The following is a 135614-nucleotide window of genomic DNA, read 5'->3' on the forward strand; positions in this document are numbered from 1 at the left end:
CGGGAGGGCTGGGGGGTTTGACTGGGATGGGAGTAAAAGGCAGAAAACTGTACTTGAAGAACAATTAAAATAAAAAAGAAAAAGAAAAATGCATTTATTGAATAAACTATGTTTAGCCAATTGTGTGCATGCTTTCTTCTTCTGTTGAATATTAATCAGTAACAAAGGTGTGGGTTTATTTTGGGGCTTTGTATAGTGTTCCATTGATCTATGTGTTTGTTTTTATGCCAGTACAATGTTGTTTTTATTACTATGGCCTTGTAGTATAATTTGATATTAGGTAATGTAATGTCTGCTTTCATCTCTCTTATTCAACATAGTACTGGAAGTCCTTCTCTGCCACAGCAATCAGACAGAAAGAAGGAATAAAATGTATCCAAATTGGAAAGGAAGGTGTAAAATTGTCTTTATGTTCAGATGACATGATACTATACACAGAGAACCCCAAAGATTCTACCTAGAAACTACTAGAAGTGATAAGAATTGTTATTTAAAAAAATATTTATTTTGAGAGAGACCAAAAGGGAGAGAGAAAGAGAGGGAGAGAAGCATCAATGTGTTTCTCTCATGTCCCTTACTAGGGACCTGGCCTGCAACCCAGGCGTGTGCTCTTACTGGGAATCAAACCGGTGACCCTTTGGTTCACAGGCTGGCCCTCAATCCACTGAGACACACCAGCCAGGGCATGATAAGAGTTATTCTAAAGGCAGCTTTAGGGACCTCCTGAATCTAGTATTGCATAAACATAATGCTGTTATTTTCCTTTGTCTACTTTTTTATAACTTCCCATTGGTTTCCTCGCCTCTTTTTCTGCCTTACTGTTTTAGCTTACTTTTAATTTTGACTTGCTTATGGCCCCTTTTTTCTACTTCATGTTCTTCTATCACTCTTTTCAACTGCCTCTGCTCTAGGTCTGATTCTTTCCACACTTTTGGAAATATGTCCAAATTTCTGCTAGAATCTGATTCTTTCCATACTGTATTTCTAGAGATATTTCCATATTGCTACTTAAATTGAAATTCTTTCTATAGTTCTGAATTTTTGAACATAAGATTCTGACCTATGTTATCCCTGTTTGGCTACAGCTATTTACGCCATACCTTCTCATAGGCTGCCAGTAGCATATAGGATGGCTCCTGTACTCCAGATGGCCATCCTTGTCTGAGTCACATATGAACTGGGATTAAAAGACAGAGTTGGTGGAATAAAGTATGGGTGTCTGAATCTGATCTCTCAGCAGGAATGGAATAGGTCAATTCCTTTAGAATAGTCAATGTATGTTGGCAGGCACCGTGATGTATGTATTTATCTAGTACAGCCACTAACTTGAACATATTGCTAAATGGGAAATCTAGGCTAATGTAAAACGAACAGTGGTGTACACGTTATAATATATTTTAACATTTTTGTTATAGAGGAAGCATTTATTAATTATAAGAACATTTGAAAAATACAGGGAACCAAAAAGAAAAAAAAATGTTGCCAGGTTGTTTCCCCAGCCACAATGTTCTGAGCTTCTTCTTTATGTACTTAGTGTTTAGGAAAAAGCAAAAGTTCTATAGAAGTTCAGAAAACCAAGATATAATGATGATTAGAAGAGAAGTAGCCAATAAACAAGCAAAGGAGAAATTTGAGGTAGGCCATGAAGTATACTGATGATTTTGCCTTTAAATGGGTGTGCCAGCTAAGATGAAGGCTTGGGCAGAAATGCTTTGCTTCCTTGCACCACCAAAAAAAAAAAAAAAGGATAACAACCAATTTAAAAGTAAAGAACAATCAAAACTGCCAGAAAAAACATGTGCATGAAAGTCCAACAACCAAGGAATTAAACAAACATTCATCCAGAGGGTAGTAGGTGTGGAGACAGGCAGCTGGGTAGAGAGGACTTATGGCAAAACTGTGGCTGGAGAATCAGTGGGGCAAAGCAGCAGCTAGTGGACCATGCGGGCAATCCCACATTTGCACATGGACAAGCCAGGGGAAGCAACAGGGTAACAAGACAGACTGGGAAACCTATGGTGTCAGCGTGGGAAACTAAAGACTGAAAATCCCAGGCTGTAAAAAAAACCTGTGGGGGTTGTGGTGGTGCAAGAAATCCGCAGCCTCACTGGAGAATTCCTTGGAGAAACCCACAGGGTCCTAAAATGTACACAAACCCACCCACTTGTGAATCAGCACCTGAAAGGGCACAATATGCTTGGGAGAAGGGAGGGAAGTGACAGAAAGTGGGACAAGAGTGGAGCAAGTATTGTTCCCTCTCTGACCCCTCCCCCACAGACAGCACACAAGGGAACAAAGATGGTTGCCACAACCTGGGGAATACCTAAGGCTTCGCCCCTTACAATGTAACAGATGCACCAAGACAAAGAAATACCACTCAAATGAAAGAACAGATTAAAAATCCAGAAAAAGAACTAAGTGAGGAGGATATAGACAACCTTTCTGATGCAGATTTCAAAACACTGGTAATCAGAATGCTCACAGAATTGATTGAGCTGGGTCACAAAATGAAGGAAGAAATGAAGGCAACATAAAGTGAAAAAAGCAAAATATACAGGGAACCAAGAGTGAATGGAAGGAAACTAGGACTCAAATCAATAACTGGAACAAAAGGAAGAAATAAGCAACCAACTTGAACAGAATGAAGAAATAAGAATGCAAAAAAGTGAGGCGAGGCTTAGGAACATTTGAGACAACTTTAAGCATTATAACATCTGAATCATGGGAGTGCTGGAAAGAGAAGAGGAAGAGCAAGGTATTGAAAAATTATTTGAACAAATAATGAAGGAAAACTCCCCCAATCTGGCAAAGGAAATAGACTTCCAGGAAGTCCAGGAAGCTCAGAGAACTCCAAAGAAGTTGGACCCAAGGAAGAGCACACCAAAACACATAATAATTAAGTTACCTAAGATTAATGATGAGAGAATTTTAAAAGCAACAAGAGAAAAGGAGACCATTACTCCTCCAAAGGGAGTAACTTATGGGACTCCTACAAAGGAGTTCCCATAAGGCTATCAGCTGATTTCTCAAAAGAAACCTTACAAGCAAGAAGGGGCTGGAAAGAAGTATTTCAAGTCATGAAAGGCAAGGACCTACATCCAAAGATTACTCTATCCAGCAAAGCTATCATTAAAATGGAAGCACAGATAAAGTGCTTCCCAAATAAGGTCAAGTTAAAAGAGTTCATCACCAAGCCCCTATTATATGAAATGTTATAGGAACTTATCTAAGAAATAGAAGATCAAAGACTGTGAAAAGTAAAATAACAACAAACTCACAACTATCAACAACTGAACCTAAAAAAAATAAAAATAAAAAAATAAAAACTAAGCAAACAAGAACAGGCACAGAATCACAGAAATGGAGGTCACATGGAGGGAGATCAGCAGGAAGGGGGTGGGGGATAATAGAGGGAAAAGGTACAGGGAATAAAAAGCATAATTGGTAGGCACAAAATAGACAGGGAGAGGTTAAGAATAGTATAGGAAATGGAGAAGCCAAAGAACTTACATGTATGACCCATGGACATAACTGTGGGGAGAGGAACGCTGTAGGGTGAGTGGGGTGGTGTAGGGAGGAACAGGTAAAAGAGAAGGCAAAAAATTGGGACAACTGTAATACCATAATCAATAAAATATACTTAAAAAGAAATATACTAGTGATTTCATCTACAAAGGGCAGGGCATTCTGGTAGAGATGCAATAGATAAAAGACACATAGGAGAGAATTCTGTGCTATAGATAAAACTGAGAAACTTTTATCTACTAGAGTGGTAGAGATGTATGCCTTGTATGGGCTGCAATGTAGAGAAACAGGTACTCTTTCTATTGATAGGAATGTAAATTGGCAAATCTTTTTCATAGGGCAATTTAGTAAGATACATTTAAATTTAGAGCATGCTGACAATTTGACCCAGCAATTTCATTTCTAGGAGTTAATTACACAATGTACTCATGTATGTAAGTACAAAGATGGATGTACAGAGAGTTGTGTATAATTGCAATTACTCTTTCTTTTAAAGCTTAGTAGAACTTGCCTGGCTGGCATAGCTCAGTAGATTGAGCGCGGACTGGGAACCAAAGCATCTCAGGTTCAATTCCCAGTCAGGGAACATGCCTGGGTTGCAGGCCACGGCCCCCAGCAACTGCACATTGATGTTTCTCTCTCTCTCTCCCTTCCCTCTCTAAAAATAAATAAATATAATATTTAAAAAGCTTAGTAGAACTTGCCAGTAAGGTCATCTGGGTCTGGAGTTTTCTTTATGGGAAAAGTTTTGAGGATTTATTCAATTTTGTTATTGGTCATAGGTCTAGTTAGGTTGTAAATTTTATTTGTCTATGTTTTTATCCAGGAGTTTTAGTTTTCAGCAGGAAGGTTAATCCAGATGCCTGCCTGGCTATGCATAACTTCATATTACAACAATGTTAAGTTCAAATTCATACAGCTTTGAGTTTAATTCACAGTTAAAATAATGATTCTATAGTTTTTGCCCTGAATCAAGGACTAAATAAAAGTCTCTTTTCTTGCTAACATTATACATTTTATTTTCCAGCTTTACCATCAATGACTACCACCACCACTGTCAATACCACCACCACTATTACCACCACCACCACAACTATCAGTGGCTTTACCTTCAGTCAAAAACCACTATTATCAGCTGAGATTAATGACAGTGTTCCAGTTGTTTCTGCTTCTACAGCTTTTTCTTTGACTGTTAAATCAGTCCATTTGAAAATTTTTATGAGTTTGATTTTAGTTATCAAGTATAGGCATAATTTGCTTGTATAGCTTCAGAATAGTGTTTGAAAATTAGGTAAATGACTGAAGAGTTGAACGAGCAGTTAGAGAAAGGATTTCTGTAGTTTAGGAAATTGAACACTAACAGGATACCTTTGTCTTCTGAATACCATTATAATAAAATTATTACTGTTACTAATAATAGCTAACATTTATTATATAATTACTATATGTTTAATAATTTGACAGTGCTTTACAAATTTCATATCACTTAATCCTCACAGTAACCCTATAAAACAGGCACTATTTTTGTTCCCATTTTACAGATGAGAAAATTCGAGCACATAGAGATTTTATAGTCTGCCCCTGGTCACACATTTGGTAATGGTTGAGTCTGTATTCTTATAGTCTGTGTTATGTTCCTTTTCATTTCCTTGTTTTTTATTAACTTTTTGTTTTGAGATAATTGTAGAGTCACATGTACTTCTAAGAAATAATACAAAAAATTCTGTCTTTGTACCCAGTTTCTCCCAGTAATAACTCTAGTACATTATACGTGCAGAATATTGACATTGATACAGTCAAGATACAGAACAGTTCCATCACCACAAGGATCCCTCCTGTTACCTGTTTCCTTTTTTTGTTGTTGTTCAATTACACTTGTCCCCATTTTCCCCCATTACTCTCCCCAGCCCTACCCACCCCCACCTTCCACATTCAGTCCTGTCCCCCATTGTCTTTGTCCATGGGTCCTTTATACAAGTTCCTTGACTTGCCCCTTCTTTTCTCCATTTCCCCCCTTCCCCCTCCTCTCTGGTCACTGTCAGTTTGTTATAACCACACTCACTACCTTCCTTTCCCTGACCTTGCAACAATTAATCTGTTCTCCATTTGTATAATCTTGACATTTTTAGAAATGTTATTCAAATGGAATCATAGAGTATGCAATTTTAGGATATTAGTTTTTCTTCACTAGGCATAATTAATTGAGGTAAAGTTGTCACATGTATCGTTAGATTGTTCTTTTTTATTTCTCAGAAGTATTCCATGGTATTGTGGATGTACCATAGTTTATATAACTGTTCACCTATTGATGGATATCTAGGTTGTTTCTAGTTTGGGGCTAATATAAATAAAACTTCTGTGAACATTGTTTACATTTTGTTTTGTAAACCTAGTCTCATTTCTCTGGGATAAATGCCCAGGGATTGCTATGGAGGATGGGAAGTACATGCTTATTTTTTAAGAAACTGCCAAGTTCCTTTTCAGAATGGCTGTGCCATATTATATACTCAACAACAGTGTGTGAGGGATTCAGTCTCATTCTTGTCAAGATTTGGTGTTGTCACTGCTTTTCCTAAAAAATTCTGTCCCTTTTAATAGATAAAAGACATCTCATTGTGATTTTAATTTACATTTTTCTTCTGGTAATGCTGTTGAACATTTTCATGTGTGCATCAGCATATCTTCTCTGGTGAAGCATCTATTCATATCTTTTGCCCTTTCTTTAAAAAAAATTATTTATTTATTTTTAGAGAGAGGAAGGGAAGGAGAAAGAGAGGGAGAGAAACATCAGTGTGTGGTTGCCTCTCGTGTGCTCATTACTGGGGACCTGGCCCACAACCCAGGCATGTGTCCTGACTGGGAATCGAACAGGTGACCCTTTGGTTTGCAGACCCATGCTCAATTTATCCAGCAACACCAGCCAGGCCCTCTTTTGTCCTTTTATTGTAAAGAAAATATTTATTTATTTTTAGAGAGAGGGAAGAAGGGAGACAGAGGAGAGAAATATCAATGTGTGATTGCCTCTAGTGCACTCTCTACTGGGGACCTGGCCTGCAGCCCAGGCATGTGCCCTGACTGGGAATTGAACTGGTGACCCTTTGGTTCACAGGCTGGCACTCAATCTACTGAGCCACACTAGCCAGGGCTCTATTGTCTTTTTTTACTTGAAGTTTTTTTACTAAGTTTTAAGTGTTTTATATATTCTTGATACTAGATCTTTATGCATTATAATATTTTCTCTAACTCTGTAACTTGTCTCTTTATACTTTCAACATGGTATTTTGCCAAACAAAAGTCTTAGCTGATGAGGTGTAACTTACCAATTTTTCCTGTAATGATTTATTCATTTAGTTTCAAATGTAAGAGCTCTTTGTCTAACTCTAGAACCGAAAGATGTTTTATTCTAAAAGCATTATAGTTTTACGTGTCATATTTAAGCTCATGATTCATTTTGAGTTAATTTTTGTGTAAGGTGTGAGTTTCAGATTGACATTCACTTTTTTTTTTCATTAGGGGATATTCAAATTTTTTATCATCATTTATTGAAAGGCTATCTTCCTCCATTGAATCACTTTTATACCTTTCTCAAAAATCAACTGGACATGTTTGTGTTAAATATTTTTTCTGCCTTAATTGATACAATCATTTAAGATTTTTCTTTGTTAGGTTGATAGTATGGTGAATTGCATTGATTGACTTTCAGATGTTAAACCAGCCCTACATATGTGGAATAAATACTACTTGCTGTATATATTTTTTATTGTTGTTCAAGTACAGTTGTCTCCATTTTTACCCCACCATACCCTCCACCCCCCATCCCCACCTCCCACCCTCGAACCTACCCACTTTGGCTTTGTCCATGTGTCCTTTATACATGTTCCTTGATGACCTTTTCCCTATTATCCCCTATTATCACACTCCCCCCTCCTCTCTGGTTACTGTCTGTTTGTTCTTTATTTCAATGTCTCTGGTTGTATTTTGCTTGCTTATGTGTATAATTGTTTAATATGTTTTTGGATTCAGTTCCCAGTATTTTGTTTAAGGACTAGTTGTATCTAAGTTAATGAGAGATATTGGTCTGTAGTTTTGTTTTCTTTTTTTATTCTATCTCCAGTTTTGATATCTAGATAATACTGGTCTCAGAAAATGATCAGGAACTATCCCCTTCTCTTCTGTTTTATAGAAGAAAATGTGTAAAATTTGTGTTTATTCATTAAAGTTTGGCAGATTTCTCCATTGAAACTTCTGGGACTGGGTATTATTTGGGGAAGCTTTTAAATTATCAATCAGGTTTTGTTTAGTGGTTCCAGGACTATTAGAATTATCTGTTTTTCATCTCCAATGCATTTTAGTAGTGTGTGGTTTTAAAGGTATAGGTCTGTCTCTTCTAAGTTTTCAAATTTATGAGTATCAAGTTTGTAGTATTCTATTTTTGTTCCTTTAATAACTGTAGGGATGAAAGGTCTGACCAGAAGGTGTCCAGCCATGTAATATAAAAAATAGAGACATTTATTGAACAAGATACAAGATACAAGAAACATTGTACATAGGACAATGACACATCAGATAGACACCTTGGGGCCTCACACAGTTCTCTCACTCTCCATCAGCTTCTCCATCATATTTTCCTGAATCTCATCGACTGTCTACAATCTCATCCCTTTCAAAGGTTATTTTAGTCTTGGGAAAAGCCGTAAGTTACAGGACACACCAAATCTAGGCTATAGGGGGGCTAAGTCACCTGCATGATTTCATATTTCACCAAAAAACTGCACAAAATGTGATGCATGAGCAGGTGCATTGTTGTGATGAAACTGCCAGTCACCATTTGCCCATAGCTGTGGCCCTCTGAATCATCCAAATAGTTTCTGTAGAGGAATGTTCAAGTTTAAAGCAAAATTTGATGCAGATTCATTGCTCTACTCACTCAGTCATTTTGAATGTGATGGCCACACAATACATATGCTTTCACTGAATGGTGTCTACTCCTCCCACTGACTAGTACAGTGAAATGATCCTTATTCCCCCATGCATATGCCATTCTACTCCCCTTGGCTGCTGGGCTACACAGATGTTGTACAAACTGTTCTAGTGATATCAACAATGGTTCAATTTTTTCCAAACAGACCTTGTATTTCTGTTTTATTTCTTTTTTCATTTTTTTATTTTAATCATTGTTCAAGTACAGTTTTCTCCCTTTTACTCCCAATCCAGCCCACCCTCCCAACCCTCCCCACTTCCCTCCCATTACCACCCTCCCTCCAGTTTTTGTCCATGTGTCCTTTAAATTTGTTCCCGTGAACCCTTCCCATTGTCCCCTGAAATTCCCTCTTCTCTCCCCTGTGGACACTGTCAGCCTGTCCTCTATTTTGGTGTCTTTGGTTATATTTTGCTTGTTTGTTTGTTTTGTTGTTTAGGTTCCTGTTAAAGGTGAGATCATATGGTATTTGTCTTTCACTGCCTGGCTTGTTTTGCTTAGCATAATGCTTCCCAGCTCCATCCAAGCTGTTGCAAAGGGTAGGAGCTCCTTCTTTCTTTCTGCTGCATAGAATTCCATTGTGTAAATGTACCATAGATTTTTGATTCATTGATTTACTGATGGGCATCTTGGTTGCTTCCAGCATCTAACTATTGTAAATTGTGCTGCTATGAACATTGGGATGCATAGGTTCTTTTGTATTGGTGTTTTAGTATTCTTAGGATAGAGTCCCAGCAGTGGAATTGCAGGGTCAAAAGGCAGATCTATTTTTAGTTTCCTGAGGAAGTTCCATACTGCTTTCCATAGTGGCTGTACCAGTCTGCAGTCCCTCCAACAGTGCACTAGGGACCCCTTTTCTCCACAACTTATCCAACATTTGTTGTTTGTTGCTTTGTTTATGATGGCCATTGTGACTGGTGTGAAGTGTTATCTCATTGTGGTTTTAATTTGCATCTCTCTGTTAGCTAGCAATATTGAACATCGTTTCATGTGTCTTTGGATCTTCTGTATGTCCTCCTTGGAGAAGTGTCTGTTCAAGTCCTTTGTCCATTCTTTAATTGGATTCCTTGTCTTCTTAGAGTGTAGTCCTGTAAGTTCTTTATACATTTTGGAGATTAAACCCTTGTCTGAGGTATCATTGGCAACTATGTTTTCCCATACAGTTGATTCTCTTTTTATTTTGATACTGTTTTCTTTAGCTGTGCAGAGGCTTTTAATTTTGATGAGGTCCCATTTGTTTATTCTTTCCTCTATGTCCCTTGCTGTGGGGGACAAGTCAGTAAAAATGTTTCTGCGTGAAATGTCTGAGATTTTCCTACTTACGTTCTCCTCTAGGACTTTAATGGTGTCACGGTTTATATTTAAGTCTTTTATCCACCTGGAACTTATTTTTGTATAAGGTGTAAGTTGGTGCTGGAGTTTCATTTTTTTGCACGTGGCTGTCCAGTTTTCCCAACACCATTTGTTGAAGAGGCTATTTTCACTCCATTTTATGTTGCTGCCTCCTTTGTCAAATATTAATTGACCATAGAGACTTGGGCTTATTTCTGGGCTCTCTGTTCTGTTGCATTGGTCTATGTGCCTGTTTTTATGCCAGTGCCAGACTGTTTTGATTACCGTGGCCTTGTAGTATAGTTTAGTGAAGGGTATTGTGATCCCTCCTACTTTACTCTTCTTTTTCAAAATTGCAGCAGCTATTCGGGGTCATTTATGATTCCATATAAATTTTTGAAGTGTTTGTTCTATGTCTGTGAAATATGCCATTGGTACTTTAATAAGAATTGCATTGAATGTGTAAATTACTTTGGGTAGTATGGACATTTTGATGATATTAATTCTTCCAATCCATGAACACGGTATATGTTTCCATTTGCTTGTGTCTTCCTTGATTTCTTTCTTCAGTGTTATGTAGTTTTCTGAATACAGGTCTTTTACCTCTTTGGTTAGGTTTATTCCTAGATATTTTATTTTTCTTTTTGGTATTTCAAATGGGATTTTTTTTCTTCATTTCTGCTTCTTCTGTTTCATTGTTGGTGTATAGAAATGCCTTTGAATTCTGGATATTGACTTTGTATCCCGCTGTTTTGCCAAATTCATTCATTAGGTCCAGCAGTTTTTTGGTGGACTCTATAGAATTTTCTATGTACACTATCAGGTCATCTGCCAACAGTTAGAGTTTTGTTTCCTCCTTTCCGATTTGGACGCCTTTTATTTCTTTTTCCTGTCTGATCACTGTGGCTAAAACTTCCAGTACTATATTGAATAGAAGTGGTGAAAGTGGGCAGCCTTGTCTTGTTCCTGATCTTAGTGGAAAAGATTTTAATTTTTGCCCATTGAGAATGATGTTGGCTATAGGTCTCTGATATATGGTCTTTATTATGTTGAGTAATGCTCCCTCTATTCCCACTGTGCTGAGTGTTTTTATCATAAATGGGTGCTGTACCTTATCAAATGTTTTTTCTGCCTCTGCTGATATGATCATGTGGTTTTTGTCTTTGCTTTTGTTTATGTGATGTATTACATTTACTGATTTGCAAATATTGTACCATCCTTGCATCCCTGGAATGAATCCCATTTGGTCATGGTGTATGATCTTTTTAATATATTGTTGGATGTGGTTTGCCACTATTTTGTTGAGGGTTTTAGCGTCAATGTTCATCAGTGATATTGGCCTGAAGTTTTCTTTCTTTGTTGTGTCTTTATCTGGTTTTGGAATTAGGATGATATTGGCCTCATAAAGAGTTTGGGAGTTTCCCATCTTTTTGGATTTTTTGGAATAGTCTGTGAAGAATAAGGGTTAGCTCTACCTTAAATGCTTTGGAGAGTTCTCCTGTGAAACCATCTGGCCCAGGGCTTTTGTGTGTTGGGAGTTTTTTGATTACTGTTTCAATTTATTTTGTTGTTATTGGTCTGTTCAGGCTTTCTGCTTCTTTTTCACTGAGTTTTGGAAGATTATATTTTTCTAGAAATTTGTCCATTTCACCTAGGTTTTCAAATTTCTTGGCATACAGCTCTTTGTAGTAATTTCTTACAATCCTTTGTATTTCTGTGGTATCTGTTCTAATCTCTCCTCTTTCATTTCTGGTTTTGTTTATTTGGGTCTTCTCTCTTTTTTTCTTGATGAGTCTGCTTAAAGGCCTGTCGATTTTGTTTATCTTTTCAAAGAACCAGCTCTTGGATTCATTGATACTTAGAATTGTGCTTTTAGTTTCTGTGTCATTTAATCTGCTCTGATCTTGGTTATTTCCTTCCTTCTTCTTGCTCTGGACTGTCTAAGTTGTTGTTCCTCGAGTTCTTGTAGATGTAGGGCTAGGTTGTTTGTTTGAAATGTTTCTAACCTTTTTAGGTGGGCCTGTATTGCTATGAACTCTCTTCTCAGGACTGCCTTGACTGTGTCCCATAAGTTTTGGGTTGTTGTGATTTCGTTTTCATTTGTTTCCAGAAACCTTTTGATTTCTTCCCTAATATCATTCTTGACCCATTCATTGTTTAATAGCATGCTATTTAATCTCCATGATTTTTAGTGTTTTTGGTTTTTTTCCTTGGGGTTGGTTTCTAGCTTCAATCCCTTGTGGTCTGAGGAAATGCTTGGTATGATTTCAATTTTCTTGAAATTCTTGAGGCTTGTTTTGTGTCCTATCATGTGGTCAATCTTTGAAAATATTCCATGTACATTTGAAAAGAATGTATATTTAGCTTCTTTTGGGTGGAGGGCTCTGTATATATCAGTAAAGTCCATTTCATCAAGGGTATTGTTCAATGCCACAATATCTTTGTTGATATTTTGTTTGGAAGATCTGTCCATTTTTGATAGTTGGGGTGTTAAAATCCCCCACAGTAATTGTGTTGCTGTCCATATCTTTCTTGAAGTTCTAAGATTTGCTTTATGTATTTTGATGCTCCTATGCTGGTTGCATATATATTTACAATATTTATGTCTTCTTGATGTATTCTTCCCTTGAGTATTATGAAGTGACCTTCTGGGTCTCTCTTTATGGCCCTTTTTTGGAAGTCTATTTTGTCTGATGTGAGTATTGCTACCCCAGCATTTTTTTACTGTTCATTTGCTTGGAAGATTTGTTTCCAGCCCTTCACTTTCAGCCTGTGCAGGTCTTTAATCCTGAGGTGGGTCTCTTATAGGCAGCATATATGTGGGTCATGTTTTCTTATCCAGTCGGCTATTCTATGTCTTTTGATTGGAGCATTTAATCCATTTACGTTTAAGGTTATAATTGATAGGTACTTATTCATTGTGTTTTATGTACGTGTGTTCCTCTCTCTCTCTCTCTCTCTCTTCCTTCCCTTCCTTAAAGCAGTCCGTTTAGAATCTCTTGCAGAGCTGGTTTGTTGGAGGTGTATTCCTTTAGACTTCTTTTGTCTGGGAAGCTTCTTATTTGGCCTTCTATCTTGATTGAGAGCCTTTCTGGATAAAGTAGCCTTTGTTGTAGACCTCCGGTTCTCATTACTTGGAGTATTTCTTGCCATTCTCTTCTGGCTTGAAGTGTTTCCATTGAGAAGTCAGCTGTTAGCCTTATTAGGGCTCCCTTGTATGTTATTTGCTGTTTCTCCCTTACTGCCTTTAAGATTCCCTCTTTGTCTTGAAATTTTGCCATTTTAATTATGATGTGTCTTGAGGTGGTCCTCTTTGGGTTCCTTTTGATTTGGACTCTCTGTGTTTCCTAGATTCATGTGACTTTTTCTCTCATCAAATTAGGGAAGTTTTCCTTCATTACTTTTTCAATTAGGTTTTCGATCCCTTGCTCTTCTTCTTCTCCTTCTGGTATCCCTATTATACAGATATTATTACATTTCATATTGCCTTGCATTTCTCTTAATCCCTCTTCATTTTTTCTGAGCCTCTTTTCCTTTTCTTGCTCCTTCTGGGTGTTGCTTTCTACTTTGTCCTCTAACTTGCTAATCCTATCTTCTGCTTATCAGTCCTGCTTTTCATTCCTTCTACTGTGTTCCTCAGTTCAGAAATGACATTCTTCATTTCCTCTTGGCCCTTGCTGAGAGTTTCTGTTTCCTTTTTCATGTTGATATAGTTTGCAGTGAAATTTTTGTAGCTTCCCTCTGGTTTCTGATAGCTCATTGTGAGTTCATTGAACTTCCTGACAACCATTGTTTTGAATTCACTATCTGATAGTTGAGTTGCCTCTATTTCATTTAGCATTTTTCCTGAGGCTTTTTCCTTTCCCTTCAATTGGGGATTGTTTCTTTGTTTTCTCATTGTTCGTGGGTTTCTTCTTATTAGTCTCTGTTTCTTAAATTGATGTGTTTTTGTTCCCTGTCTTTATGATATGAACTTCTGTGGTAGAATACTTGTGAGATTCAGTGGTGCAGTCTCCTTCGTGTATCCTGGTGTTCACAACTTCCCCCTACTCTTTTTTATGATCAGTTGGAGGAGTAAGGCAAAATGGTTTAAGACAGCAAGACAGTATTCTATGATATTTAGATTATCAACCAGTAGAGAAGAGATGGGTTATCCTTTGGCTACTTATAGTGTTAACCGTTATCTCCTCCCCCCCACACTATCCACGTTTTAGAAAGGATGGAAAGAAGGTAAGACTCTTATTGGGGACAAAAGGATTGTTAGTTGGATCTAGAAAGCTGTGAGGCTGTGGGAGGTCAGATTCTGAGGTAGCGTGGCAATAAAGATTAGTAAATAGGAGTAGTGTGTAAAATAATAGAGACAACCCCACAATAGTGTAGTTCAAGAAATTGCGAAGTGGGCTGAGATCAGGTAGTGGTGTTGAGTATTATTTACAATTGTATGAACTAGGTCTTATTAACCGTAATAGTAAAACAACTGTCTTGTGGCAGAATCGATGAGATCTAGATAACTAGAATAAGGAGTATAGAACCTTGAGAGGTGTATTAATGGAACACAGATGAAGGGTAGTAAATTATCAACACACTGTGACTGAGATAACAGGGCAACCTATCAAATGACAGTATAACCAGCCAAGCAAGGAAGATTATACAGAACGAAAAGAATACCAAAATACTATTAAAATAAAAAATGTCGGAAAAGTGACAAAAAGATAATACAAATTTATAGTAACTTGCAAGATAAAAAAAAGCAGAAGATGGAGTGCAGGAGAGATAAATTTGAAGTGGAAGGAATAATACTAGGATGAATGGAAGAGAAACATAAGGGATTGAGAGATATAAAAATGATAAGAATTGAAAAATAAAATGTCACATAAAACACAAGATAAAATCAATCAACCAACAACAGCCACAAAAACAAAACAAAACAAAACAAAACAAAAAAAACCTCTTGTTGGTTTCTAACTGGCCAGATCAGTTTTTCTGATCTTGCTGGCTTCAGCTGGCTGAGGCACGTTTGAAATGCTTATCACTCTTCCCAGCCAAATCTCTCAGGTACTGTCCCCAGCGCCAATCTGAGTTTCCCCTACAGGACTCTGGGCGCTCCTGAGCCTGCTCACTCTCCAGAGCTCCCTGCCGCGTTCTCCTGGCTCGGTGGTCCCCACAGGGTTCCTGCGACTTTTCGGTTTCAGGATGCAAGCTCCCGGAATTGCATAGAGACTTGCCCTTCTGCCAAATTACGCCCTGGCGAGGTCTATCATCTCTGGAAACACCCGTGACGTTTTGCGATTCACTGTGCCATCTCTGGGGATCATAAAAGGGCACGCCCGTCCACCAAATTTTTGAGTTTCAGGCTCTAAGGAATGCACTAAGCGCGCGTCCCTTCTGAGTTCACAGCTCAAGAGTCAGGATTCCTGAGGGGGCACTCGCTTCCACAGTTCAACACCGCAGGCTCCAGAAACCTGAGAACGCCCACGCCCTTTCCTGGATCTGGGCTGCAATGTCTGGGTTTTCCACTGATCCACACTCCCACCGATCCGCACTCCCACCGGGCTAGGGGTGCGGGCACACTTCCAGGGTGCCCCTGGTCTGCGCTGGAGGCACTTACTTCTCCCAGGGCCATGGGTGGGTGTTCACAGCCCCTGGGTGATTTTTTCCCAGTCCAACTGGCCTCTCTGTGCCTTCAAGCAACAAGGTCTCCCCTGCTGTTGCTCAACCACCCTAGTCCGGGGAGGAAGCAGCGACTCTCCTCTCGCTCCGGGCCTAGGGACTGCAACTCCCCCGGTCCCGCACTGATCCCTGGGTCCCTTTTGTTCTGAAGCAGTCTCCTTACCATCTGGTTTTTCAATGATCACCACAATTTTTGATGTCCTGTTTTCAAAAATGTTTCGGTAACCTAAGCCACTTGCTCTGTCCCTCCACTGATCCATGAGTTTCCCTCCTCTTCACAGAAGCCGAGAATCACGCTGCCTAGAGTAAAGACGCCATCTTTCCCCCCTCTGTTTTATTTCTGATAGTGGTGTTTTGTACCTTTCTTTTATCAATTGTATTGATCTTTTCCCAAAGAAGCAAGTTTTGTTTTATTGACAAATCACTATTGTCATTTTCAATTTTATTAATATCTACTCATTATTGTTTCTTTCCTTCTGACTATGTTGGGTTCATTTTGCTCCTTTTTCTAGTTATTTAAGTATGAACTTTGTTTTTTGGTGGGCGGGGCTTATAGTGTATTAGGATGTAATTTAATTAACAATAATAACACAAAAAGGAGGTAAGTAGCAGTCCTTAATTTAAACTGACTCCATCCCCAAGTAGAGTGTAGCAGCTATATTGCAGTAAAATTGTGTGGTATACAATTGAAATTAGTTGATATTTATACTAATCATACAGTCTTTAAATTAAGATGTTAATTCTAATCCCCATGACAGCCAATAAAAAAATAACTTTATGAAAGCAAATGAAACAATAAGAAAATTAAAATGGTATTCTGTAAAATATTTATGTAATACAAAGAAAACAGTAATGGAGGAATGGAGGAACAAAAGGAATAAGACATGGAGAAAACAAATAGGAAATAGTAAATGTAACTTCTACCTTATCTGTAAGTACATTAATAACAAATGTATTTAACATCCCTTTAGGAGGCAGAGATTAGAGAATGGATTTAAGAAAATGATCTGACCATATACTGCCTACAGAAGACACTTTGGATTCAAAGACACAAATGTCTGAGTGATATTGATTGCAAAAAGTTGGATGCGAAAAGATATACCAAGCAAAATACAATCTTAAGACAGCCAAAACTGTTATACCAATATCATACAAAATAGACTTAAAAACAAAAAAAGTTACTAGAGATAAAGAGTGACATTTTATAATGATAAAAGAGCCCATACATCAGGAGATATAATAATTATAAACATAGATGCACCCAACAATAAAGCTCCAAAATACATTTTTTGTAAAAAACTGGCAGAACTAGAAGTTCAGATAGATAATTCAGCGTTAAAAGTCAGTGACCTTCGCAGGCATGTTCAATAATGTCTTTTTTAAAGGTATTTTTTGTTCAATTGCAGTTATCTGCATTTACTCCCCTCTACTCCCTCCCTCCACAGTTAAACCCACCTCCCTCCCTCACTTCCATAAGGTATGAACTTTGATTATTGATTTCAGACATTTCATCCTTTCTAATGTAAGCATTTAGTACTATAAATATCCTTCTTATTACTGCATTAGCTGTGTACATATTTAGTTATGTTGTATTTTCATTTTCATTCATTTCTATGTACAGTTGACCCTTGAACAACTTGTGTTTGAACTTCATGTGTTGACTATATGTGGATTTTTTCCTCCATAAAAACTGTAAATGTATTTTTTCTTCCTTATGATTTTCTCTATAACATTTTCTTTTCTCTTGCTCACTTTATTGTAAGAATACAGAATATAATTCATATATAAGATATGTTTTAATCATCTATTTATATTACCAGTTAGGCTTCTGGTCAACAGTAAGCTGTTAGTAGTTAAGTTTTCAGGGAGTCAAAAGTTACACTTGGATTTTCCACCTGAAATGAATATAAAATAATATTGACTGTCAAGTATAACTAAAAAACAAACAAACAAACCAAAGTTGCATATGGATTTTCATCTGCATGGGGTGGTAGTGCCCCTACCCCCATGCTGTTCAAGGGTCAACTGTACTTATAAAATTTCTTTTATGAATTCCTCTTTGACCCATAGATTATTTAGGATTGTGTTGTTTAATTTCAAAGTGTTTGGAGATTTTTCTTGTTTTCTTTCTATACTGATGTCTAGTTTGATTCCATTATTGTGTGGTCTTTCTTGGTGAATATTCTTTTTTATTTTTATTAAGATTTTATTTACTTTTTAGATAGAGGGGAGGGAGGGAGAAAAAGAGGGAGAGAAACACCAATGTGGGAGAGAAACATCCATGAGTTGCCTTTCTCACTCCCCCAACTGGAGAACTGGCCTGCAACCCAGGTATGTGCCCTGACTGAGAATTGAACTGGTGACCTTTTGGTTCACAGGCCTGCACTCAATCCACTGAGCTACACCAGCAAGGGCTCTTGGTGAATATTTTATGGACACCTGGAAGTTATGTTTTCTGCTGTTAGGAGCAGTGTACTATAAATGATAATTAGATCCTGGTTTTTTTTTTCATGGTATTTTCAGATATGCTTTTAAGGTTTTTCTTTCTTTATCTTTAGTTTTCAGAAATTAAATATTGTATGTATTGATTCTGGTTGGTGTTGGCTCAGTTTTTTTAATGGTTTATATCTTTTGCCAAATTTGGATTTTTCAACCTCTATTTTTCAGAATACCTTTTCAATCCCATTCTCTGTTTTCCTCTCTAATGTATCATCCTTTGATGTTATGAATTTTACCTCTTTTTTATTACTGTCCTCCAGAGCCCTTGAGATTATTTTCTTTTTTGTGTGTGCCGATTTTCTCTCTGCTGCTCTGTAAATTCTACTGATGTAGCCTCGAGTTCACTGATTCTCTACTCTGTCATGTCCTATCTAGTAGTGACCCTACATGTGAGCTTCTTCAGTTATTTTATTTTTCAGTTCTATAATTTCCACTTGGTTGTTTTTCATAACTTTTATTTCTTTGGTGAGGTTTCCTATTTTTCATTTGTTTCTAGAGGATTTATAATTGCTGTTAGACAATTTTTGATAGCTTTTTTCAAATGCTTTTTGGATAATTCCATCATCTGATACCTCTCAATGTTGGCATCTATAGATTGCCTTTTCTCTTATGGGTTGTGATTTTCCTGGTTCTTGATATGATGGGTAATTTTCAGTTGTATCCTAGATATTTTCTGTATTGTGTTGGGAGAGTTGGAGACCTATTTAAATCCTTTTTTTTTTCATCAGGCAGTTCTTTTGTTGAGGTGTAGTGCGAGTGTTGGGTGCATTTGCATGTTCAGCCTCCCACTGGACTCTGATCATACCACTCCAGCAAAAGTGGAGCACTGATTCACACTACCTCAGTGTAGATGAGTGGTATGGAAATTTAGCCCCACCTTTTACCCTACTGACTGCTTTCCCATGTAAGAGGGTCCTTGTGTTATACCACTTCATTGCCTCTCAATGGGAATGTAAGCTCAGCTTTCTGCTGGTCCCCTAGATGCCCAAAACCAGGGACAGTGGATGACTAACTCATACTACTTAGTTGCTACAGGATAGAGGCAGACTTTCAGCTTCCTACTGGGCCCCACTGACACAAGAGGAGAGAAGAAACAGGATGTCAGCTACTCTGCCTCATATCACTTTTTCCAGCCTCATTGATGCTGGGTTTGTATGGAAGTTTATGTCTCTAGTGGACCTCACTGACAGAGGCTCTGGGAAGAAGAGGGACAGAGTGCTGATTATCCCTGTCTTGTTCAGTCTTGGTTTTACCAGTGGGTATGGAGGTAAAGCATTCCAGTGAGCCTTGCTGACACCAGTGAGCCGTGCTGGGAAGTAGAGGCCTCACTAGCCCATAATTACATTACCTATTTTCAGTCTCAGTGATCACAGATGGGTATAGAGATTAGCTCTTCATTGGGTCCCACTGACATTAAAGACAAAAGCTAAAGACTACCGTATCCTGTCTTTACCTTATTAAGCCTTGTTGCTGCTTGGTAGAGATTTAGGTTAATTTTGTCACTGGACTGAGATGATAGTACCCTGGTAGGAATATTGAACTTTGCCTGCCTCTGCTGGACATGGAATTGATGATTACTTCTCCAACCCATCCTGCTGATATTTGCCCCAGCAGAAGAATCAGAATATTGCCTGGTTCCACCAATCAGAGGACCAAAAATCAACTACCTGCTCAGCCTTTTTAATACCATCTTGCAGGGGAATAGGAATTTTGTTTGGTTCTGCCTAGTGAGGGATGTAAGATTATTGTCAACCTGCCTACACAGTTTTGAGAATACTGCTTAGATCTGGTATGGATCACCTTGACTAAAAGCTGAGGAGAGAGGGAGTCCTATCTCTTTGACCACACCCCATGCAGAATGGAGTTACTGTCATGCTGTGCTGAAAGAGAAGAAAGGGAGCAGGTTATGGCACAACTTTAACTGTTCCTAATGAGATTCAGTAGATTTTTTAATAAATCTGTATTTACTATATTTCCAGAGGTTAATTTCCAAACACTTTGAATAATTGTTTTTAAAATAATCTTTACCAGTTACAATGGTTTTCAGGGGAGCAGGTCTGAGAAACTCTTTATGTACTACTTTCTTCATTAAATCCTCCAATGTGTTATACATTTAAAAATCTGATCATCTTGCATTCTTTTTTTTTAGTTCAATCATAACTCCTGTGATGACATATCATTAGCTGCATGATCTGATAGATATATGGCACCTTGAGTTAGAGGATCAAAAAAGTACTTTCTTCAACAGGCCACCCAGGTCAGTGCTTGGAACTGTACATTGACTGAGAGTGTTGAGAAGGCTAGAAAATATTCTCATTAATCTGCCTGCATTGTACAGGTATTTTCAGATGAACAAAAGAGAATAGATTTGTGTTTAATGGTTCATTTTCTATCACAATATTGATAATCAACTTAAAAATATTTTTCTTTGGTGATAAATGCCCTAAATTGGGAACACTTTTATATTTATAGTGTATACGAGAAAATTAATATTACTTTAAAATTACAATGTAAGTTCAGATACTTATATTATTATATTCTTATTTTCCTTCACAGATAACTATTTTACATGGAGAAGTGAAGTTGGATCAGAAAAGGTGAAACCTTAGATTCCCTAGCCTGAAAGATTAAAGATCTATCTCTTTGTTTTTGTTTTCTAATTGTAGTTGATTTACCCTTAGTTTGTCATTCTAAATTACTTTCACTAGCTCTTCTGTTGACCTGAGGTTTTTCTCAGGCTGAGAAAACAATTGGATTTTGTCCTGTCATAGCAGAAGGAACTAGAAGATATGCTGATCCCTTTAGAGGAATCTTTGATGGAGCACTGTAGGTCTGTTTATCTGAAATATGCAGATGAGGAGCCTGAGAGGAAGTAAATAACTAGGTAAAGATCAAGGAATGGAGCAGGACTTAGCTACTAAAAAAGGGGTGGGGGATGAAATCGAAAGGCCAGGAATAAAAATTGGTAGAAAAGGACAAGTTCTTGTAGTTGCCATTTATCAGCTTATTTGAGTATTTTCTGTTTATCTTTTCAGGATGCTTGAAAATAAAGTAACATTCTGGCAGTTTTGTTTTAGAGCATTTTATAGACTGCTAATAATTTCAAGTTTGGCATGAATTCTCCCTCCCAGAAGTATGCCCTTGCCTCTCCCTTTCCCTCTTCTTCCCCCACAGGTATGCATCTCCTGAACTCTAAAAGGTCACAGGAGGCTTGCAACCAGGGGAGCAATGGGCAGTGGCAGCTCATCTCAGGCTAATCTCCTGAACCTGTCTCTAAGACCCTTTTTTCTCTGAGCCTCCAGTGAGTTGACTGCAGCCTCACCTCAACTCATTTCTTCCTCACAATGTTTCTAGAGAGCCAGAGCAGCCCCACTTAGTCTCCTATTGTTTCTTCTATTCTAAGCCCTTCCTTGTTTCAGTGTCCCCAGCTTTAATAAACATATAGTCAAAATCATCTGGACTCATGTTGTTAAATCTTTCTTGCACAAAGTCCAGAACCCATACACTACAGGCAGTTTGAGGCAGACTCACTATGGGACTGGTCCCTGTCTGGTAACGTTCTCTGGCAACTCATATGGGACCTTGTTTCCTGAAGCTACACAGCCCAGCTGGTTCACTTCTTAGACTATCTCTGTACCTTTCAACTTTGGTGGTAACAACTGGTGCCATTTCAGCATCAACATCACTGGTAACATGGTGCTGTGACTTGGATCACGTTATTGCACTTCTTGATCTCACTTTGGAAGCCCATCTGCATCCTCCTAAAATGAGACTCAACAATTTACTGAACTGACTTATATTCAGGACTAAATAATTGAGTCAAAGAAATATGGAGCAATCTACCAACTTCACTTCTGGAATGTAAACCTTTATTATTTAAAAGGCAGGAGTGAAGGCACCAAACTTCTGCCGCTTTGAAATTGCTTTCCCTTTAAAATTGGCCAAAAGGTTCAGACAAGAAAAACCTGCTTCTGGAAGATCTTAGGATATTCCTCTTAGCCTAATTTGAATGAACTATAGTACAACAAAGGGCTTCAGGCAGATGACACACCTTTGTCCAGAAAAGCCCCTTCATCTAATCTGGGACACTGTAAAGTTGGTCCCTACTGCTGTCACCTGGTTCTTACCTATCCTCAGACCTTTAGTTACTATAATTGTCCTTTTCACTATTATGTAATGCCTTTCTAACCTGCTTGTCAAATTTGTCATCTCTAAAATACAAAAATTCCATATCAAGATCATGATGTTTCAGGCACTATGGCCCATTTCTAACTTTAGAAGACTCAGCTAACAGCCTGTCTGTTCCAGTCTTGTATCCCATTCTTTTGTCTCCCTTAGATCAGGCAGGAAGAAACTTCCTTAACCTACATAAGCAGAGACCATTGGCCTTGTCAGCAGGAAGCAGTTACAGAAGACAGACCCACTTCCCTCATTACCCCTGATAGATTTTAGGATGGAAGTCTCTGATGGGAGAATGAAGCAGGACAGTAAGAAACTAGGAAAATTCCTTGGCAAGTAAAATGGGGAAACTGAGACAGATAGTTGAAGAAACTTGCCAAACACTTTACAGCCAGGTAAAGAAGGTCACCAGGGTGAAAAGCCCTGGGTGCCTGGCAATAGTAAAAAATAGTGCCAGACTTCGCCCCCAGGGTGGCCTTTCCTCTTCTGGCATATTGCTGGCCATGTAGTTTAGACCCCCTCACCTTTCCTCCCTGGAGATAACATCTAGATCTCAGTTATATTTCAGTTCCAGGCCCAGAAAAGCATCAACACCAGGTGGGTGATACTAGGACCAGCTGCAGTGACTATGACCAATCAGTGGAGACCACAACCCCGAAAAGATACACCTGGAAAAGTTGATGAATATTCTATTGAGATCCTTTCCTGAGACCTCCTCTAAACTCCCAGCCTTTAAAACCCTCAAGACAGAGGACCCATCATGCACTATCCCTCCTGGAGAATGCCTGTGTCGTTCCATTCCCCCTCTTCTTCACCCATAGGTGTGCATCTCCTAAAGTCTAAGGTACCTCAGGAGACTTGCAGCCAGAGGAGAAATGGACAGTGGCAGCTTGTCCTGGGTTAATCCCCTGAACCTGTGCCAAAGGCTCCCTTTTCTCTGATTCTCCAGTGAGCTGACAGCAGCCCTGCCTTGGCTTGCTTCTTTCCCATAATATTTCTAGAGCCAAAGCAGCCATGCATAGGCTCTCTCCTGTTGCTTTTTCTATCCTAAGTCCTTTTTCATTTCACTGTTTCCAGCCTTAATATGTACTCTCAAAATAAAAAAAATCATCTGTATATATAATCAGTGTAAAGTTTTTATATTCATCAGGTTCTTAAATTAGAAATACAAATTTTATGTATGTATTTTATGTATGAGTTGTCATAGTATTGTAAGATATTTATGGTCTATTTATATTGACTTTTTAAAACTTTTCATTGAATTTGTTGGGGTGAAATTGATTAATAAAGTTATATAGGTTTCAAGTATACTGTTCTATAATACATCATCTGTATATTGTATTGTGTGTTCACCACCCCCCACAAGTCAAGTCCTCTTCCATCACTATTTATCCCCCCTTTGCCAGCTTCTACTTCCCCCTCTTTCCTTCTGGTTATTTGTATTGACTCTTAAACCTAATGTTCATGCAATCGTTTCAGTGATAAATTGTTTTCTATTTTAAAAGCAATTTGTTAACCTGGGGGAAAACTGCATAGCTTTCAAAAATTGAATGGTTTTATTAGTGTCTTGGGCTGAATATAATTTACATGTGTCCAATTCAGTCTTTACATTCAATCGATATATTGCCAATGTTCCCACAGTAACTTCATCTCTCTGGAACTGAGGTTTGGTAATCAGGCCAAATTGTCAAGTGTTCTTGGGAGAACTTGTATGAATGTGCTATGTAAGCTAGGTTGAGATTAAATCAGACTCATTTTCTCAGTGACTTATTAGTGAGTTAAGACTGGGCTTATTTTTAAGAGGTTTGCAAGTTAACATATTGTAGGTAAATTACATATAGTGAATGCACCTAATTTGTATGGACCCTTATTCTGTTTCTGATTTTTGATTTCATCTTTTGTGAGTCTTATGTTTACATGTCATTCTATGCATACTGCCACTTTTTTTCTTTGAAATTTACAAAGTTGTGGTTTTGGCCATGAGATCCTAATTATTGTTTGAAGAAATAATTGAAACATTAGGGGTTTTTTTTTCTATTGATTTTATGGAGTCAGATATATGATATGATGGAATCTGTACTAGATTCTTCAACAATGTAGGCAACCAGTACTTTGGGACAGAAAGACAGTTTATAGTTATCAATAAATATAACTGAATTATTTTATCTTTATAGGCATTAAGGTTGAAAAACCCTCTGGTCACTTTAATCCTTACAAATGTATCTATTGATTAAGTTAAGTGTGTGTAGGTATAAATACTTTGAGTGGAAATCTTGAGAATTTAGGCAGCTAATCAAATTTGCTCTGAACTTAGCAGACTTGTCTTCTTTTGATTATTGTGAATATCATTCCTCAAAACATCTTTTGTTAGTTGATAAAATGTATTTATATAAGATTTTACTCTGAAAATTTATGTATTCAAACTCATTGAAGAATATCTCTGCACTTACTGAATACTGCTAATATCACTTAATATGTCCTGTGGGTTTATTTTGACAACAAAAAGTTTCTCTTTTTTATTTCAGAGATCCTTTTTTAAAAACGTTTTTTAAAGATTTTATTTATTTATTTTTAGAGAGGGAAGGGAGAGAGAGAGAAACATCAATGTGCGGTTGCTGGGGGCCATGGCCTGCAACCCAGGCATGCGCCCTGACTGGGAATCGAACCTGTGATGCTTTGGTTCGCAGCCCATGCTCAATCCACTGAGCTACGCCAGCCAGGCTATTTCAGAGATCCTTTGCTTTAGAACATTACCAAGAAGGTAAATAGGTGACTGGAAAAATGGCAAGATGGTAAAAGCCTTTACCTATGGAGTCTTTTTAGAATATGGTAATAATGTCATGTATGCTGCATCCATAAAGAAATGTGCCATTAGTCATAACTGGGATCCACTGTGAAGGTAGGGGAATTAAGGCAAATCCATTTGGCAATATCATTTTGGCTGGTCAGTAATGACACATCAGTGGAGAAAATGTTTCTTGTTAATCCCCTGATTTTACTTGCCTTTTCAGTTACAAATTAACAGAAAACACAGATGCTTAGTTGAAACAAATGTCCCAGGATCTCAAGGACATTATTGAGCACCTGTATATATTTGGAAGACTTGCTGACCCTTCAGACATGGTGTGTTAACTGCATTATTATAGTTCCTTTAGTTAGTCACCATTTCCTGTCCTCTGTAGTTCTCATTATCTCCCTTGTAGGGGTGTCCAACCCACAACCCATGGGCTACATGCAGCCCAGGAGGGCTATGAATTCGACCCAACACAAGATCATAAATTTACTTAAAATCTTTTTTTTTTTTGCTCATCAGTTTGTGTTAGTGTTTATGTATTTAATGTATGGCCCAAGACAACTATTCTTCCATTGTGGCCCAGAAACGCCAAAAGGTTGGACATTCCTGCTAGAGATATGAACCTCCAGGGTGCAGTTAGTGGGGGGCAGGAAATATTCAATGGCAAATTAGGTTGTGAGTTTTTTGTGATTATCCCCAGGAGGTTAAAAAAATGACTTTCTTCCCTAAATGTTTTGGGTCTTCTCCCTGTTCTTAATATAGCTAAATCTGTCACTGTATTTATTTTTTTGTTCACTAACTCATTACCCAGTTCATTCTTCTTTTTATATATTTATCTTCATATTCATATAAATGTGAGCATAGATGTTTGAATCTGTTAAGTATATCCAGGTAATTCTTCATTTATGATTAGGTGATAAGTCAACTATTTCAGACTTAAAATATATTTTCCATATAAACTTTGTTAAATATGATCAATTAGGTTTCCACCAGTGTCTACTGAAATCGTACTATAGCATGAGAAAACCCAGCCAAGGCTCCAGTTAGAGACTTGAGAAGTTTCATATTAATTCAGTAGTAAAAGTGGATTTTTTCCTTTGTGTGTATTCTAATTAGAGAGCTTAATTCCTCTACCTTTCCATATTGTCTTAGCAGCTAAAGAAGTCTTCTTTTTCCCTTGCTCCTACTATGACACAAATAGTAAGAGGAATCACCCATTGCAGGAGCTTCCAGTGTACTTTCAATCAGTTGATTATAATTAAGAGTGAAGCCAGGATTTGGGTAGGTGAATGACATATATGAGGTCTTTCCAGAAGGTATCCAGCCATGTAATATGAAAAATAAAGGCATGTATTTAAAAAGATACAAGAAACATTGTACATGGGACAATGATGCCTCAGTCTCCTTCAAGTTGGCACCTTGGGGCTTCAGACAGTTCTCCCAATTGCCATCAGCTGCCACCTTGCATTTTCCTGAATCTCATCGATGGTGTGGAAATCTCTTCCCTTTCAAAGGTGATTTTAGTCTTGAGATAACCCAGAAGTCACTGGGCACCAAATCTGGGCTGTAATGGGACTGAGTCACCTGGGTGATTTGACATTTTGCCAAAAGCTCTGCATGAGACATGATGCATGAGCAGGTGTGTTGTCGTGATGAAGCTGCCAATTACCAGGTGCCCATAGTTGTGACTTTCGGAATCATCCTAATAGTTTCCATGGAGGAATGTTCAAGCTTAATGCAAATTTTGATACAGACTTTGCTCTACTTGCTCAGTCATTTTGAATGTGACCACCACACAGTACACATGCTCACTCAATGGCATCTACTGTCACCACTGACTAGTACATTGAAGTCATCATTGATCATGTATGTGCATTGCAGTCCATTCTCCTTGGCTGCCAAGTTACATATATGCCAACCAAACTGTTCTTTTTATTAACAATGACTGGACTTTTTCGAGACAGACCTCATATATGTATATAATTGGTAATTATTCTTTAGTAAGCTCTTTGTCCAATTATAAAAAGATAGGTCTTTGCTGTAGCATAATTTTAATGCACAGATAAGTACATGCACATTTAGACATGAAGCAGAGCTGATATTTAGTCTTTGTGTTGAATTAATATGTGATCGGGCAGAATAAGTAAAAAGAGACTGTAATCCTAACCCTACCCATTTTCTCTACTTAGCTTTGGATTATTTTATTTTATTTTATTTTATTTTAGTAGTGGGGAGTAAATATAGTTTCAGGCTTTTGCTTTTGTTTTTCCTTGCCAGGGAGATTGGCAAGGAAATGAGAGAATGAAAGGATAATTGCTGCTTGATAGCAGGATAAAATAAGAAAGAGATCAGCAACAATTCATCTATTTTCTCAGATAGTATAAATCATTACACAGTAAGCAGAGAATACATTTGCTGAAAAATAATATTTTATAGATAATTTATTCTAACCAGATCAACAAAGCTTCATTGCTATGGGCCATATAACAGGGTAGAAAAGTAGCAACTCTGTTTAACAATATTCAAAGTGATGAGTTACCTCTTTATTTTGACCCTTTTTAGGGGAGGTGGGAAAGCCCACCTAATAGCAAAAATTTTTATTAAGCAAGTCCATAATATGGTGTATGATACTCAGTCACATTTCCTTACAAAAATTCATTTTTTCTGCTACAAATTATATTTCTATCTGTTATTGTAGAATACACTAAATTTGCTGTTATCACCACATGCACTGTTTTTCTAAGTATGGAAACATTTTCATTTCCTATTTTCACTAACACCCTTGACTTTGCTAGAAAATTCATTAAGTGTTCTAATTTTTTTCAATGTTTAGTATTATTTATCACAAAGTTAATACATATACTTGTTCAATGTGTTTTTTATTTTTATTTTTTCAAAGACTTTATTTATTTATTTTTCAAGAGAGGGGATGGGAAGGAGAAAGAAAGGGAGAGAAACATCAGTGTGTGATTGACTCTTGCGTGCCCCCCTACTGGGGACCGGGCTCACAACCCAGACATGTGCCCTGACTGGGAATCAAACCAGCAACCCTTTGGTTCCCAGGCCCTCACACAATCCACTGAGCTATACCAGCCAGGGCAATTCAATATGCTAAGCTTAGAAAATATGGAAATCTGTGAAGAAAATTAAATCATCTATGTTACTAGTACTCTGCTAAGATATTGCTTTATTTCCTTCAAGTCTTTCAAAGATGCTGGAAAACATGGATTTAATGACTCTATAATATTTTATAAGAGATAACCTTACCAAAATATATTTAATCATTTTTTATTGATGGAGGTATTGTTTCCAATTTTTTGCCATGTAATGACTAGTTATCCTTAGATTTGATTATTTCTGGATGGGTTCCAAGAAGTGGAATATACTGGGTTAAAAAGTATGAATATTTTGACTTTTAATATATATTGCAAAATTTTACATTTTGAAGGGTTGGGTAAATTTATATTATTAGCTGTATATGAATGTATTCTTGCCACATACTTGAAAACTGAGTATTACCATTTATCATTTATCTCATTATATATTATTTATTATTTTATTTATTATTTATTGTTGTTCAAGTAGAGTTGTCTCCATTTTCCCCCCATTTTGCCCCCCCACCGCATCCATCCCTACCTCCCACCTTCAAACCTACCCCCTTTAGCTTTGTCCATGTGTCCTTTATACAGGTTCCTTGATGGCCCTTCCCCTATTTTCCCCCATTATCCCTCTCCCTCCTCCCCTCTGGTTACTGTCATTTTGTTCATTTCAATGTCTCTGGTTGTAATTTGCTTGCTTGTTTGTTTTAATGATTAGGTTCCACTTATAGGTGAGATGATATGGTATTAGTTTTTCACTGCCTGGCTTATTTCACATAGCATAATGCTCTCCAGTTCCATCCATGCTATCACAAAGGGTAGGAGCTCCTTCCTTTCTGCTTTATAGTATTCCATTGTGTAAATATACATTTTTTTGATCCACTCATTTACAGCTTGCTTCCAGCATTTGGCTATTGTAAATTGTGCTACAATGAAGATTGGGGTGCACAGGATTTTCGGAATAGGTGTTTCAGGATTCCAGCAGAGGAATTGCCAGGTCAAAAGGCAGTTCCATTTTTTAGTTTTTTTGAGGAAATTCCATAGTGTTTTACACAGTGGCTACACCAGTCTGCATTCCCACCAACAGTGTGCTAGGGTTCCTTTGTCTCTACAACCTCGCCAGCACTGGTTTGTTGATTTATGATGGCTATTCTGACCAGTGTGAAGTGGTATCTCATTGTGGTTTTAATTTGCATCTCTCTGATGGCTCGTGATGCTGAGCATCTTTTCATATGTCTCTGGGCCCTCTGTATGTTGTCCTTGGAGAAGTGTCTGTTCAGGTCCTTTGCCCATTTTTTAATTGAATTGTCTATCTTCCTGGAGTGGAGTCATGTGAGTTCTTTATATATTTTGGAGATCAAACCCATGTCTGGGGTATTATTTGCAATCATGTTTTCCCATACAATTGGTTCCCTTTTCATTTTACTGATGTTTTCTTTAGCCATGGGAAAGCCTTTTATTTTGATAAAGTCCCATTTGTTTATTTTTTCCTTTATGTCCTTTGCTCTAGGAGTCATATATATATAGAATGTTTCATCCCAAAAGGAGCAAAATACACATTCTTTTCAAGTGCACATGGAACATTTTCAAAGATAGACCACATGATAGGACACAAAACAAGTCTCAACAAATTCAAGAAAACTGAAATTATATGAAGCATTTTTCTAGATCACAAGAGCTTGAAACTAGAAACCAACCTCAAAGAAAAAACTCAGAAACATTCAAACAGGTGGAGACTGAATACCATGCTAGTAAACAATGGATGGGTTAAGAATGAGATCAAGGAAGAAATCAAAAAGTGTCTGGAAACAAATGAAAATGAACCTATGGGGCACAGTGAAGGCAGTCCTGAGAGGGAAGTTCATGGCAATACAGGACTACCTAAAAAAGATAGAAACATTTCAAATTAACTACCTAACCCTACAAGAACTGCACGAACAACAGCAAATCCCAGAGCAAATAGAAGGAAGGAAATAACCAAGATCAGGGCAGAATTAAATGACACAGAGACTAAAAGAACAATTCAATGGATCACTAAATCCAGGAACTGGTTCTTTCAAAAGATAAAAAAAAAATCAATAAGCCTTTAAGCAGACTCATCAAGAAAAAAGGGAGAGAACCCAAATAAATAAAATCAGGAATGGAAGAGGAGAAATTACAACTGATACCACAAAAATCCAAAGGATTGTAAAAAATTACTATGAACAACAATATGGCAAGCAATTGGAAAATCTAGGTGAAATGGACAAATTTCTAGAAAAATATAATCTTCCAAAACTGAATCAAGAGGAAGGAGAAAGCCTGAACAGACTAACAGCTGAGGAAACTGAAGCAGTAATAAATATAACACCCAGCACACAAAAGCCCTGGACTGGGTGGTTTCACAGGAGAATTTTACAAAGCATTTAAGGAAGAGCTAACCCCTGTCCTTCACAGACTATTCAAAAAAATCCAAGAAGAAGGAAGATTCCCAAATTCTTTTTCCAGAGCCAGCATCATCCTAATTCCAAAACCAGATAAAGACACAACAAAGAAAGAAAACTACAAGCCAATATCGCTGATGTCATAGATGCTAAAATCCTCAACAAAATATTGGCAAACCACATCCAACAATACATTAAAAAGATCATACACCATGACCAAGTGGGATTCATCCCAGGGTTGCAAGGATGGTACAATATCCACAAATCAATAAACGTAATACATCACATAAACAAAATGAAATGCAAAAATCACACAATTATATCAGCAGATGCAGAAAAAGCATTTGATAAGGTACAGCACCAATTTATAATAAAAACCCTCAGCAAAGTGGGAATAGAGGGAGCATTCCTCAACATAATAAATACCACATACAAGAAACTTACAACCAACACTGTACCATTTATTTACAATTGTTGATTTAGAAATCATGCCATTTATGATATAACATGGATGGACCTTGAGGGCATTATGCTAAGTGAAATAAGCCAAAGTGAGAAATACAAACACTGTATTATCTCATTTATATGTAGAATTTAAAAACAGAAAGAAACTAAGCTAATACATACAGAGAACAGATTGGTGGTTGTCAGAGGTGGGGATGGGCAAATTGGGTGAAGGGACACAAAAATTACAAATTTTCAGTTACAAAATAACTAAGTCATGGGGATATAATATAGAGCTTTGTGACTATAGTTAATAATACTGTATTGCACATTTGAAAATTACTAAGATTTTAGAACTTAAAGTCCTTATCACAAAAAAATTGTGACTATGGTGATGGATGTTAATTAGCCTTCTTGTGATCATTTCACAATATATACTGATATTGAATTATGTTGTACACTTGAAAACAATGTTATAAATCAGTTATACCTCAATAAAAAGTGCTGATGTGTTGAATAAAGGTAATATATTAAATTTTCATGAGTTTCTTGTCTTGTGAAGTGTTTCTTAATGTTCTTTACTTATGCTTGTAATGTAGTAGTCACTTTCTTATTAAATTGTCGAAATTGGAGTCTTGACTGTTGCAAAGTAATTAGATTGAAGTAATATAGAGATGCAGTGAACATCAAAGTATGATATAGTAAAAGAAGCTGTTAATATTTAATGTATTCTCAGTCTATTTCTTAGCAGAAGAAATTAAGGCACTTTCTAATTTCAAAAAATTTTTAAAGATTTTATTTATTTTCAGAGAGAGGGGAAGGAACCGAATAAGAGAGGGTGAGAAACATGAATGTGAAAGAGAAATATCTCACATGCCTCCAACTGGGGACCTGGCTTATAGCCCAGGCATGTGTCCCACCTTGGAATCTCACTTGCAACCTTTTGGTGTGCAGGCCAGCGGTAAATCCACTGAGCCACACCAGCCAGGGCCTAATTTCAAATTTTTGTTTATTTTTGTTTACTCTACTAGAAATTATAAACTAAAAATCTTGTGTTTGTTTTTTTTAGTGGAGAAATTTTTATTTTTCTAACTTTTTAATTTTTCTCTTTTTTTAATTGTTATTCAAGTACAGTTTTCTTAGTTCCCCGCCCCCCACCGCTCTCCCCTACCCCAGCCATCCCTACTTCCTACCCTTAATCCTCCGCCTGCATTGGCTTAGTCCATGGGTCCTTTATTCAAGTTCCTTGATTTGACCCTTCCCCTTCTTTCCCTGTTATCCTCCTCCCTTTCCCCTCTGGTCACTGCCAGTTCTCTATTTCCATGCCCATGGTTCTAATTTGCTCGCTTGTTTTGTTGTTGTTGTTGTTGTTGTTGTTGTTGTTGTTGGTTAGTTCCCACCACCTGGCTTATTTCACTTAGCATAACGCTCTCCTGTTCCATCCATACTGTCATAAAGGGTAGGAGTTTCTTCCTTCTTTCTGCTGCATAGTATTCCATTGTGTATGTGTACCAGAGATTGTTGATCCACTCATTTACTAATGGGCGGCACTTAGGCTATTTTCAGCACTTGGCTATTGTAAATTGTGCTGCTATGAATATTGGGTGCATAGGTTCTTTTGAATTGGTGCTTCAGAATTCTTAGGGTATATCCCCAGCAAGGAATTGCTAGGTCAAAAGGAAGCTCCATTTTTAGTTTTTTGAAGAAATTCCATTCTGTTTTCTATAGCTGCATCATTCTGCATTCCCACCAACAGTGTACTAGGGTTCCCTTTTCTCCACAAGTTCACCAGCCCTTGTTGTTTGTTGATTTATTAATGATAGCCACTCTGACTAGTGTGAAGTGGTATCTCATTGTGGTTTTAATTTGCCTCTCTCTGATGGCTAGTGATGTTTAGCATCCTTTCATGTATCTATGGGCCCTCTGTATGTCCTCTTTGGAGAAGTGTCTGTTCAGGTCCTTTGTCCATTTTTTAATTGGGTTGTCTGTCTTCCTCATGTGGAGTCATGTGAGTGTTTTATACATTTTGGAGATCAAACCCTTGTCTAAGGTGTCATCCTATACAACAAAAGGTTGTGGTTTCGATCCCCAGTCAAGGGTGAGCATGGGAAGCAAGTGATCCATGTCTCTCTCTCTCTCTCCCCCTCTCTCCCCTCCCCACTTCCTCTCATTCTGAAGTCAATAATAAAATATCCTTGGGTGAAGATTAAAAAATTAAAAAAGGAGAAGTGGTCCCTTTACAACAGAGCTATCTGACAAGTGTAACACTTTAATCAAGTGATAAGATTTAATATCAGCAATAGTGGAATAATTTGACATTATGTTCCTGTCAATAAGAAGTACACAATACCACACATGTACTATTATTATCAAAAATGTTTAACTGAATCAAATAACAAGAAAATCAGTTTATGTTTGAGACACTGTGAAAGATAATTGGCTTGGACTCTGTAAAAGACAGTAATGGGGACAGTAATGGGGAAAAATTCAAAACCAAAAAATTTAAGGGATTGTTTTAGATTAAAAGATACATAATAATCAAGCCTACCATGTTAACTTTGATTAGATACTGGATCAAAATAAAGAAAACGTTATTTAGAACAATTGGGTATACTGAATATGGACTACATATTAAATGGTATTAAGGACTTAAAAAGTTTTCCTATGTGTGTTATTGTGGTTATATAGGAAAATGTCTTTATTCCCAGAAGTTGTATTCTGTCAATATATTATTTAGAACAGTGTCATGTCTGTAGTTTTCTTTCAAGTGGTTGAACTAAAACACTGTGAGTAGAAAGAGATTGAGCAATTTGTGACAAAATGATAATAGTGGATTAATCTAGATAAAGGGTATACAAGTTTGTGATTTTTATTTTTATCTGAGGTTTTTATAGATTTAAAATAAAAGTTGGAGGAAAATCATGTTTATAAACTTTGGCCTAAATATACAATTTAATGAGACCTCAGTAATTGAGACAAGTGGGTTAGTTCACCATTAAGGTTACTATTTTTAAAGGTGTAGCATTAAAATACAAATTTTCTTATTTAGCATTCTAGATTCTTCATTCTCTTCATTAATAAAGATCAGCAACCGCAGACGTCTTTATCTTCTTTCCCTTCATACCGACATCATCATCCATCTTGACTTCCTTCTCTCTTGTGTTAGAATAAGAAATAGCCTATCCTTTTCTAAACTGTGTTTTGAATCATCAGAAGGATGTTAAATTCTATGTTGCTGTAGTGTTGATTACCTAATTGGGAGAGGTTTCTAAGTCAGATAAAATGGGTTCAAGTCAAGACATTACCTCTTACTAGTTTTGTGAACTTAACTGTTACTTAATCTCTCTGAGTCTGTATACTTGTTTTTAAAATGTGGGATAATATTTTCCTTGTACGGTTTTTGTAAAGATTAAAACAAACAATGTTGAACTTTCATTGAGAAGTACCTGGCCCATGGTTGATAGTGAGTAAATGATAGTGGCAATGTTGAACTTTCATTGAGAAGTGCCTGGCCCATGGTTGATGGCCAGTAAATGATAGTGGGCAACTGGTTATCAGTGTGTACTGTGTGTGTGTGTGTGTGTGTGTGTGTGTCAGAGAGGACAGAGCAAGAGAGAGAGATCATTTGGTTCAAAGGTAGCTATTAAATTAGGTCTAGAGAAGGTAGATTATCATTGAAAGCCACTTATTTGGAGCTGAGATATGGGAGAATGTCAGTGGCTAGAAACACTGAGGAATGACTCAGTTGTCTTACTGTCACATTTTCCTATAATGAGGTGGATTTGGGGGATATCAAAATGTAATTAGGGCTGTAAAGAAAGATTATAGTGATTTTCCCCCACCTGGATTCTCTTTGTCATAAATGAAATCTCAAGGCTTTCTAGGAGTGCTTTCTTATTAATAAAATTAAGATTGTTAGCTCTACGAAGGACTTGACTTTATATAAATTAAAAGAACTGTGCCCCAGAGAGGTTAAATGACTTCCCTAAGAATACACGACCAATTAGTGGCAGAGCTAGGACCAGAATGCAATTTTCCTAATTACCAGAGCAGTATTCTTTCTACCATGTTCTTAAAAGAATTCTAATGTAGGCATTACTGCATATGAAAACAAATTTTAATCATGTACCTAACAGGAAAAAATGAGAGTATGATGATGGTTGTACAAGTATATTAGGTGGCTTATAAATACCAGGTGTCTGGGTAAATTTCTCAGGCAACACAGAGTAAAAAGTGGAAGACAATGGAGAATAATTATTACTGGGAATTACTTTTCTACTAAAAATTCAGTTGAGCTGCAGAAACAGTGAGATCTTCTATAGGTTCTCAACTGAGGCAAGGAGGCCATCATGGAGAATGGGAAATGGCTTGGTAATTCTTGATACTGTGGGCTCCTTTTTGCTGTTCCCACACAAGGAACCTTTCCTTTTCATATCAGGAAATGACATGAGCAAGTAGTGGAGAGTGGCAGGGTTTAATCATGCTGTCTAAGAATATTTTCTTTTTGGTTGTTGGTGGCTTATTTTGCTTTGTAATAGTTAATGGGATCATATCGCTAACTGGTCGATAGACTGAGAAATTTTAAGGTTAAAAAATTCTCAGTGAGCATTTATTCACATACAAATAAGAGTTACAAAAAACTAACACATGTGTTACTTTAACAATAGAAATAGTATATTGTTTTTACTAAAGAAAAATCTCTAATGTATTTTTTTAAAATGATTTTACAGTTGAAATCCATATTTTAAAATATTTCTGGGGTGTGTTTTTATGATTTAATATCTTTGACATTGGTACATTTTTTCTACGGTAAAACAGAGCAACTGTTATGCTAATAGGACCATGCATTTAACTTTAAAAAATTAACTTATCTCTAAAAGTCACTTGGAAATCATGCATTATACTTTAAATCTTAAAATATTACACTGTCCAATCAACTTGTCAATATCCATGAGTAAGGTAAAGAAAACCAGGCCTCTTTCTTCCTCTAACCTACATAAAACTGTCTGTGATGGGAGTGAATTAGAAAAGGGTTGGAGATTACTATTAAATTAGGGAGTATCTGAACATGTACCCTTATTGACCAGTTTTCAAATTTGATATTTATCCATTGTTTAGCATTATTTATGCTTCTTTTCCTCCTGATTAGTGTGGATAGTTGAGATTTAATAGTAACTGGTCCAATACCAGTTCCCTCTTTTGTCTTTCTCTTTCTAAAAGTTTACGGCATTATTTTGATGTTGGTTGATGGCAATGCTGCAGTCACACATATGTCTTCTAAGCAGTCAGTCACTGAAACTGCAGTAACTCCAGCTATTCTGGTACCACTTATGACAGAGTTAGTAATTGATCTCAGCCAATTTGTTATTCATTTTAAATAGATGGAGCTATGCCCTGACCAGTGTGGCTCGGTGGGTTGGGCATCATCCCACAAAGTGAAAGGTTGAGGGCTTGATTCCTGATCAGGGCACATGCCTAAGTTGTGGGTTCAGTCCCTGGTTAGGGCACGTACAAGAGGCAACTGATTGATATTTCTCTCTCATCAATTTTTCTCTCCCTCTCTTTCTTTTTCCCTTCCATTCTCTCTAAAAATAAAACAAAAGAATAGTAAATATATGGAGCTACTTCTTTTAGAGAGAGAGGTAGGGATGAAGGATAAGCATTTTTTTGTTTGTTCACATACCAAAGCATTGTGTCCATTAATATTTACTAAACATCACAATAAAGGGATGGGCAGTGGAAAATCTTACACTTACCATTATTGAAAGTTCCTTGCATTTTGCTTCTTTCATGAAGTGTCCCAAAGCTTCACAACTTTGGGACACTTTGCATAATCATTGTAGTCTCAAATGAGTTAGGACTTCATAAATATTTAATAGCTGCTGACAACATTTTGACTGCTATTCAGAGCACAAAAGAATTCTTAGAGTAACTCCCATGGATTTTGCACTGGAAGCATCAGTATTTTTTCCAGGACATAGAAGAGGTCAGTGGATGAAGTGGCTTCTAAATCATTACAGTAACACTGTAGAACTTACTGGTAAATCTCAGTGTACTGTCTGGAATCTGGAGCCTTGGACTAAATCATCTCTAAGGTTCTTTCTGACTCTGTTCAACATGATATTGTTAAATAAATATTAATTGAATGATGAGAAATAATCCATTGTTGCCAGTAATTTTAAGGTAACATTTATGTAAGATTCTGGAATCTTGAGCCCCTCCTAACCATTGTTAAAGGCCAGCTAAGATTAGCTGAAGGAGAATTTTTTTAATTTATTGTGTTTACACTTTCCTAGTGCTTGACCACTTCTCTTGTTCTTTGAAAAACATGTTATGGTTGTTATATATAACAGCATTTATGCCATCTCATTTTGGGAATATGAAAGGCATGTACAGTTGTTTACACATAATATTAGATGAGTTATGCTATCCCTCTTCAAGAAAAGATTTTTGGTTTTAGAATCTTCTTCCATATCTGGAAGTTACAGTTGCTTCATACTATATTCATCAGAAGTGTGCTGTAAACAAAGCACCCAAAAAGAATAAATCCTGAAAATATGTCTATGTTAAGGAGGAGTTTCTGGCTTAATTAAACTTTGTTAAATTGTCTGAAAGACAAATGATGCATATTTCTCAATTTGTCAAATTCTTCTAGGGGTGAAATTACCTCCTGCTAATATTTCTGTGCCCATGAATAATATCTAGAAATCTCAAAGCTTTTTTTTTTAATATACTGTCTGATGATGTCCTTTTAAAATGGGGAGAGGGATGTCATGGGAAAGAGAATAGCTATTATTTCACAGTTAATAAGTTTGGAAGAGCTAGAAATAGCCTGGTTTTCTTGGAGTGCAATTTTCTGAATGTTTGTCCCCTGGTACCTACCACTTGGTCTGGCTACAGTCATGCCCATGTGTACAGAGTACTTCCTTATGACCTTGCTTTCCAGTCCCGATTTCAGCCTATGTCAGTATATATTTTTAGCCATTTATTCTCCACTCATCTCACCTAGTAGTTTTGAAGTGTAGTGTGAACCACATCAGTACCAAGGGGCTGTATGTTTTATTAGAAGTTGTGTACAAGTCTGGTATGATGGCCAGTATAGTTTGTTTTTTTTTTAAATTTTTTTTAAAGATTTTATTTATTTATTTTTAGAGAGGGAGGGGAGGGAGAGAGAGAGAGAGAAACATCAATGTGCGGTTGCTGGGGGTTCTGGCCTGCAACCCAGGAATGTACCCTGGCTGGGAATCGAACCTGGGACACTTTAGTTCCCAGCCCGCGCTCAATCCACTGAGCTATGCCAGCCAGGGCTTTTTTTTAAATTTTTTAATTACTTCATTGTTGTTCAATTACAGTTGTCTGCATTTTATCCCCACCACTCCCCCCACCCCAGCCAATCCCACCTCCCTCCCTTGCTTCCACCTTCCCCCTTGGTTTTGTCCATGTGTCCTTTATAGTAGTTCCTGAAAGCCCTTCCCCACACTGTCCCTTCCCCCTCCCCTCTGGCTATTGTTAGATTGTTCTTGATTTCATTGTCTCTGGTTATATTTTGTTTGCTTTTTATTTTGTTGATTATGTTCCAGTTAAAGGTGAGATCAGGAACAGAACCACAGAAATGGAGATCACATGGAGGGTTGGCAACAGGGGAGTGGGAGGAGGAGAGAGGGGGAACAGGTATGGAGAATAAGTAGCATAGATGGTAGGTAGAAAATAGGGAGAGGGCAAGAATAGTATGGGAAATGTAGAAGCTAAAAAACTTATGACACATGGACATGAACTAAAGTGGGAGAATGTGGGTGGGAGAGGGTGTGCAGGGTGGAGGGGAATGAAGGGAGGCTAATGGGGCAACTGTAATAGCATAATCAGTAAAATATATTTTTTAAAAAGGTGAGATCATATGGTATTTGTCCTTCACCACCTGGCTTATTTCACTTAACATAATGCTTTCCAGTTCCATCCATGCTGTTGCAAAGGGTAGGAGATCCTTCTTTCTCCCTGTTATGTAGAATTCCATTGTGTAAATGTACTCTAGTTTTTTGATCCACTCATTTACTGATGGGCACTTAGGTTGCTTCCAGCACTTGGCTATTGTTAATTGTGCTGCTATGAACATTGGGGTGCATATGTCAGTATAGTCTGGTTTCACCCTTTGCCACCTTCCCAAGGGACAAGCACACTAGCAGTCTTGGTGTATTTTCCCATTTCTTTCTCTTTTTTTAAAGATTATTTATTTATTTATTTATTTAGAGAGGGAAGGGAGGGGGGGAGAGAGAGAGACAGAGAGAGACAGAGAGAGAGGGAGAGAGAGATCATTGTGCGCTTGCTGGGGGTTATGGTCTGCAACCCAGGTATGTACCCTGGCTGGGAATCAAACCTGGGACACTTTGGTTCCCAGCCTGCGCTCAATCCACTGAGCTACACCAGCCAGGGCTTATTTTCCCATTTTTTTATTGATTAATATGTCCATTGGACATTTTGGATGAACAGCAGAATTCAGTCCCACCACCATATAGGATTTACCTGGTGCTGGCTATGATATGACCCACACTAATACTTCCCATGAGATTTTTGATCAACATGTTAGTTCACAGGGTAGGAAATACAATGTTTTCCAGTAACTTCTCTTCGGTTTTATCTTCTAACTTGAGCATGGCAATATGGCCAGTTTAAATATGTCTGTACCTACTGGATAACCTTGGAATATTTCCTCATAGATGACCACACTGTCAAGTGACCTTAAAACCACACTTTTCATAGTACTGTATAGTCACTCTATTCTGAGGTATTATCCCCATTTTACAGATAGGAAACTAGCCTCAATAGGTTAAAGAAACTTATTGAAACTCATATAGTCTTTAACTTGACAAAGCAAAAATTCAAATCCAGATTGCCTACTGTGCTATGTTGTCAGTAACTTTGGGAACTGAGAAATCCAAACATTGTGACACCACCCCTGCCAAACTCATGATGTTTTCCTTTGGTTTTGTGTGATCTAAAAAGTGTTTTATTTAATTTAAAAATAATTAGGTAATATAATCATGTAGTTCAAAATTCAAAGAGTACAAAAAGATACCAAGAATTTTTCCCACTCTTACCTCACCATCCAGTTCAGTTCTACCTGGAGACATTTGCTCACTACTTGTCTGTGTTTTCCCAGAGATATTTTATGAATATATAAGCAAACACATACACATATTCCCCCCTGCTTTTATTCAGATATAAGCATACTATATACCTTGTTCTGCACTTTGCTATTGCAATAAATATATGTTAGAGTTGTTCAGTAGCAGTCCATAGAGAAGTTGTTCATCTTTGGGACTGCTGCAGTTTTCCATTGAATGTATATATCGCATCATAGACATTTCATTTGTTTTCAGTATTTTGTTATAAGTAACGTTGCAGTGAATATATATACACATACATACATGAGGATACATAGCACTGAGAATACCATTCATACACATTCAATTACCATGCTAAAGGGAATGTGTATTTATGATTTCAACTGCTGTCCACAGTGGTACCAATTTATGTTCCTACTAGCAATGTACTGAGAATGCCTATGTCCCCACAATCTCAACAAAACAAATATGTTCTCTAACTTGTGGATGTTTACCAACATGGTAGGTCGAAAATGTCACTTTAGTGTGCTTTTTAAAAATAAACTTTGTTTTTTAGAACATTTTGGGTTTACAGAAAAGTTGCACAGCACAGAGTTCTGTATACCTCCACTCAGTTTCCTTTAGTGTTAACATCTCAACATAACTATCACAGCTCATGAGCCTTATCATTAAGTAAAGTTCAAGTTTATTCATATTTCCTTAGTTTTTACTGGGGCCCTTTTTCTGTTCCAGGATCCCATCCAGGATACCACATTATCTTTAGTCATCACCACATCTCTTTTGGTTCCTTTGGCTCTGACAGTTTCTCAGATTTTCCATGCTTTTGATGAACTTAATAGTTTTGAGGATTATAGGTCAGGGGTTTTTATAGTCAGTGTACTTTGAAATTCCCATGTCACTTGTGAGATTATACAACTTTCTTTTCACATATTTAAGATAATTTTTATTTCCATTTCCGGGAACTAAGAGCTCATGCTCTTAAGCACTATGCTATATCCCTCTCTTGATTCACTATAATTAAAATGTTCGCAGGCCTGTATATATATGGGATTCTGAGTCTCAGGAAGTGAATGTCTTGTAAGCCTCTGTTACAAGAGGAGAACCATTATTGCAAGTGACGTCGTCAAACTTCTGGCTGCATTGATGGATTGACCCTCAGGTTGACCCTACTGAAAACAGCAGGTAAGCCTACGGATAGTAAGTCCTTGGGAGCAAAAGCATGGCGAATAGGGAAACATTTGAAAGAAATTGAAGGCGCCGGGAATCGGTGATACCGAATGAGAGGGTAAAGAAGCCAAAGGTGACTTCTTGGTTTATGAGCTGGGTATTTTGGGTGTTGCCTTTAACCTCTAAAAGAAATTCAAGAGAAATATTTGAACAGTTTACAACCTATGGGTTATTCAGTACGTACTTTCCCTTTCCCTTTCTTTAGCTCTGCGCTACTACAATTCCCAGAGCTCTGCACTCCAGCACAGTCTCCTTCGAGTCGGCCGCGCAGAGTTCTGGGACTTGAAGTCCGCGGTCTATTTACCCAAGTTAGAGATAAGGGCCTGTGGAAACATGAAGAGGTAAGGTCTTGTCTGAGAGCAGGCGACGGAAGGGAGCTCTGTTTTACCTTTTAACTTAAAATGGCTCTTATTATTTTGTGTTTGGGGTATGTCACAGTCTCGGGGTGCGGTTTCGTGGGAAAGAGAAGACAAAGGAGGAGGATATAGGGGAGACAGGCTAGGCAGGCCTGCAGGGCAAAGTTGAGGAAGGGCCGCTGCTGCTGCCGGTTCCCTTAGTCGTGCCCTTCCAGCCCAGGCATCTAAGCCATGGCGCGGGCACCGGGAGCCGGACGGACGCTGTTGCTTCTTCCTGTTGCACATGGACCCCCTCAGGTAAAAGGGTCTTGGCCAACTGATGTCTACCGCGTGAGAAACCCAGGCCAGCTCCAACCTCCTGCCTCCACCTTATTGTCAGAAAGGGGACCAAGGTGGGCCCTTTATTTGCAGTGTTTGTGTATTAAAGAAGACGTGCTCGGGGCCCCCCGGGCATGTAGCGTTTTCAAATTTTAAAGTAAGTGATACTTTGTTTCTACAAATTTAGAAGGCAAGTGCAAAATCGACTCAGGGTCAGGAAAAGGAAGGCAGTGCTACGAACAGTTCCCCCTACTGGTTTTGCAGGAAATGGCAGCTTTAAATTCGGCGGATCATTGTTGAAAGCCTGAGCTTCCCAATTAGTACACAAGCCTTTTTAAAGTATCATTTAGTTTTGCATTCACTCTGCAAGGAGGATAATCGCTCTGGCATAAGGAGGTGTATTTAAAATTCTTACTGATACTATGCTCTCCTGCACTGTCACTTTCTGCATCTTTTAAAAAACTGGTTATTTTCCCTGCCTCAAAATGACTTATTAAAAATATTTTTATGATATACCTTGTACATGCAAAATAATGTATATATAAACTTTAAAGAATAATAATAGACTCATACCCAATACAAGCTTTAGACCTGGAATAGTACCAGTATCTTAGAAGTCCCCAGTGTGTCCCATGCCATTGCTTCTACTCTCTCCCCCATGAGGGGACCACCATCCAGAATTTTGTACTAATCATTCTCTTGCTTTAAAAAAATAGTTTTTGCCACCTTGGAATTTATCCCTAAACAAAATGTTGCTCCTTTTATTCATTTTTAACTTTACATAGATAGACATGTATTGTATACATTTTTCTGTGACTTGCTCTTTTTTACTCAACATTTCTTTTTGAGATGCATGTGTACTGATATATTTAGCTATGGTTTATTCATTTCAAAGTAACTTTAAACTTAGTAAGAACTTTCTGAATTCTAAGTAATAACTAAAAATTAAGATACTTAAAAGGGTTTTTTTTTAAACCCTGGCCTAGGTATATTTTAATATATCCCAAAATAGTTATAAGTTTTTCTAGAGCATGGAAATCTTGGTTATAATTATGAGGGATACTTTCCCTAGATCCCAGTAATAAAGAGCTATTTTGTAAGGAAAGTATTTTAATATTTATTCTCCTCATGGAGTTAGCTCAGTTTTTTGTCTTTTATAATCTCTTATTGCCTACTTAAGTGGTTCCTCTATTTCCTTATACTCTAATAAGTGTTTTCAATTATTTACAGTGGATCGGCTCATGTTAGCATTACCTAGATTTCTACACAATAGTACCTAGGCTATAAAATCTTACGACCCTTTTCACATTTGTTTTGATGCTTTCTCCTTTGGAGATCTCTTTCACAGTTCTAGATCCTGATACTACAGATGACTTGATATTTCTGTGTTCAGTCTGAGACTTATCTGTGCAAGAGTTCTCTCATATCTCCCTTTCCTTTTAGGCAATATCACTTATACTGTCACTTGGGACTCATTATGTCTTCAAATATTTCCTGGGACTTCATGCTGGTGTTTCAATTGTAATAGGTAGTTGACTCAACATGGCTAAAACAATACTGATGTTCCCTTTCCAAACCGTTTATTTCATGTGGAGCTTCCTCTTTCCTTCATTGGTACCATAGTTCAGTCAATTTCACAGCTTGAAATCTTGAACTTATACTTTACTTCTCTTTGACCCCTACCTTCAAAAGGCCTCTCTCATCTAATTCTTCATTTATGTCCACTATTAGCACTTCAATTTAGACTTTCTTCACTTTATCCTTGATAAATTGAATAGTTTTCTAGCTGTAGTTCTTCTGATTTCTTTCCTATGAATCCATAAGGTATATTATAACTACATTCTTTTTCTTAAACCATCACTTGTACCATGTCACTTAACTACATAATAAATTACTTTCTAATACCTATACATTAAGGCCCAGGCCCCTTAGTTGGTATATTTAAGGCCATTTGCAATCTGAGTCTAATTATCCCTGTAATGTCAGCTAAATTAAATTTCCCATTATCCCCCAGAACATCTCATACTTATTCTCCCTCTTCTTTCCTTCATTTACCCTCCTAGCTCCCAATTATATCTTACTTCTGTGAACTCCTACTAATTTGGCATATGTTTCTTTGTATTGTCATTCTTCACCTCTCCTTTCCTCTCACCTCCTCTGTCCTCCCCTCCCCTCTCCTTTCCTTTCTCCCACTGCCCTCTCTTCCAGGCATACGCACACAACACACACACACACACACACACACACACACACACACACATATATATTCCATCTCCCCAAATAAGTCGGGAACTCCTTGAGGATAGAGACTATGTCTTGAATATCTTTGACTCCATCAGTACCTTACAATGTGCTATATGCAAGTAGGTGTTTAATAAATTCTTGCATAATAATTAATAAAGGGCAATGAATTATTAGAGAAGGGTCTTTGAACAAATGAGATCACCAAAGGTAGATGACATAGGTAAAGAATATGTTTTGAGATTTCACTATCTTGTCTACTTTCTGTATTTATCCCTGTATCTACTCCAGGGTAAACAGCTGTGTGAAGAGCAATGAGCATGTCCTGGAAGAGTTGGAAACAGAAGGGGAGAGGCAGCTGAAAAGCCTCCTTCAGCATCAACTTGACACCTCTGTGTCCATTGAGGAGTAAGTATTGATTTTGCAAACAAGTTGAGTATCATAGATCCTCATCTCCAGGTGATATCTCTTAAAGCCTGGATGGAACACTCCTCTCCCATCCCCCTTTCCTTGGTTCACATCTACATATTAGGCAGGATTTTGCTTCTGTCTCTTCCTCTACAAATTCCCCCGTGTTCCACTAAGTACCTTTCCTGTGTCTTCCTCTGATACATGTAGCACTTACAACTCAATATTATCATTGCCTGCTTACTTGTCTCTCCTTCCACTGTTCTTCCACAAAAGCAGAAACCATTTTTATCTTTTTTTACTGTTAAATCCTCAGCCCCCAACACAGTGTCTGATGCATGGTAGGTACTCAATAAATAAATAAATATTTGACTCAGTTATATATTAGTCCTGGATGAGGGGACTATTGGTATAGTTGCAGTGGTGCTTCAGTCTAGCAATAGGACACGAAAGACAAATTGCCTATGAGTTACATTGTGCCTCTTTTAATGGTGAGCCCCATTTCTGTGAAATTGTGGGTAACTTGAAGATGTTCTTACTCTTTTCCTTCTTGGTTTGCAGATGTGTATCTAAGAAAGAGAGCTTTGCTCCTGGTACTATGTACAAGCCCTTTGGGAAGGAAGCAGCTGGGACTATGACTTTGTCCCAGTTCCAAACACTGCATGAGAAGGACCAGGAAGCTGCTTCTCTCAGGGAACTAGGGCTCAATGAAACAGAAATCTTGATCTGGAAGAGCCATGTTTCAGGTGAAAAGGTGAGTGGAGCAATTTTTTTTTCTGGACACTGAAGAACAATATCTCTTTACTTGGCACTGAGAACTTTTTTATTTTTAGTTCTCTGAAAACTAAGTTTTGTTTCTGAATCTTTTTTGGTTTGTAGGACAGGGACCTAGGGAAAAGAGAAACTATTCCTTGACTTTTTAGCTACCACATTGATAAATGCTCATTTCTGGGCTCTGATCATCTTCTTCCTTACTTGAGGCATCAGACCACCCCTTTTAGGGTATGTCCTATATAATATATGCCCTCTCATTTCTCTGGTTTCAGAGGACAAGACTGAGGGCAACCCCTGAAGCAATACAGAACTGTCTTCAAGATATTGAAGAAAGGATATCAGAGCATCATCGCATCCTTTGCCTGCCGCAGAGATTTGCAAAGAGCAAACAGCTGACCCGGCGAGAAATGGAAATAGAAAAGTCTTTATTTCAGGGAACTGATCGTCACTCCTTCCTTAAGGCTCTTTATTATCAAGGTGTGTGATTGCTGCTGACTTTGATATGTTTTTTCATTGAGAGAGAGATTTACCATCAGGGCATTGTATATGAAGAGTTAGTGAAGGGGGTAGGAGAAAAGCAAACTATCACTACTCTTGAAGAATATGTAGCCTTGTATTTAATTGGTATTTGTAGACGTGAATAAAATGCCGAGGGAGCACAGAATATAGAACATCTAAGCCTAGTTGGGGAGTCAGAAATTGACATTTGTACTAAGTCTTGATGGATTAACAGGCATTTGTCAGGTTAACAAGAGCAAGAGAACATTACAGATAACAGGTGAATAGGAACAGGATTGAAAAAGGAACTGGTGTGTCTAGGGAACAATAAAAAGCTCAGTGTGGCAGGCAATCTAAGACTTGGCGGGGAATTACAGATGCCACTGGAAAGTTAAGTGAGGCTAGGTTGTAAAAGGTCTTTAGACTAAACTATAAATTCATATTTTATATATATATATATATATATATATATATATATATATATAGAGAGAGAGAGAGAGAGAGAGAGAGAGAGAGAGAGAGAGAGAGAGAGAGAGAGAGAGAGAGAGATGATTCTGGTCTTTGTCTTAACCAGAAAGAATGAGTTTAACAGATAAGTTTTGCTAAGCACTGGGGAAGGTGCACAGAGGTTTAAGAAATAGTTCCTGACTTTGCACCAATTACAGTGATTTGAGAGAAACATGACATTTTAGTAACAATGCTAGATACAGTTGTTAAATGCTGTAGGAGTTCAGAGGAGGGAAAGGCTACTATGCATTGGCATAACTGAAGAAGGCCTCTTGGAGGAGGTAAGATTTAAATGTTCCTTTAATACTACCTATTATTTAGGGAACAGAGGGAAAAAGCATTTCAGTTGCTGCAGATGTTGTGAGCACTATGGCATATTCAGGGGTGTTGTGATAGAGAAGGTAGATACAATTTTTGACCTTTCTATGGTGGGCAGTATAGACCTATACAGAGTTAGTTATTCAGTTAGTTTGTATATGGTTAAAGGTTTTTGAGCCAGGAGTAACATGAGAGAAGCAGTGTTTGAAAATGATTACTCTGGTGACCAAGAAATAAAGGGTGGCACAAAAGTAGGTTTACAGTTGTTTTATGGAAAATAATACAATAATTAATAAATAATACAAGAATGAACTCCATGTTCCACATACTCACAACTTTAAACCTACTTTGGACCCACCCTGTATGATGAGAGAAAGGAAGAGATGGAAGCAGGGGAAATGATTTAGGAGGTAATACAGTCACTTAGGCATGAAGAAATGGACTGGAGTGATGGTAATGGAAGTAAAAAGAGAGGTAGCTATGGTTGTAAGAGACATCACAGAGGAAGAATTGGTAAGACTTGTTGCATGAGACTCAAGGAGGAATATGTATAAGGCAATCCAAAAGTTTCAAGGCTGTGTGACTTAATAGTTGTCAACATTAAGAAAGTTTTATGGGAACATTTTGAGGAAAATGATGAGTTTGATTTTGAACATGTTGAATTTGTGAGAATGGCAGGATCATTAAATGCAAATATTGAGGAGGTAGTTGGAAATGTAATAGTTGAAGCACAGGAGAGAGGTCAGAATTAGATCTACAGAATTGGGCATCATCTATGCTTAGATGAGAGGTAAAGCCATGAGAATGAATGAATGATTTGTTAGAGACCATAGACCTGGAAGAGCAGTGGTGAAAGGACAAGAACAAATAAATAGACTTTTGTAGACATATTATAGCATGCTGATTAAGAACACGGGTTTTGGATGTAGACTCCTGGGAAAATTCTGGTTCCCCACTTACTAGCTATAAGATTTTGGGCATGTTACCACTCTGTGCTTCAGTTCTTCATTTGTAAAATGAGAATATAGTAATAGTAGCTATATAGTAGGATTGTTAGGAGGATTGAGGTAATATGTGTAAATCACTTAGAGCAGTGCCTGGTATTTGGAGGTGGGTGGGTGGTGTATGAATCTGTTGTGTTTCCTATCTTTGAAACTCCTTGCTTTAAACCTTCACAGCATACCACAAAAAGACAAGTGCAGACAAGTACATGACCTCAATGAAGAGGAAGATAAAATTAGGCACAAAAGGCAAGTCGAGAGTTTTCTTACAGTGTTAGATTTAGGAATGTAACCTAGGGTCCCAGACTTCTAAGTTGAGTACTGATTTTATTCCATATTCCATATCTAGTACATGACAATGTTTACTAGGAAATGATCCAGAGGGAGCATATTATCCTGCTGTAGAATATTAATGAAAGGAGCTAGTAGCAGTTGTAAAACTTTTACATTTAGTGTTGTTGATTTTTTCTTTATAGCTTTAAGTTTATTATACCAGACATAAAATAACCTTAATGTTTTTGAGATCTATTTCACAAGTAATTTTGAATATTTTTATTAATCAGTAAAGTAAAACTATTAATTATGATGATGACATAATAGCTAATATTTTCTTTTATTTTTGAAATGAACTTACAATAAAATTGCCTGATATTTTTATGGTATACAATTCTGTGAATTGTAACTCATGTAGATTCATGTAATCACCACCACAGTCAGGATAAAGAACAGCTCCATCACCCTAAAACTTCCTCATACTGTCCATCAATAGTCACCCCAGCTCCACCCATAATCTCTGGCAATCATTGATCTGTTTTCCATCACTGTAGTTTTATCTTTTATAGAATGTCATACAAATGGAATCATATGATATGTAATCTTTTGAGAGTGGCTTCTTTCATTCAGCATAATGCCTTTGAGATTCATCCAAGCTGTGTGTATCAGAGTTCATTCATTTTGCTAAGTAGTGTTCCATTGTGTGGATGTTCCAAAGTTTGTTTATCCATTCACCCATTGATGTGTATTTGAGCTGTTTTCAGGTTATAATGATTCTGATTAATACTTATATGAACATCCTTGTACACGTTTTTGTGTGAACGTCAAATTTTTATTTCTCTAAGGTAAATATCTATGAGTGGGATTACTGGGTGATATGGTAAGTGTTTAACTTTATAAGAAACTGCCAAACCATTTTCCAGAGTGGCTGAATCATTTTACATTTTCACCAGCAATGTATGAGAGTACAGTTGCTCTACATCTTTGTCAGCATTTGATATTGTTGGTATTTTAATTATTCAATTAGCTGTGAAGTGGTATTTCATTGTAGTTTTAATTTGCATTTTTTTAGTGGCTGATGATGTTGGACATCTTTTCATATGCTATTTGCCATCCTTATATCCGGTTTGCTAAAGTGTCCAAATATTTTGCTGTTTTTTAATTGGGTTGTTTATTTTCTTCCTGATGACTTTTGAGAGTTCTTTGTTCTAACCACAATTCTTTGTTGGATATCTGATTTGCAAATATTTATCCCAGTGTGTAGCTTGTCTTTTATTCTTTTAACTCTGTCTTTTGCAGAACAAACTTTTTATTGTGGTAAAATATATCTAACTAAAATTGACCATTTTAACCATATTTAAGAGTTCAGTTCTATGGTATAAAGCACATTCACAATGTTGTATGATCATCACCACCATCCATCTACACCATTTTTTCATCTTCCCAAACTGAAACTCTGTACCCATTAAACAGTAACTCCCCATTCCCCCTTCCCCTCCATCCCTGGCAACCACCATTCTACTTTCCATCTCTATGAATTTGACTCTAGGTACCTCATATAATTGGGATCATACACTATTTGTCCTTTTGTGTCTGACTTATTTCACTTAGCATAACGTCCTCAATGTTATCCATGTTGTAGTATGTGTCAGAATTTCCTTCCTTTTATAAAAAATATATTTCTTTATTTTTAGGGAGGGGGAAGGGAAGGAGAAAGAAAGAGGGAGAAAAACATCGATGTGAGAGAGAAACATCGATTGGTTGCTTCTCATATGCATTACCAGGCATGTGCCCTGACCAGGAATCAAGCTGGCAATCTTTTGGTTTGCAGAACAAAACCCAACCAACTGAGCCACACTGATCAGAGTGAACCTTTTTTAAGGCCGAATAACATTCCATTGTATAGATACATCACATTTTTAAGATCCATTCATCTGTCAATAGACACTTGTTTGCTTTTACCTTTTAGCTATTGCGAATAATGCTGCTATGAACCTGGATGTACAAATATCTGTTTGAGTCCTTGCTTTCAGTTCTTTTGGGTGTATACTCAGAAGTAGAATTAATGGATCATTAATGGATCAGTAATTCTATGTTTAATCTTTTGAGTAAACACCGTACTGGTTTCCATAGAGCTATACCATTTTACATACCCACTAGCAACAAACAAGGATTTCAATTTCTCCATACCCTTGTCAACACCTATTTTCTTCTATTATTTTTTATAAAGCCATCCTAATGGGTATGAAGTGGTATTTCCTTGTAGTTTTGATTTTCATTTCCTTAATGACTAGTGATATTAAGCATCTTTTCATGTGCTTTTTGGCCATTTGTGTATCTTTGGAGAAATGTCTAAGTCCTTTGCTGTTTTTTTAATGAGTTGTTTGTTTATTTGCTGTTGGGTTGTAGGAGTTCTTTATATATTCTGGATAATGATGCCTTATCAGATATATGATTTGGCAGTATTTTCTCACTTTCTATGGGTTGCCTTCTCACTCTGGTGATAGTGGCCTTTGATGGACATAAGGTTTTCTTTTTGATGAAATCCACTTTCTCAATTTTTTATTTTCTTACTGGTGTTTTTGCTGTCATGTCCAATAAATCACTACCAAATCTAATGTCATAAAGCTTTTCTCCTATATTATGAGAGTTTTACAGCTTTAGCTCTTACATTGAAGTCTTTAGTCCATTTTGAGTTACTTTTTTGTTAGGGTGTAATGCTCCAACTTCATTTTTTTAATGTTGATGTTTAGTTTTTACAGTACTACTTTTTGAAAAGACTGTCCTTCTCCACTGAATAAATTTAGCATTCTCTCTGAGAATCATATGACCATTAATACAAGAGGTTCTCCATTTGTTTCCAATGATGTAGTCATATATGTCTGTGTTTATGCCAGTGCCACACTGTTGTAATTACTGCAGATTTGTAGTAAGTTTTGAAATCAGTAAATGTAACAACTTCTGATACAGACTCTGGCCAGAAGGGTCTGTGTGTTGTGGATGTAATGAACAAATTCACACAGACTACAGAAGTCCTGTGGAGAAAAAGGGATGGTACAGGTACTCTCTTAATATAAGAGTCCTATGGCTGCCTTTCTCAAGGGGAGAGCGCCCCGACCCTTGCCTAGACAGGCTTTTATTGTTTCTCTTGGGTCTTATTATCTATTACATAGAATGTTGTTGTCTACATTTTAAGTACAATCAAGGAAACGAAAATAACATGCAGAAGGGAAAGGTGGCAAGCTGATTACACTCTGTCCTTGGGAAAATTCATACAGGCTTTGGAAATTACCTTGAAAATAGGTAATAAACATCTACTGTTGCAGACCAGGGTGAGGGAGTTTTAGCAAGAGCAAGCCAAAACAGTCTGGATGCATTTTCTGGGCCTGGTTCCCACAGGAAAAGTGGTCTGAGGTTTCCTGCCCACCACTTTGCTCCTGTTGGCTTTCCAATGCAGGGCTGAGTCACATTCACCATTTCCAAACTGGTTCCCTACAAACTTCAACCTTGTTCTTCTTTTTCAAGATTCTTTTCTCTAATTGTAGTCCCTTGAAATAAAATATTAATTTTTGGATAGCTTTTCCTATTTCTGTAAAAATTGTCATTGGGATTTTGTTAGAGATTATATTTAACCTATAGATCACTTAGGGTAGTATTTACATCTTAACAGTATTAAGTCTTCCATCCATGAACATGGGATGTCTTTGCATTTATTTGTGACTTTTTCTTTCAGCAGTATTTTGTTGTTTTCATTGTACAAGGTTTTTTTTTTTTTTTTTTGCCTCAGAGAAAATGTTTTAAATTTTGATATAATCCAGTTTGTTAGTTTTTTCTTTCATGGATCATGGTTTTGTTTTTTTTTTTTTTCTTGTCTAAGTCCCTTTGTCTAACACCAGATTATGAAAAAGATTTTTTCCTTTCTCTTCTAACCATTTTATAGTTGTATATTTTACATTTAAATCTGTGATCCCTTTTGACTTTATGTTTATATAAAGTGTGAGGTTTAAGTTGAGTTTCACTTCTTTTCTTATGAATGTCCAATTGTTCCAGCACTAATTGTTGAAAAGAGCATTCTTTCTCCATTTACTTGCCTTTGCGTTTTTGTCAGAAATCAATTGGTCATATATTTGTGTTAATAATGAGCATCATAATTAATGGTGAAAGGCTGAAAAATTTCCCCCAATATCAGGAGTAAGACAAGGATGTCCACTCTTACCACTTCCTTTCACAGTAGAATAAAATTAGAAATCAATAATAGAAGGACATTAAGAAATTGACAGATATGTGGAAATTAAATAATACTCTACTGAATAACCAGTAAATCAAAAAAAGTCACAAGGGAAATTAGAGAATACTTTGAGATGAATAAAAACAAAACTTAACATATCATAACTTACAAAATGTAGAAAAAGCAGTACTCAAGGAGATATTTAATAATGTAAATACCTTTATTAGTAAAGAAAGATCTCAAATTAGTAACCAAAACTTCTGCCTTAAGAAACTATAAAAATTTGTTCAAACCCATAAAATGTACAACACCAAGAGTGAAGTGTAATGTAAATCATAGACTGGGAAATTAAAATGTGTCAATGTATGTTCATTATTTGTAAAAAATGTACCACTCTGGTAGGTAATATTGATAGTGCAGGAAACTACGCATGCATGGGTACAGGGGACTGTGTGGGAAATTTCTGTGCCTTCCCTCCAATTTTGCTGTGAACCTATAACTGCTCTAAGAAAATTAAGGCTGCTCTGGCTAGTGTGGCACAGTGGATTGAGTACCAGCTCAATCCAACCAGTTTGTGAACTGAGGGGGTCACTGGTTCGATTCCCAGTCGGCACATGCTTGGGTTGTTGGCCAGTCCTTGGTGAGGGATGCACAAAAGGCAAACACACACTGATGTTTCTCTCCATTTCTCCCTCCCTTCCCTTCTCTGTAGAAATAAATAATAAAACAAAATATTTTTAAAAAAAGGAAATAGTCTTAGCCCTGGCTGGTGTAGCTCAGTGGATTGAGCACGGGCTGTGAACCAAAGTGTTGCAGGTTCGATTCCCAGCCAGGGCACATGCCTGGGTTGCAGGCCACGGCCCCCAGCAACCGCACATTGATGTTTCTCTCCGTGTCTCTCTCTCTCTCTCTCTCTCTCTCTCTCTCTCTCTCTCTCTCTCTCTCTCTCTCTCTCTCCCCCTCTCTCCCCCCCTCCCTCTCTAAAAATAAATAAATAAATCTTTAAAAAAAAAGAAAATAGTCTTAATAAAAAAGAAACTACAAAAAGAAGAGCAAACTAAACCCACAGAAAGCTGAAAGAAAGAAATAATAAAGATTAGAGCCAAAATAAATGAAATAGAGAACTGAAAATATACAGATTTTTTTGTTGATTAACAAACCCAATGTTGATCCTTGGAAAGAGCAACAAAATTCAGAATCCTTTAGCTAGGCTTACCAAGGAAAAAAGAAAGAAGACTCAGAATTCTTATACCCTACTATACTTTGCTTCTTTTTTTCAATGAATATCTTTTTTTATTCTTTCAACCTTTTTAAAGCATCTAAATTGTAGTCAGCAAATAGGTAGATCATGTTTTCTTTTTAATCTGTTCTGTAATTCAATAGAGTGTTTAGTTCATTTATAATTAATGTAAGTAATTGAAGTCAGTTGATAAAGTAGTCTTTACAGAATCTGCCATTTTGCTATTTTTGTGTATATATATATATATATATATGTCTTACATCTTTTTTGTTCCTCTCTTACTCCATTTATTCCTTAATGTTAAATGGGTTTTTCCAGGATATCATTTTAAATTAACTTATTGCTGCTTTTACTATTTTTAAAGTTATTCTTTTAGTAGTTGCTGTAAGGATTATAATTAACCTCTTACCTTAAACAAGTTAGTTTTTATTAATACCAACTTAATTTTAATAATATTCAAAAACTTTGTTTCTGTTTAGGCCTGTTCTGTTCTTCCTCCTTTCTGTCGGGTTTGCCAAAAAGTCCATATAGTTTTTTTCTATAAAATAAGACGTATTTTTCATTTTCATCAGTAACTTTACTGATTCGGATATTTTCAGTATGTTTTCCATTTCCCATGTGGTTTAACATTGATTGTTCTCAATTAATGTTTTTACTTGATTGCTATCAACTTCAACTGGTCTACCCACCTGTGAAGCATCATCCAGCAAGAAATCTCCAGCATGAAACTTCACAAACCACTTTGACATGTTCCATCAGTCACAGCACTTTCTCCATACACTGCACAAATCTTTTTTGTGTGTTTCAGTTGCATTTTTACATTTCTTGAAATAATAAAGCACAATATGCCAAAAGGCTATTTATTTTCTTCCACCTTCAGTATTAAAATAGCTACGCAAAAATTCACCAATTTTCATAAGGTTTTTAAAGCATGCTGATGTGACACCTGTCACAATACAATCTAACAAAATTGTTTCAAATGACCTTAAAGACAACTAAATGCTACTAGAACCATCTTACAGAAAGACCAAATGAACTTTTTGGCCAACCCAATACTATTATTGTCATATGAATTACCTCTTTATAGATTTTAAGCTCATCAACAACTTTATAATTATTGCTTTATGCCTTTATCTTATAAGTCAGATAGGACAAAAAAAGAGTTGCAAAGACAAAAACATTTATACTTTATGTTTACCTATGTGATCTATTTCTTTCAGCATATCAAATGTCACCTTACTGCCTTGGCCCCTATAGTTTCTACTGAGAAGTTAATGTTAGGACCCCTTGTCCATGATGAGTCTCTTTTCTCTTGCTGCTTTTAAGATTCGTTCTTCGTCTTTCTCTTTTGATAATTTGGCTACATGTCTAAGTTTCTCTTTGGACAGACTCCAAGCAGATATCCTTGAGTTTATCTTACTTGGGGCCTATAAAGGTTCTATGATGTGTAGATTAATGTTTTTCATCAATTTGGGAAGTTTTCAGCCATTATTTTTTCAAATATTCTTCAAAATTTTTCAAAATTGTTCCTTCCTCTCCTTCTGAGATTTCCATTATGCACATACTTGTATGCTTGATGGTCTCATACAGGTCTCTGAGTCTCTTATTTTTTTCTTTCTGCTACTCACATTAAGTAATCTTCCTCAGATGAGGTAGTCAACATATCACAAAGCCTGCTGATCCTTCTGTCAGCTCAGACCTTCTATTTGGGTCCCTTTAGTGTATTTTTTATTTCACTTATTGTATGTTTCAACTCCTGAATTTCTATTTGGTTCTTTATTGTAATTTCTTTCTCTTTATTTTTATTGCCTGTTTGGTAAGGAATTTTGAAACATTCTTTTAGTTTATACATAATTTCCTCTAGTTGTTTGAAGAACTTATAATACTAGTTTAAAGTTTTGTCTGAGAATTCACGTGTACTTCCTAAATATAGTTTTGATCAATTTCCTGTGCATGGGCCATACTTTGCTGGGTTTTTGTTTTTGGGGTTGTTTTGTTTTGTTTTGATTTGTTTTGTTTTGTTTTGATTTGATTTTGGCAATGTCTTTGTCTTAGCTCAAGGTACTGTAATACAGTACCAAAGACTGAGTGACTCATAAACAAGAGAGGTTTATTTCTCACAGTTCTAGAGGCTAGAAGTCTGAGATTAGGGTTCCAGCATGATTAGGTTCTGATGGAGAGCCCTCTTCTGGGTTGCAGACTGCCAACCTCTCATTAGATCCTCACATGGCAGTGAGCAGAGAGAAGCATACTATACTTTCTGATGAGTCATATAAGGGCGCTAATCCCATTCATGAAGTTCCCACTCTCATGACCTCATTTAACACTAATTACTTCTCAAAGAATCCCACTCCGTATTACCATCACAGTGATGGTAGGGTTTCAACATATGAAGGGTGCGGTGCACAAATATTTAGTTTGTAGTAGTCTTATAATTTTTGTTATAAATTAGACATTTAAAATAATGTAACAACTCTGAAAATCAATCAATCAATCCCCACATCCAGGATTTGTTGTTGTTGCTATTTGTTTAATGACTTTGCTGGACCAATTCTGTAAATTTTGAATTATTTCACATGTGCAGCCACCGAAGTCTTTGTTCAGTTAGCAAGGTAGTCTGCTAATGACTAGGGAGAATTTTACTTAAAATCCTGGAACCAAAAAACCAACAAACCTTTACCAAACGTATGCATATGTGTGTATGTGTGCGTGTTTGGTCACTCTTTCAAGGTTCAGACAGGTAGTTAGTTTCCAATTGTTCCTTAGACTTCACGTACTGCTTGCGTAGAATGTGAAGGTCAGCCAGAAGTGAGAAATTACTGACCTCTTATACCCTAACTTTCCTGGGCATACAGTTAGCTCAGCACATGTTTATGACTTTCTAGAGTCTCAAAAAAATGTCTGAACTTTTCAAAGCCTACAATGGACATCTCATTCTTTCTATTATACACTGTGGTAAGAACCTAACATGAGATTTACCTCTTAACAAATTTGAAGTGTACAATACAGTATTGTTAATGATAGGTACAGTGTTGTCCATCAGATCTCTGGAACTCAGTCATCTTGTGTAACTGAAAATTTATAACCATTGAATAGCATCTATCTGTGGACATTAGGTTATTTCCATATCTAGGCTATAGTGAATAGTGCTGTAATGAGTATGTGAATGAGATTTCTCTTGGAGACCCCAATTTCAAGTCTTTTGGATAAGTGCTTAGAAGTGAGGTTGCTTTATTGCATGGTATTTGTATTTTTAATCTTTTGTGCAGCTTCCATACTGCTTTCTGTAGCAGTCATGCCATTTTGCATTTCCATCAAAAGTGTATAAGAATCCCAGTTTTTCCAGATCCTTACTGACACTTTTTTTGTTTATATTCATAATATAATCTTATTGTGGTTTTGGTTTGCATTTCCCTGATGTTTAGTGATGTTGAACATCTTTTCATGTGCCTGTTGGTCATTTGTACATCTTCTGTATACATACTTTGGAGAATGTCTGTTCAAATACTTTGCCCATTTTAAAAATCAGGTTTTGTTTTTATGTCATTGAGTTGTTCCTTGTATGTTTGGATATTAACTCCTCATCAGGTAAATGGTTTTAAATATTTTATCCCATTCTGTAGGTGGCTTTTTACTCTATTATTAGTCTCTTTTGCTCTGCAGAAGCTTTTTACTTTAGTGTAGTCTTGCTTACCTCTTTTTGCTTTTGTTGCCTGTGCTTTCTGGGTTGTATTCAAGAAATCCTTGCCAATACCAGTGTTACCAGTGTCAGGAAGCCGCATCCCTATGTTTTCTTCCAGGAGTTTTAGAGTTTCAGTTCTTATTTCTTTTTTATTTGTCTTTTTATTATTGTTGTTCAGTTATAGCTGTCCCACTTTTTCCCTGTTGCACTCCCCTGCCCTGCCCACCTACCCCCTAGTCAATCCCCCATTGTCCATACCCATGAGTCCTCTACTCATTTTCCTTGACTTGCTCCTTCCTCTTCTTTACCTTGTTATGCCCCTCCCCCTCCCCTCTGATCATTGTCAATTTGTTCTTTCTTTCCATGTCTCTGATTCTGTTTTGCTCATTTTTTTTTGTATTGTTGATTTGGTTCCACTTATAGGGGAAATCATATGGTATTTGTCTTTCACCACCTCACTTATTTCATTTAGCATAATGCTCTCCAGTTCCATCCATACTGTCGTAAAGGGTGGGAGTTTCTTCCTTTCTTCCTTTCTTCCTTTCTTTCTTCCTTTCTTCCCCTCCCTCCCTCCCTCTCTCCCTCCCTCCCTTCCTTCCTTCCTTCCTTCCTTCCTTCCTTCCTTCCTTCCTTCCTTCCTTCCTTATTGCATAGTATTGCATTGTGTAAATGAACCGGTTTTTTGATCCACTCATTTACTGATGGGCACTTTGGCTGTTTCAAGCACTTGCCTATTGTAAACAATGATGCTATGAACACTGGGATGCACAGCTGCTTTTGAATTGGAGTTTCAGGATTCCTAGGGTGTAATACCAGCAATGGGATCACTGGGTCATAAATCAGTTCCACCTTTAGTTGTTTTTTTATTGTTATTCAATTACAGTTGTTCCCAAAATTCCATATAGTTTTCCACAGTGGCTACACCAGTCTTCATTCCCACCAACAGGGTACTAGGGTTCCTTTTTCTCCACAACATTGCCAGCACTTGTTTGTTGATTTGTTTAGGATGGCCATTCTGATCAGTGTAAAGTGGTATCTCATTGTGGTTTTAATTTGCATCTCTCTGACAGCTAATGATGCTGAGCATCTTTTCATATGTCACTGGACCGTCTGTATGTCCTCCTGGAAGAAGTGTCTGTTCAGGTCTTTTACCCATTTTTTAATGGGATTGTTTGTCTTCCTGGAATGGAGTCATGTGTGTTCTTTATATATTTTGAAGATCAAACCCTAATCTGGGGTATCATCGGCAAATATATTTTCCCATACAGTTGGTCCTCCTTTCATTTTAATGCTATTTTCTTTAGCCATGCAGAAATTTTCATTTTGAAGAGGTCCTGTTTGTTTTTTCTTTCATTTATGTCCCTTGTTCTAGGGGATATGTCAGTGAAACTATTGCCTCATGGAATATCTGAGATTTTACTGCCTGTGTTTTCCTCTAGGATTTTAATGGTGTCACGACTTATATTTAAGTCTTTTATCCATCTTGAATTTATTTTTGTGTATGGTGTAATTTGGTGATAAAGTTTGATTTTTTAGCATGTAGCTGTCTAGGTCTCCCAACATCATTTGCCGAAGAGGCAATTTTTACTCCATTTTATGCTCCTGCCCACTTTGTCAAACATTAATTTACCATAGTGACTTGGGCTCTCTATTCTGTTCCATTGGTCTATATGTCAGTTCTTAAGTCATTATCAGGCTGTTTTGATTACAGTGACCTTGTAATACAGTTTGATATGAGGTATTGTGATCCCTCCCACTTTGTTCTTCTTTCTCAAAATTGCTGCAGCTATTCGGGGTCATTTATGGTTTCATATAAATTTTTGAAAGGTTTGTTCTATATCTGTGAATTATACCATTCATACTTTAATAGGGGTTTCATTGAATCTATAAATTGCTTTTGGTAATACGGATATTTTGATGATGTTACTTCTTCCAATTCATGAACATGGTACATGCTTCCATTTGTTTGTGTCTTCATTAATTTCTTTCTTCAGTGTTGTGTAGTTTTCTGAGTACAGGTCTTTTACCTCCTTGGTTAGGTTTATTCCTAGGTACTTTATTTTTCTTCTTGCTGTATCAAATGGGATTTTTTCCTGATTTCTGTTTCTGATATTTCTTTGTTGGTGTACAAAAATGCCTTTGATTTCTGAATATTGACTTTGTATCCCACTGTTTTGATAAATTCACTTATTAGGTCGAGTAGTTTTTTGGTGAAATCTATAGCATATTCTATGTATACTATCATGTTATCTGCAAACAATGACAGATTTGCTTCCTCCTTTCCAATTTGGATGCCTTTTATTTCCTTTTCCTGTCTAAATGCTGTGGCTAGTACTTCTACTACTATGTTGAATAGGAGTAGTAAAAGCGGACATTCTTGTCTTGTTCCTGATCTTAGTGGGAATGATTTTAGTTTTTATTCATTGAACATGATGTTGGCTGTAGGTCTCTCATATATAGCCTTTATTAGGTTGAGGAATGCTCCCTCTATTCCCACTTTGCTGAATGTTTTTATCATAAATGGGTGCTGTGCCTTATCAAATGCCTTTTCCTCATCTATTGATGTGATCATGTGGTTTTTGTCTTTGCTTTTGTTCACGTGATGTATTACATTTATTGATTTGTGAATATTCTACTATCTTTGCATCCCTTGGCTCAATTCCACTTGATGATGGTGTATAATCATTTTAATGTATTCTTGGATGCTGTTTGCTAATATTTTGTTGAGGATTTTATCATTTGTGTTCATCAGTGATATTGGCCTGAAGTTTTCTTTCTTTGTTGTGTCTTTATCTGGTTTTGGGATTAGGATGATGCTGGCTTCATCAAAACAGTTTCAGAGTCTTCTGTCTTCTTGGATTTTTTGTAATAGTCTGTGAAGAACAGGGGTTAGCTCTTCCTTAAATGCCTTGTAGAGTTCTCCTGTGAAACCATCTGGTACAGGGGTTTTGTGTGTCAGGAGTTTTTTGATTACTGCCTCAATTTCATCAGCTGTTATTGGTCTGCCCAGGCTTTCTGCTTCTTCTTCATTCAATTTTGGGAGATTATATTTTTCTAGAAACTTGTCCATTTCACCTAGGTTTTCAAATTTCTTGGCATGTAGTTCTTCATAGTAATTTCTTACAATCCTTTGTATGTGTGTGGTATCAGTTGTAATCTCTCCTCTTTTCTTTTTGATTGTATGTGTTTGGGTCCTCTCTTTTTTTTTCTTGATGAGTCAGCTTGAAGGCTTGTTGATTTTGCCTATCTTTTCAAAGAACCAGCTCCTGGATTTCTTGATCCTTAGAATTGTGCTTTTAGTCTCTATGTCATTTAATTCTGTCATAATCGTGGTAATTTCCTTTCTTCTACTGGCTCTGGGCAGTCTTTGTTCTTCTTCTTCTAGTTCTTGTAGGTGTAGGTATAGATTGCTTATTTGAAATGTTTCTGTCTATTTTAGGTAGGGCACTATAGCTATGTACTTCCCTCTCAGGACTACCATTGCTGTGTCCCATAAGTTTTGGATGTTGTGAGTTCATTTACATTTGTTTCCAGGAACTTTTTTATTTCTTCCTTGATCTCATTCCTGACGCATTCATTCTTTAATATCATGCTGTTCAATCTCCATGAGATTGAGTGTTTTTGAGTTTTTTTCCTTGAGGTTGGTTTTCAGTTGCACTCTCTTGTGGAAAGGAAGAATGCTTGATATGATTTCAATTTTCTTGAAATTGTTGAGGCTTGTTTTGTGTCCTGTCATGTGGTCTGTCTTTGAAAATGTTCCATGTGCATTTGAAAACAATGTGTATTTTGCTACTTTGGGATGAAAGTCTCTCTCTGTGTATATCAGTTAATTCCTTTTGGTCTAGGATATTGTTCAATGCCGCAATATCTTTGTTGATGTTTTGTTTGGAAGATCTATCCATTTTTGACAGTGTGGTGTTAAAAACCCCTGCTATAATTGTGTTGCTGTCAATATCTTTCCTGGAGTCCTCCAAGATTTTCCTTATGTATTTGGGTGCCCCTGTGTTGGGTCCATATATATTTACAATGTTTATGTCTTCTTGATGGATTCTTCCCTTTGGTATTTTGAAGTGACCTTCTGGTTGTTTTTTTTTGGACCTTTTTTGAAGTCTGCTTTGTCCAATATGATTATTGCTACCCCGAGTTTGTAATGAGGGAAGTTTTCCATCATTCTCTGTCTTGGAATTTTGCCTACTAATTATGATGTATCTTGAAGTGGGCCTCTTTGGGTTCCTCTTGATAGGAGTTCCCCGTGGTTCCTGGATTTGTGTGACTTTTTCTCTCATCAAATTAGGGAAGTTTTCCATCATTACTTTTTCAAACAGATTTTCTGTCCCTTGGTCTTCTTCTCCTTCTGGTGTGCCTATTGTACAGATATTATTACATTTCATGTTGTCCTGCCTTTCCCTTAAATCCTCTTCTTTCTTCCTAAGTCTCTTTTCTTTTTCTTGCTCTTTCTCGGTGCTTTTTTCTACTTTCTCCTCCAGGTCGCTGATTTGATCTTCTGCTTCTTCTAGTCTGCTTTTGATTCCTCGTACTGTGTTCTTCAATTCAGAAGTTGTATTGTTCATTTCCTCTTGGCCCTTTTTGATAGTTTCTATTTCCTTTTGCATGTTGATATAGTTTACAGTGAGTTCATTGTAGTTTCCCTGTTGTTTTTGGTAATTCACTGTGAGCTCATTGAGCTTCCTTATAACCATTGCTTTGAACTCAATATCTGATAGTTGACTTGCCTCTATTTCATTTACTGTTCTTTCTGAAGCTTCCTCCTTTCTTTTCTCTTGGGGTTTGTGCCTTTGTCTTCCCATTTCTTGTGAGACTTTTCTTGTTAGCCTCTGCTTCTTAAATTGATCTTTTCTGATTCCCTGGGTTTATGGTATGAACTTCTATGATAGGAGACCTGTGGAATTCAGTGGTGCAGTCTCCTTGATGTCCTGAACTTGCTGCTTTTGGGCTGTCATTTATGTTGGCTCTCTGTATGTCTTTGGGTTTTGATTGTTGTTGTGTCTTTCTTTTGTGGACCCTTCCCTGCAGCTGGTTTACTGAGGAACACTCCATCCACCAAGTCATGTATCATTGTGTGCAGGTGTGGACAGATTGTGTTGAAACTGGTTCTTCTGTCTGTCTGAGTTTATGAGGCTTCTTTCTTGCTATTGTTCAGTTGTTTGTTCTGGGTAATTTCTCCACCATTTGGTTGTAATTCCAGATAGGTACTGGGTCTGGTCTGTGTGGCTTCCACTCACTCCTTCACCTTCTTCTGTTATTATCTATCAGTGGTTCCTCTGTTGGTGGTTTCTCTCTTCCAGCAGGTATACTGGTGTTCATAGCCCCCACCTGCTCTTTTATGTGATCAGTTGGAGGGGGAAGTCAAAATGGATTAAGACAGTGGGAGTGTAGTCTATGGGATTTAAAGTTCCAACCCGTAGCAAAGAGATAGGAGATCCTTTGGATAAGTGTGAAAAATCCCCTACAATGACTGTATTGCTATCAGTCTCTTTCTTAAAGTCCTTTAAGATTTTCTTTATATAGTTACGTGCTCCTATGTTAGGTGCATATATGTTTACAAGAGTTCTGTCCTCTTCTTGCACTGCTCCACTGAGTATTATGTAGTGACCTTCTTTGTCTCTTGTTATGTCCTTAGTTTTGAGGGTTGTTTTTTTTTTTTCTGATATAAGTATTGCTACCTCAGCTTTTTAAAAATCCATTTGGATGGAATATTTTTCTCCATCCCTTCCTTTTAGCCTGTATAAATCTTTTGTTCTGATGTGGGTCTTTTGTAGGCAGATATTTGCAGGTCATATTTTTTTATGCATTCAGATACCCTATGTCTTTTGATTGGATCATTTAATCCATTTAAATTTAAGGATATTAGTGATAGGTAGTTTTTCATTGCTCATTTTTCCCTTTTTACCTGCATTTTTTTTCTCTCTATTTCTTCTTCTTAAAGCAGTCCCTTTAGCATCTCTTCTAATGCTGGCTTTTTGGAAATGGATTCCTTTGACTTTTTTAGGAAAATCTTGGAAACACTTTTTTTTCACCTTCCATTTTAAATGAGAGCCTTGCTGGGTAGAGTAGTCTTGGTTGTGGGTCCTTGCTTTTCAATACTTGGAATATTTCAAGCCACTTCCTTCTGACCTGTAGTTTTCTGTTTGAAAATCTGCTGATAGTCTTATCAGAGCTCCTTTGTAGGTAACTAGCTGTTTCTCTCTTGCTGCCTTTAAGAATCTCTCTTTGTCTTTACCCTCGGTGGTGTAGCTCAGTGGATTGAGCGCGAGCTGCGAACCAAAGTATCGCAGGTTCGATTCCCAGCCAGGGTACATGCCTGGGTTGCAGGCCATGACCCCCAGCAACCTCACATTGATGTTTCTCTCTCTCTCTCTTTCTTCCTCCCTTACCTCTCTAAAAAATAAATAAATACAGTCTTTAAAAAAAAACGAATCTCTCTTTGTCTTTAAATTTTGTCATTTTAATTGTAATGTGTCTTGTTATGGGCCCCTTTCATTTCATCTTTATTTGGACTCCCTGTGCTTCCTGAACCTGCTTGACTCTGTCTCTCTCCAAATTAGGGAAATGGTGTCTCATTTTCAAACAGGCTTTATATACCTTGGTCCCTTTCTTCTTCTCTGTTATTCATATAATAAAATATTTTTATGTGTCAGGTTTTCACTAAGCTGTCTGAAATATCTTCATTTCTTGAGTCTGTTTTCATTTTTTTTTCTCTGGATGGGTGACTTTTTTATACCTTGTATTTCAACTTGCCTATTCAGTACTCTTCTTTGTCTAGCCTACTTTTAATTCCTTCTAGTGTATTCTTCATTTCTGATATTGCATTCTTTTTTTTTTCCAACTAGTTCTTTTTCAGGGTTTCTATGTCCTATTTTTTTCATGTTGATGTAGTTCTTATAACCATTGTTTTGAATTCTGTATTTGATAAGCTGCTTTTCTGGGTTTCATTTAGCTCTTTTCTGCAGATTACTCCTTTTATTTCTCTTGGAGGCGGTTTCTTTGTCTCCCTATTTTAGTTGTCTCTTTGTGTTATTTCTATGTATTAAATTGATCTTTTTTTTGACTCTCTGTCTTGTGGAACGGCATTATGTGTTAGAAGTCCTCTGGGACCCAGTGGTGTGGACTCCTAGATCTCCTGATCTGGATGCTCTAGCTGTGCCCTTTGTGTGGGTTATGTGGACTTTCCTGTTGTATTTTATTCTTGATTGTTATTGGCCCATTCATTGGTGAGAGCTCCCCTCCAGCTGGCTGGCTAACAGGCTCAACCCCTACTACGTGTTGTTCACTGTTGCATAGGTGCTGGCTGAACAAAGCAAACCAGCACAAAAACACCAAAACAAGTACCCCCTGAAAAAACACAACAGAAATATTGATGACAGTAGAGCAAAGAATAATAAAAGCAGAATGGGAAATGGAATAGTAGAGGAAGGAGAAACAGAAAAAGAAACTACAAGACCAGAGAAAAGAAAACTGATTGTGGGAGGAGAAAGGGGAAGAGAACTATAACCAGTAGTGAATTCAGAGAGGAAAATGGGAGAAAGGAACATAGAAGAAGAACAAAAATAATGAAAGGAGAGAGGAAGGGAGCAATGGAATAATCAAAGATAAGAATAAAATAGGAGATAAGAAATAACTATTAGAGCACAAATAAAACAATTAAAATAACAATTAGAGCAAAAATAAAAGAAAAAATAGACAAAAAATAATAATTCTATGAAACAGAAAGATAGCAAAAATAATAGAAAAAGAACCAAGTGGATTTGCCTCAGCAGAATTTAGTGCTTGCATCTGATTTCTTTAGTTGGCTAGGGCTCTGATGTCTAAATGTGGTGTGAGCCAGCATTGGGTGCTATACATGGCTAGCCCTCAGCAGCCTTTCGAAGCTCAGGTGATCCACAGTTTGTGGCTGATTCATCTGGTGTGTCTGCTCGCAAAGCAGGGTTTTATTAACACTGGGTCCAGGGGTGTGTCAGCAAACATCTCAAGTCACCGAAGGTTTCAGTTTTGCCTGTCTCTGCCTGCTGGCCTGCTGTCAATCTTAAGACTAATCACAGGACTGACTATTTTTGAAAGGGCTTCTGGTGGAAACAGGGGCTTGTGATTCCCAGATCTCCTGTGGCAGGTGCTTTTCAGACTTCAGGGAAGATGGTGGATGTGTTCCCCCTCTCCTGAGCCTCTAGTCTGAGTCTGTCTGGGATTAGTTCCCTGTACTCAGCAGGGAGGGCCCCTGATAGGCCTCCAGAGCCCAGATTTTCTGTCCGCTGGATGCCAGGAGGGTGTTTCTTGTGGCTCTCTGGTGAAGAGGAAGCACCATTCTGTTTCCCAGGATAGTGTATGGGTTGGCTGTGCACTACTACCAGTATCTGATGACCTATGGTTATGTTGTTGTTTATGTTGCTGTTTGCTCAGCAAATGTTATAGCGCTGATTGGGAGAAAAGAAAGAAAAACAAACAAACAATGCACCAAGACTGAGCAAAACTGAAAAAAAAAAACAAAAGAACAAAAATGTTGCTGAGTGAAGCAAACAGGATTTCAGAGGTTGTGGGCAAGGGGATTTCTAGAGGGTAGGGGGAGTGGTATCGCAGGGTAAGGTAATTGATTGTCCCCTGGGAGAGGCTAACTTTTGTCGAGAAAGTTGGTCACTGTGGAACACAGGTATATCCCAGCCCTGAAAATCCTACCACCATTATTCCCCTTAGTCTTTCCCTAGTACTTCCCACTCCAGCCTCTCCTCCCTTGACTCCAGTCTGCACTCCCCTCCCTTCACTGTGGCCCAAGGTGAGTAGACGCAAACACAAAACCGGTGCTTTGTCCCTTTAAGGGAAAAAAATAAGATGATGGGTTTGTCTCCAGCGGTTTTCATCTCTACCCAGCAGAGAGAGCCCCTATGGCCACTGGATGCTGCGTGGTAGGCCAATCTTGGCACTGGCCCTCTGTGCTTGGGAGACAAGTCTGTAGTTCTGGCTTCATTCCTCTCAAGAGGAAGCTCACACAGCCACAACACCACCTTGGGCCACTGACTTGCTGCCTTACCCTCCACCCATATGTGCAAAGCCTGTTCCTTTAAGATGTTCTTGCCCTTCCTACCAGTCTAGGGGTGGTCATTAGACCATCTTTGGTTAGAAGTATCTTTTTCAAGTAGTCTTAGGTTTAACTCCAGTGATTGTTCTCTTTAATCTTGTTTCTAGTCTGGCCTGGGAGGTGGTGCACCTTATATTCTCCTACTTTGCTGCCATCTTTCCATATCCACCTTTCCCATGTTTCTTTTTAAAAGTTTTTTATTTTATCAGACTCTTCTTAGCCCCTAACTGGTAATGCCATCTCAACCAACTGCAGTATTAAACAATCCCCATTGACTGGTTTTGAGAAATACCATAGGGATGGGATATTATCACAGAATGAGATCTGAACCAAGTCAAAGTGCTAGGCAGGTCTAACAGTGACAGTTCTCTTAAGATGGAGCTTTGGGGAGCTCCAGAACTGCTCAGCTTCCTCTACTATTGGTTAGTCTGCTGTTTTTCTTTTACAACTACCATAGTTGTGAATTACTGGTTTACAAGGCTTACTACAAAGCTGGAAAGAGGGGAATGGGATCATAGAAAGTTGAAACGCAACAAATATTCCTATTCTTACTGAAACTCAGCTGCTTTTCTTGAATGAGTGTTCCTCATATTGTTGCAAGCATTTACTTAATTTCCAGATTTACCATAAGTTTGATTTTGACAATTTTTGTGTTTTTATTTTTTTTAATTTTTTACAACATTTCCATCACCTCAAGGATTGTTCTCAGTTCTTGTTTCCTCTCACAACCCAGGAAACCAGTAATCTACTATTTGTCCTTATGGATTTGCCTATTATGGACATTTTATATAAATGGAACCATATAAATATGTGTCCTTCTTTAACTTAACACAATGTTTTAATTATGTCTCGAATACTTTTCCCATTACTGAAGGATTTCCCAAGTACTGAAGGGTTTTGTGTGCAAGCTGAGTATATCTTCAACAGTTTACAATTTCATCTTTGCCTTCACTTCTTGTTTGCTCCGGGACTTAGAGGTGAGAGTTTAGGGCTTTTTAAAGTCTTTCCTGGGTGCTTACAAATCTCTGGCCATGTGAACAACCCTATTATACACATGTGTGGCCTTCGTATTTCCTGGGAGTAATGTTGGAGATTTTCAGAGCTCCCTAAGGACATTTAATTACCCTGGATTTCTTTCTCAACTTTTTGGTCAACTTATTATTTGCCCCAACTTCTTCACCTCAGATAGCTGTAACATTCAACAACGGCCTCTGATTGTTTTTGGCAAAAGGGGAAAAAGGCTGTTGGCCCTGGGTGATATTTGAGTTAGGTCAAATAAAAGCAGCATTGCCTGTGGGATCTTCTTGGTCAACTAATGAGACTCTCTGGGAATGGTGCATTGAAGGAGCTTCAGCCCTGTTCTTCCTTCTGCTGTTGCTGCCAGACTGCTGGATTTCACTCTGATTTGTGGCTTTTGGTTTTCAAGGTTACTACAGACCTGGGAGAAAAGGATGAGAAAGGGCATGTTAAAATGCCACAAAACTTATTCTTATTGAGATTCAGCTCAGTAATAAATGTTCTTGAATTTTTCTTGGATAAATCTTCCCCAGATTGCTGCAAGCCTTTGGTTAATTTCCAGAGTTCTGAAAAAGTTCATTCGTAACAGTTTCTGCCAGTGTTATCATTTCTTTTATGAAGGAGAGAATTTCATGGGGTTCTTAGTCTGCCATTTTCACTAAGGTTACCTCTCTTGATGGCATCCCTTGAAACTTGAAAGTTTGTGATTTTGATTGAAGTCAAACTTTCTACTTTATTTTATGATTTCCACTTTTGGCCCTGTAACTAATATTTCTTTGTAATGTAAGGTCAGAAAGATTTTCTCATATGTGTTTTTCTAGCAAGCTTATACTTTTAGCTCATGCATTTAGATGTGTGAACCATTTTCAGTTAATTTCTGAATTATATGTATGGTGTAAGGCTCTAGTTACATTAATCTCTTTGCATATGAATGTCCAATTGTCCTGGCACCTTTAGTTGAAAAGACTGTCCTTTCCCAATTAAACTGTCACTTTTTACTCTTTAGGTTTACACTTCAGCAATTTCATTATACAGTGTCTGGGCATGGGTTCTTTGTTATTCAAATTCTGAGCTTCTCATCTGTTCCACCTGCTCCTGTGTACTTTTCTGTCTTTGAATGCTCTATGCATTCTATCTGGGTTTTGTAACTGTATTTAGTGAGAGAGGGCGAAATGTACTTTGCTTCTTACCCAGAAACAGAAGTCCCAATAGCTAATAATTTTTTGAGGGCTTATTTGTGCTGGTCCTTGTGTTAAACATTTTGCACATTAATTTATTTAAGCCTTACTATAGCCCCACAAGATACTGGCAGTATTATACCCATTTTACAGATAACAAATTTGAGCTTTTGAGGGGATAAGTGACTTTCTCAAGGCCAGTTATTAAGTGGCCATGCTAGGACTTAAATATGGTTGTGGCACTTGTATATGTGTTCTCAAAAGGTTTTTTTTTTTTTTTTTGGTTTATTAAATGTGATTTTACTATGTCTTGAGATAATTTTTTCAGGGGGAGTAACACATTTCCTATTTTCTAACCTTAAATCAGTGGGAAAACAATATATACTATCTCTAGAAATGTACTTCATCTGAAATCTTAAACTCCAGTATATTACTCTATGACTACGATATTTTTCTAATCCTGGCTCTCACAATTCTCTTACACCCCTTATACTATCTCTTCAATCCTGTTATAATCTCTAATTCCTTGACCTTTTTGTTTTCTACCAATATGTTATTCCTTCCTTTCCTTCCACATCTCACTTAGATTTTGCCATCCATTATTTACCCATATTCTTGGCAATGACTCATTCTCCTTGCTTTCTTGCTATGAATCATAGCCACCCAGCAAAACCTGAACTCTGAATCAGTCCAACTAATTGCCTTCTTTATTTTGGCATGATGGCTTTTGAGCACTACTGGACAGCAATTATGTAACCTTGTTAATTGATGCTCTACACGTTTCTCATCTCTGGTATTGTCTAGAACCTTCTTCTTTGTTCAGCAATCTCTCTCCTAGTCCCTAGTAAGCTCTCTGTTCATCCCTTTACAAATACTATTTTAGATCTTCACTATTCATTTCCATTCTACTGTATCATTATTTTTAGCAGATAGTCTTTCTTCCTACTTCAAAGCAAACACTGCCATTGGCAAGAACTTTCATCTACTTTCTGCGTGATTCTCTGCTAATTTCTGCATCCTAACTCTCATTTTTTTTTTTATCTCAACTCAATGCTGGGGACATCTTTCCTGCCTAAGATTAATCTTTATACCATTGTGCTGTATCCTATTCCTCTTCTCTCTCAAGGTACCTCAATCAGTTATCCCCAGTATTGCTTCTTTCCTTTCAGGATTTTAACATAATTTGTACCATTTGCCAATTTCCATGGTGGACATACTCATACCATAAACTATCTTTAACAAAATATTTTTATAAATGCCCCTCAATGGTTTAGCTTCTTGAGCAAATAAACCATTTAGATTCTTTCATCATATACCATAATAAGTAGCAATTGGTTTTAAAAATGGAATGTAAAATTTGAAGACCCCCAAAAGATAGAATTAAGTAGCTATGTTAATATTTTTGATAACCAAATAGCAAATGATTTTTTTCCAATCTTTAATGAAAATTTTCACAGACACAGAGGGGCTGAAAGAATTTTATTACAAGCATCCATTGTATCACTGACTAGATTCTGCCATTAATAGTTTATTTTTATCACATATCTTTTTTTAAAGATTTTATTTATTTATTTTTAGAAAGGGAAGGGAGTGAGATAGAGAGAGAGAGGGAGAAACATCAATGTGCGGTTGCTGGGGGTTATGGCCTGCAACCCAGGCATGTACCCTGGCTGGGAATCGAACCTGCGACACTTTGGTTCACAGCCCACGCTCAATCCACTGAGCTACGCCAGCCAGGGCTATCACATATCTTTTTATCACTCTATGAATCTATCTTACTTTTTTGATACAGTTAAAATAGTCAATATAAATATGTTCCCCCTAAATACTTCAGTAGGCATATTGTCAGTTAGAATTAAATATTTACATTTTTCTTTGTTGTAAAATTTGCATCAAATGAAATGCATGAATGTTGAGTGTTCATTTGCTGACTTTTCACCAATTTGTACTTCTTTGTAGTGATGTGTTGGTAAATGTATAACACCTAGCTCTTCAGACAGAAAAAGGCTCTGATTTGTATCATTTGCTAGTTTCCATGGTTTGCATGTTCCACTATAGCCAATTTTAAGCTACCAATGTGTTATCATTGAACATGGAGTTGGGAGATGTGTAAAACATTGACCCATCTTCAGCATACTACTGCAGCTGTGTAGCCTAACCCCTATCAACACAGAGATTTGTCACCCTAGAAAGTTTCATTATACTTCTCAGTAATTCCCTCCTCCCAGAAGCAACTAGTGTATTAATTTTTTGAGTATAGATTAGTTTTGCCTGTTTTAGAACTTAGATAACTGAAACCATACATATGTATTCTTTGTACATCACTTCTTTAACTCACCACAATCTTTTTGAGATTTATTCATATTGCATATATCAATAGTTTTTCTTTCTTTCTACAACAAAATTTCATGGGAGATTTTTTATAATCACTGTATCATTTTTCTAGGGCTTCCATAACAGATTACTATAAATCTAGTGGCTTAAAACAACAGGAATATATCCTCTTACAGTGGCTGTAAGTCTGAAATCAAGGTGTTGGCAGAGCCATGCTGTTTCTGAAGGTTCTAGATCATTCCTTGTCTCTTGGCTTCTGGTGGTTGCCAGCATTCCTTGGTATTGTAGATGCATCATTCTAGTCTCTCTGCTTTTGTCATCACATGGCAGTCTTCTTGTGGCTCTGTGTCTGTGTCCTCAAATGGCCTTTTTATAAGGATACTAGTCCTGGATTTAGGGCCCACCCTCATCCAGTATAACCTCATCTTAACTAATTATATCTCCAAATACTGTGAAGTCACATTATAAGGCTTTGGATGGATATGAATTTTGAGGGTATGCTATTCAACCCAGCACAATCCTCCATCTGAACTCCCAACAATTCATATTCATTTCATATGCAAAATGCATTCACCCCATCACGTTTCCAAAAGTCTTACCTATTCCAGCATCAAATCTATGCCCCAAGTTTCATCTAAATATCAACTTAAAAAGTTCCAAATCATCTAAATCAGGTGTCCATTAGGCTCTGAGTATGTTCCATCCTAAGCAAAATTCCTCTCTGCCCAGAGACCTGTGTAACTAGACAAGATATCTGTTTCCAAAATACAGTGGTGAGACTGGCATAGGATAGGTATCCCTATTCTGAAAGGGCAGAAAGGAGTTACTGGTCTAAAGCAAGTTAGCAACCCAGCACAGAAAATACCATTAGGTTTCAAGGCCTATGAAAAATGCTCTGGGCTCAGTGCTCTGTCCTCTGGCCCCCAGGGAAGCCTCACTCCCTGGGCCCTCTGGGACAACCCCACCTTCTCAGCCTCCTGCCCTATAGTTTTTGCATCTGTGGCTTTGCCCTCAGAGTCATCCTTCATTTTGTCTTGTCTCTGCCACTTTCATACCAGGCTGGCACTCTTTCTGCTTTTATAAAATTCTTAAAAGCCTTGTCTGTCTCTCATGTATGTCAAGAGATTCAAACCATTAGATATGAGTGTTCTCCACAGATTTTTTTTTCTGGATAGCCCTTTCTCTCTCTATTCCTGGCTTCTGCTGAGATGGTTAGTTGGATCTATGAATCACACACCTAATTTCTTGAGTGAAAGGTTGTCCAGCCACACTAACTGGCCCTGTTTCCAGAGCACATTAGCTTAGATATGCTGAGAATTCTCCAGATCATCAAGTGCTGCTTCCTTATTATTAAAACAGACCCTTTTTAATTCATCTCTTTCTTCTCTCATTTTACTATAAGCATCAAGGAGAAACCAGACTGTGTCTTCCACACTTTTCTCAGAAATCTCCTCAGCTGAATTCCAAATTCATCACTTACAAGTTCTACTTTGCATCCAGCAGCAGAACTCAATTCAGCCAAGTTTCTGCCACATTATAAAAAAAGATCACCCTTCTTCCAGTGTCCAATAACATGTTTATTGTTTCCTTCTAATGCCTCACCAGAAGCAATTTTAATGTTCCTCTCTCTAACAACAGTCTGTTCATGATGATACATGCATTCTCTTAAGATAGAAACTTTCTTTTCTGTCCTCTTTACTTCTGAGTACTCACCAGAACTGTTATTAACATCCATATTTCTGTCAAGTCTCTTCAATACAACCAACCTTTTCCTGTCAAGCACCTTAAAATTTCTTTCACCCTCTACTCATTACCCAATTCCAAAGCTACTTCCACATTTTTTTAGATATTTGTTGTAGCAGCACCCCACTTCCCAGTACACAGTCTGTATTAGTTTCCTAGGGCTGCTTTAACAAAGTACCACAAGCTGGGTGGCCTAAAAGAACAGAAATTCTCTCACAGTTACAGAGGCTAGAAGTTCAAATCGAGATGTTGGCAAGGTTTGTTCCTTCTGCAAACTCTGAGGGAGAATCTGTTCCATCCCTCTCTCCTAGTGGTTGCTGGCAATCCTTGGATTATAAATGTATGACTCCAGTCTTTGCTTCTGTCATCACATGACATTCTCCCTGTGTGTCTGTGTCTTTATGTGGCCTTCTTAAAAGAATAGCAGTTATTGGATTTAAGGCCCATCTAATCCAGTATGAACTTATCTTAACCAATTGTATCTGTAAATACCCTATTTCCAAATAAGGTTACATTCCAGGTGGAAATGAATTTGGGGGCATACTGGGTTCAACCCAGTATACTTACTTATCTCTCCGTCCTCACTTCTTATTCCTTTAAAAAAAAAACAACAATATTTTTTGTAATGAAGTAGATCTTGCCAAAGAGTAAAACATGTTTAATTAGATCAAGAAGTAAAACATTGCCAGCACTCCAAAAGTCTCTGTATGCCCTTCAGAACTCACAACCCCCCTGCCCACCAGAAATAACCACTGCCCTGCCTTGTTTTTATTTTTTTCATAATTTCATTGTTTTTCTTTACATGTTACCACCCATGTAGACAACACTAGACAGTGTTTAGTTTTGCCTGTTTATAAGCATTATGTCAATGAATTGTACTATATATAATCTACTGGGTCTACCTTTTCTAGTTGACATTATATTTTTGAGATTCATCCATAGTGCAGTGTGTAACCATAGTTCATTCATTTTCTCTGCAGTATAGTGTATTTCTTTATATGAACATACCAATGTTTACTTATCTATTCTACTGGATAAGTGGGTTGTTTACATTTACTGAGCTATAAGTATCAGTCCTACTGCTGTGATAGTTCTTATACATATATGGTGGGACACATATGCAAGGGTTTCTCAGGGTGTATACCTAGGAGTCGAATTGAGGGGTGAAAACTTCACACACCTTCATCTTTAATAGATCCTAGCTCTTTTGTGAAGGGATTCTCCCAAGTTAAAATCTCACCAACCATGTGTGAAGGTTCAGGTTAGTCCATATCCTTGTCTATACTGGATATTGTCAGATCTAATGGGTATTTGCTCATATTTTATTGTAATCTTTTTTCCTTTCTTAATAATTAGCATTTACATTACTATTTTCAGTCTTTAGTAAAGTGCTGTTTTCCACAACCTTCTATTTTGAAAAATTTCAAACGTGCAGAAAAATTGAAAGAATAGTACACCCATATTCTTCATCTACATTTACCAACTGTTGGCATTTTGCTTTACCTCTCTCTTCTTCTGTACATGAATGTGAGTATGTGTCGTTTGTTTATTGCTAAACTATTTAAAAGTAAGTTTCAGACATTAAAAGGTTTTGCTCCTAAATACTTTATTATATATCTCTTAAGAACCTTCTTCTATAATATGCAGTTTGTAATTATATTTCTCAATTTTAAATGTAGGATGCAACCAGGGATTACACATGGCATTTAGTTTGCTTTAGAATATTTTCCCTGTGTGTGTGTGTGTGTGTGTGTATGTGTGCACGCACGCGCACACGTGTGTCTGTCTGTCTTTCAGGACATTGATATTTTTCAGGAGCCCAGGTTTATATTGTTTGTTTCATTGTGGTTTTAATTTCATTTTTTATATCTAATGAGGTCGGAAACATTCTCACACATTTATTAATCATTTGGATAGCCTTCTTTGTAAATGGCTGTTTAATTATTTTGCCCACTTAGCAAATGTGGAAATGTCAGCTTCCTGTCTGAATGTCTTTCCATCTGTTTTTACCTGTGTATAGATGCAGTCCAGGTTCAGAGGTCACTTAGGCATATATCGAAGATTTTGGATAAGCAGACAGATCTCAGTGATTGCTACTTAACTTCAGTATAGCTACAGAAAAGAGGGAGCTAGGAAGGTGTTGTGGTTTTATGTCCTGAATATTCTGTCATCGCATTTCTTCTCTAATCTTACATGCATTTCTTATAAATTAGTACAAGTTTTTTGTTATTATGGATCTTTCTCTTTGTTGGTTATATGTGTTGAAAATGTCCGTTCCTATTGTGTGGCTCTTATTTCACTGCTTTTATGGTGTCTTTCAAGGAATAAAAGTTCTTCATTTTTATGTAATAAAAGGTATTATTTTTTTTCTTCTCTACTTAGTGCTTTTTGTACTTTGACTAATAAATCCTTTCCTGCATGAGTTCATGAAGATAGTATTCTTTTTCTAAAAGCTTTATGTTTTTTTCTTTCACATTTAAATTGTTAATCCACCTGGAATTAATATATGTGTATGATATGAAGTTCCAGTTTATTTTTATACAGATAATCTATCCCAACACCATATATTGAAATTGTTGTCTCTGCACTATTATTATATTGCCAGCTGTCATAAATCAGATGTTCATATATGTATGGATGTTTTTTTTTTCAGTTTCTTTTCTTTCTTTGGTGTTTTTTGGCTATTGAAAAATCAATTACCACACAGTTTAGCTTTTTAAATGCTTTGATATCTGGTACAACAGAAGAACAGATGCTTCTACATTATTCTTCAAAGTGTTCTGTCTACTTTTGGGCATTTTGCTTTTCCATGGAAATTATAGAATCAGCTTGTCAAGTTTCTCTCTCTTTCTATTTTGATTAAGATTCCATCAAGTATTTAAATCAATTGAGGACAATTTACATATTTGCAATGTAAATCTTCAAATCTTCAAATGTGAATATGGTATATATTTTTTCAATTATCCTTTAACATCTATCAATGTATTTTCTCTATTTTCTGTTACATTTTATGAGACTAAATAGTTCTTTTCTTACTTTTTAAACAATTTTACTGAGGTATGTAATTTACACATGATATTCACCTGCTGTCAAGTTTTTAGTTAGGTGATTTTTTAGTTAACTTACTGAATTGTGTGTCATCATGACAATTCAGTTTTAGGTCATCTCCATTACTCTGCAAAATTTGCTTGAGCCTATTTGCAGTAAATCACTTGCACATCTACCCAAAGCCTTCTGTCTCTATAAATGTGTTTTTTTTTTCTAGATATTTCATATAAATAGAGTCTTCTAATAAGTGATCTTTGGAATCTGGATTTTTTCAGGTAACATGATGTGTGTTTGAAGATTGTTCATGTTTTAGCATTCAGAAAGTCATTGCTTTTATTACTAAATAGTTTTCCATTGTATAGATATATACCACATTTTGTTTATCCCTTCCCTACTTGATGACATTTGGATTGTTTCCAATTTGGGGCTATTTTGAACAGTGCTATGAACAAGTTTTTGTGGGGATATGTTTTCATTTCTTTTGAGTGAATGGAATTTCTGGGTCATATGGTAATTCTATATATCACCTTTTGAGGAATTGCCAAATGTAGTTATACCATTTGGCCCTCTCATGAGTGATATATGAGCTTTCCTACTTCTCTGCATTTTTGTCAACACTTTCTATTGCCTATTTTTTATTGCAGCTTTTCTAGTGGGTATGTGCTGATATCTCATTGTGGTTTTAATTTGAATTTCTACATTAACAAATAATCTTGAATACTTTTTTCATTTTTTTGTTACCCATTCATATGTCTTCTTTGATGAAATGTTCTACTCAAGTATTTCACCAATTTTTTATCAGATAATGTGTTTTCTTAGAATTGAGTGGTAAGAGTTTTTTATATATTTTGAATATAAGGCCTTTATAAGATAGAATATGATTTGTAAATATTCTCTTCCAGTCTTTAGCTTGTCTTTTTATTTTAATGGTGTCTTTTAAAGCACAGAATTTTCTAATTTTAATGAAGTTCAGTTTATCAATTTGTTCCTTTATGTTGTGTTTTTGGTATCACATCTATGAAATGTTGACTGAATTCAAGGTCAGAAAGATAACCTTTGTTTTCTTCTAGAATGTTTATAGTTTTAACTCTTACATTTAGATATATTATTCATTTTGAGTTAATTTTGGTATGTGAGATACAGTGTCCCAAGTTCATATTTTTGTAAATGGATGTCCAGTTGTCCTAGTACTATTTATTGTAAAGACCATTATTTCCCCCTTTGAATTGACTTGGCATCTTTGTGGAAAATCAATTGACTATAAAGGTAAGGGTTTATTTCTGGACATTCATTTTGGTTCCATTGACTTATATACCTATTCTTATGTTCTGAATCTATCTTTTTTTAAAAGATTTTGTTTATTTATTTTTAGAGAGAGGTGAAGGGAGGAAGAAAGAGAGGGAAACATCAATGTGTGGTTGCCTCTCATGTGTCCCCTACTGGGGACCTGGCCTGCAAGCCAGGCATGTGCCCTGACTGGGAATCGAACCAGAGACCCTTTGGTTCTCAGGCTGGTGTTCAATCCACTAAGCCACACCAGCCAGGGCTGAATCTCTTTATCTTTATAGCAAGTATTGAAATTGGGTAGTGTAACTTCTCCAACTTTGTTCCTTTTTTTCACAATTGCTTTGGTTATTTTAGGTCCTTTGTAACTAGGTAAATTTTAGAAGTTACTTGTCAATTTCTCTATAAAACCTGCTGGAATTTGATAAGGATTGTGTTGACTCTATAATTCAATTTTGGGAAAATTGACTTTAGTATTTTTGAATATTCTAATCCACGAATATGGAATGTCTATTTAGACCTTTTTTAATTTGTTTCAGCAATGTTTTGTAGTTTTCAGTTTATAAATAGTACCCTTTTGTTAATTTCTAAATGTTTTATTCATTTAATGCTCTTGTAAATACAACTATTTTCGTATTTCATTTTCTGATTGTTGCATATAATTATATAGAAATATAGTTAATTTCTACATATTGATCTTATATTCTGTGACTAAACTCTTTCATTTGTTCTAGTAGTTTCATTGTAGATAGGATTTTCTACACAGACAATCATGTTATCATGTTACCTATGAATTAAGGCAGTTTTACCTTTCCTTTGCAATCTGGAAGTCTTTTTTTTTTTTTTTTTTTTTTGGTCCATTTGCACTGTCTAGAACCTTCAGTACAGTGCTGAAGTATTGAATGAAAGTGGTGCAAGTAGACATCCTTACCTTGGTCCCAGTCTTAGGGGGAGAAACATTCAGTTTTTTTATCATTAACTAAGATCCTAGCTCTATATACTTTTAAATACTCTTTAGTAGTGTATTACTTTTCTATGGGTGCTGTAACTAGTTACCACAAATTTAGTGGATTAAAGCAACACAGATTTCTTTTCCTATGGTTCTAGGGGTTAGAAGTCCTAAAATCAAGTTGTCCACAGGGCTGCATTCCTTCTGGGGTTCTCCAGGGGAACTTTTGTCAGCTTCTGGAATCCACCAGTGTTCGTTAGCTCATGGCCCTTTCACATTATTCCACCTTCTATTTCCATTGGTACATCCCCTACTCTGTCCCTGACTCTCCAGCCTCCTTCCCAAATGGAACTGTTGTGATCACATTTAGCCTATCTACATAATGCAGGATAATCTCCCTATTTCAAGAACTGTATCTTAATCTCATCTTCAGAGTACCTTTTTTCTTTGTAACTTTTTTTTACAGATTCCAGGGATTAGGATGTAAACACCTTTGGGGTGGGGAGCCAATATATTCAGCCAACCATGTGCAGATTGAGGATGTTCCTTTCTATTTCTAGTTAGTTGTGGGAGTTGGATTTTGTTTATCACTTTTTTTGCACCTATTGTGGTGATCACATGTTTTAAAGTTTTAATCTATTAATATAATGTATTATATTGATTGATTTTTAGATGGTAAACCAATATTTCATTTCTGGGATAGATCGTACTTATCTGTGTATAACAAGTTTTATATGTTGCTGGATTAGGCTTACTAATATTTTATTAAAGATTTTTTGTGTCTGTGTTCGTGAGAGATATTGGTTTGTAGTTTTCTTTGCTTCTGATATGTTTGGTTAGCTTTGATTCCCATGTAATACTGACCTCATAGAATAAGTTGGAAAATATTCTCTCTTCCTCTATTTTCTGAAAGTATTTGTAGAAGATTAATATTATTTCTTTAAATGTTTGGTAGAATTCACAGATGAAGCCACCCGGACCTGGGCTTTCCTTTGTGCACAGTTTGTTGATTACTAATTCAGCCTCTTTACTTATTATAGGTTTATTCAACTCTTCTCATCCTTCTTGAGTCTGCTTTGATAATTTGTATCTTTCTTTGAATTTGTCCATTCATCTACCCTTTCTAATTTGTTAGCCTAAAGTTATTTATAATATTCCATTAAAGTTGTTTCCATTTGTATAAGTTCAGTAATGAGGCTTCATCTTTATTTCTTTGTTTTCATCCTCTGTGTCTTCTGTCTTATTTTCTTGGTTGGTCTAGCTAAGGGTTTGTCATTTTGTTAACATTTTCAAAGAACCAGCTTTTGGTTTTATTGATTTTTCTCTATTTTTCTGTTTTCTATTGTACTGGCTTATTCCCTAATCTTTATTATTTTCTTCCTTTTCCTTGCATCGTGTTTAGTTTGCTTTTTCTAGTTTCCTAAGTTGGAAGCTCAGGTTATAGACTTGAAACTGTTATTCTTTTATGATATAGGTGTTTAAAGGGACAGATTTCTCTCTGAGGGCTGTTTTGCCTACATCCATAAATTTGAGTATGTTGTGTTTTCATTTTCATTTAGTTCAAAATATTTTTAAATTTCCTATGTGAGTTCTTTGACCTATGGGTTATTTTGATATGTGTTGTCTAATTTTCAAATATTTGTGTTTTCCCGGATTTCTTCCAGTAGTGGATCTCTAATGTGATTCCATTGTGGTCAGAGAAATACATTGTATGATTTCAGACTGTTTAAAAATTTGAGACATACTGTCACCTTGGAATTCTCACTCTAATATCAACATGGTAGAATCCCTCACCTTCTATAAGTCTTCTCTTAAATGTCACCTTCTCAATGAGACCCACCCAGACGAATATTAAAAGTACAACCACCAATATTACCAAGTCTTAGCACTACCAGTCATCCCTTACACTGCTATATGTTTTCTTTTTTAAAGCACTCATAATGTAACAGAACCTTCTAATATAATAATTCACTTAGCTCTATGAAGATAGAAATCTTTGTTTCATTTATTGATGTATCTCAAGAACCTAGAATAATGTGATGATCATAATAGTCACTGAATAAATATTTTTTGAGTATATACATTGGGACATTCATACACTTGGTCATATGTAGCTGAAATTTGTTCACTTTCACTGGAATGTTGTATTTCATTATATAAACTTAAATATAATTTTGTAATTGATTCTTCTGAGGACACTTGTATTTTTTTCTAGTTCCAGGCTATTATAAATACCACAGATCAAACTATTCTTATTGTATCCTGGTGGACATGAACCTAATTTTTCTATAGTTTATACATAGGAGTGGAATGGATGGGCCATATTTATGAGCATAAATTCAACATTAGTAAATGATGTCATAGTGGTTTGCACTGTAGTTGCACATTCCTACCGGCAATGTATGAAGGTTTCATTTGCTTTACAATCTCTATTTGTATTCCTTTTTATTTTTTTTTGCCAATATGACAGTTTTCTATTAGTATTTTCTTCTTAGTTAACATTTCTCTGAATTCTAATGTCATTGAGTAATTTTCTATGTATTTATTAGCTATATATATTGTATCTTTTTTGAGGAACCTTTTTGATCCTTTACCCAGTTTCCTAATGGCTGTATTCTTTATCCGTTATTTGTGCAGCAAATATCTTTTCTTGTTCTAAGACTTTTCTATTTTTTATATTTTTTCTGATGAACAGAAGTTTTTAATTTTAATGTAGTTGAATTTGTCAATATTTTTTTAATGCTTTATCCTTTGGAGACTTCAGAAATCTTTCCATATATATTCTTATACCTTGCTGGTGGAAATGCATAATAGTACAACTTCTACAAAGTGGAATTATCAATATAGAGAAAAATTACACATACATTTGACCCTTTGTCTCAGCAAACCCATCTCTTGGAATCTATTTCAGAGATGTACTGGAAAAATACAAAATCCTATATGCACAAGGTTGTTTATCAGGATATTATTTATAACAGCAGAAATGACTGGATACAATACCAGTGTGCCTTAATAGGGAATAGTTGAATAAACTATGGAACATCCTCACAGTGGAGTATTACACAGCTATCAGAAAGAAGGGAAAGAGCTATACATATTAATATGGAGTTATCTGAAGTGTATATTGTTAAGTGCAGAAAAGTAAGTTGTAAACAGTAGGAGAGGGATGTAAATAATGACATATACATATGTATGTATATGTATACATATGCCTATTTGCTTATATTTTCAAAAAGGGATCAGTGCAACCATAAAGCCAAAACCTAGTAAAAATTGTTATTCATGGGGAAGGAAAGGAGTACGATAAAGAGGACAGAGATGGAAGTGAAACAGCTGTAAAAGTACTGTATAATGTATAACACAGTTTTCAATTCAGACCCATGTAAATGTTTTGCATAATTTAAAAATCAAAAAGGGAAAAAACATCAATCCCTAAAATTCATAACAACCTGAAGCAGATGAACCTAAAACTATAAAGTTGGTAACAACAATACAGAGGAAACATTTATTTAAAATGACTTTGAAACAATATATGTACATTTCTAATGGGATATATTTTAAGGATAAAGATAAGTGCAAAGAAATATAAAACTATTCAGTAATTTCATTGACAGTCATATTAGTATTGTTATTGACATTTAAAAATTCTATAAATATATTGCAGAAAAAACTAATAAATAATTTTTAATACTAAGAGCCAATATTTTAAGCATATGTGAAAACAGATATACAAGTCTAACATCAAGGAGTTTGAGTAAAAACCTTATAATCTTACATTTGAAGTAGAAATACCAGTCTGATTTATTTTCCTCTTTTAAAAAATGTCCTGGTTTTGTCCACTGAAAATGCCTAGTATCAATAACAACTCAATAGCAATGAACACACCTAGCAACACATTTGACTTTCTAAATACTATTTCCCATTAAAAGAAGCCAGGAGTCCTTGGCAAAATATTCCGGGTATGAGTCAGAAAATGTGCAAGGTGAGCTTGGGACAACTTACTGTGCCAGAAAACTGAAAAGCAATACAGGAGTCAATTTGAAGAGACTCTTATAGTCCTAAGTGGGATAATTTTCCCACTAAAAAGCACATCAAATTTGTGAAACTACATGATCTCACAATTATACTAAAAATAATCATTGATCACCCTGGCTGGTGTGGCTCAGTGAATTGAGCGTGGGCCTGTGAACCAAAGGGTCTCCAGTTCAATTACCAGTCAGGGCACATGCCTGGGTTGCAGGCCAGGTTCCCAAGTAGGGGACACATGAGAGGCAACCACACATTGATGTTTCTCTCCCTCTCATTCTCCTTCCCTTTTCCCCTCTCTCTAAAAATTAATAAAATCTTTAAAAAATAAAATTAAAATTAGAATAAGTATTGATCAACACTGGATATTTCTAAGGTATCAACTCATTACTGTCATAGTTGGTAAATAATGGGAAAAATCAAGCATTTATCCTGCCTTTCCTGTATGAACTGTATATAGGGAAACTATTTGATGGTAAGTTTATTATACAATTCTAAATAATAAATATAAAGAAATAGTAGAATCAGGAGAGCTCCATTTCACAACTCTTAATAAATTATTAGATCCAGGCAACAGTCATAATGAATGTAAAACCCATTAGGTGAAACGTGAATGGGAGAACTTCGTAATGGAGGGATCCAACTAATACCATCTGAATTCACTGATCAATTTCAGCATCACTAAAAATGGGACCACCAAACATTATATGCCTTATGATATAACAGAAAGTACACATCTCTCTTTGGAGGAGAATTCTTATCTAAAAATATGAAACCTGAATCTTATGCAACTTGTATAATGATGTAAATGTTCTTTATCTTTTTTGCCCAACATGATATCCACTAGCCACAGGTGGCTGTGAACATTTGAAATGTGACTAGTTTGAAAAACGGACATTTAAAAGATTAATATAGATAGATTTGTGTGGCCAGTGGGTACTGTATTAGACATAATAGCTCTAAATTTAACTGACAGTTTGTAAGAAATGGAAGGGATTAAGGAACAAGTTAAATAATACCATGAAGAACGATCAGTCGCATTCATTTGTTAGGTTCCTCTCATAAATCAATGGATGGGGGAGAAAGTGGGTTGGAGGGTTGGGAAAGAAGGGGTACTATTTTAAAATAATAAGGCTTAAGAGATATAACAGCCAAAGGCTAGTTAAAACAACCAAGTGTAAAAAGATATCTTTGAGATAATTAGGGCCATTTCAATATGAACTTGGTATTAGATGATATTAAGGAATTATTAACTTTGAGAAGTGTAATAATGCCATACTGGTTACATTTTTCAAGTGTCCTTATCAGTTAGGTATATATACTTGCATGACCCTGAGAGTGAGCACCTCCTTAAATTTTGCACCCCAGGTGCCTCACTTGTCTCAGTGTAGCTCCAGCCTTGCTTGCAATGCACTGCAATAAAATAGCTATGTACTACTGTCATTGGTTATAAATACCTGCCCCAGCAGAGTTTCTATACCTGAGATCCAAGATTTAATTTTTATTAATTTGTTAAAGGTTTTATTGGTAGGCTTTGTAGAACTTCCATATCTCTTTGTCTTGATCCAGATGAACCCCAAAAGAAGAACAAAGGTGATCCCATGAACAACCTGGAAAGTTTTTACCAAGAGATGATAATGAAAAAACGTCTTGAAGAGTTCCATCTTATGAGAGGTGAACCCTTTGCTTCCCACTCACTGGTCTCAGCTACATCAGTGGGAGATAGTGGCACAGCTGAGAACCCGCCATTACTCCAGGACAAGGGAGAACAGGCAGCACAGGGTAAAAGTCCCAGTCTCCATGTGGCAAAAGTTATTGATAATTCACCTGAGCAGTGTTGGACTGGGCCTAAGAAGCTGACGCAGCCAATAGAATTTGTCCCAGAAGATGAGATCCAGAGAAATCGTTTGTCAGAGGAGGAGATCCGAAAAATTCCTATGTTTTCTTCATATAATCCAGGGGAGCCAAACAAGGTATAGGCTAAACCAAGAAAAAAAATGGGTTGTTTTCATTTTAATTTACCTCTACATAAAGTAGTACTTTTATATTCACTTTGATTATACCAAAGAATTATGACATAGGCATAGTGATTGTGTTTTTCCTTGACCTTGACTATTCTTTCTCTGCATACTACATAAGTAGTATATTTCCTATGATGTTCTTCGTGGTTTTCTAAGGTCCTAAACTACCCTTAAAATTTTAAAGAAATCTTGAAGAGACTCTAGTCTGTACCTACTAGAAGACCTCAATTGAAGGAAAAGTAACTTCCAATTTCCTAGGCTAGCAATGAGTCAGGTAGTATTGATAAAACCACCATGTATCATAGCCATGGTGCCTCTGGAATTAGTCAATAATTGATATTCTGGTTATGACTAGGATTTACTGATACCATGTGAGTTTTTTTAATTATATTACATGGATTATGCTATTATAATTGTCCCAATTTTCCCCCTTTGCACCCCCCAGTCCCTCAGGCAATCCCCATACCATTGTTCATTCATGCATATAAGTTCTTGGGTTACTCCAAATGCTCCACCTGGCTTTCATATGACATATGACTTCAGATGCTGGTAGTTAAGAGCAAAGTGAATGCACAGGGCATCTAAGTCTTGAGAAATTGGCAAATATCCAAGTAAACTTGTAAATAATCTTTGTTTTATATTTTTACTACATAGCTATATATTCATAAACAACATATAGTTTTATATACTTTAAAACTATGTAGAGGAAATCATAACCTACATAACCTTCTTTTTAAAATATTTTATTTATTTTTAGAGAAAGAGGGAGAGAAACCTCAATGTGTGGTTGCCTGTCATGCACCCCCAATTGGGAACCTGGCCTGCAACCCAGGCATGGACCCTGACTGGGAATTTAACCAGTGACCCTTTGGTTCAGAGGCTGGTGCTCAATCCTCTGAGCCCCACCAGCCAGGGCCTACGTACCCCTTCTATAGCTTGATTTTTAAAGTCAATATGCATGGTTTTGAAATTTATTTCTAATGATATTAGGAACTATGTATTCCATTGTAGAAATATAGTATAATTCATTTATCCAATATCCTGAAGACTTTCTCTGTTCATTTTTGTTTTGCAGAGAATTCTGCAACAAACATTATTATATAATTAGTAAGTCACAATCAGCAAATTTTTAATGAAATGAAGTAGAATAGAATATAAAATATCAATATCAATTAAATATAAATATTAAGTACTGTTTTTTGAAGGTTTTGTTTTGCATGTGTGTGCACACACACGAGAGAAGGGGAGGATAGATGTTTGTGGGCCAGAATGCATTTCTTCCTGTAGATCTTAGTCAAAAAAAGCTGGAAAAATACTGCTTTATTGCAGTGATTATCAAATGTTAGTGTACACCAGAATCACCTGACAGGGCTGTTAAAACAGATTGCTTGGCTCCGCCCACAGAATTTTTTATTCAGTACTTCTGGAGTAGGGCCTGAGAATTTGCATTTCCAAGTTCCCAAGAGATGCTCCTGGTCTAAGAGACATTTTAAGAATCCCTGTTGTAGACTACATACCCAGGAGTGGAATTACTGCGTATATAGGATATGTATATCAACTCCATGAACAGGGTTTCAGAGATCTCTTTCACATCCTTGCCAATACTTTGTAATAGTAGACTTTTTATTTTTGCCAGTCTAACATATTAGAAAGGTATCTCATTGTTTTAATTTGCATGTTTCTGGATTCCAGTGACATTATGCATATGTTTATAAACTTATTAACCTTTCAGGAACCTTCTGTAAGTTGTCTGTTCCTTTTTGCCTACTATTTGGTTGTTTAGTTTTTCATATTATTTACAGAGATTATTTTTAAATTATCAATACAAATCCTTTCTGCTTATTTAGCAAATACATTTTCCCAGTGAGTGGCTTATCATTTTAACATCACTTCTGATGTCTTACATTAAGTAGAAGCCTTTCATTTTAATGTAACTACATCATCAGTAGTTTACTTCATGGTTTGTGCTTTACAAATCGTTTTAAGGAAATCTCTCCCTGCAAATTAATAAGAAAAATACAAACAACCCAATAAAATGGTCAGAAGCTATTAATAGGCAACTCCTAAATGAGAAAACATGATTGTCTAATTAACTTATTAACTCTCATCAGCAATTAAAGACATACAAAATAAAACCATAATGCAATACTATTTACCAACCAGGATGTTAGCATAAAAGCATGGTGATGCCAAGTATTAGTGAACATATGGAACATTAAGAACTCTAATATATTTCTGGCTGGGTATAAATGAGTACAATCACTTTCAAGAACATTGTGGCAATATCTAGTAAAATAGAAGATGCTCATACAGTATGGATCAGCAGTGCCATTTCTAGGTATCTATCCTAGAGGAATTCTTACACATGCACATTAGGAGGTGTTATAAGGATGCTCATTGTAACATTATTTGTAAACAACATACATGTTCATCAGTAGGAGAATGGATAAAGCATGGTATATTCATAAAATAGAATACTATATGGTAGAGAAAATGAATAAACTATAACTATAGGTATCAGTGTAGTTGCAGCTCACAAACATAATGTTGAATGAAAATGGCTAGTTGCAGACTTCTGGTTTCAACTCCAGCATATAAGGTGCTTTGAAGTCATCACTCCTGTCTTACAACAAGAAATGCAGCCAAACAAGCTAAAAATCAATGAGTTTTTTCTTGGACCCATCAGAAAATTGAAGTCACAGAGCAAACTGCAACCCCTAAATCTGGAGAGACAGGAAATTACCAAGAATCACAGGCCAGATCTACTTATCAGGAGCCATAAACTGGTAAGAATACTTGAGTGGTAACTTTGACAAATTGGTTGAGGCAAAGTATAGATTAGTATTTGAACATAACAGGTTCTCAAGTTGAAGAGCTGAGGAAAAACTCTGTTCCTGACTAGTAGTAAATCAAGTAGTATTCGTAGAACCACCATATATGGTAGCCACAGTGCCTCTGGAATTAGTCAATAAATACCTCCAGGAACCCCACTAGGTTCTCAGGTCGAAGAGCCAAGACAAATATGTGTTCCTGGCATGGGGAACAGAAAAGTAGTAATTTTGAAATATACTTAGAACTTCTGTCTAACAAAGAACTACCCAACAAGTAAAACTACCAAAGTCTTCTCCAGTGTGAGAGAAGGGAAATCATCTAACTTCAGGCCCTTCTAGCCTTCCTTTCTCATCTAACAGAGAAAGAAAAAAAATTCTGACACAATTCTGAAAAGTACAGGTAGGGAACACAGGCATACTGAAAGACTGAGGCTTGATTATAGGATTACAGAATATTTCCCCTTACTTTATACCTTACCACTGCATGAATAGGGCTTCAGTGTAATAACTGTGGGTTACACCTGCAGGGCTCAGACTCTATTTAAGAGGTTTTTAGGGAAATCTGAAGAAAACATGGGAGACAAAAAACAAGGACATTAGAGAAAACTGAAACCCTGTGATGCCTATAGCTTGAGCAGACATTAATAAACACAGTCCAACTCCTCACCAGATTAACATAAAACATTATGCTAATGGCCTTTTTACCTTAGTTCCTAATACAGCATACATTAAGTATGGGTTTCAACATAGAAGAAATTATGAGGCATGCTAAAAGGAAAAAAAAAACAGTCTCAAGAAACAAAACAAGCATCAGAGCCAAAGTCACATATAGCTCAAGTTTTGGAATGATCACATATATGGAATTTAAAATAACTGTGATTAAATGCTGAAGAGTGTATTAGAAATATTACACAACATGCAAAAACACATAGGTAATGTAATCAGAGAAATAGAAACTCTAAGAAAGAATCAGAAGATACTGGTAATAAAAAACACTATAATGGAAATGATGATTTTCATAGGTTTATCATTAGATTGGTACAGCCAAGGAAAGAATCAGTAAGCTTGAAGACGTATCCATACAAAGTTCCCAAACTGAAATGCAAAGAGAAAAAGACATAAAAAAATTAGCAGAATAGAGTTCAGCATGGATACCCTGCCTTCTGCCTTCTTGACCCCTGGCCCTTCCTCTTTCCAATCCTTTCCTCCGACTACTGCAGTCTTTTCTGGGGTGCCTGCTCCCAGAGGAGCTCCTGACTCAGTGATGGGGTCTTGGGCCTCCATGTCACTGTGGGAAGAAGAGCTTGAAGAGATCAAGAAGGAAACTGGCTTTTCCCACAGTCAGATCACCCGCCTCTATATCCAGTTCACCAACCTGGACTTCCAGTGGATTCCAGAACTTGCCATGAACCCACTGAGAGACCAGATCATCAATTCCTTTTTTTCCAGATGGAGAAGACCAGGTAAACTTCCATGGATTCATGAGAACTTTGGTTGATTTCCAACCCATTGAAGACAATAAAAAGAGTAAAGATGTGAATAGACCAGAACCACTTAACAGCCAAAGCAACAAGCTGCACTTTGCTTGTCGACTAGATGATTTGGATAAAGATGACAAGATCTCCTGTGATGAGCTGTTACAGGTGCTACATATGATGATCAGAGTGAGCATCTCAGATGAACAGCTGGGCAGCATCACAGAAAGGACTATCCAGGAAGCTGATTAAGATGGGGACAGTGCCGTATCTTTCACAGAAGTTGTCAAGGTTTTGGAGAAGGTGGATGTAGAACAGAAAATGAGCATCAGATTTCTTCACTAAAGGACTGAGACCAAACTGTTCCTTGCTGTCTAGTATTTAAGAACTGGAACTTAGGAGTCCTCCTGTCCACCACCCCACCTCCACCCCATCATTCACCTTCTCCCAAAGCACTGCTGTTGCATGACAGCCCCCAATGTGTTCTGCCAACATGAACTTGCCTTTGGTGTATAAACAGGACATTACAGAATGGTCCACACAGTCGGTATCTGTTCCATATCATTTGCTGGTTATCTCCATTTCTAAATATTTTCCCAGCCTCAGCTCCACCCCTGTTCTACTGCTGAATGCTACATGTGCATCTTGTCTGAGAAAGTGGGAAACTGAATCAGGTCAAGAACCAGCCACCATAGCTCTTTCATTGGTTGTAAACTATAGCCGCACTGCCTTCCCTCCAACAAGGTTTTGACATGCTCCTCTATCCTTTTTATATGTCATTTGCTTTCTACTACTCTTTCACCCAATACATCATTCACTTAGCCTTTCAGTCTCCCTGCTTTTTATTAAGCTTCAGTCTCCTCTGTTCTACTTGGCACCCCAAGCTATGCCTGTTCAGTGTATTTCTGACTTGGCAGGATAGTTTAGTGATCTCGCAGTTTTGAACTACCTTTACTCTTAAATAGATCTCTGGGGTGTTGCCTCCAGGAGCTTTTCAATAACCAACACCTGTCAGACAACTGACTATCTCTTGGTCCCCTGCACTCTGCTTTGTCACCCAAGGGCTGTGGTTTAGAGATCTTCTTGAAAGGTGGTGGCCTTAGTGAAAGGTATAGGGCACAGCCTTTCAGCTGACTTGCCCAGGTAGCTCTACCTCTGGCCTCTGATTCTCATCATACATACCTACATGGCTGCTCTTGCTAGTATAGTGTTAACTTTTCAGAAAAAAAGCCATATGCCTACAGATTTGTCTAGTTTTGGGAGACTGTTACCACCAGAATGGCTGCTCTAACAAAATGCTTGGGGACTTTCTCATGGTTTTTTGAACAAGGTGGCTGGGTACCCTAAAAGCCTCATGTATTCCCACATTTGCAGCATGGCTTATGCCTCAATGTTATGTGCCCTAGAATGTTTTGCAGTTCACATTTCCAGATAGAAAGATTAGTGTTACAGAAGTGCCTACTTATCCCAGTCCAAAAGGTTTAAAGATTGCCCTCAGTATCTGTAAGTTTTATGCCAATACTTTATGAATTTTACACTTGGAAAATGTTAATGCTGGAATCCATAGTCAGCTCCTAAGACAGGTCCAGAGCTTTGAATGTATTATATCATTAGTAGCCTGGTTACACCAATTTCCTAGCTCCTCTCTTTGACCATTGCTAAACCCCTTAGAAACAAGGGGTCTGGCACTGGTGGCACAACCTGAGGTGGCATTATAGACCTTTGCATGAGCCAGAGCAAATTTTCCGTCTAAGTCAGTTTAGTACAGACCTCGTTGAATCAGGCTGTTGTCATCCTAACATCTGTCTTTATGAGTCTGTTCATCCTTGTAACTGCCCTTGGGTGATTTTGTCTGACTTATTGCTTGCTTGCATGTTTCCTTGCTTTGGAAGGCTATCCAAGATATATGCACAATACTTTAGGAAAGGGGTTGCTAAAAGAGAGAGAGACAGACAGACAGACAGACACCACTGCAAGGGATTAGGAAGAGTAGAGAACAGAGGACTGGCCAGGCTGGAAGACTCAAATGTAAATGACTGAGAAATTCTTGGTGAAGTATCAGTCTGACTTTGTAATCAAGTGAGGTAGTATAGGAATCATATAAAAAGGAAGATTTGTCTGATGCTGTTCTGTTAGAGAGGTACTTCAAAGGCTCCTTGATTTGCATACTTAAAGATCCTAAAATTATGGCTTTTTCCTCCTTTTGGCTACATAGTAAACTGTTTTAATCCATGGTGTGCCTTATTGGATTAAAACTATTATCTGATCCATCAATAAATACTTGTAGTTAAACAAACAAAAAAAAATGAACAGAATATCCAAGAACCATGTGACAATTTTAAAAGGTTTAACATACTCATTATTGGAATACCAGAAGGATAAGAGAGAAAGGAGCAGAAGAAATATCTGAAGTAATGATGGTCGATAATTTTCCAAAATTACTGACAGATACCAGACCATTGATACAGGATCTGAACAGAACACCAAGCAGGATAACTACCCTCAAAAATATATACCTAAGCTTATCATGTTCAAATACAGAAAATGGAAGACAGAGAAAATGTTGAAAATAGCCAGAAAGGAAAAAAGAAACACTTTGCCTATAGAGAAACAAAGATAAGAATTGTATTGGATTTCTCATCAGAAACCATGCAAGCAAGAAGACAATGGCATGAAATATTTAAAGTATTGAAACCCCCTCCCCCACCTACATAGCATTCTGCATTCAGCGAAAGTATCCTTCAAAAGTGAAGGAAAAAGAAAGATTTTATCAAACAAAGAAAAACTGAAGGAATTTGTTGCCAGTAAACCTGTCTTACAAGAAATGTTTTGTTTTAGTTTTTGTTTTTTAAGTTCTTCAGAGAGAAGAAAAATGATATAGGTTAAAAAAAACAGATCTCTGTTAAAAAAAAAAAAAAAACACAGAGAGGAATACCTGAAGGTAAAGTCTTTAATTTTTTTTTTTATTTTAAATGATCTAAAAGATAATTGTTCAAAGTAATAATAGCAATGTGTTAGGTAATTTTAGTATATGATAAGTGAAATCAATGGCAGGAATATTATAAGGTATAGGAGAGAGGAATTAGTATTTAATTTATGTAACTATTATAATGTATCCGCACTCCCTGTGAAATAGTATAGTGTTATTTGAGAGTCAATTTAGATTAGTTATAAATGTATTGAATATATTGCAAACTCTAGGCCAACCACTAAAAGATATATAAACAGAAGTATAATTGATATACTAAGAGAGGGGTAAAAGTGAAATCATATAAAATGATACTCATTCTCTACAATATTTAGAAGCAAAAGGAATATTTTCTTTTTTTTAATTTTATTTTATTTTAATCATTGTTCAAGTACAGTTTTCTCCCCCCTACTCCCATTCCAGCCCACCCACCCAACCCTCCCCCCTTCCCCCCATTACCCCCCACCCCTAGTTTTTGTCCATGTGTCCTCCAAATTTGTTCCTGTAATCCCTACCCAATCCCCCCTGAAATTCCCTCTTCTCTCCCCTCTGGCCACTGTAAGACTATCCCCTATTTCAGTGTCCTTGGTTATATTTTGCTAGTTTTGTTTTGTTTTGTTGTTTAGATTCCCGTTAAAGGTGATATCATGTGGTATTTGTCTTTCACTGCCTGGCTTGTTTCACTTAGCATAATGCTTTCCAGCTCCATCCATGCTGTTGCAAAGGGTATGAGCTCCTTCTTTCTTTCTGCTGCATAGAATTCCATTGTGTAAATGTACCATAGTTTTTTGATCCATTCATTTACTGATGGGCATCTAGGTTGCTTCCAGAACCTAGGTATTGTAAATTGTGCTGCTATGAACATCGGGGTGCAAAGGTTCTTTTGTATTGGTGTTTTAGTGTTCTTAGGATAGAGTCCCAGCAATGGAATTGCAGAGTCAAAAGGCAGATCCATTTTTAGTTTTCTGAGGAAGTTCCAAACTGCTTTCCATAGTGGTTGTACCAGTCTGCAGTCCCACCAACAGTGCACTAGGAACCCCCTTTCTCCACATCCTCTCCAACACTTGTTGTTTGTTGCTTTGTTTATGATGGCCATTCTGACTGGTGTGAAGTGGTATCTCATTGTGGTTTTAATCTGCATCTCTCTGATGGCTAGCGATATTGAGCATCGCTTCATGTGTCTTTGGATTTTCTGTATGTCCTCCTTGGAGAAGTGTCTGTTCAAGTCCTTTGCCCATTTTTTTTAATTGGGTTACTTGTCTTCTTAGAGTGGAGTCGTGTAAGTTCTTTATATATTTTGGAGATTAAACCCTTGTCTGAGGTATCATTGGCAAATATGTTTTCCCATACAGTTGGTTCTCTTTTTATTTTGATACTGTTTTCCTTAGCTGTGCAAAAGCTTTTAATTTTGATGAGGTCCCATTTGTTTATTCTTTCCTTTATGTCCCTCGCTCTAGGAGACATGTCAGTAAAAAAGTTTCTGCGTGAAATATCTGAGATTTTCCTACCTACGTTCTCTTCTAGGACTTTAATGGTGTCACGCTTTATATTTAAGTCTTTTATCCACCTTGAATCTATTTTTGTATAAGGTGTAAGTTGGTGCTTGAGTTTCATTTTTTTGCACGTAGCTGTCCAGTTCTCCCAACACCATTTGTTGAAGAGGCTATTTTTATTCCATTTTATGTTGCTGCTTCCTTTGTCAAATATTAATTGACCGTAGAGGCTTGGGTTTATTTCTGGGCTCTCTGTTCTGTTCCATTGGTGTATGTGCCTGTTTTTATGCCAGTACCAGGCTGTTTTGATTACAGTGGCCTTATAGTATAGTTTAGTGTCAGGTATTGTGATTCCTCCTACTTTACTCTTCTTTCTCAAAATTGCAGCAGCTATTCGGGGTCGTTTATGGTTCCATATAAATTGTTGAAGTGTTTTTTCTATGTCTGTGGAATATGCCATTGGTACTTTAATAGGTATTGCATTGAATGTGTAAATTGCTTTTGGTAGTATGGACATTTTAATGATATTAATTCTTCCAATCCATGAACACGGTATATGTTTCCATTTGTTTGTGTCTTCCTTGATTTCTCTTCTCAATGTTATGTAGTTTTCTGAATACAGGTCTTTTACCTCTTTGGTTAGGTTTATTCCTAGGTATTTTATTTTTCTTTTTGCTATTTCAAATGGGATTTTTTTCTTGATTTCTGCTTGTGCTGTTTCATTGTTGGTGTACAGAAATGCCTTTGATTTCTGGCTATTGACTTTGTATCCCGCTGTTTTACCAAATTCATTGATTAGGTCAAGCAGTTTTTTGGTGGACTCTATAGGATTTTCTATGTACACTATCATGTCATCTGCAAACAGTGACAGTTTTGTTTCCTCCTTTCCGATTTGGATTCCTTTTATTTCTTTTTCTTTTCTGATTGCTGTGGCTAGAACTTCCAGTACTATATTGAATAGAAGTGATGAAAGTGGACATCCTTGTCTTGTTCCTGTTCTTAGTGGAAAAGATTTTAATTTTTGCCCATTGAGTATAATGTTGGCTGTAGGTTTCTCATATATGGCCTTTATTATGTTGAGGAATGCTCCCTCTATTCCCACTTTACTGAGTGTTTTTATCATAAATGGGTGCTGTACCTTATCAAATGCTTTTTCTGCATCTATTGATATGATCATGTGGTTTTTGTCTTTGAGAAGCAAAGGGAATATTTTCTGACTCATTTTATGAGAACCAGCCTTAGCTTAATATCAAAACCAGGTAAAGATATTACAATAAAGAAAAACTGATGACCAATGTCTCTTATGATCATAGATGCAAAAATCCTAAAATTAGGGAGATCAGAATAGTTGAAGGAGATATTTTTATTTAAAAATCAAAGTATTGGAAAATGAAATCCAACAATGTATCAAAAGAATTCTGTATTGTGAACATGTGGGATTTATTACAGGTATCTACGACTGGTTCAACATTTCAAGCTCAGTTAATGTAATCCACCACATCAACAGACTAAAGAAAAAAAATCATATCATTATTTCAGTTGGTATAGAAAAAATACTTGACAAAATTCAACATCATTAATGATACAAACCCTCATTGAACTAAGAAAAGAGGTGAACATTGTCAACTTGATAAAGAATATCTACAAACCCTAGAGCTAACATACTTAGTGGTAAAAAACTGGATGCTTTCCCCTTTGATCAGAAACAAGGCAAGGGTATCTCCTCTCACCACTTCTTAAAATATTGTACTGGAAATGCTAAACAGTGAAATAAAATAGGAAAATAAAATGAAAAGTACACATATTGGAAAGGAAAATATAAACCATCTCTGTTCATAGATGACATGTAGTTCTATATGGAAAATCCCAAACAGTGACCCTAAAACAACTTCTGGGACTAATAAGTGAGTATAGCAAGGTTGGAGAAAGTCAGTTGTTTTCCTGTATACCAAGAAATTAAGAATTGAAATTGATATAAAACCACTATTTACAATAGCACCACATACTCTGGTTTCTCTTCAGATCATATAAATCTTTCACCTTTTTCAATAGCATCAGAAAATAGTGAAATAATTAGATATAAATGTATCCAAATTTTTACAGCACTTACATGCAGGAAACTACAAAATACTGATGAAAAGGTAAAGAAGGTATAAATAAATGCAGAGATGTCCAGTGTTTATGGATTGGATGACTTAATATTAAGGTATCAATTTTTCCCATATTAATATGTAGGTTCCACACAGTCCCACCAAAATCCCAGCAACCTATTTTGTGAATATAGACAGACTGATTCTAAGTTTCTAGGAAGATAAAAGATTCAGAATATCTAACACAGTACTGAATAACAACTACACAGTTGAAGGACTGACACTACTCAACTTCAAAGACACATGACCAATTGAGCAGAATAAAGAATTCAGAAATAGATTCACACAGATATAGTGGACCAATCTTTGACAAGGGAGCAAAGGCAATTAAATGGAGAAAGCATAGTCTTTTCATCAAATTATGCTGAATAACTGAATATCAGCATGAAAAAAGAATGAATCGACACAGATTTTACATTCTTCAAAAAATTAACGCAAAATAGATTGTAGATTCAAATGCAAAACACAATACCATAAAACTTGTAGAAGAAAATGGGAGAAAATCTAAGTGACCTTGTGTTTGGTGACACAATAATAGATGCAATACCAAAAGCATAATTTATGAAACAAAAATGATAAATCAGGCTTTATTAAAATAGTAAACTACTATGTGAAAGATACTTTTAAAAGAATCAAAAAGCAAGCCACATACTGGAAGAAAATATTTTCAAAACACATGCCTAATAAATGACTTGTATCCAAAATACACAAAGAACTTCTAAAACTCACCAGTAGTAAAATGAACTACCCAATTAAAAATGGACAAAAGAACAGACACTTTCCCAAAGAAGTTATGTGCATGTCAAATAAGCATATAGAAGGAGCTCATGGTTACTTGTCATAAGGGAACTGCATAATAAAACAATAGTGAGATGACATTATACACCTATTAGAATATACAAAAAAAATCACAATAAAATTGACAGTACCAAATGCTAGTGAGGATCCTGACCAACAAGAACTCATATTCGTTACTGGTGAGAATACAAAATGATACAATCTCTTTGGAAGTTAGTTTGACAGTCTCTTACAAAGCTTAACATTGTTTTACCATATAATCCCATAATTGTGCTTCTAGTTATTTACCACAATTGATTTGAAAACCTATATTTATACAAAACCCAGCATGTGAATGAAAACCCAGCAGTTTTATTCATAACTGCTAAAAAAAACTGCAATCAAGATGTTCTATAGATGAATGAAACATTCATCTGTGCTACAACTGTACAGGGTCTGGCACAAATAATATCCCTTTTTATCACAAAAGCATAAGCATGTAATGCTGTAACATAACAATGTCACACTCAAGCACACCATGTAACATTTTAGGTGAAATATTCAAATTGCTCTCCATATTGTGCAAGACATTCTTGTACCCTACCTGCCACAGTCAAGTAAGCCTTACTTCTGCCAGACCCTGTACAATGGAATATAATTCAGCAATAAAAAAAAAAATAAGCTATAAAGCTACAAAAAGACATAGAGGGGTTATAAATGCATTTTAATAAGTGAAAGAAGCTAGTATGAGAAGACTATGTATTATATGATTTCAATTATATGACATTTTGGTAAACACAAAACTGCAGCAACAGTAAATGATCATTAGTTTCCAATAGTTTGGGTAAATGGTGGAGAGAGGAATAGATAAAGCACAGATTTTTAGGGCAGTGAAATTGTTCTCTATGATAATTTAATAATTTAATAGTGAATGCAGGACATGAATCTGTTGAAACCCATAACTGTACAGCATGAAGAGTGACCCTTGATGTATACAAATATTAAAAAATTATTTAGGAGGTTGGGGAACCCCAGGAAGGAATGCAGGCTGACAGGAGAGTCTGTGTTACAGATATATGAAGCACCCTCAGTGAAGGTGTGAGGGAAAAGGTGCTGACCTAAATATCTATGGAAATGTGTGGACTGCGGAAGTGACAGAGGCAAACAGAACTGCACATAATCACTGTGCCCTAGTTGATACGATTGTGTAATATGGGAGTACAGGTTAACAATTCTGATATTATACATGTAAAATGAAATGGAGCAATTAAGTAAATGGATAGCAGATGGTGGGAGCCAGGTTTTTCACCCTTGGAATTTACAGATAAGCAAAGGAGGAAAACCAGAATTATCCATGTGGTAATGGTTTATAGTTGGAGATATTATGAACTCATGTTTAATGTAATACATGGATGACTACATATTGAAATATGTATAGATATGTATATATACACAGGTTAGTATTAATTTCTTTTCTCTTAGCTGACAGGGTCTAAATGAAGTGACATTCCAGGAGCAACAAACATGTTTGGCACCCAGATCTTAGTTTCTAATATTATTCTCTAATAAAAGTAACCAGGCTCTTTAGAGAAATGGCTGATTCTAGCACTGGGGGCAGGAATTATACAAGATGAGCCTTGGGCATTTTGTAGTGCCAAAAAATAAGGAAGTGCTACAACCAACAACATAAAAATATTATAGGTATGTCAAAGGAGCACATGAGCCAACTGAAAGAGTTGCCAATGACCAAAGTTGGAACAATTTGTACATCAAAGTAAGTAAATTAGTGTTGGACTATGCCCCAAAGTACAGAATAAATATATATGAGTCCAAGCTGATAATAAACAAAACAATTGAATAAGTTGATATAAGAGGGAGAGGAGACAAATACCCAATGAAGAAGAATTTTAAATAATTTATGTAGATGCTCCACCTTGAGGTTCTTGAGCTACTTATGGTGACTTCTTTAAAAAGTACAGTATGGAAAGGTAGAAAACAAAGTAACATTACAGAGTAGAAACCAAAAACTGCCTCAGCCAAGTTATCAGGGCCAACATCAACAGTCACAAGTCATACTGATAGTATGTATGGTTGGTATAATATGATCAAGCTGTACTTTTTCCTCTGGGGTCTTTTTCCTAGTAATTCATGACCCCAGTCTAACCATGAGAAAAACACCAGAAAAATTCCAGTAATGTGGCATCCTACCAAGTATCTGATCAGCTTTCCTTAAAACTGTTGAAATCATCAAAAACAAAGTCTGATTAACTGCCAGAGCCAAGAGGAACATAAAGACACATAAAAACCAAGTGTACTGTGGTTTCCTGGATAGGGCCCTGGAACAGAAAAAGGACTTTAGGAGGAAAAATAAGAAAATATGAATAGATTATGGAATTAATAATATATCTATATTAATTCATTTATTTTAATAATGCATAGTAATTATTTTAAAGTATATTTTATTGATTATGGTATTTAGAGTTGTCCTGCTTTTTTCTAATCTTTATTACTCTCCATCCTGCACCACCCCTCCCACCAGCATTCCCAGCCTTAGTTCATATTCATGGGTCATACATATAAGTTCTTTGGCTTCTACCTTTTCTATACTATGCTTAACCTCCCCCTCTCTGTTTTGTACCTACCATTTATTTATGCTTATTCCCTGTACCTTTTCCCCCATTCTCCCTCATCCCCTTCCCCACTGATAACCTTCCATGTGATCTCCGTTTCTGTGCTTCTGTTCCTGTTCTAGTTTGCTTGGTTCATTTTCCTTTTTGTTTTTCTTAGGTTCAGTTGTTGATAGTTGTGAGTTTGTTGTCATTTTACTGTTCATAGTTTTTAGCTTTCTCTTAGATAGTCCCTTCAACATTTCATATAATGAGGGTTTGGTAATGAATTCCTTTAACTTGACCTTATCTGGGAAGCACTCTATCTGCCCTTCCATTCTAAATGATAGCTTTGCTGGATAGAGTCATCTTGGATGTAGGTCCTTGCTTTACATGAGTTGGAATACTTCTTTCCACCCCCTTCTTACCTGCAAGATTTCTTTTGAGATATCAACTGGTAGTCTAATGGGAACTCCTTTGTAGGTAACTGTCTCCTTTTCTCTTGCTGCTTTTAAGATTCTCTCCTTTCATCTTGGGTAATGTGCCTCGGTGTGTACTTCCTTAGATACAACTTCTTTGGGACTCTCTAAGCTTCCCGGACTTCCTGGAAGTGCGTTTCCTTTGTCAGATTGGGGAAGTTCACCTCCATTGTTTTTTTCAAATAAGTTTTCAATTTCTTACTCTTCCTCTTCTCCTTATGGCACCCCTATGATTCAGGTGTTGGAACATTTAAAGTTGAGGTTCCTAAGCCTCTCCTCGTTTTTTGGAATTCTTGTTTCTTCATTCTGTTCCAGTTGGATGTTTATGTCTTCCTTCTCCAAATTGTCGATTTCAGTTCTGGTTTCTTCCCTTCACTGTTGGTTCCCTGTCTATTTTTTCTTTATTTCACTTTGCATAGCCATCACTTTATCCTCTATTTTGCATCCATATTCAACCATTTCTGGAAGTATTCTGATTATCAGTGTTTTGAACAGTGCATCTGATAGGCTGGCTATCTCTTCATCGCTTTGTTCTATTTTTGGAGCTTTGATCTGTTCTTTCATTTGAGTCATTTTTTTGTCTGTTTCAGTGCACCCGTTACATGGTAAAGGGTGGAGCCTTAGGTATTCACCAGAGCAGGGCAACCCAAGTCACTGTGTTGTGGTACTGTATGTGGGGGAAGGGTCAAAGAGAGAACAATGCTACTTGCTCAGCTCTCTGCTGGCTTTCAGTCACTTCCTCTACTACCCATAAGCAAGTTGGTCCCTTCTGGTGCTGATTCCTGGATTAGTAGTCTTGGGTATGTTCTAGAACCCTGTAGGTCTCTCCAACAAACTCTTCTGTGAGGCTGGGAGTTTTTCCTGCCATACAGCCCCCATAGGTTTTTACAGCCAGAGGTTAAGGCTTTCCTTTCCCATACTGGAACCCTGGGTTGTGCAGTCTGTCTCACTCCTCAGTTGTTCCTTCTGGTTTATCCACACACAAATGTAGGATTACCTAGTTCACCAGCTGCCACCTCTCCCTTGTAGGTCCTCCAGCTGCCACCTTACCACAAGTTCTCTCCACCCCGGCTACCTGTCTCCATCTCTCCTACCAGTCTGAATGAATATTTCTTCTTTAACTCCTTGGTTGTCAGACTTCCGTAGATTTCAATTTCCTGGCAGTTCTGGTTATTTTTTGTGTTTAAATTTGTTGTTGTCCTTTTGGTCGTGTGAGGAGGCAAAGTGTATATACCTACACCTCCATCTTGGCTGGAAATCCTCTGTAGTAATTAGACTAAGATGTTAATAATAGAGGAAGCTGGGTGTGTGGTATGTGGGAACTCTTTGTACTAGCTTCTCAGTTTTTCTGTAAATGTGTAAGTTTCTGTTTTGAAAAATAAAGTCTTTTTAAAAATTAAAACAGGTAGATGTAAAAGAATATATATAGTATAGTACCATTTATATGAAATTTTAAAAATAAAAAACAATACTGTATATTTCAGAGGAATACCAGGAAGAGACTCATTCTCTGTTGCCACTTAGAAATTGATTTTCTGTTTCACAGAAATGTTTATCTTGTTTTCTAGCTTAGCTATATCTTTGGGTTTATCTTTTTATATATGCATGCATAAAACATGTTTTTGGAGCAGAGAAGATAAATCCAATCAAGAAGTGACCAAGCCACTGTGAAAGAAATTCTCTTGTTTTGTTTTTTTTTTTAAATGTTCATATTAAAGGGAACAATCTTAGTATGGATCTTCCCTGCTTGGTGAGAAACTTGCCATATATTTACAGACTTGTTTCTTTGGTCATTTAATTCGATGATGCTGCTATGATGAGTATTTTAGAACCAAAACTCTAGGTCACCTGAAATTACTTAAGGGAACCACAAGAGAATTATTCTGTGTTACTTATCTTTAAGATAAAAATATAGTGAAATGCTAAATGTGTGGATATTCAGCCTCTAAAGACTTTGAGACATAAAAAAAATCAGCTTATTACAGTGTTTAATGTATTTATTTATGTTTCAGAAGTTAAGTCACTAAGTGGGCTTTATTTCCTAGCTCTTTGTTTTTGCTTCTCCTGTCCAAATTTTTCTCATGTTCTTTTAAGATATTAAAGGATGTAAATTATGCTAGTAAATATACTGATCTTTTTTTCTCCACTTCTTTATTTTAAGATTTTATTTATTTATTTTTAGAGAGAGGGTAAGGGAAGGAGAAAGAGAGGGAGAGAAACATCAATGTGTGGTTACCTCTTGTGTGCCACCACATGGGGACTTGGCCTGCAACCCATGCATGTGCCCTGCCTGGGAATCAACCCAGTGATCCTCTGGTTCACACGCTCTATCCACTGAGCTATACCAGCCAGGGATCTCCTCTTTTTTTTTTATTGTAGTAAAATATACATAACCTGAAATCTACCACCTTAACAAAATATTAAATGTATGTTACAGTATTGTTAACTATAGGCACAATGCTGTACAGCAAAGACCTAGAACTTAGTCATCTTGCATAGCTAAACTTTATACCCATTGAACAGCAAATCAACATTTTCCCCTTTCCACAGCCCCTGGCAACCACCATTCTAGTTTCTGTTTCCATGAGGTTGACTACTGTAGATGCCACAAGTTTTATCATACAGTATTGCTCCTGTTGTGACTGGCTTATTACACTTAGTGTAATGTACTCAAGCTTCATTTACGTTGTTGCATATGACAAGATTTTTCTTTTTCCTGGCTGTATAATATTCCATTGTGTTATGCCACGTATTCCTTAGATATTCATCCATGATTGATATTTAGGTTGTTTTCATCTCATGGCTATTATGAACAGTGCTGCAATGAATATGTAAGTTCAGATATCTCTTCAAGATCCTCATTTTAATTTTTTGAGTAAGTACTCAGAAATAGGATTGCTGCATCATATGGTAGTTTTAGTTTTAATTTGTGGAGGAGCCTCCATGATGTTCTCCAAAGAGCCTACACTGTTTTACATTTCTACCCACAGTGTACAAGGGTTCCAATTTCTGTATGTTCTCAGCAACACTTATTTCCTCTGTGTGTTCTTTGATTAAATGGCTATTTAGGTGTTTGGCCCATTTTTGAAAATTGGGTGGTTTGTCTTTTTGCTGCTGAGTTGTAGGAGTTTCTTTTTTAATTTTTGTTGTTGTTGTTGTACAATTACAGTTGTCTCCATTTTTTCCCATTACTTTTCCTTGGCCTACCCAACCCCTACTCCTACATTAAATCCTCCCCTACCCCATTGTCTTTGTTCATATGTCCCTTATACATGTTCCTTGACACTTCCCCTTCTTGTCCTCATTATCACCCTTCTCCCTTCTGGTCACTGTCAGTATGTTCTTTATTTCTAAGTCTCTGGTTCTGTTTTGCTCACTTGTTTTTCTTGTCTATTAGGTTCCACTTATAGGTGAGATCATATGGTATGTGTCTTTCTCCCCTGGCTTATTTTACTTACTGTAATACTCTCCAGATCCACCCATACTGTCATGAAGGGTAAGAGGTTTTTCATTTTCTGTGTAGTATTCCATTGTGTAAATGTACCACAGTTTTTTTATGCACTCATTTATGGATGGGCACTTAGGCTGTTTCCAGCACATGACTATTGTAAATAATGCTGCTATGAACATTGGGATGCATAAGTACATTTGAATTGGTGTTTCAGAATTCTTAGGGTATTATCCCACAGAGGAATTGCGGGGTCAAAAGGCAGTTCCATTTTTAGTTTTCAGAGCAAAGTCCATACTGTTTTCCACAGTGGCTGCACCAGTCTGCCTTCCCACCAACAGTGCACTAGGGTTCCCTTTTCTCTACAACCTCACCAGCACTTGTTGTTTGTTAATTTGTAAATGATGGCCATTCTGACCAGTGTGAAATAGTAACTAATTGTTTTAATTTGCATTTCTGATGGCTAGTGATGCTGGACATCTTTTCATATGTCTCTGGGCCTTTGTATGTCCTCTTTGGGAAACTGCCCAGGTCATTTGTGCATTTTTTAATTGGATCCTTTGTCTTCCCTGGTGTGGAGACATGTGTGTTCTTTATATATTTTAGAGATCAAAACCATGTCCAAGTTATCATTGACAAATATATTTTTCCCATATAGTTGGTTCCCTTTCGGTTTTGTGGATGCTTTTCTTCTGCAGAAGTTTTTAACTTGATATAGTCCCATTTGTTTACTCTTTCCCTTATGTCCCTTGCTCTAGAGGACATATCAGTAAAAATATTTCTCTGTGGGATATCTGAAATTTTCCTGCCTAAGTTCTCCTCTAGGGCTTTCATGGTATCACAACTTATATTTAAGCCTTTTATCCGTCTTGACTTTATTTTTCTGTATGGAGTACTTGATGGTCAAGTTTCTCTTTTTTTGCATGTAGCTGTCCAGATCTCCCAATGCTATTTGTTGAAGAAGCTACTTTCACACTGTTTAATGCTCCTGCCCCCTTTATCGAGTATTAATTCACCATGGAGACATGGGTTTATTTCTGTGCTCTCTATTCTGTTCCATTGATCTATATGTCTGTTCTTATGCCAGTACCTGACTGTTTTGATTACAGTGACCTTCTAATATAGTTTGGTATCAGGAGATATGATCCTACCTACTTCTTTCTTCTTTCTCAAAATGGCTGAGGCTATTCAGCATCATTTGTGGATCCATATACATTTTTGAAATGTTTTCTCTATATCTGTGAAATATGTCATTGGTATTCTTAATATGGATTGCATTGAATCTTAAATTGCTTTCGTTAGTATGGACAGTTTGATAATGTTAATTCTTCCAACTAAAGAACACAGTATATATGTCTATTTATTTGTGTGTTCCTTCATTTCTTTCTTCAGAGTTTTGTAGTTTTCTGAGTACAAGTCTCTTACCTCCTTGGTTAGGTTTATTCCTAGGTACTTTATTTTTCTTTTTGTTATGGCAAATGAGATTTTTTCCCTAATTTCTGTTTCTTATAGTTCATTGTTGGTGTACAAATGTACATTCACTTTCTGAATATTGACTTTGTAGCCTGCTGTTTTACCAAATTCACTTATTAGGTTGAGTAGGTGTTTGGTGGAGTCTTATAAAAATGTCTATTTACTATCATTTCATCTCCAAACAGTGACAGTTTTACTTCCCCCTTTCCAATTTGGATGCTTTTTATCTTTTTCTTGTCTGATCACAGTAGCTAGAACACCAAATACTATGTTTAATAAAATCGGTGAAAGCAAACACCCTTATCTTGCTCCTGATCTCAGTGGGAAAGCCTTTAGTTTTTGCCCATTGAGTACAATGTTGGCTGTAGGTATCTCATATATGGCCTTTATTGTGTTGAGGTATGCTCCCTCTATTGCCACTTTGCTGAGTGTTTTTATCATAAATGAGTGCTGTACCTTATTACATGCTTTTTCTTCATCTATTATCATCATGTGATTTTTGTCTGTCCTTTTGTTTATGTGATGTATTACGTTTATTGATATGTAAATATTCTACCATCATGTACTCCAGGGATGAATCCCACGTGATCGTGGTGTGTGATCTTTTTAATGTATTGCTGGATGTGGCTTGCCAATATTTTGTGGAGGATTATAGCATCTATGTTCATCAGTGATATTGGCTTGTAGCTTCCTTTCTTTGTTATATCTTTATCTGGTTTTGGGATTAGGATGATGCTGGCCTCATAAAAAAATTGGGGCTCTTCCCTCTTCTTGTATATTTTGGAATAGTCTGTGCAGGATAGGGGTTACCCCTTTGGTAAGTGTTTTATAAAATTCTCCTGTGAAACCGTCTGATCCAGGGCTTTTGTGTGTCAGGGGTTTTTAAATTACTGCTTCAATTTCACTACATGTTATTGGTCTGTTCAGGCTTTCTACTTCTTCTTGGTTCAGTTCTGGAAGATTGTATGTTTTTAGAAATTTGTTCATTTTAGCAAGGTTTTCAAATTTTTTGGCATATTGTTGTTTGCAGTAATTTCTTACAATCCTTTGTGTTTCTGTGATATCAGTTGTAATTTTGCCTCTTTCAGTTCTGATTTTATTTATTTGGGTCCTCTCTTTCTTGATGAGTCTGGTTAAAGGCTTGTTGATTCTGTTTATCTTTTCAAAGAACTACCTCCTAGATTCTTAGATCCTTTAATTTTTTTCTAGTCTCTAATTCTTTTCTTATCTTGATTATTTCCTTTCTTCTACTCGCTGTGGGTTTGGTTTCTTGTTGTTACTCTAGTTTTTGTAGATACAGAATTAGGTCTTTTATTTGAAGTGTTTCTACCTTTGTAAGATAGGCCTGTATGGATATAAAGTTCCATCTCAGGACTACCTTTGCTCTGTCTTACAGGTTTGGGGCTGCTGTGTGTTCATTTTCATTTGTTTCCAGAAACTTTTTGATTTCTTCCTTAATCTCTTCATTAACACATTCATTATTTAATAGCATTTTCTTCCATTTCAATGTATTTGAATGATTTTCTGTTTTTCCTTGAGGTTTGTTTCTAGTTTAAGTCCCTTGTGGTCAGAGAAAATGCTTGGTATGATTCCAATTTTCTTGAATTTGTTGAGGCAACTGTTTTGTGTCCTATCATGTGGTCTATCTTTGAAAATATTTGATGTGCATTTGAAAAGAGTGTATATTTTACTTCTTTGGGATGAATGGTTCTGTATATATAAGTTAAAGTCCTTTTGACCTGGTACGTCATTCAGTGCCACATTATCCTTGTTGATATTTTGTTTTGCAGATTTATCCATTGTTAACAGTGGGCTGTTAAAGTCACCTACTATAATTGTGTTGCTGTCTATATCCTTCTTAAAGTCTTCCAAAACTTCGTTATATACTCGGGTTCTCCTATTTTGGTTGCATGCAAGTTTACAATATCTATGTCTTCTTGATGGATTCTTCCCTTAAGTATTAAAAATGTCCTTCTGTGTCTCTTTTTATGGCCTTTGTTTTGAAGTCTTTTTTTGTCTGATATATGCATTGCTATCCCAGGTTTTTTTCTCTGTCCATTTGCTTCAAATATTTTTTTTCCAACCCTTCACTTTCAGTCTCTGTAAGTCTTTTATTCTGAGGTGGGTCTCTTGTAGGCAGCATATGTGGGAGTCATGTTTTCTTATCTATTCAGCTACCCTATGTGTTTTGATTTGAAGAGTTAATCCATTTATATTTAAGGTTATCACTGATAAGTACTTATTCATTGCCATTTTTGCCCTTTGTACCTGTGTTCCCCTCTCTCTTACTCTTTTTCTTTATTTTCTTAAAACAGTCCCTTCAGCATGTCTTGCAATGCTGGTTTGGTGGAAGTGTATTCTTTTAGCCTTCTTTGTCCAGAAAACTCCTTATTGTGCCTTCCATTTTAATGCCTACCATGATGCTGGAGCTCAGAGGGAGTGAGTTGGAGTAGGTGAGTTTGTGTGTAGGTTCTTTAAGAGGAAATGCTTGGGGCACCAGCAGTTTCTTTCCACCAACTCAATCCCTGCTTTTTTTTTGCAGCCAGAAGTTGTGGTGATTTATATTCCTGGCACTGGAACCCTGGGATCTGGGGGTCCTGGTGTGGGCCTGGGACTGCTCACTCCCAAGATATCCCTCCAGAATTCTTACCCACCACACATGGTTGAGTGACCAGCCCATTCCACTTCTGCACTCCTACCAGTCTGGATAGATGCGGTTTAATTCAACAGTTGTCAGACTTCCATTCAACTCAATTTCTGATGGTTCTCAGTGATAGTTGGTTGTATGTTTTAGTTGTAATTTTGATGTGATTTTGCACAGAAGCAAGCTATGTTTGCCTATTTTGCCACCTTGACCAAAAGTCTAGATTTTCTGTTCTTATGTTTAATCCATTTTGAGTTGATTTTTGTGTATGATATGAGTCCAATTTTATTCTTTTAACTGTGGGTACCAACTCTTCCCAATACTGTTTTTGAAAAGACAGCTCTTTACTTATTATGTACCTTGCCCTCCTCCCTTGTCAATCATTGGTTTATTTCTAGGCTCTGTGCTTTGAAATGAAGATGTGTGAGGCCTTCAGTTTAGTTTTCATTTCTCAGGATTGCTTTGGCTATTTGTGGTCTCTTGTAATTCCATTTGAATTTTACAACTCTTTTTTCTATTTTTATGAAAATACTACTGGGATTTTGATAGGAATTAGATTAAATCTGTAGATAATTTTGGGTAGTATGGACATTTTACCAATAATATTATCTTCCAGTCCATGGAATCATTATTTCAGTCTTTAATTCCTTTGAGCAATGTTTCATGGTTTCAGGTGTACATGTTTTGGCTACTTTTTTTTTAATTGATACATGATTGACATATAAAAAGCTGTACATATTTAATGTACGCATGTTGAAGAGTTTGAAAATATGTGTATATCGTGAAACTGTCACCATATATAGTGCCCTAAACTTAACCATAACCTCTTTTTTCCATTGATAACATTTAACATAATAATGTTTAGTCTTTTACCAGAATTTTATGTATCGAGTACAGTATTGTTAGCTATATGCATTATGCTATGTTATAGTTCTGTAGGTCTTATTCATCTTGCATAAATAAAACTATCTACCCCTTGATGAATACTTTTCTGATTATCCCAGCTTCCAGTAAACACAATTCTGCTCTCTACATCTATGAATTTGACTACTTTAGATGCTTGATATAAGTGAGATCATATAGTGTTTGTTCTGCTATCTGCTTATTTTCACTTAGCATATGTCTTCCAAGTTCATCTGTGTTGTAGTGAATGACAAGATTTCTTTCTTTTATGAGGCTGAATAATATTCCATTGTATTTATACACCATATATTTATCCATTTATCTCTCAATGGATATTTATGTTGTTTCCAGGTCTTTGTTATTGTAAATAATGCTACAACGAACAACAGAATGCAGATATTTTTTTCTAGATCTGAATTCCAGTTCTTTGGGGATAGGAACCCAGAAATTGAATTGCTAGATTATATGTAGTTCCATTTTATTTTTTTGAGGAACTGCTATACTGTTTTTCAGAGAAGTTGTAACAATTTACATTCCCACCGACAATGTGCAAGGGTAAAATGTCTTCACATCCTCACCAACACTTACTTTTGTTGTTGTAATAGTCATTCTAACAGGCATCAGGTAATATTCCATTGAGGTTTTGATGTGCATTTCTTTCATTAATGGTAATGTTGAACATCCATTCATATGCCCATTGACAATTTGTATGTCCTATTTGAAGAAACATATATTCAGGACTTTGGTCCATTTTTTAAATTGGGTTGTTTGTTTTGCAGGGTTTAACTTATTGAATTCCCTCAGGTATCTTAGAGATTAACGTTTTATCAGATATATGATTTGCAGAAATATTCACCCTTTCCATAGGTTGCCTTTTACTTTGCTGATTGTTTCCTTTGCACAAGTTTTTTTTGTTGATGTAATCCTACTTTCCTTTCTTCCTTTTGTTGCTTGTGATTTTTAAATTAATATTTTTATTGTTTTTTTCCATTACCATTTATCCCCATTATAACCCCTCCCACTGCAATTACTACACTGTTGTCCATGACCATGAGTCCTTTTTCCTTTTTGCTTGATCCCTCCATGCCCTAGCCCTACCCCACAGCTGTCAGCCTGTTCTGTATAATTTCCTTCTTTTCTTTAGGCAAATAGTACTCCATTGTGTAAATATAACACAGTTTTTTTTTTTTTATCAACTCATTTACTGATGGGCACTTGGGGTGTTTCCAAATCTTGGCTGTTGTGAATAACACTGCAATGAACATGGGGGGGCATATATACTTTCAAATTAATGTTTTGGGTTTCTTCAGGTAAATTACGAGAAGTGGAATCACTGGGTCAGAAGGCAGTTCCATTTTGAATTTTTTGAGGTATCTCCATACTGCTTTCCACAGTGGCTGCAACAATCTGCATTCCCACCAACAATACAAACAATTTGCCCTCCTTGACTGGTGTGGCTCAGTGGATTGAGTGCCAGCCTGGAAACCAAAGGGTCATGGGTTCCATTCCCACTCAGGGCACATGCCTGTGTTGCAGGCCAGGTCCCCAGTAGGGTGTGCATGAGAGGCAACCACACTTTGATATTTCTCTCCCTCTCTTTCTTGCTCCTTTTCTCTCTCTCTAAAAAAAATAAATAAAATCTTTAAAAATTAAATTATAAAATAAAAAAGGGTTCCCCTTTCTCCATTTCCTCACTAGCACCTGTTTGTTGATTTATTGATGATGATAACCATTCTGACAGGTATGAGGTGATATCTCATTGTGGTTTTAATTTGCATTTTTCTGATATTAGTGATGTTGAGCATCTTTTCATATGCATGAAAAGCCATCTGCATGTCCTCTTTGGAAAAGTGTCTATTCAGGTCCTTCCCCCTATTTTAATTGGATACTTTGTTTTTTTGATGTTGAGTTTTATGAGTTCTTTATAAATTTTGGACATTAACCCCTTATCAGATGCATCAGTGAATATGTTTTTCCATTACATGGGTTGTCTTTTTATTTTGTTGATGGTTTCCTTTGCTGTATAAAAACTATTTTGATGTACTTGCATTTATTTATTTTTTCTTTTGTTTCCCTTGCCTGAGGAGATATATCAGATAAAATATTGCCTGAGCAATGGCCAAGATTTTACTGCTTATGTTTTCTTCTATGATTTTTATGATTTCAGGTCTAACATTTAAGTCTTTAATCCATTCTGAATCTGTTCTTCTGTGTGTCTTAAGAAGTTGGTCTAATTTCATCTTTCTGCACATATCTGTCCAATTTCTCCCAACACCATTTATTGAATGAACTATCTTTAGACCATTGTATGTGCTTGCTTCCTTATCAAATATTAATTTACTATAAAGGTGTAGGTTTATTCTGGGCTCTCTATTCTTTTTTTTAAAGATTCTATTTTATTTTTAGAGAGAGGGGAGGGAGAGAGGAAGAGAAGGAGAGAAACATCAACGTGTAGTTGCCTCTCAGACACCTGCAATTGGGAACCTGGCCCACAACCCAGGCATGTGCCCTGACTGGGAATCATACTGGCGAGTCTTAGGTTGGCAGGCCAGCACTCAGCCCACTGAGCCACACTCACTAGGGCTGGGCTTTCTATTCTGTTCCATTGATCCATGTGTCTCCTTTATGCCAGTACCATGCTGTTTTGATTACTATGACCTTATAGTATAGTTTTATATTAAGCAGTGTGATTCCTCCAACTTTGTTCTCCTTTCTCGGGGTCACTGTTGCTATGCAGGGCCTTTTGTGCTTCCATATAAATTTTTGAAATATTTGTTCTAGTTCTGTGAAATATGTCATTGGTATCTTGATAGGAATTGCATTTAATCTATAGATTGCTTTGGATAGTATGGGCATTTTAATGACGTTAATTCTTCCTATCCATGAACATTGTACATGCTTCCACTTATTTGTATCTTCTTCAATTTCTTTCTTCAGTGTTTTATAATTTTCTGAGTGCAGGTCTTTTACATCCTTGGTTAGATTTATTCCTAGGTATTTTATTCTTCTTTAAGCAATTCTGAGTGGGATTGTCTTCTTAATTTCCCTTTCTCTTTACTATTGGTCTATAAAAATGCAGCTGATTTCTGGATATTAATTTTGTATCCTGATACTTTACTAAATTCATTTATCAGTTCTAGTAGTTTCTTGATGGATCTTTTAATGTTCTCTACATACAGTATAAAGTCATTTGCAAATAATGATAGTTTTACTTCTTCCATTACAATTTGGGAGGCTTTTTTTAATTCTTCTTTTCTGATTACTATGGCTAGGACTTCTAGTACTATGTTGAATGACAGAGGTGAAAGTAGACATCCCTGTCTTGTTCCTGATCTTAAGGGGAACAACTATAGTTTTTGCTTGTTGAGTATAATGCTGGTAATGAGTGTGTCATATTTTGCCCTTTTTATGTCTAGTTTTGTTCCTTATATCCCCACTTTGATGAGAATTTTTATAGTAAATATGTGCTGGATTGTATCAAATGCTTTTTCTGCATCTTTTGATATGATCATGTGGTTTTTATCTTCATTTTGTTTATGTTCTGAATTACATTTATTCATTTGCAAATGTACCAACCTTGCATAAACCCCACATGATCATAGTGTATGATCTTTTTGATGTATTGCTGTATTCAGTTTGCTAATATTTTGTTGAGAATTTTAGGATCTATGTTCATCAGGGATATTGACTGTGAATTTTCTTTCTTTGTATTGTCTTGATCTGTTTTTGGAAGTAGGACAATGCTGTCCTTGTAAATTGAGCTTGGGAGTCCTCTCTTCTCTTGAATTTTTAAAAAAATTAGTTTGAAAAGGATAGGTGTTAATTCTTCTTGGAATGTTTGGTAAAATTCACCTGTGAAGCCACCTAGTCCAGGGACTTTGTTTCTTTGGAATTTTTTGATAACTCCTTCAGTTTCACTAAATGTAATATGTCTATTCTGATTCTCTGATTTGTTAAAATGTATATTTCTAGGAATTTATCCATTTCATACAAGTTGTCCAATTTGTTGACATACAGTTGTTTATAATGTTTTTTACTATCTTTTGTATTTCTTTGTTGTCAGTTTTTATTTCTTCTCTTTCATTGCTCATTTTATTTATTTGAGTGCTCTTTTTTCTTGATGAATCTTGTTAAAGCTTGTCAGTCTTGTTTATGTTTTTTAAAAAATGCTCTTGGTTTCATTGATCTTTTGTATTTTTTTAGACTCTATTTCATTTATTTCTGCCCTGATTTTTATTTCCTTCCTTATATTCTCTTTGGGCTTTGTATGTTGTTCTTTTTCAGGTTCTTTCAAGTGTAAAGTTAGAGTGTTTGAGATTTTTCATGTGTCTTAAGATAGGCCTGTAATGCTATGAATTTCCCTCTTAGGATTGCTTTCCCAGTGTCCCAAAGATTTTGGATTCTTGTGTTCTCATTTCCATTGGTTTCAAGTTATCTTTTAATTTCTCTCTTGATCTCATTTTGAACCCATTCATTGTTTAATAACATGTTGTTTAGCTCCCATGTCTTTGTGTATTTTTTCAGTTTTTTTCTTGTGATTGATTTCTAGTATGATAGCATTGTGGTCAGAGAAGATGCTTGATATATTATCTATCCTCTTAAATATTGAGACTTGTTTTCTGTCTTAACATGTGGTCTATCCTAGAAATCGTTCCATGTACACTTGAGAAGTATGTATATTCTGCTGCTGTGGGATGAAATGCTCTGAAGATATCAATTAAATCTATCTGATCTAGTGTGTTGTTTAATGCCACTGTCTCCTTGTTGATTTTCTGTCTGGAAGATCTATCCAATGTAGTCAATGGGGTGTTAAAATCCCCAACTATGACTTTATTTCTGTCTATCTCTTCTTTTTGTCCATCAAGATTTGCATTACATCTTAGGCACTCCTATGTTGGGTATGTAAATGTTTACTAGGGTTATATCCTCTTGTTGGATTGTTCCCTTTATCATTATGTAGTGTCCTTCTTTATATCTTACAATAGCCTAGGTTTTAAAGTCTACTTTGGCACATATAAGTATTGTTATCCCAGCTTTTTTCCTTTCCATTCGCATGAAATATGTTCTTCCATCCCTTTACATTTAGTCAGTGTGTATCTTTCTACCTTAGATAGGTCTCTTCAGGGAGCATACATATGGTTCTTGTTTTTTATCCATTCAGCTACCCTGTGTCTTTTGATTGGTACATTTAAGCCATTTACATTTAAAATTATTATTTTTAGATACATATTTATTACCATTTTAACTATTTTCCCCCTCCTCCTCTTCCTCCTCCTTCTTCTTCCTCCTCCCCCTTCTCTTCCTCCTGTTCCTCCTCTTCTTTCTGCTTCTTCTAGCAGGCCCTTTAACATTTGTTGCAGTACTAGTTTGGTATTAACAAACTCCTTTAGCTTTTTCTTGTCTGGGATGCTCTTTATCTCTTCTTCAATTGTTTTTTAAAGATTTTACTTATTTATTTTGAGAGAGAGGGGAAGGGAAGGAGTAGGAGAGGGAGAGAAACATTAATTGTGGTTGCCTCTTACATGCCCTCTACTGGGTACCAGACCCACAACCCAGGCATGTGCCCTGGCTGAGAATGTAACCAGAGCTCAATCCACTGAGCACCACCAGCCAGGGCTGTCTTCTTCAATTTTAAATGATACCTTTGCTGGGAAAACTATACTTGGTTGTAGGTCCTAGCTTTTTATCACCTTGAATATTTCATGCCACTCCCCTCTGGCCTGAAATGTTTCTGTTGAGTAATTGGATGTTAGCCTAATTGGAGGTTCCTTGTAAATTAACTAACTGCTTTTCCCTTGTGGCTTTTAAGATTCTCTCCTTTTTTAACTTTCATTTTAATGATGTCTTTATATGGGCCTCTTTGGGTCCATCTTGCTTGGAACTCTCTATGTTTCTTGGATTTGTGTGTCTTTTTCCTTCACCATGTTAGGGAAGTTTTCAGTCATTATTTCTTCACATAGGTTCTCGATCCCTTGCTCACTCTTTTTCTTCAGGTATTCCCATGATGTGGATGTTGTTATGCTTCATGTTGTCCCAAAGGTTTCCTAAGCTGTCCTCATTTTTTTTTAATTCTTTTTTTGCTGCTTGGCTTGCTTGTTTCTTTCTGTCTTGTCTTACAACTTGCTGATTTGGTCCTTAGCTTCATCTAATGTACTATTTATTCCTTCCAGTGTATTATTTATTTCAGATATTGCATCCTTTGTTTCTGACTGGACCTTTTTTATTGTTTCTGTATCTTTTTTCATGCCATTGAGTATCCTTATAATCATTACTGTAAACTGTCTGGTAAATCACTTGCCTCTATTTCATTTAGCTCTTTTTCTGAAGAAGTCTCTTGTTCTTCATTTGGTGCCTATTTCTTTGTCTTCCCATTTTGGCTGCTTTTTTGTGTTTGTTTCTGTGTATTAAGTAGATCAGCAAAGACTGATGCAGACCAATGCCAGACACTACCTGTGACTGGTCATTGTTGGAGCTAACAGTGATCCATAGCTTGTGGTTCCCTCTGTTGGGCCGGTTTGTGTGCAGAAAGAACCAAGCTGCTCTCCAATGCCAGCCTTTACCAGCACCAGTCTGAAGAGGATCAGCTGAAGTCTCAAAGATCCCAGAGATCCACCTTCACCTGCAGTTTTTAAGCTTAAACACTGAAATTGCCTCCATCTATACTCTTCTGCAGTCAGTTTAAACTCCACAGGGTGGGGAAAGTGGGATTACTGCAGGTGGGGCTATTGCTTCCCCTCAGGCTGATACCACTTGGAGGTGAGTGCAGTACCTGAGAAAGATGGCTTCTGCAGTATGGGGAATGACTCAGCACAGGGATCCTGTTGGCAGTCCCTTTAGCTCTCCCCAGAGCCACCAACCCAGGCTCTCTTCACACACTCTAGTCCACTCTGCCCTCTCCCTGCTGGAGCCCAGGGTAAGTGGCTACAAAGGCAATTTTGTGCATTGGCCCTTTAAGAGGCTCTCTGACCAGTCATCTCCCCCAGGAGGACAGAAACCCCACTGCTTTTTATAGCCAGATGTTATTTGGGTCCTTTTCCCTGCTCTGTTGCTGTGGTCTGGGGAGCCTAGCTTGAATTTAAAGCCCGCACTTCTCTGAGGGATCCCCTAGCCACTGAAACATCCCTCCGGTACATGAGCTGCTGCCTGTGGGAGCCCAGCTAAGCCCTCTTGCACTTCTCTGCACTCCCTACCAGTCTCATTGTGGTGAAATGGTTTCTTCTATAAGTAACCAGAAGGCTTCCCTCCAGTTAGTCTTCACTGGTTATTCAGGATGATTTTTCTTTAATTCACTTGTAATTCCAGTTTGATCCTGGTGGGAGGTTAGTGCAGCTTCTACCTACTCTGCCTCCATCTTGGATCTCCTTGCTTATGCTTTTAATGTCATATTCAGGAAATCATTGCCAGTGCCAAAAAGCTTTTCCTTTTGTTTTATTCCTGGAGTTTTAGAGTTTCAGGTCTTATTTTTAAGTCTTTAATGTATTTTGAGTTGTTTTTCTTGTGTGGGGGTATGGTGTAAAGTAAGTATCCAATTTCATTTTTTTTTACACTGGCTATCCAGTGTTCCCAACACAGTTATTGAACAGACTATCATTTCTCCATTGTGTATTCTTGCCCCCCCTTGTTGAAAATCAGTTCATAAATGTGTGGTTTATGTCTGGGCCCTTTATTCTGTTCCACTGTTCAGTGTGTCTTTTTTATGCCAGTACTGTACTATTTTGTTAACTGTAGTTTGAAATCAGGAAACATGATGACTCCTAATTTGTTCTTCTTCTACAATGCTACTTGAGGTCTCTTGTGATTTCAGATGAACTTTAGGACATTTTTTGCGTTGGTCCCAAATTGCTGTTGGGATTTTAATAAGAATTGCATTAAATCTGTAGATAGCTTTTGGTAGTTTGGACATCTTGACAATATTAGTATGGAATATCTTTTCATCTATTCATGTCTTTTCCAATCTTTTTTTATCAGTGTTTTATAGTTTTCTGTGCATAAATCTTTATTTCTAAGTATATTATGCACTTTATGCTAATGTAAATGGAATTTTTTATTTCTTTAGTAGACAGGTTATTGTTAAAGAAATTCTAGTCATTTTTGTATGTTGATTTTGTATCCTGCAACTTTACTGAATTTGTTAATTACTTTTAACAGTTTTATTGTGAAGTCTTTAGGGTTTTCTTTCTGCATGTAGGATCATTTCATATACAGGGATAATTATACTTGTTTCTTTCCAATTGGGATACCTTTTATTTAATTCTTTTCACTGGGATTTGTATTACTATGTTGAGTAGAAGTGAGAAAGTGGGCATCCTTACCTTGTTCCTAATCTTAGAGTAACAGTTTTCAGCTTTTAACTGTTGAGTGTGAGGTTAGCTGTGGACTTTTACTATATGGCCTTTAATATATTGAGGTAAATTCTTCCTATTCCTAGTTTATTGAGCATTTTTATCATGAAAGGGTGTTGGATTTTGTCAATGCTTTTGCTGCTTCAATTGATATGTTCATGTGATTTTAATTATTCATCCTGTAAATGTGATGTTTCACAATTATTGATTTTCATATGGTGAGCTATCCTTATGTCCCAGGGATAAATACCATTTGGTCATGGTGTAAAGCCCTTTTAACCTGCTTTTGAATTCAGCTTACTTGTTTTTTGTTGAGGATTTTTGCATCTTTAGTAAGCTGGTATATTGTCCTGTGGTTTTCTTGTAAAGTCTTTTTTTTTTTCTTTTGCTATGAGGGTAGTGCTGGCTTCATAAAACTACTTTGGAAGTGTTCCCTCCTATTCAATATTTTGGAAGAGTTTGAGAAGGATTGGCTTTAATTCTTCTTTAAATGTTTGATAGAATTCACCCAGGAAGCTATCTGGTTCTGATGCTTTCTTCATGGGATGTTTTTTTTATTACTGATTTAATCACATTACTAGTTATAAATCTGTTCAGATTGTCTATTTCCACATAATTTAGTCTTAGTGTAGATTGTGTGTTTCTAGGAATTTATTATTATTTTCCAGATTAACCACTTTGTTGGCACAGAATTGTTCATAGTAGCCTTTTATCCTTTTTATTTCTGTGGCACTAATTTTAATGTGTCCTCTTTCGTTTCTGATTTTATTTGTCTTTTTCATTCTTAGTCAATTCAAAGGTAGTCAAGTTTGTTGATCTTTTAAAAATAGCTTTTAACTTAGTTGGTTTTTTTTTTAAGATTTTATTTATTTATTTTTAGGGAGGGAAGGAAGGGGGGGAGAGAGAGAGAGAGAGAGACAGACAGACAGACAGACATCAATGTGCGGTTGCTGGGGGTTATGGCCTGCAACCCAGGAATGTACCCTGGCTGGGAATCGAACCTGGGACACTTTGGTTCCCAGCCCGCGCTCAATCCACTGAGCTACGCCAGCCAGGGCTACTTAGTTGATTTTTAAAAATTATTTTTGTAATCTGTGTTTTGATTATTTCTGCTGTAATCTTTATTATTTTTCTTCCTGCTAACTTTGGGCTTGGTTCTTTCTCTAATTTCTTAAGGTGTAAAGGTAAGTTCTTTATTTGAGGTTTTTCTTCCTTTTTTAATGTAGGTATCTATTACTATAAACCTCTTTAGTACTGCTCTTGCTGCATCCCATAAATTTTGTTATGTTATGGTTTCATTTTTGTTTGTCTCAAGGTATTTTCTGATTTCTCTTTTAATTTATTTGACCCACTAGTTGATCAAGAGTGGGTTGTCAAGGAACATGTATAAAGAAAACATGGACAAAGCCAAAGTAGGGTAGGATTGAGGGTGAGAGGTGGGGATGGCTGTGGTGGGAGGAGTGGGGGGTATGAAATGGAAACAACTATACTTGAACACAAATAAAAAAAATTAATAGTATTTTTTAAATTTTCACATATTTGTGAATTTTCTAGCTTTCCTTCTTCTATTGGAAGCAAGGTTTTATAATCTTCTGATATTGTAGTGTTGCTATTTTCCCCCTTCGATTCTCTCAGCATTTGCTTTATATATTTCAGTGTTCTGATGTTGGCTGCATATATATTTGTAGTTGTCATATCCTCCTGGTGAATTGACCCTTTTGTCATTATATAATGTCCTTCCTTGTCTCTTGTGAAAGTTTTGACTTAAAGTCTATTTAGTCTGATACCCGTGCTCTCTTTTGGTTACCATGTGTGTGGATTTTTTTTCTATTCTTCATTTTCAGCCTATGCATGGCCTTAAATCTAAAATGAGTTTCATGTAGACAGCATACATCGGATCTTATTTTTTATTCATTTGGCTACTGTGTGTCTTTGGGAGTTTAATCCATTTACATGTAAAGTGATTATTGATAGGGAAGGACTTAATATTGCCATTTATTAGTTTTCTGTCTTGTAACTCTTTTATTCCTCTTTTTCTTAGTGCCTACTTTTGTATTTCATTGATTTTTTTTGTTGTAGTGATATGCTTTTTTCTCCCTCATTTTCTTTTTTGTGTCTTCTATAGGTATTTTCTTTATGGTTACAATCAACCTTACTTAAAATTATAACACATTACTTAGTTATAATAATCTATTTTAAGGCAATAAGAGATTAAGTTCAATCACATTAAAGAGCTCTATTTTATTTTTTTGAAGGTTATTTTTTCTTTGGATGTTCTCTGGTTTTCCTGCTTGCTTTCATTTCTGTTTTTTGCTTTGTTTTGTTTTGTTTTGTTTTGTTCCATTTCACATTAGAGACTTTCCTCAGATGCCTGAGAATCATGCTTGTATTTATGAGTAGGGACCAAAATCAAATTGGAAGCTTTGAGTACATGAGTGGCCCTTGTTGATTTTGAGCTACACTTTAAAGTTATCTGGCTGGTCCATTTGTTGGCAAAATCCCCCATCCAAAATTAGAATTTTTAGATCTTTCCTCTTGGGGCTAATTCAATTCTTCAGGGAAGACACTTAGAAAGTCTGGTTTGGGAGGGTACTACCAGCACTGTAGAAGCCAAAAGGGGGACTGTCTGGGGTATCCTCAGCATTCAGTATATATTATTTATCTTCATTTTCTTGCTTTCAGAAACAGTATTTACACCTTCAACTGTGTCTGTCACTCCTTATATTCAGAAAATGAATGAACCTCCAGTATTCACCAGGATTGGGAGTGGCCTTTTACCCAATAGTATATTGTAGGGGAGGATATTTTAAGGTCTAGTTGGTTTTTAAATAACTTTCAACCTACCCACCTTGTCTTAACCCCATCCCCTAACATCTATTTCCAGAGATGCCTAAAGCTATCAATTTCTTAACTATTTTAGAATTCTTAGGTATAGATTGGATTGGTTCCTAGCTTTCCCCATTGCTGGTTGAAGATTCAGCTTTCTTGAGTATACTTATCCAATATTTCCCAGTTTCCAGAATACTGTAGATATTGCTTCTTTTCCTTGTTCTTCCTGACCTTGTAGGTTTGCTTAAAAAAACATCCTCCAGTTTTTGAGAGTTTTCTGGAGGGAATGAAAGTAAATGCATGTGTTCCATCCACCATCTTGATCTGAAACTAATGAATTATAACCACAGTGAAGTAGTTGCCTTTCCTCACTCATGTGATATTTCTGTTGATCTTCTGTTTATATTAGGTGTTATACCTGAAGAACCTTAGCTCTCGGGTGACTGAAAGAGATCTTGTCTCATTGTTCGCTCGGTTCCAGGAGAAAAAAGGACCTCCAGTTCAATTCAGAATGATGACTGGACGAATGAGGGGACAGGCTTTTATCACCTTTCCCAGTAAGTAGCTTTATCTGGATAATTACTCAGTTGTAGCATCAGCATTAAAGACTACTTATGCCTTCTCTAATTTAGATACAGTCCTTTGATTTCTCTATAACACATGAAAAGCGTGTACTTAAACAAGCACGTGGGAATAGGGGAAGAGAAGTAAGCAAAATATAAATTCATTGTTCCTCTATCCTCACTTCTATGCTTCCTCTCCACTATTGACTGTATGTGCATGACCACCTTACTCCATTGCCCTCAAGTTTCCTCAGTCTTGGCACTTTCTTCTAACTTTATGAAAATTTACTTTATCTTTAAAAATTTTAGTTTACCTTTGCTCACAATAGTATTTGTAGTCCAAGTTATAATTATATTATTAGTATATTGATATCCTGATCAGAACACTTATACTTGCTTAATTTCCTATTCCTTTAAGACTAAGAGACTGCAAGCTAATAAGTTCACTAGTAATTTGTAACTAGTGGATGATGATATATTCTTATAACTATTGTTTGCATCTTAATACATGATTTGAGTATCCTAATCCAAAATGAACAATAATATGGGAATTTTGGTTTCTCTGACAAACCATGCTATCTTTTTTTTTTTCTTTTTTTGCTGGAGGTGGGGTATGAGCTGTACTTTTCATTATTCCTAAACTATCATCACTTATAAACAGCCTAGTAATCTATGTGCACAGGCAAGTGATTTACACTTGAACAGTTCCAAGTCTCCACTCTTTTCATGCAGTCTTATACCATCTTTGCTATCTTATTGAAGGTTTGTGGATTATCTACACTAGTATTTTTTAGCCTTTTTAAGTGTGAGGATCCTTTTTAACTTAAAAAAATCTTCCATGAACCCCACCTAATATAATCCTTTAATTGAAAAAATTATATATAATAAAAAGGCTTTATAAACAGTACTTTCAAATGGATAGCTGTTTTACTAATCATAATAGCAGCTATACACATTTGAAAATTTGTATTACATATATAAATTGTGACATAAATTGCTTCAGCCTAAAAATATTGCTTGTATACTTTTGATTTTACAAACTCCAGGCAATAATTCTGCCCCTTCCTGATTTCCTGCATCAAGGCTCTAAGACTCATAAGTTGAATACTTCTGCTGTACACTATGTACTCTCACATCTCAAGTTTTCACATGCTTACAGGGATTAATTATTACACTCATTTATCTCAGTGAAGGCTTCCACAATCACTCTCCTATAAAAAAAAAAAAGGAACAAAATGTCCCTAATACCATACTAACCTCTTTTATTTGTGTTTCCCATTCTGAAAATGAGTTTATTCTCACAATACCTATAATCTGTTATCTAAGGTAGAGGCTTGCGTATTAGTAGTTATAGCTTAGCCTTCTTTAGCACACTATCTATATTCTTGTTTCTTTACCTATATCTTTAAATTAGGAGGCACTCTCAAAGACCTGTTTTAAGATTTTCTTGTCATTATTCATAGCCATTAGTTTAATCTTGCTGAGTTATACAAATTTGAGATTATGGAAAAGATAATAAAATCAAATAGTTATATGGCATTATACCCTACATTTAGCTCCAAGGCAAAAACAAATAAATAAACAAACAAACACATAAACTAAGCTTGTAATGGAATTGAATTATTAAACCCTGTGTAAATTGATTTTTTCTCTTTTTTTTTAGATAAGGAGAAGGCATGGCAAGCGTTTCATCTAGTAAATGGATATAAACTACATGGGAAAATATTGGTAATAGAATTTGGAAAGAACAAAAAGGAACAGTCAGATCTCCAGGCTGTGTCTCTCATATCATCTGCTACAGAAAGCACTACAGAAATTAGTGGTAGCTAGAAGATATATACATTGTGATCCCAGGAGGTATTTCTCGCATCAGAATCTCTGATCTAGGATTTCTATATAGATAGCAGTTTGTTTGGAATTGAAGAAGAGAAAAATCTAATTAAGATAATCCCTTTAGCTTTTAGAAAGAATTGGTAGAAAGCATTTTTATAATCAAAGATTCTATAGGACAGACAAGATGCTGAGTCTGAAGTGTATGGTATAGAGAGTATCATTTTTTGAGATAAATTATAAGGGATTATTTCCAAGGATTTAACAAAATATTTATAGTTTATCTGTGGTTTTAAAGACTTGTCCCTTGAGATAATATTGTTTCTAAGACTGTCTCCTATATACAAAACTAAAAACCTAAATGTTGGAATATTTATCTATTAGAACCCATTTGTCCCTAATTGTATTTATGTAGTAAATAAATCACCATGGCCCCAGGTCTAAACATCAATAAATGCTGTTAAATGAGAACTATCAGCAATAACAGTAGTTTCATAAGTCAGTACACATATTTAATGAATACTTCCCATTAAGTTATCAATGGTTTCAAAAAGCTATATATTTTTCTAATGAAAGCATCTAGATGTAAATATTGATGTTCTCCTAGTCAGTTATAGCTAGCTACCACTGAGTAATTGAATTCAAAGCAATAACAATCAGATAAGCATCCAATATATGTTAGGTATTAGGTATATGCATTTAAGAGGAACATACTAGCAAAAAATACTAAAGGGCAGATGGGAGGAAAGAGTCCTCTAGAAGAGAGGCAGCCAATCCCAAATACCCCAGTTGTTGATTTATAGTTGCTGAAGAATAGAAAGACAATAGGGTATAGAGAAGGTAGTACAAACTTTGGACTCAAACCTGTGTTTGAATTTCACAGCCATACTTATCACTCCATAACCTTGGCAAGTCACTTAACCTGAACCTCAGTTTTCTCATCTATAAATTGAGGAAAATAATACTACTTACCTTGCTGGGTAGTGAGAATTCAATGAGATGGTATTATCCAGATTAAAGAGCAGGAAAAAAAAAAAGAAGAAAAAACTGAACAGAGTATAGGACCATTAACCCTGTGGAAGTCACAGTCAAAATAATTACAGCATATGTCTCATGTATCGCAGAGATATATTCATTACTAATATATGCTAAAATGTGAAAAAAATTAAAAGCAAACATTTGCATTTATTATGTTTATATAATAAAATACATAATTTTTAATTTATTTTCAGTTACAATTTAGAAATTAAAGAAATATAAATACATAAAGAATTTTTCTTTCTCAAATAATGGATACATGGATATTGCTAAAAATATAACCAAAAAAGTCTGTAACATTAATCAGAATCTTCATAGTTGGCTTTGCCAAACATTTGTAACAGTCATTGCAAACAATATTGCTATGCTCAAGGCATACATAATTTTTCACAACACTGGCAAAAATGTTTTGATAAGCGCCTCGCTTTGGATGCATAGCACCTAACACACCTTCAAAACATGTTACAACCCAACTGATGGCTTAAAGGTTATGGTTTAACATTAGTCACGTACAAGCATGCAGCTAGTCATGACCTTGAACCTATGCACCCGGTATATGTAACAATATTTAAGAGAAGAGTTTGTATCTCTCAGATCAGCCACGACCTCCTCAGGGTTAAGGACTCCAACATACTTGTAACCGGAGTACCAGAAAAAAGAGAAGAGAAAGAAAGCAGAAAAAATTCTAATAAATAATGGCTGTAAACATCCAAAATTTGATGAGAAACATTATCTACTCATCCAAGAATTTCAGTGAACCCCAAGAACAGTAAACAAGGAGAAATCCTCAGACACATTATAATAAAGGTGCTAAAATAAAGATAGTTTGGAAACAACATGGAAAAAATGAACCATTACTCTCAATGGAACCCCAATAAGATTAATAGCTGACTTCTCATCAGAAGTAATGGAGATGGCAGTGGGATGACATATTCAAAGTGCTCAAGGAAAAAAAACACTCAATATAGAATCCTGCATCCAATAAAAGTAATTTTCAAAAATGAAGGTTAAATAAAGACATCCCCACATAATCAAAAACTGGAAGAATAGGTTGCTGGCACACCTAATTTACAGGAAATATTAAAGGAAATTCTTCAGGTGGAAAGTAAGTAACCTCAGACAGTAACTTGAATCTATACATATAAAAATATAGCATGGGTAAAGTTAATTATGTAATTATAAAATTTCATCTAGATGCATTTTCTTTTATTTTAATTGATTTAAAAATCAATTTTATAAAACAGTATGTATATAGTTGCCCTTTGGGGCCTGTAACATATGAAACTGTTGCCAATAACAGGACAAAGGACGTGGGTGGAAGCAAAATTTAAAGAACTGACTACAGGTGGTAACTCAAATCTGCTGAAATAAATGAAGAAAACAAAAAATGGGAAATAAAGTTATTAAAAAGCTATAAATATATACTTTTCTCTCACCTTCTTTAAAAGACAAAATTATGTTCAAGTATTACAATGTATTGTTGGATTTATAACAGAAATATTATCTATAACAGTATCATAAAGAAGTAGAAAAATGAATAGGTTTATATAAGAATAAGGTTTTAATATCTCATTGGGATTATGATATATTTGAAGTCAATTTGGTTAAGATGTGCATGGTAAACCCTTAGAGCAACAACTAAGAAATAACTGAAAATAGTGAAAATATTATTAAACGGATTTAAGTGTCCCAGTAGGAAAATATCAGTGTAAAACCATACAAAAAGAGGAATGGACAAACAAAAACAAGAAAAACTTGAGACATACAGAAAACAAACAGCCCTGGCTGGTGTGGCTTAGTAGATTGAGTGCTGGCCTGCAAACTAAAGGGTTGCTGGTTCAATTCCCAACCAGGGCATATGCCTGGGTTGTGGGCCAGGTCCCCAGTAGGGGGCTTACATAGGTGACCACACGTTGGTGTTTCTCTCCCTCTCTTTCTCCCTCCCTCCCCCTCTGGTCTGAAAATAAATACAATTAAAAAAAATAAAAACAGTAAATTGGCAGTCCTAAATACACCTACATGAATAACAATAAATATGCATGGATTAAACAATGCAATCAAAAGGCAGAGATTCCCCCCAGAGATTGTGGGGGGAAATAGGATTTACCTCTATGCTATTTATGAGTCATATTTTAAAGATGCAAACAGATTAAAGGTAAAAAGGTAGAAAAAATATCAGGCAAATGGCAGCTATAGGAAAGCTGGAGTGGCCATACTAATAATATCAGACAAAATGATTTTAAAACAAAGACTGTTACTAGAGATAGAGAGTGACATATTGCAATGATAAAAGATTCAATACATCAGAAAGATTTAAAAAAATTGTAAATATATATGCTCTTAACAACAAAGCACCAAAATACATGAATCATGAATAAAGGGGGAAATATTCAAGCCTGTAAGTATTCAATCATGAATACAAAATACATGAACTGAATAAAGGGGGAAATATTCAAGTCTACAATAAGAGTTGGGGAATTTAATATTGTATTTTCAATAATGGGATAACTAGACAGAAAACAACAATGAATTAAAGGACTCAAAAAATGCTATAAATCATGTAGACCTTAAAGAGATCTATAGAACACTCCACACAACAAGAGCAGAATACACATTCTTCTTTACTGCACATGAAATATCTTCAGGATATACCATAGCACAAACCTGAAATTTAAGTGAACTGAAATCATTCAAACTGTTCTTTGATTACATGGAGTAAAACTAGAAATCAATAACAGAAAGTTGGAAAACTCACAAGTGTGAATTAAACACACTTTTAAATGACCAATTAGTTAAAGGAGATATCATAAGGGAAATAAGGAAATCTCTTTAGGTGAATGAAAATGAAGACAACATACCAAGACTTATGGGATGCTCCTAAAGCAATACTTAGAAAATTGTAAGTACAAATGCTCATGTTGTTAAAAAGACCACATATTGGTAACCTCACTTTATACCTTAAGATACTGGAAAAAGGGCAAACTAAACCTAGAGCACACAGAAGAAAGAAAAAAAATAATAAATGATGTGGAGATTGCAAAACAGCAATGTCAATGAAACCAAAATTGGGTCTATAAAAATCTCAACAAAAGTGATATACCTTTTGCTAGACTGACCAGGAAAAAATGGAAACCCAAATTACTAGACTCAGAAATGAAGAGGGGATGTTACTACCAACGTTATAGAAATAAAAAGGATTTGAAGGAACACTATAGATAATTGTATGCCACGAAATATACACAAACTACTGAAACCAATGAAAAAATCTGAAAAGACCTGTAACAAGATGTTAATTAGTAATTTTTTTTCAATACCCACAAAGAAAAGCCAAGGCTCAAATGGCATCTCACATGAATTCTAGTAAACATTAAAGAATTAGTACACTCCTCACAAACTCTTCCAAAAAGTAAGAGGAGGGAACACTTCTGATAGATGCTACAATGTGTAGAAAATATGATAGATGAAATAACAGCCACAAAAGACTATATATTTTATGATTCCATTCATATGAAGTATTTAGGATTGGCCAATACAGAGAAAGTAGAGTAGTGATTGCTTAGGACTAAGGGTGATACCTGAAGAGTATGAGATTTCTTTAGAAGTTGAGGAAAATGTTCTAAAATTGATTGTGGTCATGATTGTACAACTTTGATTTTCTACAATCAACTTTAATGAGTAAATTTTATAGTGTGTGAGTTATATCTCAAAGTCATAAAAAATTGAATACAACCCAAATGTCCATCAGTAGCAGAATGGATGAATAAATAATGGAACATCCATTCAGTGCACAGCCATTAAAATAATGGGACATATGTATGAATACATTCTGAACTGTTTGGTGTCCAGGATTTTATATTAAGTTAAAAAGCAAGTAATATGTACAGTTGTTCCTTAAACAACATGGGTTTCAACTATGCAGGTCCATTTATACATGGATTTTTTTTCAATAAATACCTGTAATATTTTGATCTATGGTCGGGACTCCATGGAAACAGGGCTGACTATGTATTGATCTATACTGTTTTATGTACAGGACTTGAACATCCACGGATTTTATTTTATTTTATTGAGCATCTATGGATTTTAGTATTTGCAGGAGGTGCTGGAACCAGCCCTTCATGGATATCAAGGGGCAACTAAGGTTTTGGTGTTTGAAAAGTTATATGTGGATTTCCAAACGTGGGATGTCGGTGCCCCTAACTCCCTCATTGTTCAAAGGTCAACTGTGTAATATCAATACATTTTTTTGTAAACAGAAACATTTCTGTATATATATAGTATATGTATATATTTCTAAATATAGGAAAAATCTAGGTAATATACATACCAAATTGTAAACATTTTAGAGTTGGGATCAAATGGGCAGAAATTTTTAAAGTCGCATAGTTTGATGTTTTTTCTATTCTTTGTTCATTCAGCATTTTCTTTAAAAAAGTTTTTTTTTAAAATACTCTGCTAGTGACAACTCCCAGACCATGTATAAGGCAGACCTGCTCTGAGGATATCACCTAACTATACTCAGGACAAACTCATTCTTTTGATATACTGCTCACTTGGGATTAAGTCTCCAATTTTGAATATAGTTTAAGGGACAAGAAGTTATCCCGTTATAACCTCTTGCACATGTTACCCAGGGGCATACTTCTAACCTAGACTTCTCAGAAGGAATTTCTTCCTGTGGAGTGGAAAACTTTACCTCTGCCCTTTTCTAGACCTACAACCACCAATAATAGAGGAAAATTAAAATGAATGATGACCTTCAACTGGTGCATAGATAAACTGTAGTATATTCATGGAATTCTACTCAGCAATAAAAACTATGATGAACAATGACACGTGCAACAACTTGACTAAATCTGAAATGCATTTTGCTAAGAGAAGGCAAGCTCAAAATGCTACTTCCAGTTTGATTCAACATACGTGATATGTTGAAAAAGAAAACTATCGGAATAGAACAAATCAGTGGGTTTTGAGTTAAAAATGCCATTCTGATGACAAAATGGTAGCACAGGAATTTGCTTTAATAACGATTTTCTGTATTTTGATTATACTTGCCTGAGTGTATGCATTTGTCAAAACTTCTGTAATTGTACAACAAAAATGATTAATTTTACTGTATGTGAATTTTCAAATAAATGTAATTTTTAATGGAGGAAAGAAAAAGTTTCTCAAAATCGTTTCTATAAATAGTTTCTATTCTTTGGTCTTTTGATTTTTGTTGAAGACAAAGCCACTTGGCTATCCTTCCTTATTTTCTGCCCCATAGGTCAGCAGAAATTGTCAGTTAAAATTATCCTATATACACATACACATACAAATTCCTACCATTAAAAATATCAACAGAAGCAGGAAAATAATTTGGTACATGTGAGATTATTTTATTAACATAAAAGGTATACAATTTTCTTAATATATTAAAGTCAATACAATTAAAAATAGATAAATGAATATTTATAGAAACTGAAATGTAAATGACTGATAAGCTAAGAAAAAATGCTCAGAGTAGTAATATACATTAGGACATGAGCACTCTTAAAAGTCACAAAAATAGTAAAAGAGTTTCCATATATCCTTCACCCAATTTCCCCTGTTAGCATCCTACATAACAGTACAATTATCAAAACAGGAAAATAATATTGATAATGCAGTGGTAACTATTTTACAGAAGTCATTTGATTTTTCTACTTATCCCACCAATGTCCTTTTATGATCCAAAACTAGGGTTCTTTAATTATTTTAATTTTTTAACTACAGTTTACATTCAATATTTGTATTTGTTTCAAGTATACAGCATAGCAGTTAGATATGATCAGATCATATAAGACCTTATAAGATATCGTATAAGGCCTTATCAGATCATATCTTATTTGACCTTATAAGATCAAATTCGGGATCCCACATTGCATTTTGATATCATGTGTCCTTATTCCATTCCTATCTGTGACAGTTCTCACTCTTTGTCTTTGATGACCTTGACAATTTTGAAGAGTACTGGTCTGTTATTTTGTATAATGTCCAAAATTGGGATTAGTCTGATGTTTTTCTGTAATTAGATTGAGGTTATGCATTTTTGGTAAGAATACCACAGAAGTGATGTCCTTTTTAGTGTATTATCAGGAGGTACTTGCTTATATGTCTTAATACTGGTGATGTTAACCTTGGTTAAGGTTGTATATGCTATACCTCTTCACTATAGAAAGATACATTGGGACCATTCAAATATTCCGTTTCTTATCATACATTTCCCCACTAATTTTAGCATTCATTAATGGTTCTTGATTCTGACAGTTACTACTGTGGTGTTTACCTAGTGGTGATTTTCTATTTTTTTCATTTCTCCTATGTTAACTGGAATTCTGTAAGGAAGATGTCTCACCTACCCATTTATTTACTCATTTACTTATATCAGCATGGACTAATATATGTTTATTCTATGATTTATAACTTAATTTCATCATTATTCTGTTGCTTAAATGGTTCCACCTTTGACCTTTAGGAGATTCTGTATAATTCTGATGTTTTTATTTTTGTCTACTTCCTTATTTTCTGGCACCACAAGGTCTTTCAGAGTCATCTTGAATTTTCTCTACTCCAATGCTAGAATCAACCGTTCTATGTGCAGCACTCATTCTTTTTATTGGAAAACAATTGTATTTAGAAACCAAGATCTGGGCACTAGTTGTTGTCATATATAAAGGTTGATAACACCAAGTGTTTCCAAGGGTATGGAAAATAGACACATTGGATGGGATTATAAATACAGATAACCTTTTGGGAGAACAATTTGGCCGTATCTACTAAAAATTTAAATGTAAAATCTGCAAAATCTACTTCCAGAAATCTATTATACAGAAATACTTAAAGAAATATACATAGGAATATTCATTACAACTTTCTCATAGGAAAAGCCTGGGGGGAAAAATCAATAGGGACTGGTTAGTTAATTAAATTGTGGTACAACCATACAATAAAAGATGTTCACATTAAAAGAATAGGACCTCGTGACTGCATGAGTGGACCTGGAGAGCATTATGCTAAGAAAAATAAGTCAGAGAAAGACAAATGCCATACAAGGTCTGTCCAGAAGGTATCCAGCCATGTGATGTGAAAAATAGAGACATTTATTAAGATAAAAGAAACATTGTATGTAGGACAATGATGCTTCAGTCCTCTTCAAAGTAGGCACCTTGGAACTTCACACAGTTTTCCCAGTCACCATTATCTGCTCTGTCATATTTTCCCAAATTTCATAGGTGGTCTGAAAGCTCTTCCCTTTCAAAGGTGATTTGTTTTGGGAAAAGCCAGAAGTCATAGGGTACCAAATCTGGGCTGTAGTGGGGCTGAGTCACCTGGATGATTTGATGGTTTGCCAAGAAAACTCTACACAAGACATGAGGCATAAGCAGGTGCATTGTCATGATGAAGCTGCCAATCACCAGTTGCGCATAAGTGAGACCTTCTGAATCATCCCAATAGTATCCATGGAGGAATGTTTGCATTTAATGCAAAATCTGATGCAGATTCATTATTCTACTCACTCAGTCATTTTGAATGTGACAGCCACACAGTACACATGCTCTCGATGGCATCTACTGCCCTACTGACTAGTACAGTGAAGTTATCTTGTTCACACATGTGCATTCCAGTCCATTCTCCTTGGCTGCTAGGTTACATTGATGTTGTGCAAACCATTCTCATTAACAATAGCTGGACTTTTTCTGGGCAGACCTCATGATTTCATTCATATGTAGAATTTACTTAACAAAATAGAAAGACTCATATAGAGTAGGCTGATAGCTATGAAATTGGAGGACAATTACAGGGCTGGGTGAAAAATGTGAAGGAATTAAGAAAAAAACCCTTAATATAAAGACAAGAGTATCATGATTACCAAAGCAAAAGGGTGTGGGGAAAGGTAGGAGAGGATAAAGCAGGATAAATGGTGATGGACAAAGACTTAACTTGGGATAGTGAACACACAATACAATATGCAGATGATGTGTTATATTGTACAACTGAAACCTATATAATTTTATTAACTGATGTCACCCCAATACATTCAATTAAAAAAAGAAATGGGACAGATCTATAGATATTGATGAGGACCTTGCTTCATATTTCACTGAAAAAATAAAAGCAATCAGATGAGAACTTCATCTTTTTATCACCAAATCTACCATTTATTTACACTTGTGCCTACATTCTGCCTTCCTGTATTTACCATACACATCATGAGTGGTTAAAGATATGGGATCTAATGCCATACTCTCAGTGTTCAAATCCTGACTCTACTACCATTTACTAGCTGTATAAACTTGAGTAAGTTATTTAAACTTGCTATCCCTTGGGGCGGGGGCTCTTTTCATTTTTAATGTGAATGAGGGCAATAATAGTATATGCCTCACAGGATTGTTGTAAATATTTAGCAGATGCATGTAAAGTGTTTTGAGTATTATCTGGTACATAGTAAGAGCTCAATAAGTTTTAGATTATTATTTTAATGGATAAAGTATCCTTTCTCCTATCAAAGTCCATCCACATCATTTGTGCTTTGGATTCCAGTTCCCTAATTTCTCAAGGACTAAGCATATGCAGTTTTACTCACTGCACCAGCAACCTGTCATTTCCATCAGCATATAAACATGTTCTAGAATGTCCCATTTATTAAAAAAAAAAAAAACTTCATTACCTTACATTCCCATCAAGCTATTGCTTCATTTCTCTATTCTTCATAGACAAATTTCTTGAAGCTCTCTATGGTCATTGTCTCCACTTCTAAATCTGCTTCAATAAGACACTGCTCTTCACAAAGTCTTCAGTAACAGCCCCTCACCCCCACCTTGCCAAAGCAATGGTAATTTCTCTGTCCTCATATATCTCAACTGTTTGGCTACATGCAATTCCATTTACCACTTTTTTTTTTCTTAAAACATTATCTTCTCAAATTCTGTACCACCTTAGTTTTGCTTTTCTTCCTACTTCAGAGATGAATTCTTAATCTCCTTTATGGCTTCTTCCCTGATTCTTTCAATGTTATAGCATCCTGGGGTTCCCTCCCTCATCTGTTTTTTTCTCCTGATTTTACTATCTCTCTTAAAGCTCCCATCTAGTTTAATGACTTTACTATCTATAGACTTATGACAACTAAATCTACTGTTGACTTCCAATTCAGACTTTTCTATTGATCTCCAGATTCCTATATCCAACTGACTCCCTAACAGGGCTCCTGAATGTCTAAATCCATCTCAAGTGAAATATATTAAAAATAGAAGACTTGAATATTTACTTCCCCCAGCCCATCTTTTTTCTCATCTTTCCCTCATCACCAAATGGCACCACCATCCTATTTCTGATTGTTCTAATTGCCCTTTTAAAAGAGGAGAAACAGCAAGACCCAAGACTTGGTAGGGCCCCCACGCTCCCATGCTCATGCATTTGGATGTAGCAGCTCTGCAAACAGAGAACTCAGAGGGATAGAGTCACATTAAAGTGTCTGTGAGTCTCACTGATAAGAAGGGGGCTGTTCAGAGTGGAGAATTTAGGCCTGATCCTCATGCAAGAGAGCAGCAAACTGGGGGCTGGACGGCCAAAAGTTGAATGCTTGAGATTTGCTGTAGCCAGCCAGCTTCCCTCCCAGACAGGAGAGCCCAACCCCCACCTGCAGGATAGGCTCTGCAGATCAGTGAGGCCAGGTTCAGGAACCTCCTGCTGGGCATATTGCCCCAGGGGAAATAAGAAAAAGTTCTGAAAGGGCCCTTAACCAGACACTACAAACTACACTGATCCCCGAGCTCTGATCCACTAAATCCAGTAAAACAGAGAGAATAGATACAAGTGCAACAAGGGGGGTTCAGGGCCTCACCCAGACTCAGTGTCCAGTCAGAGCTGCTGCCTGCATCAAGCAGGAAAGAGCTGCCTCTTTTACACAGATTGGCCCCTTGCAGGAAATGGTCAGCAAATTCACCAAAAGCCATACATTATTGCAAAGAATCTGGGACATAGCCAGGCATGCGGCAAGAAGACAGAGAAACACTCCCATCATCCTCTCTAAGGACTGAATAGTGCCCCTCATGGATGACCCAGGATTCCCACCCACCTGATCTCACCAGAGTCCCGGTGTAGAGGCAGGTGTACAAGGTACTGGCAGTCCTCTTGGGTCATTAAAGAAACCAATCCTGGACCCAGGGCTGATGGAAACCCAGCGGGGCAGAACAGTGGGATCCAGCCAAATTTGGAGGAGACAGTCACAGACTGTGGATCACTTATAGCCTCAAACAGGCTGCCTATGGCCAGACTGGGACACCATCTGATATCATCAGAGGCAGATCCAGAAAGAGAAGACAGTGGGAAACACTGGATTCCTCTGAGAAGAATTTCACCGCAGTCCCCTTCATGATTTGGGTTATTTTCTGTCCTGCATACATTGTTAACATTCATTACTTTTCCTTCAATTTTGTGCCTATTAATTCACTAGCATTTATATTATAGTTTATTTCAAACCTCATATTTTGCTCCTCCCTTACTCCATTTTACCTTCTTCCCTCTTCTTATTTTTGTTTTAAATTTTATTTTCTCTCTAGCTACAACTTGTTTCTATTCTCAAATCTTACTATCTCTCTCCACTCCAAAACATTTTTCTTGTCATTAGTCATCTCACATTCTTTTTCCTGTTCTTAAATACCCTTATTTTCTCTCCACCTTTATCAAACTTTGCTTGTTGGTTCTGGATACAGTGGTTGTTATTGCATTTCTTCAATTTTATTTCTAGATCTTCATTATTTTTGTCTTTTCAAATCTCAAATTTTACCATTCCCCTCTCCTACTCAATTTTCCCTTCCTCCTGCCCTTTCAATATTTTTGTTTTCAATTTCAATTTTTCCCTGTGTTACCCTGATTTTCATACCTCAGTCATAGTATTCCTTCTCACTCTAGCCTCTCAAAAATCACTTCTCTTTCCTCTAGACATCTCTTAAGCTTTTCTTTCTTTATTTTTTCCATCTTATTCCCATCCAACTTATACTAATCTTTGCTCATTTGTTTTTGATGTTGCTTTGGTGGATCTTTTTCTCCACCTTGGTTCCTATTTTTTCACTGTATTTAATTTTTTTTTTTGTTTAAAGCTAATACTATATGGCTACCCTTCTCTTATTCCATTCTACATTTTTCCATCTCTTTTTTATTTATGATGTAAATTCTATTTTCTCTCTCTTCACCTTGTTTATATACTCCACTCTTATTTCTCCTCCCTCTAGCCTCTCAAAATCATTTTTATTTCAGTTAGTCATCTCATATTCTTTTTGCTTTCTTGTAGTAGTCTTAATCTCTTTACACCTTTTTACTATTGGTTCAATTACTATTGATAGTGTGGTTGTGGGTAGGGGGTTATTTTTGTGGGTGTAGGTTTGTTTCCTGGGCTATTTGGTTCTGTTCTGACAGCACCTGTACAATAACATACAAGACATGGTGGGCAGTGTGACTCTCAGTCAGCCAGCTGGAGTGAAGGACACACCATAGAATGACCCAACCACAACCAAAACCGAAATCACAACCAGAGAGCCCACATAAAGGGCATAAAGGGTAGCACAAGAGCATCAAGCTTACGTGACCAAGGAGATTGCACCACTGAGTCCCACAGATATCCTGCTACAGATGATCATACTATGAAGATGGGGAGTCAAAGCAGATAAATCTAATATAAAGAAACAAACAAGAAGAGTCACCTAAAATAGGGAGACAAAGAAACAACCCCCAATCAAAACAAAAGGAGGAATCCCCAGAAAGACTGCTAAAAGAAATTGAGGCAAGCAAACTATCAGATATTGAGCTCAGAATAATGATTATAAGGATGTCCAAGGAGCTCGTTGAGAACTACAAGGAATTACAAGGAAGCTACAAGTAACATATTGTGAGCTACACCAGCATAAAAAAAAAGACATAGAAACTATTAATAAGACCCAGGAGGAAATAAGTATACAATATCTGAAATGAAGAACACAGTAGAAGGAATTAAAAGCACACTAGATGAAGCAGAGGATTGAATCAGTGAGCTGCAGGACAAGGTAGAGAAAAACACTGAGACAAAGCAATATATGAAGAGACTCAAAAAGAGTGAAGAAGGTTTAAGGGAGCAGCAGGACAACATGAAACATAATAATATCCATATCATAGGGAAGCCAGAAGGAGAAGAGGAGCAAGGGATAGAAAACCCGTTTGAAAAAGTTATGACATAAAATTTCCCTAACATGATGAGAGAAAAAGTCATACAAGTCCAGAAAGCACAGAGAGTTCCAATGAAGGTGAATTCAAAGAGGCCCACTCCAAAACACTTCATAACTAAAATGGCAAAATTTAAACACAGAAGAGAGAATCTTCAAGACAGCAAGAGAGAAACAGCTAGTAACATACAAGGGAGCTCTGATAAGATAACAGCTGATTTCTGAACAGAAATACTCTAAGCCAGATGAGAATGGCAAGAAATATTCCCAGTAATGAAGAGCAAAGGCCTTCAGCCAAAATGACTGTACCCAGCAAGGTTCATCATTTAAAATGGAAGGTAAAATAAGGAATTCCCCAAACAAAAGAGGGGAAAAGAATGCACCTCCACCAAACCAGCATTGCAAGTGATGCTAAAGGGACTGTTTTAAGAAGGTCAAAAAAATTAAAAAAGAATGAGAGAGAGAGGAACACAGATACAATGGGAGAAAAATGGCAACAAATAAATACTTATCAATAATAACACTAAACTAAATGGATTAATTGTCCCATATGCTATGTCAAAAGACATAGATCTGAATGGATAAGAAAACATGACCTGCATATGTGTTGTCTACAAGAGACCCACCTCAGAAGATCTACACAACCTGAAAGTGAAGGAATGGAAAAAATATTCTGAGCAAACGTACATGAAAACAGAACTGGGGTAGCAATACTTATATCAGACAAAATAGATTTCAAAATAAAGGCCATGAAAAGAAACAAGGAGGCACTTCATAAGACTAAAGAGATTAATCCATCAAGAAGGTGTAACCCTTGTAAACATATATGTAGCCCAAATAGGATCACAAAAGTATATAAGAAAAAATTTGCAGGACTTAAAGAAAGATATCAACAACAACACATTCATCTTAGATGATTTTTACACCGCATTGTCAACAATAGGTAGATCTTCCACACAAAGAATCACAAGGATTTTTGTGGCATTGAACAACACTCCACATCAAGTGGAATTAATATATATATATATATATATATATATATATATATATATAACTTTTCACCCCAAAGAAGCAAAGACACAAAAGAAGGCTCAAAAAATTCAAGAAAATTTAAATTATATCAAGCATTTTCATGTATTATAGTGGCTTGGAGCTAGAAATCAACCTCAAGGAAAAAAATTCAAAAATATTTAAATACATGGAGACTCAACAACATGCTATTAAATAATTAAAGGTTAATGAAGAGACCAAGTAAGAAATCAAAAGGTTTCTGGGGAAAAAAAAAAAAAACCGAAAAAATAAACACACAACAGCCCAAAATCTATGGGACACAGTGAAGGCGGTCCTGAGAGGAAACTTCATAGCAACACAGGCTTATCTAAAAAAGATAGAAATACTTCACATAAACAATGTAACCCTACATCTACAAGAACTAAAGGAACAACAACAAACAGAGCCCAGAGTGAGTAGAAAGAAGGAAATAATCAACTTCAGAGCAAAATTAAATAACATAGAGACTAAAGGAACAATTCAAAGGACCAATAAATCCAGGAGTTCACTCTTTGAGAAGATAAACAAAATTGACAAGCTTTAAGCAGACTCATCAAGAAAAAAAGAGAGAGGACCCAAATACATAAAATCAGAAACTGAAGAGGAGAAATTACTACCGATACCACAGAAATACAAAGGATTGTAAGAAATTACTATGAACACCTATATACCAAGAAATG

The 135614-nt window shown here is 36.3% G+C and overlaps 1 protein-coding gene, 1 long non-coding RNA gene and 1 pseudogene across 4 annotated transcripts; all 3 read left to right on the forward strand.

Annotated features, from left to right (window-relative positions):
- Window positions 1-19261: 19261 nt before the first annotated feature.
- Window positions 19262-23433, forward strand: LOC118498501. Its single transcript, XR_004900984.1, has 3 exons — window positions 19262-20261; window positions 20561-20601; window positions 20742-23433. It is a non-coding gene; the product is annotated as an uncharacterized LOC118498501 (long non-coding RNA).
- Window positions 23434-40966: 17533 nt separating this feature from the next.
- RBM41 (RNA binding motif protein 41) lies at window positions 40967-121668 on the forward strand. Of its 3 annotated transcripts, none has more exons than XM_036016846.1 (7): window positions 40967-41243; window positions 44495-44611; window positions 45173-45365; window positions 45658-45862; window positions 83369-83772; window positions 118648-118795; window positions 120465-121668. In XM_036016846.1, the coding sequence occupies exons 3-7, from the start codon at window positions 45210-45212 to the stop codon at window positions 120629-120631; spliced, it is 1080 nt and encodes a 359-aa protein (XP_035872739.1). In that variant the 5' UTR covers window positions 40967-41243; window positions 44495-44611; window positions 45173-45209; the 3' UTR covers window positions 120632-121668. The 3 variants fall into 3 exon arrangements, with proteins under 3 accessions (XP_035872739.1, XP_028378415.1, XP_035872738.1); XM_028522614.2 differs by lacking the exon at window positions 40967-41243 and adding an exon at window positions 41559-41629; XM_036016845.1 differs by lacking the exon at window positions 40967-41243 and adding an exon at window positions 41656-41941.
- Window positions 84731-90065, forward strand: LOC118498558 (annotated as a pseudogene).
- Window positions 121669-135614: the final 13946 nt, after the last annotated feature.

This window comes from Phyllostomus discolor, chromosome X (genome assembly GCF_004126475.2).
Source record: "Phyllostomus discolor isolate MPI-MPIP mPhyDis1 chromosome X, mPhyDis1.pri.v3, whole genome shotgun sequence".
Classification (NCBI taxonomy): domain Eukaryota; kingdom Metazoa; phylum Chordata; class Mammalia; order Chiroptera; family Phyllostomidae; genus Phyllostomus; species Phyllostomus discolor.

What these genes read in the sequence shown, in the direction of transcription:
- RBM41 (XM_036016845.1), top strand. An exon ending in TAAGGCTCTTTATTATCAAG is followed by an intron (nt 45,863 to 83,368) that starts GTGTGTGATTGC and finishes GTCTTGATCCAG; the next exon opens with ATGAACCCCAAAAGAAGAAC. An exon ending in GGCTTTTATCACCTTTCCCA is followed by an intron (nt 118,796 to 120,464) that starts GTAAGTAGCTTT and finishes CTTTTTTTTTAG; the next exon opens with ATAAGGAGAAGGCATGGCAA.